Raw genomic sequence first — 125,367 nt, forward strand, 5'->3', positions numbered from 1 at the left:
CTATAAAAATATTAAATAAAACAGACTGAACATTTATAAAAGAAAATAAAACCGAACATTAATCAAAATAAATAATACTGAACATTTATTTAAATATTCAGATAGGAAATTTAAAAAAAAAACAAAATAAAGAATGAACATTTATATAAAAATCTAAAATAAAACAGATTTAACATTTACAAAAGCAAATAAATAAGACTGAACATTAAAAATAAATAAATTAATTAAATAAATAAATCAATATTCTACTGAACATTCATTTTCACTGAGTCAACACGTAGACTGAACATTATTTTAAAAATTATAAAAAGATTAAACATTTATATAAAAATATAAAAGACTGAACATTTATAGAAAAAAAATTTAAATAAGACTGAACATTAATTAAAATTAATAAATAAATAATACTGAACATTTATTTAAAAAAATTAACTAGAAAATAAAAAAGACTGGGCATCTATAAAAGACAATAAATAAGTCTGAACATTAATTGAAATAAGTAATACTGAACATTTATTTTAAATATAAAATAAAAAAGACTGAGCACATGTAAAAGAAAATAAATAAGACTGAACATTAATTGAAATAATACTGAAAATGTATATTTAAAAATTAAATCAAAAAAAGAAATAATTTCTAATTTATATTTTTTCTTCTAATGTATTTATGTTTCAAATACATTATATATGACATTATTTTCTGCATTGATTTGTGTCAATAAATATAAATTACTAACACCATATATCGCTTTTATTTTCCACTATTTCTTTCTTTATAATAATTAGGGAGCATTGCCTTTTCTTTTTATTGGGCACATTCTTTAATTTAAGGAGAAAATTGCAATTATTCCAACTTATTCCTCCCTTCAGAAGCCACCTTACACGAGCTCAGTGACAGAACATACAGACATAAGATATCATAGATTCACTTTACTATTTCAGTGAAAAATCCAGAAAGAAACTGTCCATTAATCGTCACATCTCTCTTTCAGTGCTCAGTTTTTGTTTTTTCCGCCTCTCATTTCTCTCTGCTTTTGTGGGTCTGAACATCTGGCGTTAATAATCGTTTGCGGAGGTTTGCCATGAAGCGCTCTGCATGTTGTACATTTTGTTCCTGATTTTTCGTCAAATTCACAGCACTGCTCTCTGCAGATGTGCAACATTATCTCACTGTAACTCAGCTCCGACTTTTCTGTCATCAGAATCTAATCTTTATCATTAACAAAAGAGGATTTTCATGTAAAAACACTCACAAGTACTGTTCAGACAGAAATGAGTTTTATGTACTTATATCTCAAATATTAACTTTTCACACTTTCTATCTTTGTGTTTTCTTTAAGGTAAACAGTCCTGCGGCACAGACGCTTACGACTGAACGTCTTAATAAACTATAAAACGTCTTCCTGGTAGCGATCGAAGCACGTCGCCTCTAAGAGCAAATGAATTCCAGACATCTTCAATTATTAACCAAATCGATTTATTATGCATGAACAAATCCCTTCCTGCCTCTGTCACGCAGACACGCACACACACACACCCAACATTTAAATACATGACGTGGTGGGAATTCGGCATAGCTCACTTTGTTGTTGCACATGCTTTAATAAAATGATAGATATATTTACAGGATAAGCAACGTCTCCGAACAAAAAAATTCGCAAGAACAGCTCCCGGTCCCGCCCTGCAGCACTTTGCAACACTCCTTTTTTTTTGTATGTGTGTGTGTATTTTTTTTTTTTGAAATTCACCCACGTTTAAAAAGAAGTCAGAACAAAAAAAAAAAAAAAAAAAACAAACCATGGGGGTTTTGGCCAATACGACATAGCATTATACATATATGGAGTTCATCAACTACATAAATATGGCAGTAACACTGAGTAATTCATACGGACTATTTACAAAGTTTGTGAAGTGGGGAAATATTACAGTCTGTGCGCGGACGACTGACAGAACGTATGCCTTCTTTTAAAGTCTGGGGGACCGAGTCTAGGGAAAAACCGACACCTCCATCCCTCCGCTCGCCTCCTCTGTTACGGCCAGGACTGACACAACAAACAAAATAAGGCACAATTAATACTTGGACCATTTTTCAGGGGCATCTACAGACTTGCAGCTGGCTTGTGAGGCATGTAAACAATTGAGTCGATTGATTAGGACTGCCTATCACCTTCCCTTTGTATTCCCGATCAGTGATTCAGTCCGTCTGATGTGATTCAAAACAGGTTTTATATGGCAAGGACCTTAAACCCCCCCCAACCTCCCCAAAAAAAAAAAAAAAAAATCCCGCCCGCCCTCTATGCTACTCAACAAATACAATCACATGGTGACAAACAAAGAAAACTAGTAGTGCATACACTACAAACACAACAGGAAAATGCGACGCCCCGCCTGTTCCCACAGCGCTGTTTTTTTAGGCTGCAGCACTGTCCTCTCCACAAGGGGGGGAATTATCTGGAAAAAAACAAACAAAAAAAAAACATTGATTGATTGATAAGCTGTCCGAAAGCTGAAGCAGTTTCAGTTGACTAAACCAAAGATTAAAAAGAAATCTGTTCCCCCAATCCCGATTCCACTGATCATCTTCGACCAATGTGTTTCTCTACCTCTGACCACCAGGCGCTCAGCGGCGACCACGATGACCACACGCCCCCCCTCAACCAGGATTAATGACTAAAATATTTTGTTTTGGATACATCTAATGGCGCTCCCCCCCAGACGTGTTTTCCGTCTTTTAAAAATAAAAGCCCTCGTCGAATCCATCGCTCTCTGTTGGTGGTCGTCAAGAGGGAGGGAGGTCTGGGCATTGAGACTTGAGTCCTGCCCTTCCAGAACAGCCACGGCGCCGGACCGATTCAGGAGGTGAGGAGATTCAGGGCGGGACAGAAGGAGTGGAAGGTGGATGGATGGGGCAGGAGGAGGAGGAGGAGGAGGAGGAGGAGGAGGAGGAGGTCTGGGGGGCTGGGGGCGGTCTGTCGCAGCTGTTTGGGGCTCCTGGCTTTGGTCGGTGTGATGGAACCGCTCAGTCGTGCTTCAGGTGGTCCTTGATGTCCTCCTCGTCCGTGTACTCCGACGGCTCGTCTCCCGGCTTCAGCAACCTCCCGACGTAATCGTATTTTTCTGGAAGATAACCAGAAAATCTCCGGTTAAAAACAGGAAGATTACAAAGGACGTTACGGTCGACAGATTATCCGCCCGGATGATTGCAGATTATCTGTATCAGCATTTTATTTTAATAATCGCAGACAAAATTAATTAATTAAAAAGCTCCAAAAAAAGTGTCAGCATTGGAGGAAATTTTACTTTGTAAAACCTCAGGGGGCTATTTATTTATTTATTTATTTACTTATTTTTATTTTTTATTTAAATTTTCACTAAACTTTATGAAGAAAAGTTGCTGTATATGAAAGTCTCTGTTTTGATTAAATATTTTGCTAAAAGCATTCAAACAAAGTTTTATGTTGTTTTTTGTTTTTATTGTAAATGCATATCTGTTCCAAATATCGCAAATCAGTCGCATAAACTACGAATAATCGGTCTCGGTACTGAAAAAAACAATATCGGTCAACAGATTATCGGCCTGGCTGATTATAGAGGCCAATATTTGGCATTTTGCTGATTATCTGTATCAGTATTTATCTGTATTTTCATTTTTTCATTTAAATTTTCAGGTGACTTTACATAAAACGTTGGTGGGAACTTGCTGTATTTGATGTTGAAAGTTTCAGTTTTGATTAAACATTTGTCAAAAGCATTTAAACAGAGTTTTATGTTGGAGTTTGTTATTTCCCAAATTCTAAATATTGACAGAGATTTTCATTTTTATTGTAAATGCAAATCATTTTCAAATTTCTGTTATCAGTCTCATTAACTATTCATAATCTGCATCGGCCCTGAAAAACATATCGACCGACCCCTAATAGTGAATTATTATTTATATTATCAAAAAACAACTGAAAGATGAACAGAGAAAATACTTAAATATGGAAATAATTATTTAGTTCCCGACCAGAAAGTGACACTGAAATTATTTTTGTCGTACGAACAGCCCAAAGATAATTCACTTTTTAATAATGAAAAACTGGAAGAGTAAAAATGGACATTTTAGAAGCTGGAACCTGCAAATGTTTGACATTGGAGCAACAGTTAATCCATTCTCACAACAGTTTGTTGTTAATTTTCTGCTGACTGACAAATCGAGTTTCTTTCCTGAATATCTGGGAGAAGTCAGAGAGACTCAACAACGTGCTGCGAGGAATTTACCGACATCTTCTTACGTGATTTAATCAGACACCGTTTGGTGCGGCCAACTTCCAAAGCTGCCCGGTCCAGCTTTAAATGTGTTATCTGCATCAGGCCAACGCTGCGAGCGTTACAGACGTGTTATTTCAGTAAGCAGAGGCCGACGTGTTTCAGGCCAAAATTAGACACCCGGGAGTCGAAGAAAAAACAGCTTGTGTTTTATTTCCAAGTTAAAAAGGACATTTGACGTGGAAATAAAACACAGGTTTGGAGGAAAAGTACGTTTGAGGAAATTTAAAATGACAGACTATGATAAACAATGTTATATTTACACTTTAAGTAGAGAATAAACCACAGATTTGACGTGCTGACATATAAAAGTATCCAAAAAGAACTTCTTTTGTTTCCTTCCAGTTTCCGTGTTTCCTGTTTTAACTGTTTTTCAGCAGATGTGGCTGCAGAGGATATTTTTAGTTTGCTGCACGTTTCTCTCAACTTCTCTTCGGCTCAACTGTACATCTGAAGATTTTGTTTTAGCTGAAGAGATCGGTCGATTAAACAACTAGTTTGGATATTTTAACACAAAAAAATGCACAAAATTAACTGGTTTCAGGTTTTTAAATTAAAATATTTTCTGGTTTTCATAGCTTTATATGACAGTAAACAGAATTAAGGCTGCACATTATTTTCAGAATTAATTTTGATCAAAAATTGAAAAACCCAGAGTGACTTTTTAAATTGCTTGTTTTAGACGAAGTCTTAATATACTTAATATACTCAATAATAGTCTTATTAAGTCTTAATAGTCTTAATATCCTCAGTTAACTGACACATTAAGAGAAAAGCAGTAAATCCTCACAATGGAGAAGCTGCAACTAGAAACAGTTTGGCATTTTCTACATAAAGAATGACTAAAACAATTATTACCAAAATTGCTGGTTATTCAGTTTCTGTCGAGTGAACCAACCATCACTTGATTAATAATTTCAGCTCAATATTTTTGAATTTTGTAATGTAAGATTGAATAAAATAAGCCCTCTGAATAATGTCAGCTTTGGCTTTAGAAAATCATGACGTATATTTTAAACTATTATCTGATATTTTACATGTTTATATTTTCACTGTTGATGAAAAAGACAAATTTCTGCTAAAAATCATCAGAAAATAGTGAAAAATGACCACCATATATTCTCAGAGTTGTCAGTTAAGTCATACTCACAAACATAGAAGAAAATCAAACCACTGCCAGCATATTTGTTTTAAAAAATTACTTAATGATTTATTGATAAGGCTGCATGATACGCCACAAAATCATATCGTGAATATTTTAATAGATATTGCAATACGCGTCGGGATTTTTAATGGGAATTTTTTGCATTTCGTTTTCACTTTATAAAAAATAGAAAAATAATGATGTGTTTTTTCTGCATACTGTACCAAAGAAATATGTTCGCTAACGTTCATTAATAAAATTTGATAAAATGTTCTTTCAACAACATGAAAAAAAACAAACTGTATTTAAGGGTCATGGTTACTGAGAATACTCATAATAAGTCTGCGTGATACCATAAAACCGCAATATTTTCTGAGACAGTTATTCTACCGTGAAAATCTCATACTGTTGCAACCCAAATTTTTATTTTTAGATAGTTTTTCTGTTAAATGCAAAGTGAATCTGCGTCTTTATTCTCTGCAAGCTGAAGATTTCTTTGTGAATATATGAAGTAAAAGAAAAAATACTGAAGGACAGTTTGTGAAATTGGCCCAATTTAACAACAAATCTTTTTTGTTTAAACTGAACTAAAAAACACGGAAAAGCAGTGAAAGCTGCTGCAGAAGTTGCCAAAAAAAAAAAAAAAAAAACCCTGAGTACAAACTCGTTTTTGCTCCTCAGTTTGACCCGTCTGAATGTCCAGAGGCCCTGAGGGACCGCCGCTGAACACGGTGGATCCATCTGTGACATCTGAGACAAATCGATATCCGAGGAGCGTTTTCTGTGGTGGGAACACGAGGAAACAAGCCTACCCATGAACTGCATCTCCCACTCCCTCACGCTCTCCATCTGTACAGCGTTGAGGTCTGACAAGTCGTCGTATTCGTCCCTCAGGGCGTCTTTCTCCAGGCAGAAGGTGGCCAGGCCTCTCGAAGCGTCCCGGCCTGCGAAAATGCCGTAAGGACCATCTGAGGGAGAAAAATAAAAGCCATGAGATTAAACATCATTGACTCACAGAGGCGAACCATCAGTCTTTACTGATCTTTCCTCTGACTGGACTGTGAAAGCTGCTGTGTTTCACAGGGTTCCTGCAGCTTTAACAAAGTTACATTTAAGACTTTTTGTTGCCATTCAAATTAAAATTAGGATTTACCTCCTCTTACTCCTTTTCGGACATGAAATGCTTTTGTTTGTTTACTGAATATGTATGTTTATTTTATTTGCCAAATAAAATCTATCTAAAATTTAGGATCATTTTTACAAGAAACAAAATTTGAAAAAAACGAACCAACATCAATTACTTATTAGGAACAATTTTACCAAAATATTTTCTTTCAACATAAACCTTTATTTTTTAAAAATTGCAGAAAACAAGTGCACATTTTTATTTGCCTTAAAAAAGCTTGTTCTCTTTCTTTGATTGGAGGTCTCATATGTACATGAGTGCTGTTCTTTATCCAAATCTGCACGTCAAATATGATAAATGATTTAAATAAAAAATCAAACAAACAAAAACATTACCAAGTATTTTGAGGTTTCGGGGTGCATCGTCAGAAACAAATATCCTCTTCCTAGTATATTAGCATTTTAAGACTTTTCAAAGATTGATTTTTAGACATTTTAATACACACTAAGGCCTTATTTTTGACTGATGAATTCAATGCCTTTTAAGACTTTTTAAGGATCCAAGGGAGCCCTGGCTTCAGACTGACCACAGAGAAAGAAAAGTGTAAAAAAAACAAACAAAAACACAAACAAAACAGTTCCTCTCCAGCACCAAGTTCATCCTTGGCGATCAGCTCAGTGGTGCGTCATGTGACTGCTGCTGCTTCACATTAAAAGCCCCGAGGACTGCCAATAAGTAAAGCACTCGAATGCTGCGCAGATACAGAGTTCACGAAGAGACTTGAGCTCCACAAAAACCCGACATGCTTCTGTTTTTCCCTGAAAGTCTGTCGAGAGTGACGCAGCAGAACTTCAGTGTGCTGCTGTTATTAGAGCTGAAGATGTATTCATTCGTAATGTTGTGATGTGATATTGTGGCGATCTAAAAAAGTTCCTTTAAATGGTCTTTAAAACCGTTAGCGTTAAATTACAGCTGCAGTGATAGCTCAGTAATCTGTTAGTGGAGAGTAAAAAATGAAAAGTTTTAAACATTTACTGGTTCCAGAGGCTCATATGTGGTGATTTTTTTTTTTGGCACTTTTAAGCGTCGGGGTCGACCCATATTGGTTTTTCAGGGCCGATTCTTATTATTATTAGTTACTGAGACTAATAACCTATATCTGGAACCAATATGCATTTACAATAACATGAAAATATTTGTCAAATTTTAGAATTTCGTACATAAACTCCAACACAAAACTTTGTTTAAATACCTTTTCTAAATTTTTAATCACAACTGAAAAGTTCAACATCAAATACAGCAAGTTCCTGGCAACTTTTTTTCTAAAGTCAACTCAATTTTTAAAAAAAAAAGAATAAATAAAAATAGCTCCCTGAAGTTTTACAAAGTAAAAGGTTGTCCCATGCTGATACTTTCTTTGCACTTTTTAATTAATTCATTTTATCTGCAATTGTTAAAATAAAATACCGATGCAGATAATCAGGAAAATGACAAATAATCTGTCCCAATAATCAGGCCAATAATCTGTCGACTTTTAGTTACGAGTCAAAATTTCAGTCAAATAAAACATAATAATCATACAATACTAATTAAAGGCTAATAGTAATAATTATAATAATAATGCCAGAGTGCAGGTGCTCTTCTTCTCTGTTTCTTCTCTTTGTCACTTATGCCAATAAACTCAATATTTTTGGATTAATAGGAAAAAAAGCAATTTAAATTATTTTCATCAACTGGCGGCTGCGTGAAATGAAAGCGTATATTTTTTCCCACTGTTTTTGGAAATTTTGCTCACTAACTGACTAATCTATGAATAAAGACAGTATGCATTTATATGCTGAGTAATATTACTTCTGAACATATACTTTTTTTAAGTTTAGTAAAACATTCCCATATTCTCAATTCGGTTTCAGGCCTCATTCATACGTGGAAATAAACCAGGAATGATTCGGATATCTGCAAATCAGTTGTAGGTTTTGAAAATGTGACGATGGCACATTTTATTGACGTAATTAAATGTGCTCGGAAAGCGGAAAATACAACAAAGGAGGGTGAAGGCTAAAGCCGGTGGCCGAATGCAGAGGTTACCTGTTTTTTAAGCCTTGGGGGCGAAGAAAATGCTCAGCTGAAAATACGGGGTTCATATCTAAACACATTTATGAGGACGCTTCAGGTTTTATCTGCACATTGTTCAAGCGAAAGCAAACACAGCTAATACAGGCTCACTTCAGCTGGTATATCAACACAGGTCTTTCAGAATAAAAGGTCCTAAAGCCATCATGCTTTAACTAAAAGTTTCACCACATTATAATCCGGGAGAAACTGATCCGACACACCAAATTAATCTCAGCTTCTACACAAACGTCATTATAAAATACAGCTTTATTCTTGTTGTCGGTTACATTTATTTTGTCACAGCCGACTCTGTTTTTGCAGAGTAGACCGTTTTTAAATTTGGGGAAAAAGAGCGCTGGTATGAGGTCCCAATCTGGTATGAGGAACCAATCTGAAATGACTCCGTATGGAAGGAGAGTAAATCCCTAATTATCCAGAAAAATTCAGAAAAACTGTGATATTTGTTTCTGTCTAATACTGCCCAGCCTTTATTGTTGCCCTGTTGTGTAACTTCAATAACAATTCTGACATTTTAGTTAAAATTCCTTCACAGTTTCAGTGTTAACGGATATAACAAAGGGCACTGTGTTAAAATGTGTTAGAATCAGGCATTTCCAGTTATCAGATTGTTATTTAATGCGTTAAAAAGACACTTGTGATACTCAGCCTTTATAATAAATTTCTCAAACGGCACCTCGGGCCTTTTCATGACATTTTCTGTGTTTTTAATCTTTAGTTTCCTGGATAAGATCATCATCTGACCAGCATGTGAAAACTCTGAAGGCTCTCAGATTTTCCTACTTTATTGTGCAACACAAAAAAAAAAAACTCGGTCCAAGCTGCCGACCGTGAGGCAAAGACGTCTTATCACCTCAAAGATTAGATGTGCTCTACCTTGCATAACTACAAGAACGAGCACTTCAGAGATAAACCTGCTCGCCTGAGTGACGCTACGCAAACATGCTGATGTTTTACTTCCTAATATTAGAATAAAGTTGTTTATTTAAATGCCATGACTCACAAAAAAGGAGGAATCAGTCAGATTTGGGCTTGAATAATGTAAAATGTACGAGTGTAGTAGTAACACTGCCCAGTGAGGGGAAGTGGGTAATTTATTGTGCTCACGTGTGAGGTGGTGACGCAAGATATGCAATTGGCTTGCAGCACCGTGTCTCATCTAAAATATGTCCTAAAAATCGTTGTTACGACCTGATAAGACCAGCGTCAAAGCGTGGTTACTGCAGCTTAAGGCAAGTGGTTTATAAGACGTTTCAAATTCCACTCTGAATTTTTTTTTTTTAAATATTGACAAAAAAAATAAAAAATAACCCCAATCAACTACTTACAGTTAGAGACAATTTTGCCCAAATATTTAATGTAACTAAAACATGACTCTCTGGGTGACGGTTATGTGAGAGACATTCTGCATTTCTATTTTTTTTTTTGTTTTAATGTTATCAATTATTTTAAAATTTTACAATGCAATGTCAACAAAAACGATTCATGAAATCTTACGTCCAATATGTGAGCATTTTAAGACTTTTGAAAGATTAATTTAACCTTTTTAACACAAGCCAAGTTAACATGATTTCTTTGAAAAACATGGGAAGGTGACAAGCAGCTTAACAATATATGGACCAAAAATTAGCAAGAAATTAGTTAAAAATTACAAGAAAATATAATATATATATTTTTTTCTGTCACATTACTTCATTATTTTAAATATATAAATCAGAAGAATTATAAATGTAATCTTCTAGACATTTCTCCCTAGTTTTTGATAATATTCAATAACACCTCCTCTTTTTTTTTTTTTTTTGCAATTTTCAGGACATTCGTTGCCAGGTTGTTTATTATGTTTTCTTCCTTGTTTTCAGAAAATATCAAAGCAATTTTTTCAGGTTTCGCAGGTTTAAATGTCCGTGAAAGATGAGTGACCGATTACAGCACGGGAAACTAAATGTCTATCCATGTGTTTAGGAGTTAATACAAATAAGGGCCTAATTTTTGGATTGATGGATTTTATGCATTTTAAGAATTTTTAAGGATTTGCAGGAAGCCTGTTAAAGGTCTTTTTTTTTTAAATTTTTTTTTATTTTATTTTATTTTTTTGATTCTGTTCTGTTTGATTCATTATTTTGTTTGAAATGTTTAAGTTTTTATATATTTAAATCGTATGTGTTTTTGCTTGTCTTCTGTTGCTGTGTTTTTTATGTAATACTTTTCCTTTAGCATGACTTAAAAATAAAAATAAAAATAAAACAAAATAAAAAAAGCCGTCAGCTGTAATGACAGCTCGGGCTGGACTCTTGTCTCACCAGAAGAGCAAAGCTTCAGCTGACAATATTTTCAATTTTTTTAAATTAATCTCTAGGGGTCAAAAATAATGACAAATGTGTATGTTCAGATACTTATCATGCCTGAGCACAAAAAACCCCAACCAATCCCAGTTTACAACGACACTAAACAGAGGTAAAATTTCACTGACTAGAAGCTGAACCCAGAAAATGTGATATTTTGTGTTCATAACTGACTTATTATAAAAAATCAGAAATTACTTCCATCTGATCTTGACACATGGGTTGATCAGCCATCATTCCCTGCATGAAGTCCACTGTGATTAACACAAACAAACAAACGATTTAAAACGACTCCAGCGCGTCTCTACTGTAAAACTGTGCGTCATAATTTGGTGAGCCTGATAGATTCAGGCCAACTCGGCTCGACGTTCGTGGTGTCAAATAGCAGAAGTGACACATGAGCGCGTTGGGAATGTTGGCTGAATAATTATAGTTTATTACGGAGTTGACGGTGGAGTCAGACAGGTCAGAGAAAACGCTGAGCAACAGGCCAGCAGTGCTTTGTAGGTAAAAAGAAATAAATGTAATATTTGGTTTTCATATTTGTTGGTCTTCCCTGAGCTATAATTAAGTTTCGCTTTGCACAGGATGAGGCCCGGGGGAGAACACGATGCTTCTGTAATACAATAAAACTCAACATTTTGCTCAGAGCTCATATATAATGCTGACTTCTCTCCTCTGTGACTCCAGTGCAAAACAGAAACTTGTGGTCTTACCCATTTCCTGTGGTCCTGCTGGAAAGTACAGGAGCTTCTGCATCGTACAGGACAGGAAATTAATGCAATTTAGCCAAAAAACTTTTAAAAAAATAAATTAAAAAAAGTTATCCCATATGCATGCTGCTTTGGATGACAAATGGCTTTATTGCTGATAAATAGAAAAGAAAGTGACAATCCACGTGTTAATATGTAATCTGTACATATAAAACAACTTCCACTAATACAAAAATATGCAATCTAACAAAACTATTTTGCAAATATAAAACCTGCAAATACACAAATTCCACAAGTTAAAATAATATCTGTGAATACATTCAATTAATTTACAAATGAATGGCAAGAATCCTATCATTTACAACTGTCTAATATGTAATTGAGATTTCAGTTTTAATTTGTCAATTATATGCTTGCAGATTTGCATTTTCTGCACACCAAGTCTTTATTTATTTAATTTAATTTTTAAATAATGTCTTTAATTTTGTTTGTGTACTTGCAAATCAGTGTTTATGTTTGCAAAATATTTCTGTGAGTGAATTTTTTGTATTTGTAGAAGCTGTTTATATCTTCAGATTACATGTTTACACACAGATTGCCACACAAATAACATGGAGGTAAATCTATCATAAAAGAGCATATGGTCAAATTTGAATATATTTCTTAAGGTTATGTGACAAGTCTGCTGCTTTCTAAAGACAAAGTATTTCATAAAAGATGGGAGTCTTTTATGTCCTATATTGGATTCAATATCAGCAGTACTTTTTGGATTTTTGTAGCATGGAAATTTTGGTTTGTTTATTTTACATTATGCAGATTTATAATATGCATTACTGTGTGCACTTAATTATATATACATTTTTATTTTCACTCTTACTACCAGATACATTTGCCTGCAACTACTCATCTTTATCGCTTACTGCATATTTCATTTGTTATATTTAATGTTTGTTTTTCTTACTTGCACTACTTTATATCAATATATCTAGAATATCCCTTTGTTTATACTTGTGTGATTTTATTATTTTTAAACATATTTAAATGAAACTATAGATAACCAATCTCTGGGTCTGTTTCCTGTATTGATGTTTGCATCTCTGATCAGAGTTGAACTGTTTTGCTTTGTGTGGGTTTGTCAGTTAAATACATTACTTTTGATACTTAAGTGCATTCAACATAATAAAATTATTTTTGGTACTTATATAGATTCAACATAATAATTTTTTTTGATATGTAAGTAAATGCAACATAAAATTATTTATGATACTTCAATATATTAAATATAATAAAATTGATTTTGATATTTTAGTACTTTCAGCATACTAAAATTATTTTTATACTTACATAAATGGAACAAAACATTATTTTTTAAGCTTAAGTACATTCATAAAAAAAGTATTTTTTGATATTTAAGTACATTCAACATAATAAAATATTTTTTGCTACTTAAGTAAACTCAACATAATACATTTATTTTTGATACTTGAGTGAATTCAACACTATAAAATTACTTTGGATAACAGTGATATTTTAATAGTGGACTTTAACTACTAGCAAAGTCATTTTCTGGTGAGAAGGTATTTCATCCACCACTGTTTATCTGTTGTGATGTTTTACCCTGAAAAATCAATAAAGATGTCTATGAAAAAAATTAACTTTGCACGGCAGAACAGTCAGTGCAGCTAAAACCGTGTATTCTCTGCATGAAACGAGCATCTAAAACAGTAAATATGGTAAGATTTATATGTTTTAAGGTTAAAATACTAATGCAAAGTACCCAGTTTTGATGCATGTTGAGTCCCATCAGTGTAAACAAGCGGCGGCTCCAGACGCGACAGCAGACGGTGCAGTGTGTCTGTGCACGTCAACAAGCTAACAGGCTAACGTTAGCGGGCTAGCTGGTTAAAACCTCCAGCTTTCACATAAGTTTAACAAAAAAGTTAAACATGTTAAGCGGCCACAGACATAAAGTCCGGACGCTTCCAAGCTCCAACACGACAGTCACGACCCCTAAAAGAGCCGCGCTCCTCAGCTAACAGCTAGCATCCCATTCAATAACACAGACAAAGCCAACACAGCTAAAGCTAGCTAACCACAACCGTTTGCGCCCAAATTTTTTTGTCCGGGACAACTCACCAAAAAAAAAGAAACTCCCGCGGCTGTCAGTTCAGCATCTGCCCGCTGTTTGACTCACCTTTCCCGTAAAACTTTTTGCCGCTGGTCACGTCGAAAACTTTCATGTTGACGGCCATCAGGATGCGGGGGTTCTGGAGCCCGTCGTACTCCCGCAGCTGCTCCAGAGTGAAGTCCCGTCTCCGCATCTTGGGAAGCGCCGAGGCCTCGTCGCCCTGGGCCGCGTCCGACACCAGCCGCCTGCCCCACCGCCGGTACACCGCCAGACACACCGCCACCACAACGACCAAAATGCTCAAATTCAGCAACATCGCGCCGACGCCGAGCCCGTCCGACTCGTCCGCTGCCCCCTGCCCGCCGCTGGTGTCCACTGGTCCGCTCGAACTGTCTCCATCGTCCGCCATACTGCTCGGTTAGCGCCTACCCGCCCCTGGCCGCCGCTGCGTTCACGGCCCGTCGGAAACACCGCAGACACTAGTTGAGCCAGCGGGCCCTGCTGTTACATGGTGTTCCTCTGTGTGATGAGAAAAACTGTCATTATAAATAGCTTTCACTATCGATTTTTTTATCGATTGTTTTGTTTGATTTAATCCTCTGAAACTTGGATAGATATCATTGTTCTTGTGCTGCGTCCAGACTCCTTTCATAAGCTAGTTAACCCTTTGAAACCCAAGAAGAGCGGTACGGAAAAAATGAAATTACCAACTTAAATTTTTTTTTAAAATTTATAAAATTGATACCTTGAGAATGAGCTCAAAATTAGTTGGTTGGAGCTTAAATAAATAAATATGAATTTTTATTTTATTTTATTTTATTTTTTTTTTGCTTTTTTAAAATTGCTTTTGAGCTTTTGTGGGGGGGGGGCAATGACCAACTTAAAAAAATTAATTTATTTTAAAATTATATTTACTATAATTTATCTAAAGTTATGTTAAAGACAATTATTACATTTGAAGAAAAAAAAACGTTTATTTTGTTATTTTGTTTTTATTTCTATTCTTTTTTTTTCATATTTTCAGGTAATTTTCTTGTAACATTTTTTATGAATTTCTTACTTATTTTTGTGCCATGTCTTGTTCAGCTGCTCACTGCCTCCTCCCCATGTTTCTGAAAGAAATCAAATCAACTGGCCCAAGTCTCTAAGGGTTAATCAATGAATCACTGTGTCTGCAGACTGTCAGCAAATAGAAAAAATGCACATCACTAGTTCCCAGGAGCCAAAGTGACTTTTTTCATGTCATCAAGAGTCCAAAATCCAAAGATCACTCACTCACCGTCTAGCCTACTGTCTTACTGTTTACCAGGGGTGGACTCTGTGTACAGTTTATTATTATTATTATTATTATTATTAATTCATATTAATATTCTTTGTATTCTTGTTATATCTTTATCCTTATGTATACTCAGTCACTTAATTTTTTTTATTTTTTTTTTGCATTTTTGTGTTGTTTCTGACTCTTGAGCAGCAACTACTTAATTATTGCTGGTGTAGGATTAATTACATCTTGTATTATCTTACAAAGATTAATTTTATTTCAACATTTTTGTAGTTTAGTCACTCTTATTTTTATCTTTTAACTTTTCATGGTTGTACATTGTACTTTTTCATAAATCACTATATTATATATGTTACTATAAGGTTATCATCATTGTTGTGACAAAAATCAGTTTTAATAATATAAAATGACAAAGAGGAAGAAAATGGGAAGGCATGACATTGCAAACACTGATTTAAAAAAAATAATGCAAATTTATTATTTGAGGTGATTGCAGTTCATTGTGAGACACTTTAAAAACTTGTGTGGTGCTGCTCAGAGTTGAGATTCACGAGGAGCACTTAAACGCAGCAGCACTCACGCCTACCGCGGGTTTGGTTTAAGGATAGACTGTGATGCTTTTTGTCCCTCTGTAGGACCCGTAGTGCCACATATAGCCACTAACTTGTAATAAAAATAAAATAAACCAGCAATTTAAAGGATTTATTTTCTCAAACTCCTTTGAATATTTGCTGAATGTTTTGTATCTGATTCTTATAGGTGTAAAATTATGATCACATGGGCATTTTCAGGCCAAAATATGCACTTTTTAATTCTATAAATGTATTTTTCTTTCATTTTATGACCAAAAAAGGTGTAATTTGATGTTTTATTTTGGGTTTTTATCTTCACACTTTCTCCACAGTGTTGTCCCTTTTTATTCATTTGTTATCTGAATGCTATTTGCACACTTTATGTAAACACTTTTACCTCCAAAAAGCTTGTTTGCTCTGTTGAAAGTGATAAACTGGTGAAACGCACTCAGCTGAAACTACTATTTCACAGTCGACTCAGATCACGAGTCAGTTTTTTTTTTATTTAAAGCTGATATATTTCACCCTGAACTGTTGCTGGGAACTAAAACCTGCTTGTCAGGCTCCGTCAGTCGCCCTGAGCAACACACGATGGGAGCGGTGAGAGAAGTAGACAGATCACACAAACACGAGTCGGTACAATCAACTGTTATTTTATATTTTTTTGCATTTTACAATTCAAGACTGTGGCATTAACATGCATTGCTTTATCCTAAAACACACTCAAAACCACACTACCGATAAAACAAATCACTTCTTAAAATCAGGAAGAATAACTGAATAGCAAATGATTTTTTATAGTATTTACATTTTTTTTTCTTTTAAATTCAACTCTGAAAACCTCTTTTTAAGTCCACTGATGGAGTAAAGGAAAGTTAATGATTTAAGTGCTCTAGAGCACCAAGCCTCAAACATAATATGAACTTCAAGCTAAAATATACTGTAGTTTTATGATGCTAGCTTCACACCCATAATTCCAGCAGAAACATTTCTTTTATCATATTCAATAGCAAAAGCCATTAAAAACTGCAATGATTACCTAAGACTATTCCATCAAATCAAGTAAAAATAAAAATAAAACAATAAATTATACTACCTCTGGGTGTAAAACAGAACTTAAAAGTAAAGCTTCCCACATTAATTTGTCATTAATCCTGCAGGTTTTAATTAAAAACCAGCGTGATGAGTTTTGAGGCCTGTCAGTCAAAGATGAGGGCACACCTGTTAGTGAGCACCAGCCTCGGGGGGGTCAGTCCTTCACAAATTCATGACTGCAGACTTGATTGTCGTGATAAAAAATGTTTGTCGAGAAAAAAATAAAAACCCAAAATACTGAATTGGGAAGCGTTTAAAACGTGAAATTTGGACTATTTTGTCCCTGATCGCCCTCGCCGTCGTCCTCGTGAATCAGATTAAGGCACACATCTGCTTTGTCTTGGCAAACTAGAATCACAGCTCAACGGGCCGAGAGCTCCGTGCAGACCGGAGCTCTTTTACAGATTGCGGAGCTCAACAAAACGTGTCGCAGAGTTTTGGCATCTGAGAGAATAAAAAGGCAGAAAATGCAGGGAATGCATTTTTTTTTCGTTGTTGTTTTGTAAACGTTACGAGCTGTCAGGCGCACAGATTCAAGCTCACTGCTCACGCTTGCTTGCTTTAAAATGAAATGCACAGATAAAAACAATCAAATTAAGTCAACCACGCTCAGTCTCTCTTCATACCCAAACGGTTTGCCGCTGAAAAGAGCGAGCGCTGATCTCAGAGCTGCCGCCATCATCGCCGCCGCCGCTGCTTCGCTCTACGTCTTCTTCTATCCAAACCCACACCTGCAGGAGGGAGCTTCATTTATTTGGTGCGACGCTTTCCTTCTTCCCAGCTCCGGACTCGCCTTTCTTCCCCTGGCTGGCAGCGGCGGCTGTTTTCTGGGCGTTGTCTTTGGGTGTGTTCTGCGCTGCAGCAGCCGCGGCGGCGGAGGGAGTGGAGGATTTGGAGGCCTGCGTCTGCTTTGAGGTAGTGTTGGAAGGATGTCGCCGACGTCTCCCTTCATCCCCGGCCGAGGATGAGTGACGTCTCCTCCTGCCTCCCTCGTCTCCCATCGGGGGCTGCGGACACAGAGGTCAGAGGTCACAACATGAATCAAGCAATTATTTTAAAAAAAAACAAAAACATGTAGACGCTCGATCTGCTGCCCAGATCTCAGATTTGTTCCCTGGAGATCTAACAAAGTAAAACAAAAACTATATGATATAGTTACCGATCTCACTGCAAACCTTTAAAAAAGCTCCTGTAAAGGTGCTGAATTTTTTATTATCATCATTTCACATCCTACATTACATTATTGCTCCACACGTCCCTGATCTGTGGTTCAATAAAAGCAAGTTTTATTATCCACCTTTTTAAATTATTTTTAATTCTATTTTTTATCATTTACATATACATACATATATCATTCTTTACTTTTTTATATTTAATAAACCTATTTATTTAATTAGTTTATTATCAGCTTTACAATTATTTTCTTTATTTAATTAGTTTATTTATTATCATTATTACTATTATATTATTGTTATTATTTTACATATATACTTATTTTATTTGATTTATTTTGTATCAGTTGTATATCTAATCTCTGAACGTATACAAACTAATTAAATAATAAGCTATATAACTTCATTAATGTTGGGAGGTTTCCGGGACATGGTTTTGTTTTGTTGGTGTGAGACGTTGGACACTCACCACCACCCTGAAGTCCTCCAGGTTCTTGAACTGGGAGAGATGTTCCTGCAGCTTTGGGTCGATGGGCTGGTTCTTCATCTTTGAGTATTTTAGGAAGGCCCAGAACTTCTCCAGTCCGTACAGCTGACCTGCGGCAAGACCAGCAAACACGACAAGCGATTCAGAACAAATTCACTCTTTATTAAATGTCACATCGTGTTTATAATGTAAGCACACAGACGCAGATTATTACTACAGCATAACCGGACCTTTGTTTACGGTAAACTCATTTGCAGGAGGACAACAATGTTAGCGCGTGTGTGGATGTAAAATGGAAGTTAAAATTATTTCAAAAATTTTGGGGGTGAAAACTGGTAAAATGCACAAATAAAGGTTGTCTGGAAAAAAAATATTTAAAATAATTAAATAAATTTTTTAAAAAATGCAAAAGTGTTCTCATTAGGCGGTATATTGCACAGAGAAAATATTATTTATCAGATAATATAATTTCCTTATGCTTAATAAGTATGAATATGCATGTGTGTGTATGTGTGTAAACTCTGGGGATATGTATGTTTAGATGTTTTTGTATACATGTATGTACATGGATGTGTGTGTGTATGTGTATAAATGTGTGTATGTAAGTGTGTATATGTTAGAAATAAAGCTCACAAATTAACTGATTAGCTGAAAGGGGAAGGAAATAACACGTTGATACTTCCTCCTTCCTCTTTTTGAACATGTAAGTTACAATTTCTTGTTGCTATTAGACGTTTTTTGTATAAGTTATCATCCATTTTTGCCATTTTGTTTAATGTTCTACCTTTTTTTGTTTGTTTTACATGTCCGAAATAAATATATCGATCTATTTTTAAGCTGAAATAATTACTTGGCGCTTAAAAATAAGAAAACAGCATATGTGAAGTTGGATAAAGCCACGAATCATCTTCATTAATTATCATATCAGGTAGCCGTGACTCATGACTGAAGTATCCGTCAGTGTTTAGTCTGCGGATAATAACTTCAGCTCCTCTGACAGAAGACGTTTGAACAGCAAACGTGCGACTGAACACAGAAATAACTGAGCTGGAAATAAAGTGGCTGCTGAAGTCTGAACTGGCGATCCTCCATTCGGCTCCGCTGAGTCACTCGCTGTGTTGAAATCGTTTGAGAAATCGACTTTAATCCCTTTAACACGTTCAGCTCAGAGGGGGCAGGTCTGCACGGTGAACTTTTAAACCAGGTCAAGATGGTTTACAGGATCAAATTTGCAATTATTGAGCATTAACTAGATGTGTAAGCAGCATTAATAAATGGTTTGTAACACTGAACAGATATCGTCTTTTGTGTTTTTCATTTTATTTATTTTTTTGGTAATGACCAGACCTCACTTGTTATTTGCCTGCTTGGAAAAAATGATAAAAATAAAAGATAAAAAACTGCAGAGTTGTCTCACCTTTAAGCACATTTTTGGAGGTTTTTAAAACATTTCTGCATCATTGCAATTTAGTGGAGCGAAAACTAAATAGCGGATCATTTGGATTTGAATCTCTCAATCTTTCACTACTTCGTGTGCTGCTTTTATTTTATTTTTATTCCCTCCATGCCTGTAGTGTCTACTTATGTGACAACTGAGCACATATTTAAAGCCATAAAGTTAGGAATTACACAAAACAAACAATCATTTAATTTGAATAATAAAGCCTCATTGCTTCATTTGTTTGTATCCTTGAAACGTTTTTGTGACCAAATAAAAAAAGCCAAATAGACAAAATGTAAGACGCATCATGAGAAAACCCCGTCTGTGTTTCCGTACTGTGACAGTGAGCAGTGATGTGATTTTATTTTGAAAAACCCAGTGCTGACAGGTGCAGTTTGGGCTCCTCGGTTACTTTCTGATGTTATTTACCTTTCTCAAAGTCCTTGAGGGTCTCTTCTTGAAAGTCCTTGAAGAGATCTAACCTGAATCTCTTCTCCAAACCGTAACTGTAGTATCTGAAGAGACACTCCAGTCCGTACCTGCGGGGAGAAACAAATATTTAGCTGCACTCTGACCACAGAGACGAGCACGCAGGTGATCACTCGAATCTAGACGTCAGCGTGTTTGCGTGCTTTATGACGTGACTGTGAGCTCATCTGCAGCAGCGATTTCTCCACATGTGCCTCCGACATGCTGCCTTCACATGCTCCTCGGAAATATCGTATTTAGCATTTTTATGAGTAAGAAGCACAAAAACGTCCCTCCAAAGTCGGAATAACGAGTGGGAAATTTCTATGATACCCGTGTTGCAGAGTTGTGACATTTGCGTGACGTTTTATGGCAGCAGAAATAGCTAAAAGCATGAAAACAGTCTCAGCAATTGCCAGAAAAAAAATGATATATTTCGTTATTTTGTTCCCAATAGCTATTTTTAGTAGTTGCACATTTTAATATATGCATCTATTAGCTGCAGCAAGCAAGCAAACATTTAATTATAAAGCATGTCAGGCGAGTATACTGACAGTGATAACAACAATATTTTATATCACGAGTTGCCGACTTGACCTCCTAAATGCATAAACATGGCGGGCAGAAGTCAATGTTTGGTCAATGGTAAGAAACTTTTTTAATGATTAAGTATTAAATATCAATGCATGATCACATGTAAAGAGTAATAAGGTATTAATGTTAACTGCTGTCCATGCAGAGTGACCTAGATTAAAATAAAAATGTATATAATGTATATAAAAAAAGAGAATGATACATTTTCTTGTTTATTTATATTTTATTATTATTAGTTTTTTCTGTTTATTTTTTATATTTATTTGTTTTTCATATCTTCCTTTCCCTCTTTTTTCTTTACTATGAATGATTTTGCAATATATTTTTATTTATTTATTTATTTTTTTATCTCTCTCGAATTTTGTTGTCTAAAACAAAAAAAAGTATGAAAATGTCAGTATGCTGTGCTGTATGATGTGTACCAAGTGATTTCAATAAAAACTTAAAAAAAGAACCCATAAAGCACCCATAAATAAAATGTATTATTATTATTATTATTAAAAAATATAGAAATAAAGTGTAAAGAGCGGTGAACCTCTTGTTTAAACGCTCTCAGCGGTAAAACGCAGCCTTCTTCTTCTTTGCAGCTTCCACTTTATTCCCACTTTACGACCTCAGAGCACATAAACACAACAGTCAGAGGAACGACCTCCAAACTCGGAAACTCCGGATTTTTACCGAGGAGGAACCTGACGGACGAGTCCATCAGTGTGATGAAGAGGACGTGAGCTGCTACATAAACAGCTGATGTGTTTGTTACTGTCGCTGCTCACACGCCCTCAAACACCCACTTCAACAGCCCACGCCACGACACAAGAATGTGGGTTTGGCAGGTGAGTGAAGAGAGCGCTTCTGGCAGAAACACAACACTGTTTCAGCGAGAGAGCCGCCCTGAGCCTCCACCGTTAACCCTCTAGTGTCCAGCGAGGGAGTTCAGACACTCATCGGGAGGCAGCAGTCAGTCAGTTTACACAGAAGAGATCTGTCATCTTTTTAGGGAGATATGCTTATCTCAAGATTTGATGCTTGTCTTGCCACTTATCAGCAAAAATGTTCATGGTCATGTCCACATATCGCACAATATTACCCTTACCTTGTTTAAATACACATTCTTTTCTTTTTTAATTTTTTTTTTTTAATTTAGGGTATTTAAAGGAATTTTTTACATTCTCTTATTCTTTTTTTTATTTTTTATTGTTTTAAATTTAGGGTATTTAAATGAATTTTTTACATTCTTTTATTCTTTTTTATTTTTTAATTAGGGTATTTAAATGATTTTTTTACATTCTTTTATTATTTTTATTTTTTTAAATTTAGGCTATTAAATGAATTTTTTTACATTCTTTTATTATTTTTTATTTCTATTTTTTTTTAATTTAGGCTATTTAAATTAATTTTTTACATTCAATGTCTGGATTTGTCTGGGTGTCCGCTGTGTCTGCAGCCAGGTGCCTCTCCTGATTTTGGGGATTACTGTGATACTTCGGATCTTTTGTACTTCTCCGTTCTCATGAATCTCCACGTAAGGAGGAAACTTTAGGGCCTCGAGTTGTGGCTTTTTTGCCAATATGTGACACCTGTCTTCAGGGCTCATTTGCAACACAATTTGTGTAAATTCCTTCGTAAAATATTTAGCATTTTCCCGAGGCACAGAAATGTTTGCAGTGCAGCTTAGCATTCAAACATCGCGCTGTCGTCCTCACCTGTAGTTTTCTTTGGCGTCTTCCAGCGCGCGCTGTTTGAACTCCTCGTACATCTTCCTGTTGAAGTTGTCCCTCAGGAAGAAGGACCAGAACCTGAACAGAGTGTTCATCTCCTGAGACTGGCCGATCCCCAACCGTTTCCTCTCTGAGAAACAATAATAACAAAAATCAGTCACCAAGAGAGCACAAAACAAACTTGTTCCTTAATGTGTAGAAAGATTACAAACACCTGAGGAGTCTACATCAATCTGACTGTGAGCATGCGTGAAAACTGGGCTGTTTTTTTTGTCTCCGTACCGTTAAGGCAGCGTCGGAGGTACTTGTGGTATCCCTGCTGAGTGAAGCCGTTGTCCCTCAGCAGCTCGTGCGATGGATGCCAGAATTTGGGCAGCGACTGGGGGGTGCAGCCGTAACTTCCCGACAGCGGAGCTCCTTCTGACGGAGAGGCGTTGGAGCTGCTGCAGGAGGACGGAGGAGGAGAGAAGACGTCTCAGTGACACAGTTTCTTATGTTTAATCTTACTTCTTAAACCCGTTGTTCGGTACAGATGTCCCTGATTCCAGAGGTTTATTTATCGTTTACACGAAGCCTTTATTGCACCCTGAAGTCTGCAGCATCTGTCACCTGCTGCTGAAATCATCCATTAGATTACCAGCAGAAAATAATTTGCCATAACAAACTTAATGCCAAATATTCACAGATTTAAGTCTCTTAAACAGAGATTTGCTGCCTTTCCCTCTTTTATATAATTATATTTAAATTATGTTTTTCATTAGGGATATTTAATCAAACACTACAAGACATTTAACAATGACATCTTAAGCTGATGAGCATTTTTTGTTTCATTTTAGATAAAATGATAAATCAATCAATCAGAAAAAGAACTAAGCGATCGATAATAAGCACCAGCAACAGTCAACAGTCAACTCTCAACATGAAAAATATTACAAGAAACCACTATTACGAGTTAAATGTTTCCAACAGGTTTTTGTTTTGATCACGTCACTGAAATTTAGACCCGAAAATGATTATTTTAATTACAGAGTAATGTTTGATTTGACCACAACAACTCAAACATATTTGTTTTACTGTCAATAAACTACCGTGAATGTTGAGTGATTTTTGTCAAATGTAATTGTTTTTAGAAACTGTGCATGTAACTTGTGCAGCTGCGTCAAGCAGGAAAATGTAGATTTATGATTGTCTTTACTCAATTATTTTGTTAAAAAATTGATGGACCAAAGTGAATAAAGGTCACCAACGTCGGGCAGAACGACTGAAACAGAACGACAGTGTGAAAGAAGGAAGTGAGCGGTTTGAGTTGTTCTTCCGCTTCTCTGTTTCGAACTGGAACATCAACATTTTTACAGTCGTGACGGAAAACGAGCGGTCGGACCTGATGGATGCAGATCGCGGCCGGTGCTCACGGGAGTCCATCACCCAGCCGATGTGGGCTTCCTGAGGAGGGTTCGAACTGTGGCGGGTCTTCTTCTTCCTCGGCGTCTGAGACAGGAAATCACAACAAAAGATTCACGTAACAAACAGTGTTTGCACAACTGATATTTGTTAAAATTTGCACAAAAAATTTTTTTCAGCACAAAAAAATAAATGTCGTTGTAGGTTTTAAAGGGTTCGGACACCTTTGAGTCCTCTCGTGTGTCTAAAACGAGAAAATGAGGCCTCAGAACTTTATTTGACACTCGTAAAAAAGTTTGCAAATGTTGTTCGACTCTAACCATTAAAACAAACAAATGCAAAACACAAGAGACAGGCAGCAGCTGTCTGTGCTGAGATGCAAAGAGAGATCTGTTACACACCTAATAACTACTAAAAACGAGAAAGAAACGGTTTTAAATAATTTTGCGTATTAGAAATATATTATTAAGAGCCGTGAAGACACGAGGCTGTTGATCACGATTATAAAAGAGCGTCGACACCCTGAGCTCACCTGTCCGTCGATGGTGCCGCTCTCCTTCATGACGGGGTAGAAGCGTGGCGTCTTGTTGGGGTCCTGGCGTCCGGGGGTGCGAGGCGTTCTGGGGGTTCGGGGCTGATGAGCGCTGGGCGACTCTGGGACCGTTGTGGGCAGAGAGCGCGCCAACTCTGCTCCGCTGTCCACTGAAGACACACACAGTTAAACACAGAACACATTATAAATATTTACTGATAACTGATTTTTATTCATCATTATATATCAATATTAAATCATTACTTAATTTTAAAGTGCTTATGAGTGCACATGGAGGTCATGCTGAAGAACAAGAAAATTCTAGTTTTGACAATTCAAAAAGCAAAAAATGCACTTTTCAAAGCTTTGAAAAAAAACTGTACATTATTATTATTTTCTATTTTCATTGAATTAAGTTTGAAACCAACATCAGTGCTAATCATAAATATTAAATATTGATTAATCTTCTGAATTCTGACCCTTTAATGCCAGGTTTCTGTTATGATGCCACTTTTTTCATGATGAAAAAAAGATTTATTTCCTATATAGTGAATGCAAACCTTTTTTGTTTTTTTTAATCATCACAGCCATGCACATGAAAATGATTTGCAGCCGCATTGACGGTGACAGTGCACCTGGTGGAAATAACATGCATTTTCTCCATACGCCAAATGACATCACCAGGTGGAAAATAGTAAAAATGACTAATTCCAAGGCAAAAGCCCAAAATGACACCCAGAAATAACGTAATGCATGATTTATACTTCGTTGGTTGTAGGATTAGAAATTTCAGTTTGAATGGGTTTCAATGGAGCATTTCTTGCACTTAACAGTCTGAATGTAACTATTTAGTTTCCACAGTGTATTTTGGACTTATTGTAGGAGCTGAGCTGGAAATTCAAAGATTAAACAAAAATACACAATTTTGCCAAACTTTATGCCATATGCATGAACACAGCCAAAATTATTAAAAAAAAGAAGAATGAAAAGTGCGTAAAATGCACCAAACAGTCACTAAGGGTTAAAATCAAAGTAAACAACAATCTAATGCACATTTTCTTCACAAAAGTTGTTGAATTATGGTTGCAAAAATGTCAGAAACTACAAACTGACATGACATAAAGAGATGTTTCCAAGAAGGTTCAAATGCAGCAAACAGGAAGTTCAGCTGGTGTGAAGCCGACTTCAGGGCGGCTCAACAAACACACCTGGCATGAGAGGAGGTGGGACTTCCTGGTTGGTGTCGACGGGCACTTTGGGTGTGAGAGTTTCAAACTCATCTTTACTGATGACGTTTAGCTTCTTGAAGTTTTCCTGGTCCTGCTGAGAAACACAAAGAAAACATTTCTTTATTAGTCCCTAAAGAGGAAGTCCATTCTTTTACTCTGTTGTTATAATTTCACATCATACACACACACACACACACACACACACACACACACACACACACACACACACACACACACACACAAACACACACACACACGGCCAACTCTGCAGTGCAACCGCAAAACATGAACTGGCACGTCTCCAGCTACCAGTCCACACTGCGTATTTGGGTCACACTTGAACTGGTGACCTTCCGGTTCCTGAGCCGTCCCCAAAGACCGAGCCACCGCAGAAACATTATGTACAGTTAAAAAAAGAGTAAACACATTTTTGTTTTTTTGTCACACACATAACACTGCACAACCACTTCAGCAGAGGGTTCAGAAGTAAAAGCTGAAGCCCTGAAAAATGGGCATATCATGAATATATACTGATACTAAGTACTGCTAAATACATTTTAAATGTCTACATAACATTTCGATCTTGTATATATTTATTTTTTCAAACTTAATCAGTTTATTTAACAGTTAAATTTAAGTTTACATTGCCTGGTTAATCCTTTTTTCATTCTAATCATTTAATCAAACTTAAATAAAATTTTTCTGTAAAAGTACTTATTTTTAAGCATGTTTTAACCCTTTGAAAACTGAGCAAACATAAGAAGAAGGCAATGGAAGAAGAAATTACCCAATAATTAGTTGTGAGTACAAGAAAAACACCTGAAAATTTGTAATAAATAAATAAATAACTTTAAAAGTAAAATAAAGTTGAAAAACAAAACAAAACAAGAAAATGGCCTGGAAAAGTGCTTTAAAATATAATAATTTTAATAATTATATAGTTTTTTTCCCTTGTAATTTTTCTATAGCTTTATTAAAATTGATTTTCTAAATCTCCTAATTTTTGAAACATTGATTAATACGTTGCTTATAGCCTTTTTTTCTCATGTTTTTGAAAGAAATCTCACCAATTTGCTCAGGGTTCAAAGGTTAAAATACTTATATATATATCTGACAGCAAAGACAGTGATGTTTCTCTGGATTTAACCTGTTTAAACTGATAACAGCAGCTTGGTGGTAAAAATACGCGATATGCCAGCGGCCGCAGCTTTTAAAGCTTGTGTGACTCGCAGCAGATGTGCAGCGTACTTCGAACTTTACACGTCAGCCACAGAAAAGAAAAAAAAAAGTCTATCGTCCTTCGTGTGTGTGTGTATTCAGGCGTGACTTTTCCCACATGTGGCGACATCACCGACAACCTTTGAACCTGACAAATGAGCTGACGACGCCGAAAACTCGCTGTCAACAACGACTGTCATTCAGCTTTCAAACTCTTTGGGTCGTCAAACGTTTACAGTGTAAAAACACTTCTGAACCTTAATATATATACTTAATTTGTAGTTTTATTAACATTTTAATGTCACGTTTTTTGAAGGCTGGAGTTAGTGTTACAATATTACAAGTGAAATGTGCAAAAAGCTGTTAAAATATCAAATATTGTTAATGACAGACTACTGTTTAAAAAGTAGAGTTAAGCAACACAGAAAAAAGAAAGTCAAATATAACTTGCATAAACACAGATTAAGAAGCATCGTAAACAAACAAAATCTTGCTTTTAATTATTTATTATTTAATTATTATTTATTTCATTATTTTGTGTTGCACTTCTTTTATTGTGAAGCACTTTGTATGAAAAGTGCTCTATAAATAAAGTTTATTATTATTATTTTATCTGTTTTTATCATGCATTTGGTCGTGTGTGTGTGTGTGTGTGTGTGTGTGTGTGTGTGTGTGTATTTGTCGACACGTAATCTCGCAGACCGATCAGCCAAATATTTTGTGTACACAAACTGCACATACATGCCTTTATGTGCAAGAAATCATGAAAGAAATAATAAAATGAGACGCGTCTTACTGACTGTTTTGAGTCTGATGCAGTCTGACACATTTTGGCTTTTGTTATGGCTGAAAAAGTGACACCAATTTGAAAGTTTGGTCTCATTTTTTAGCGATTAATTCCAAAATGTTAAGATCCATCAAAGTTTGACACATTACGGCATGAAACAGTCAACTTTTATTATCTCCACCTGCATGCAGGCGCAGTTTTGCAGCCCAATTTTGTAGACTTGCAGATTTGGTCATTTTTCTTTTACGTCTGTGCTTCTACCATAAGTAGGGTATATAGTTAAATGGTTTATTTTTTTTTATCCGTTTTAATTGTTTTTATTGTAATTTCCTGCTTTGTTGAGCTGCAGCCTACAGACAGAATTACAGATGAAAGTGCATTTATGAACAGCATGCATCACAGATTTATGGCTGTGTTTCATCTATTTAAAATAACTAATCCTGATAATTATACTGCATCCTTATTAAACACACAGTGCCTGTTAGCAGGAGAACTTAATCAGCTCTGTGCAACATGCAAAGGCTTCTGGGACGCCTCTGAAACGCACGCCGCGTCACTTCTGCTGGAAATTTAAAACTGTCTTGAGTTCTGTTGACTTCCCTTTACCGTTTCTAAAAACACACTTTTATTTATGCACTGATTTAATGCCCTTTATATCTATATTTATGTATATGTACTTGTTTTTCTGTCTCTTGTCATCTCTTATCAACAGCAGATTATTGCTATCATCTGATCTTTTCCATGAAAAATACCTTGAACTTTAAATGTTATTTTCCTTTCAACTTTCACTTCACACTTCCTGAACTAATGTTGCACTTTCATTTCACTAAAAGCTGCGTTGAGAGGAGGGAAAATAAATCAGATTTTGTTTCATTTAAATCAATCACAAGTGATCAAAGTTTTCAATCTGCTGATGTAGTTTGTGATATTTTAATGAAGGATACGTGTGTGTGACTGTACCTGAATGATAAAGAGACACTATATAATAATGTAGCTGTTATAAAACTACACTGTGTATTGATCCTGCACCATAAAATATTGCTAAATAATTCTTTGATTAAATGAAGGTTGCATAACGCAGTGTAACCTATGGACAGTGTTACTACCATCGTGTTTCTGCAGACGAGGCGTCTTTCCAAGAAACAGGTCACTCAGTTCTGGAAGCAGCTGTGTGACACACATGTAGTCGTGCATGTGTGTAGTGTGCGATAAATAGTCGTTTATTTTTGTCCCCCTGTACAGCATGAGATTTAACAGCTCTGTCATAAAGACTTTATGTCAAAGTGCTCAGTAGCTGAGCTTTAAGGAGGCGACTGAAACCGAAAACTGGAGAGAAATCAGCCGGAGTGCTTTTTGTGTGTGTGTGTGTGTGTGTGTGTGTGTGTGTGTGTGTGTGTGTGTGTGTGTGTGTGTGTGTGTTAAAAAAAGGTTTCAGTGTTTTTACAGACTGTGTCAAAGGGCACGATGCCAAAAAACCCTCTGACCTGCTCTGATCAAATGTCAGCCTGCTGCTTCAGTTAAGACTCCTGATTTTTACCTTAATAATCGAAAAGTATTTTTTTTTAAATCCATCTCTGTCAGACTGATGGCAGAAGGCTGCCAGATTTCCATTGGCAACCTTTTAGAGAAACTGGCAGCATTTTTTTGGCCTTTGGTTGTCGACCACTTTTAAACAAGAGCCGTTTTCACAGAGCGATCACGAAACTGAGCCGCTGTAAAGTCCCTTCTTTATACCTCTTTTGCTTTTTTACACATTTTAGGAAGGGATCCTCCTGAAAGACATTTCAGTCATTTTTGAAGCTCTAGTTGCATCACGACTGCACGACAGTCATAAAATGATGTTTTCAGGAAATGTTTTGATCTCAGTCTGTACAATAAGAAATAAGAACATCATGTACGTGGAAAATAAAAGTTCCTACAACATCAGAGTGTGTAACTGTGCCCGGCGGCTCGGCTGTTTGTTTTTAACTGTGGACACAGTGACCCGTCAACCCACAGCAGCGAAAAACTGACAAAAAAATTCAGTGGCCAACAACATGGCTGCTAATTCAATAACAGGAAATGAATCATGTTTTGCAACGACCAGAACAATCCAGTTTACTGACTGCTGGACGCCAACATTTACAAAGCACCTCTGCTTTTATGTTAATTAGTCGCCTTTTTTTTTCCACAAAAAATGTTTATTTTGCTCTTCATAAGCAGCAAATTTAAACACTTATAAGCATTTTATTGTGGCAAATATATCATTCTTAAACTTTAATTTTAAATGTCTTAATAAGAATCTTATGAAACCGTTAACACAACTATTGATATTATTTAACAAATGACAAATAACAAAAAACTTGCTCTGATATCACTTTTATATATTATGTATTTATTGTATTTTATTATATTTCGTGTGTAAGGTTGCAGCATATTTTATATATTTTTGTCATTAAATGTTTTATAAATGTAATTGTGTTTAATGCATCTGATGTTCCAGTCTGTTTCTCCTGAATGCAGCATGAATTTCTTTTCTGGGACAATAAAAGACACTGAAATCTGCTTATTTGCCATTTTAATTAGTTACACAATCTGCTAAAATAATATCTCTAAGATAATATGTTTCTTATTAATATGTTTCTGTATTTATAAAATTATTATTTATTAAATTTTTTACAATCTGCTTGCGTAAATTTCTGTAAAAGCAAAAAACAAGCCATTTTTCCCAAAATATATAATATTAATATACTTTTAAGGGCTGAGACCTAAAACTGAAAAATTGTTGTAATAAACATGAAACGTGAGCACGCTGTCTCGTGCTGGCAGCTGCCTGAGCGTGACACTGTGTTTGTTTCATGTGTGCACAGAACAGCACTTCTAATGTTTTCACTGTTTTTTTAGTTTTTACTTTGTTTATGTTTCACGTTTAACTTTGTATTTTTATGCTGCTCTGCTTGAAAAACAACAAAAAATATAAAAATATTTTTTTCTCTGAATGGTGCAATACTGTGACGACCTGCTTGTTCAAACGTGACTGTGAAACACGTGTTTGGTGTTAATTTCAGTTCAGGATGTCTCTTTTTTACTGACAGTGCTGTTTTTCAACTCGCTGTGACAAACCTGCTCAGACACGTTTGGCTCCTTTTTTCTTTAATTAACTGTCAATCCAAAGAGAGACAGACTCACTGAAATATAGTCCAAATATGCAGATATTTAGGAAAAAGTATGCTAATAACACTGGATCCAAGTTGTGTTTACGGACACGGAGAAGACGAGTCTGTCACTTTCACACGATCAAAAAACTGAATAAACATAATTCACAAATTTATAGTGAAGTATGACCTGAGATCATTTAGATGCAAAATTGTGGACGATGATTAAAATTTACAAAAAAAAAAAATGGATACCATCTTCTGCAAGTATCTTTATGATTGAGATGCTTTTATTTTATTGTTGTTTTTATTGTTGATTTAGTTTGTATCTGTTGTTTCTTTTCTGTAAGGAACTTTGTAACCTTCTTAAGAAAAGTGTTAAGAAAATAAAGGCATAAAAATAAAGTTTACAATAATAATGATGAGAATTATTAATATTATTATTTCATGTGCAGGTGCTTTTCTGATTAAAAAAAGGTCAAATTCAGGGATTTAAGGATTCTAAATGAGGACAAATCTAAATATAAAAACACATCTAATAGCTGCAGTTTAAACTTTGGTACTTTTCGAGAGTATTTCTCTCTTTTTCTTACCTTGCTGCACTCCACCTGCTCCGCTCCCTTCCACAGGTCCTGCTCGTAGTAGAACAGCCCGTCGTTGATGGCTTTGGCGAGGTCGGCGGTGAGCTTGGCGCGGGACTCGTGGTTGCCCGTGCGGTCGCCACCGGGGTGCTTACGTAGATACGGAGGGGTCTGGGTGACGATGAGGATCTTGTTGACGTCCTGGTCGTCCAGCTCGTAGTCCGAGTCGTCCTCGTCCGACCAGTCGGTGAACTTGTTTTTCCTGGGCGCCATCTGCTCCATTTCTTCGTCGAACAGGAAGTCCAGCTCCTCCTGGTCGGGCTCGGCCTGCGGTGGAGGCTGGCGGCTGCGTGGAGAAGCTTCGCTCCGCCCCTGGAACGACACAGTGACATAAATTAACGGAGGAACGGACAAGAGGAGCTTTAAACTGCAGCACAGCATGATGAGAGTTTGAAAAATGTGTGATTTAATAAATATTTAGGGATCAGAATCAGAATCCGGTGATATTGCCAAGAACATTTACACATACAGGGAGTCTGACTCTGTGTTTTCATGCAAAAAAAATGAACATAGACGAAGAATAAAAATATAGTAATTAAGTAACTTTAAGTAGAATAAGACATAAGACATAGAGACAAGATAAAAATAAAGAACATAAAATGTTTGTAAAAAGGTGCAATGGAGGAATTGGACAGTTGTGCAAAAGTCAGAGCTGCAAAGATTATGATGATAATAATAATAATAACTGATATGATCATTATTATAATTGGTACTTCATGTACAGTCATGATACCATGCTCAGAACATTATCATCTTTCCTTATTAATGAAGCCAAATATCTCTTTTTAATATCCATCTTAAATTTTACATTGATTCTTCAGTTAGCTGGACTTTAGCGCATTTAGGCCACGTTTAGACGAGAAGAGCCGGACTAAAAACTGCATTTTGCATTTTAACATTTGTAAACTTGTACTTCTTTTAATGTCTGGGCTCCAGTTTACAAGCTTTGAATAGCTTATCATTTCACACGTCTTATTTTACTTAAAATCGTGTTTGTATTTTTAACAACTCAGTGAATAAACAATAACAAAACAAAGTTAGAAGGTGAAAAACAAATAAAAAGAAGTATTAAAAAGCAGTATTAAATGTGAAAAATAACATGAGACTCTGAGTGAATGAAAAGAGGAGGCGAGGCAGAGGAGGTGAAGTTTAAAAACAGCTACTGAGAGCAGTAAGTACTCAACTGCAGAGGGGAGGTCGGGTTGGAGCGATGAGGGAGGAGAGTCGACGACACACACATCATCACTGACATGCTGCCGACCGAGAAGGTGAGGACACAAACAGAGACAGGGACAGGAGGAAACCACAGAGGACGGAGGACATGAAGAGGTTATGAGAGACAAAAAAGGGGGATGGTGGACAGGATGAAAAATGGAAATTAAAAGCCTGAAATATCTTCGGCTTTAACCCTTTTTAGACCTGAGCAAACTGGTGTGACGTAGCTCAAAATCAGGTAATGACCAATAAGCAAGGAGAAATGACCTAAAAATGACCAAACAAATTTGTAAAAAGTACAAAAAAATAACCTGCAAATTAGAAAAAAAGAAAAAATTAAAAAACAACAACAGTGAAATTGCCTGAAAAAATGGCTTAAAATAATAATTATTTATTTATTAAATTTTTTTTGATTGTTTCGTTTCATCTGAAAAAAATACTATTGGCGTCTGTATGAATGATGCAACATTCACTTCTAATTTATTTTGTATTTTATTTTTTCTCTCCCACTTTGGTGTTAAAAAAGAAACAGAAAATGATGAAGGTATGCTGTGCTGTATAATGTGCACTAATTTTCTTTACAATAAAAAATTAAATAATTATGATAATAATAATAACTCTATATGAAACCAATTTGCTCAGATTTCAGAGGTTTAAATGCTTGTGAAGGCGTCTGAACGCAGCACAAGAAAAGTGATGTCGATCCAGGTTCCAAAGGGTTAATTTAAACTCCAGCTGTACCTTTCCGGAGGGCTGTCGGTGGCGTTTCTCCACCTGGATCCAGGCGTCGGGGTCGGGCTGGGGGTCGTTTTTGGCGGGGAGTGACTCCTGACTGGAGGAGCTGGGTTCAGCTGAGGAGTCCTGAGGCTCCGCAGACTCAGGAGGAGTCTTCTTCACAGGCGATGAAGCTGAAACATCACACACACACGCACACACACACACACGCACACACACACCCTTCAGCACAGCTTTTAAAATCACACATCACACTGTCAGCTCACATTTAGCTGCAGGAGGTGCTGAAGATGAAAAAGACTCTGTGTCTTAAAACTTTGTCAACAATAAATGTGATTAAAGTTTACATGAATATTTGTATACTGACTAACAGCAGCTGTACTCGCTTGTATACTGTATTTATGTAACTGTATGTTTTATCTGAGGGAATATTGCACCTAAGTACTGAGGATGAACGAGTTGTGTGAGAGTTTATAAATGGATGTTTTGACATAGGTTTTTTTAAGTGGATTCTTCGTTCACTGTGGAGGCGAAAAAACAGATGACAAAAACAGTTTTCTTCACAAATTCAACGTCACACGCGGTGAGATACTCATATGTAAATCATCATTTGGGGGGTGAAGTACTCCTTTAATAAAGTTCAGCAGGTATCAGAGGTAAAAACTTTGTTTTTCTGACAGTTATTGGCAGAATGTGAAGCTTTATTACACTAAAAAAAGGACAAAAATGCAAAAAAAAACAAAACAAGTTGGGGGTTTTAGACTGTTAGTTGGACAGAATGAGACATCTGAGGAGGCCAAATTGCATTAATCAAGAGAAGAATTTGCAGAGAAGAAGAAGACGAAAGATGGTCAAAGAGGAGAAGAAGATTATGAAGAAGGTCAGAGGAGGAGGAGGAGGAGAGGAGGAGAGGAGGAGCTGAATACTGACCGGAGTTTGTGGAGTTGAGGGTCTGTCGAGGAACGAACTCGGGACAGTTGATGAGCTGCGAGAAGTCGGTGCGAGGGGAACCCACGACGGTGGGGGTGGGGATGGGCCAGCGCTCCGGGTCGGTTTTACAGCGAACCTTATCGTCCACCAGCTCCACCTCTTTGCTGCTCTTCAGAGCCTGGAAATAAAATGATTCATCAAATTTAAAACAAAAACTAAGAAACACAGTTTCCTGTCTCTGCATCCCAGAGTGAAGCCAGAGCCAAACCATTATTTACAGAGCTTTTATTTTATATTATTTCAATTCATTAACCCTGTAAAACCTGGTTAGACATCAGTTCTCTTGTGCTGCGTTCAAACGCCTCTCACAACCTATTTTACCCTTTAAAACCTGAGCAGATTTGATTGATTTCTTTAAAAAAAAACCTGGGGAAAAAGGCAAAGAACAATGTGGTAAAAACTGTCCCACAAACTGCAAGAAATTAGCAAAAGGTGACTCAGAAAATGACCTGAAAATTAAATTTTCAAAGGAATTCTGAGGAAATTATTTGTTTTTAAAAAGGAGGAAAATGTCCACAAAAATACATTTATAATTATTATTTTTATATGATTAAATTGTCACAGAAAGAAAATGATACATGATTTTTTTTCTTTTTTTTTGCATTTCATTGGTAATTTTCTTTTTAACTTTTTACTTATTTCTTGCTATTTTTGGGCCATGTGTTATTAAGTTGCTCTGCCTTTTTCCCATGTTTTTTTTTTATTTTTTTAAATAAAACCCATTTATTTAGGTTTCAAAGGGTTAAATATGCAACAATTTCTCACAGATTATCAGTGAGTTTCTATTTTTCTTCTCATGTGATTTTTTCTAATTACGGGATTAAAAGCAAACACAGAACTGAAGGCGTCAGGTGTCGTGTGATCTTTGTGGACCAAAGAAACAACCTGGAAACAAGCGTCTGATATGTGACTGACGATGAGGACATGACGATGGACATGACGATGAGGACGTGACGATGAGGACGTACCTCCATGATGAGGCTGAGGTCCATGGTGAGGGCCTGCACTCTGTGGAAGCTGGCGATGAGGGAGATGGGGAGGAAACCCTGCGCGTCCATCTTTCTCCTCAGGAAGAAGTCTCGCTCCAGGTTGTGGAGGCTGAAGTAGTACTCACTGCAGGAGGACAACGTGATGCATTTAGTGATCAAATAAAAGCTCGTAAATTCGTTCAATCGGGACTTTAAGGGGACGTGCAGCAACTTTGACTCTTACGCCGTCTACCATTCAACCTGCAGACATCTGTGGCCCTCACACGGTTTTCCTAACTGAAAAGTGGGTTTGTCTGTTTTCATGAGAGGAGACCAGCATTTGTTCTTAATTGGGCTGTCAGTGTTAACCCCGAGGGCCCGCTTTAATATCACACACACTCATATCGCTCTGTGCACAAAATGCAGTTTTCAAAATATTATACATGAATATAATTTTCTACTTTCATTTAGTTAATTTCTTTTAACCAACATCAGTCCTGATCATAAATATCAAATATTCATTAATTTTCAGAATTTTAAATGCCAGGTTTTTGTCATGATGCCACTATGTTTTTGGATGAAAAAAAAACAAACATTGAATTATTTTTTAAAATACTACATGCAAAGTAGATTTAAAAAAATAGCATCACAGCCTGGGATATGTCAGTCATTTGCAGTAACACTGATTTACAAAATCACATTGATTTTTAATTTTTTGTGCAGTGTCAAATACTCACACAAAATTAGGCTATAAAAAATACTATACATTAACATGATTTTCTACTTTCTAGTTTGTTTTTTTTTTACAAACATCAGTCCTAATCATAAATATCAAATACTCAGTAATTTTCAGAATTTTAATCCTTTAAATGCCATAATTTTGCATTTTAGATAAAAAAACACAACAAATGTATTATTTTCAATATACTACATGCAAAGTACATTTTTTAAAATTCATACAGCCTGGGACATGTCAATGATTAGCAGCAACATTGATTGTAACAGTGCACCTAGTGGAAATAGCAGCAAACAAAATACACAATCTTGACAAAATGTATGCCATATGCACTAACACAGCCACAATTATTTTAAAAAATGAAGAATTAAAAGCGCTTAAAATGCACAAAACAATAAAAAAAATAAAAAAGGTTAAATAAAGATTTATATTTGATGCTACAGACATATTTTGGTACTGTATGTTGTATTAGTATTGCGGTTCGCTGGCCAGCTGTTGTTTATGACAGAGAGCAGCAGACGGTTTATGTGCTGATGTGAAACATCATTTTATTACTCCTCTAAATGTTCTTGTAACACACAATGATGTAGAATCTCCTGACCGGAAACCCAGATCTGTAGATGGAAAAGCTCTCTGTCTCGCCAAGTCACAGCACTTAAAAGTCACCACACACACACACACACACACACACACACACACACACACACACACACACACACACACACACACACACACACACACACACACACACACACACACACACATGTCAGTGCGTGGAGCTCAGCCTGCAGGCGGTGGACAGTCCTTGATTCATGTGGAGAAACGCCGGCTGAGTGAGCAGCCTGAATAACGCTGAAGGAGACGAGAGAGGAGAAGACAAGAATGTCTCCCTCCTCCCTGAAACACAGTTTTTTTTTTTTTTTTTTTTAACATTTCCTCGTGCAGTCCTGCATATAATTCATCCCCTGTCCCCTCCGAAGCACTCAGACTATTTTTAGGCGTCCACCTCACCCTCCACTATTCTGAGTCTGCTGCTGCAATGAGGCCAGAGCTGTCAGTCACACACAGAGGACACGCTGCCCCCTGCAGGACGCAATCAACCCAGAGGACATCACTCTCCGCACACGCAGGGTTCACTTCTTATCAGTCACTCTGACTGACTCAGACCTGCTCCGTACCAACCAACCTTCACCTGTTTGACTTCGCCGAAGGTGGACGTTAAAATACAACTTTGACCTTTTGTCGTGTTTTGTCGTTAGATCGATAAATCCCTTGGGTCAAAATGTCGTTACCTTTAACCCCCTGGATTGACATCAGTTCTCTTGTGATGCATTCAGACGTCTTTCACGAGCATTTTAACCTCTGAAACCTGAGCAAACTGTCGTTTTGTGTTTTTTTTATACATGGGAAAAATTCTAATGAGCAACTTGAGGAGAAAAGTTTTAAAAATGTATAAACAAAAACAGCAAAAGGAGAAAAGAAATTGAAGTTGCCCTAAAATTTACAGATGGTAGGCAGGATTATTACATATTTCCCCCCCCAAAAAAAGGAAAAAAATGTCCAAAAAATAGATTAAATAAAATTACGTTTAAGAAAGAAAACAGAATTTTCTTTAAGTATTGTTTTCTTTTTTTATTTATATATTTTAATGTATTTTTCCTTTTTTGATTTTCTCTTTTTTGTTGCTTATTTTAAGGTAATTTTCTTGCAACTTCTTAATAATATTTTAAAGAAATCAAGCCAATTTGTTCAGGTTTTTAAAAGATTAAAGAGCCAGTTAAAACTACATGGCTCAGGCCTCTAATGCAGACCTCCAGAGCCCCATGAAGGGTTTCAAAGGGTTAAAAAAACTGAAAAAGAAAATACTCACATTTGGCGTTTGATGTATTCTTTAAGAAGCTTTTCATCCACTGTGTACATCTGGACCTTGTTGCCGTCGTCGTAGTAGTAAACCATGTTGGTGCCGAACTCTGAGGGGACCTGAACGGAGCCGTCGGACGACTGACCGTCCCGGAAGCTCTGAGAATATTCATAACGTCCTGAAAGAGCGAGACAAAAAGACAAGACACATGAGATAAGACACATGAGACAACATCACTCAGCAGGAGTGAAGATCATTAATACGAGTGACGACAGAAATTTAGATTCCTATACCATTTTTTTGCTTGTTTTTGCTTTGTTTGTTGCTTTTTTTTCCTGTTTTGTTAAGGTTTTTTATTAATGATTTGTCATACTTGTATATTTTTTGTGTTGTTGTATTTAGACTGTGAACGGCAACGTGGGACATAAAGGCCGAATTACTGAATGCTTTTTGGGAAACGGTATTACCATTAAATGGATTATAAGTAATGTATGTCCTGTCTTTATAAAAATATTAATAACAATAATAACTTTATTTATATAGCACCTTTAAAAACAGAGTTTACAAAGTGCTTTGACAAACAAGACAAAGCAGAGGCAAATAACAGAAAGAGAAACAATTACAGAACAAAAATAACAACAATAACACGTACCAATACAAGTAAATGCTATTCGGAGAATATTAGCCATAAACACAGAAATAATAATAACCCTAATAAAAGAAATAAACACGATCTGGGCAGAATAAAAGAATAAATATATTAAAATATGAAAAGATGAGATAAAATACAGACTAAAGTAGATTAATCAAAACAAATTAAAATTAAAATAGAATTAAAATAGTAGAATAAGTAAACCTGAAGTAAATAGAAATATGTTAGATAAATAAAAAGTTTTTAAAAAGAAAAGAGCGAAGCACCAATATGTTGTTTTCTGGTATATTCAAGTAAAGAAAAAATTATTACAAAGGCACTGGAGACAAAGTAGGCGGGTTTCTGTAGGCAGGTGAAGCCAAAAAGCAATAAGGTGCTCTTTGGTTAAAAAATGTGAAAATAATTTTAAAAAGGGGCAAAACTAAGCCAATCTTCTTATTATAAAAAGCTTTATTTTTAAGGCTAGTTCATGGTTCAACAGATAAAATTAAGCTTCGGGGCCAGGACTTCAAAAGCAGACAAAGACACATTAAACAAACAAGGAGCGTCCAACAAAATTAATCTTTTAAATTTAAAATGTTAACATGTTATAAAAAAGGAAAATAAAAGCCGTACCTCTTCCACGACCTCTCCCGCGCCCGCGACCTTTCCCTCGGCCTCGTATTCCTCCACGAACGCTCCCGCTCTCACTTCGGACGCTGCCGGTATCGTCCCCAAAGTCCCGCGGCTCTCTCCTCCAACCTGACGACAAGAAAACATGAAAGCTGAGCGTCAGATTGTAAAGATGCGTCACGAAGGATTTTCCAACCGAGAAAGTCCCGACAGTTTCGGGAACATTTTCTGAAAATATTCTAAACTCAGACAGAGGAGATGAACTACCCAGAACTTAATACAAAAAAAATACTTTAAGAGGTTTAGTCAAGTAAATAATCTAAATGAATGAAATTAGAGGAAGCTTTTTTATTTACAACCTTGAGATTATAGTTTTATAATTTTGTTCGTCATTTCTACTGTTTGTAACTAAGGTTGCAGCAGTATACTGGTTTCAGTGGAAACTGTGGTGTGAAAACTGACCTTTATCACATCATGTGCATTTGCTGCTTATCTACAATACTGAAATAAAAACACGACCAGACGGAGAATCTCACCTGCACGTTCACATCTAGTTTTTATCCCGATCGCCTCTCAAACTTTTTACACATCTGTCTATTAAAAGAGCTCTAAGTTTTATTATAATAAAGCATCTGATCAACCAGAAAAAAAAAAACCTTGTGACTAATAATAATTGTGTAATATTGTATACTGTTGTTATGAAACCATATTTCCTGCCATTGTGATTTTAATTATAACATTCGAAAATTAAATACTGTTCCAATAATCTGCAAATATTTATTTCTTACTGTGAATCAATTCATTGTTTGGGCCACAAAAATAGGGCAGAAAATGATAAAAAAAAAAAAAAAATGCTCAAATTATAACCTAATTACGACAAAGAAAAAAGTCAGAAAATCCTAATACTTGAGATTTTTTTAAAATGGCAGATTAATTGACTTAATTTTGAATTGAATTAAATTAACCATTAATTGAGAAAAACTGTGTTTGCTGAATTACAGCAGAGTACTGTGGATCAGAGGTGAAATGATCACAAAGTGTGTGTTCAGGTTTTCCTCCTGAAACGTAAGGTGTTATACATTTTTTTAAGTATTTTTTGTGTATTTGAGATTAAAGTAGAAAAAATAAGTAAAATAAGACATTTTTAATTTTTGATATTTTAAACAAATGCTAAAATTGGGTTTTATTTGAAACGTTTGACCATCTTACCACCTTTTTTTAAATAACTGCTGAGATGTGATTGTAAAAGTGTTCATAGATCTCATACGTTAAGTTAATGTGTCGAATGTTATCAGAAGTGAAGTGATGTGTTTACATTATATGCACTGTTCCCTATTGATGGCATAATAATGGAAAATGGTGAGTAATGAAAGCTGAGACATCAAACAGGCTTCAATCTGTCTGACGCAACAAAATTAAATGATTGTTTTGTTGATTTTTGTTTGAAAGAGCATTAAATTCGAACACAGCATGCTTTCATTGTGTCATGCATTAGTATGGAGGGAAAAGCTTGCAGAAACACAGATGTTGCAGGAAAATTGGTGAGCAAACATGAAGTGGAGGTCGAACAGCGAAGCAAAGAAGCAACAGACTGAAGGTGTGAACAGAAAACTGCGTGGCCACTTACTCCTGCTGCTATCATGCGCCCTGCTATTATGGAGTGTGTGATTGGGCGACACGGGGTCGGGTGAGTCGCTGTTGGGATCTGTGTCCGAGCGCGCCGAACCCCTGCCGTGCGTCTTGTCGCCGTCGTCCCGGGACGCTTCCTCCAGCGGCAGAGAAACCCACTTACGTTTGTTACCTGGCGATGATTGCAGACCGAAAACAGAGCGTGAAGAGTTTTGTTCCCAAAAAAATCCCACTGGAAATCCAGTTTGGAACAAATTCAATCATCAGTTTGTGGCTCTAAAATAAAGATCCAGCGTAATTCTGTCACTGAAGCAGCTTTAAAAGACTCATTTAAAGGAATAATTCGCCCGACAAGCGAACATTTGTGTGTCAATTTCTCGTTACGCTTAATTTGTGAAGGAAACTTTGTTTTTTTTTGATGCCTCCACCGTGAACCAAAAATCCCAAAACACTGGCGGTCTATCACTGCCTCCATCAGTATTTAGTTTGTGTTATTGTGTGACTTATGACTTTAACCCTTTAATACCTGGATCGACATCATTGTTCTTGTGCTGCTTTATTGTACTTTTTTTCCACCATATTACAAATTTTAATTTCATTTTTTAAACATAAACAGATAAATCTTCCTTTTATTTTTATTGTGATTTTTTTCTATTTTACAATTCAGTTCTTGAGTGTTGCAGTACTTTGCTTTATTATTTAATTAATTATTAATTATTATTAAAAATTATTATTTATTGTATGTTTAATGTTTGCACCAAAAAAAGAAAATTCCTTGTAAGTGAAAATCTACTTTGCAATAAATCTTTAATCATTTAATCTTTATATTGATCACCAACGTGCATGGAAAGGTTTGAATTCTTATCCAACTTGTCAGTTTTTTCACAGGTTTTTTTTGGCACAATACCTTAAAATATGTTTAAACAATAGATATTTATGCCATTTGTCTTATGCCATTTCTTGCAGAGAGTAAAATAAGATAAGATAAAACCTAATTTATCTCAAGGTAAATTTCTGTGCAGCAGTTTCAGTGCAAAGAGGGAGGAGTGCAAATATAAAAGTCTAAAAGAACAAAAACAATAAGATGCAAATCCAATATATATACTTTGCCAAAATTAAGTGACCAGTTAAAGTATGAAGCCACAGCCAGGAGGTGGTTAGCTTTTCTTAGCATTAAGACTGGAAACAGCCATCCTAGCTTTGTGCAAAAATTACAAAATCTGCCAACAAGCACCTTTAAAGCTGAACATGTTAAACAAACAGCATAAATATATTAATTAGTGAGCTTTAGAGGTGCTGGTAGGTGGATTTTGCCCCTGATCAATGGAGTTAGGCTAGCTGTTTCCATTCGTTTCCAGTCTTTATGCTAAGCTAAGCTAACCAGGTGCTGGCTGTAATGCAACACTGTACCAGATAATTATATCAGTTGATAGTTTTATCAATCTGTGCAACATTTCAGCAGCTTACAGCACACCTGAGTGACATAGTCCACCACGCACTGTCTGCGACAGCCACCTCAGCTGGCTGCAGCCACTCGAGACAATGGAGGACGTAAAAAACGTGAGAATGCGAAGCAATGGCACCACGTGGAAATCTCCCACGTGTCCAGACGGCACGTGTTTCCGACGTGTTTATCACTTACAAAAAAAACAAACTCATTTTAATCGATGCAACTTTCTGCACCACTTATGTGCAAGATTGCATCTCATGACTGTGACCCCAATCTGGAGTATTTATTTACGCTAAAAGTCTTTTTTTTTCCACCAATATGTGCATAAAAGTAAAGATTGATACCCAATAAAAAAAGCATTGAATAAAAATATTTATCTACATTTTGCAACCGACTTCAGACAGAACAGAGAGCACTGGAGTCAGAGAGCAGCGCACTCTGCTCCACTTACTGATGCAACAAACTCTCACCCCACTTTTATTTAGGAGCTGGACGTCTGAACATATTTGTTACAACTGAAAAAAAATATTTATTTTTTTTGTTATAGAAAGCCTAAAGTACCAAAAACCGTAGGGTAACAGCACCAAGGTGTCGATACCATTTTAAATTTTGGAACAAAACTCTTCACCTCCTCTCTGGTTTAGACAGTCGGGAGCGGAGGAAGTGGTGTTTCTTATAAGCCTCCTTTATATTGTGTCTGTAATTTCTTGTTTAAATGCCTATTAACCCTTTGAAACCTAAGAAACTGGTTTGATTTCTTTCAGAAACACGGGGTAAAACATAATGAGCAACTTTTCAAGATCTGCAAACTGCAAAAAAAGTAAAAGGTGAATAGGAAATTATCTGAAAAATAGCTGGGAGGATGAATACATACTGTAAAAAAAGAGAAATATGTCAACCTTTATATACTGAAAAACACTGTTATGATACAAATACCGTTATGAACTTTATTTAAGAAGAAAATATATTCATTTTTTAGTACTTTTTTTTTTTTTACATCTTATTGTTTTGCTTATTTTATGGTAATTTTCTTGTAACTTTTGACTCCTTTCTTGCATTTTTTTTTTGCATTTTTGGACCATATCTTGTTAAGTTACTCGTCACCCTCCTCCCTTGTTTCTGGAAGACATCAAGCCAATTTGCTCAGGTTTCAAAGTGTTAAAAAAGTTAGGAGCAAATCAGATTAAATGCAACATGAGATTATCAGAGCAGAACATGCATCACTCCGCACCAATCACGATCAGCAGAGTTATTGACGTGCTCCGTCTGCGCAGCAATCAAGGAATCAAATCACCGTCGTCCAGAGAAAACATTCATCTTCAGATAAAGTTTGAGTGGATTTTTTTTAAGTTCGTGGTGACATTTAAAATCTCTTAAATCATCACATGGAAGCTGTTATTAAAGTTGTTTATGGAAAAACATGCTGGAGATGAATCTTTTCAGAGAGGAAATCTGCGTCAGTCAACGTTTGATCTGCAGCTACGATCAGCTGATCAACATGCGTCACTCAGAGCGGAAAATAAAATCTCCTCACCCTCACCTCCCCTCTTCTTCAGGCCGGCGCTCTTGGCGTCCTGTCCCGCCTTCGACTCCCCGTCTTTGGGCAGCTCTCCAAGCGGGTCCAGCTGAGCCTCGTGGTTCTCTTTGCTCTCGCCGCCGTCGTGGCTGCTCTCTGACTTCCTCTCCGTCCGTTCCCTCCTCTTGTCCTTGTCTCGGCGCGAGGAGGGAGGCTTCTTCCCGTTGTTGTTGAGCACATTTTGTTGTTGCTAGGAGACGGAGAGAAAAGCTTATAATTATACTGTTGAAACATCATGTGGCATTTTTTATTCTTACACATTTCTATTCTTGTCCCTTGATGTTTTGAACAGAATCACGTTTTGTGTTTGAGTTTTTTCATTTATATGCTTTCTGTATAGTTTATGTTTATATATAATGTTCACATATAACAACAATGTAAATTAGGGGTCCACAGATTATCAGCCTGGACGATTATTGGGGACAATATTTAGCATTTTGCCGATTATCTGTATCAGTGTTTTATTTTAATGATCAATGATAAAATTAATATAAAAGAGCAAAGAAAGTGTCAGCATGGGAGGCTTTTTTTATTTATTCATTTTTTTCACTTGACTTTATTTAAAAAAAAATGTTTTGAACTTCCTGTATATGAATGTTTCGGTTTTGATTAAACATTTGCTAAAGGCATTTAAACAAAGCTTTGTATTGGAGTTTGTTATAGTCCAAATTGTACATATTGACAGAAATATTTTCATTTTTATTGTAAAAGCATATCCAAATGTCACTTATCGGTCTCATTAATTACTAATATTGGTATCAACATTGGACCTGAAAAAAAAAAAAAAATATCAGTAAAAGGTTGAAAAGTAAATACATGGTCTGTGTGTATATATATATATATATATATATATAGTTTAAAAATATTCAAATTATTAAAAAATGGAAACAGTAGTGGGATTCATTAAGTCTGCACTCCTTTTCGGACACGTCTGTATGTTTATGTATGTTTGCATGTTCATTCTTTCCTTTTCTTTGATTAAATAAATTTTAATTCAGTTCAATCCAATTCAGGTAAGACTGCTGATGCTCCCATTATCTTATTATGAATTGTCTTTTTATTATCTTGTCCTTTTTTGTTGCATTTTTATTGCGACGCACTTTGAGCTGCATCACTTCAGCGATGTTTTTGGACAAATGACGTTAAAGCACACCGTCTCCTGTGATACACCACTGTAACCGATCCAACACAAAATGTAAAAAAAGACATATTTTCATTGTTGTCCTTGATGTTTTACAGACCTGAATGTGTCAAATAGTTTTGTTGAAAAGAAAATATTCTTCAGGCACTCCCATACAAGCAGACACAGTGAAGGAGGCGGCAAGAAAAACTGTTTCACATCTATCAAAAAATTACTTGAATCTTACTTTTTCCTTCACAATTTTGCACCTTAAAGTTCCCTGAATTTAATGTGTGTGAAATCTATTGGGGTCTGAGCATCTCATTTTATTTTAGAGAAAAATTGGACACAAATTGTTTGGTTTTTTTAAAAATATTTTAACCAGGACCCTCAAACATTGCACCAAACCCTAAATGTTGCTTGATGCTTTTAGTGCTCCATCTAGTGAGCAGAAATCAGAAAAGCTCTTTGATAATCAAACAAGCACAAAACACTGAACTGAAAACTGAACAGTTTGTTGATTTAACTAACGTCACACACACACACACACACACACACACACACACACACACACACACACACACACACACACACACACACACACACACACACACACACACACACGTCAGTACCTCTTTGGCCAGTTCACCAGGTGTGGGCCAGTTTGTGATATCACTGAAATCACTTGACTGCAAAGAAAAAAGAGAGAAAGAAACAAAGTGAAATCATCACTTCACAACAAGTCGCACTCTGTCACCTGGACTCATTTCGGTTATTTTAACATCGCTCGTGGGTCAGGTGGAGTCCGAGTGGACTTCTGGTAGAAACCAGCGTGGAGGAAAAGGAGGTCAGTGCTCCGTCTGTGGGCAAACAACAACGATAAACAGTTCCCACCTCTGCGAACGTTGTAAATTTGGACAGCCTGATATGAGATCAAGGTTAGACAGACGAGGGTTACGGCTGCACTCGGAGAAAGTATAAAAACTGCTGTACTGATATTTTAAAACTTCGTTTTACAACAGGTAGTGCCCAGAAATTAAATACAAGCGTGATGGAACAAAATTCATCTTTTCTGCCTTTTCTCAAGATTATATTTGGGCATTTTTCATGTTTAAGTTAGTTAGTAGAAAGACATAAAATGAAAGAGAGAATGACGTGCAGCAAACGGCCCTCTGGACACTCTGCCGCAGTACATGTGCTTAAAGGGTCAGTTTATTCAAATCACAAAAAAATACTTCTTATTTTTAAACTATAATTAAAAGATGGCACAATGAAATATTACAACAACCTATGATCACTAAAAGCAGAACAGCAGCAGCTTAGAGTCAAATCTTTTCCTCATGAGGAGTGAAATTATGTCTCTTTTTTGGTCATATTTCTACATGTGTCAATGTTGTTGACAACCTTGTTTTCTTAAATAGAAATTATTTAGGTGTTTATTTAAAAAAAAAGAAGAGAAAGAAACATTGGAAATAAGTGAAGGGTTTTTATTTTGCTTCTTTGTTTTATTTTTGGGGCTACATTGAGATTTTCATCTGCTCTTAAAAATATATGGAAGTATATGATGGAAAAAATGCATCAAAGACATTTAAGAAATGTAATAAAAAAAATGAATAAAAGACAAAATAAAATGTTTTTAGTCTGCAGAGCCGGTCTTAAAAGTTAAAAAATCTCCCTTCTTGTCACCTGATGACATCTTAAAGTATAGATCAGCTTCAATGCTGATTTAAACTTATTATTAATGTATAAAACAGTATCAGAACACATAAATACTACAGATGCAGTTTTTTTGTGTCTGAATTTTATGTTTTGAAATGGGGATTCTGTTCAAACTTGGCAGGGAATTGAATTTGCCCTGTGGAGTTTACTTGTAAACAAACAAACAAACCTTCTGTTTACACTCAGTCTTTCTAACTGTAACAGCTTCAGTGTGTCCTTTATCTCTGTGGCACCTTTCCCAACAAAAAACCCACCAACATCTGACATTCTGGCACCCAAATTAATGAATTTGGATCTAAAACTAACCTAATTAGTTTGTAAAAATATCGTGTTAATGTTGTGGTAATGACTACAAAGATATGGGCCAGTCCGAACAGTGTGTGAGTACAGTGCAGCTTCGGTGTAACCCGTCACCTCTGACACGTGACTTTGACCATGTCAAAAATGTCGACGGGTTGCATTCTGGGTCAGCGGGTTATGATTTAAGTAAAACTCTACTTTCTGTGTTCACTGACAGCTGATAACACCTGTTTCACGTTTTTAAAATAACCATTACCTGTGTGAAGTCATTGAGACGTGTTCATTCAAATTCTTACTTTTCATTAAATTCACTCCCAACCATTAATTTAAACCCACTTCAGGGGAAAAACTGGTTGGAAAAGCAAACAAAACAGCCAACTTTAAGCAGCTAACGTTTGACTGGTGGCAGATGTTAATGTCACATCCTGCATGTCGCTGTCGCAGCCTGGCAGAAGTTACAGCGCTGAAATATGAAACACCAACAAGCATGTTGGTTTATTTACAGGTGAGACGCGGGAAACACAAACCAGCACTTACAACCTGGAATTAGTTTGCACTGAAAGCAAAATTAAAAACACATCAAATTCATACATAACATGGGGCATTAACATTTTGAAACCTGTGCAAAATGGCCCAAAAATTAGCAAAAAATTAGTAAAAAGAAAAAAATTACTGAAAAGTAAAAAAAAAAAGAAACTAAGTAAAGTAAAAAACAAACAACTGTAAAGTTCTGTGACATAATTTTAAATACATAATTAAGAGACTTAAAAGATTTGTTTCAAAAGAAGCCGAATTATAAACACATCTAATTCATAAATAAGCAAAGACATTAACCCTTTAAAACCTGAACAAATTGGCTTGATTTCTTTCAAAAATATGGGAGGTCAATGAGCAATAAACGGCCAACAATTACCTGGAAATTAGTATAATGTTACAAAAAAGACCTTCAGGCTGATTTCTTTTTTCTGTAAGATAATTTTAAACATAATGAGGAGAATTATAAATAGAAATTTCTGGAAAATTTGCAATAATTTTCCTCATCCTTGTCACCTTTTACTTGTTTTTTGTTGCCATTTGCGTGACACATCTCGCAAAGTTGCTTATTGTTTTTTCTTTCACTGATTCTCAGAGGATGAAATGATTGTGAAAGGAGTCTGAATGAAGCTCAAGAAAACTGATGTCAATCCAGGTGTTAAAGGGTTAAAAAAGTCAACCAAAAAAAGTGGCAACGCCTGCACCTGCCAGACAGTATTTCGACACTCAATGTTTGTGTCATCTAACAGACAAACTTTGGGGAAAAAAAACAACAAATAACACAACAGTAAAGAATATTTACCTTGCTGGATTTTCTCGTTCTGGGCTTGCTGGCACGGACCACTTTCAGAGCGTTTTGTTGATCTGCAGATACAGAATCAATAAGTGACATCATCATACTTGACAGGACAACGTCTTTTTAATCCCTTTTTGGCAACAAGAATCAAACAACCCCAGCAAGCTGGTTGCTCAACACCGGAGTAAAGAGTTAGCACTCTTGCATGCTCTGCTGTGCAGCTTTGGGGATTTCTGTCAGAGCAGAATGAATAAATACCCTCCCCTACCCCGAGGGACCGAGCCACTGAACGAGTTGAAGGTGTTTTGTGTACAGCCAGCGGCGGTATGCGGCTGCTTCTCCGCAGGCAGCTGCACGCTGGGAGTGGCCCGCTGCAGCCTGACAGCGCCTATCGCTCTGCAGAGGACGGTGGGATTGATAAGAGGCGCGGGGCCGAGGCTCCGACATGAATGGGTGTATGCTCAGGCGAGCCTGCAGACGTCCACCCTCCTCGGAGCTGGTTGTACAGTAACACTTGTAAAATGATGCCTGTGCTCTCGTCAGAGTCGAATATAGCTCCCCCTGGACTCCCTGAGCTCTGACACACATTCACGGCTCAAACTTGGTCCGGCTCTGCCAGTTTAACAAAGCTGCTGTTTTATTTGGATCACGTTTAAACACACAAAGGTCACCGTGAGAATGAAGCGGCCGTCTTATTAACACATTCTTACATGAGATGTCAGCTGGCTTGTTCCTTTCAACATGTAAAACAGCACTGAAATGGTTAATAAGTAAGCTGATCAGTTAATCAAATTCTGATATCCAATAGTCAATTATTAAAGGGGGAATCCACACGTTTACTATTAAACTCAAGCTCAAGGGGGTCGCAAGACAGATGTAAAACAGATGTATTAAAATGTAAGTAGGGAGAAGTCTGCAAATCCTGAAAAATCCTACATTTCCCATAATGCAACAGTGTCTTCCATTACACCCGCCCTGCCTGATAAAGGTCCTCCAAACTCCACAACCCCGAAACTGAGACGCAGACTTTTTGTTTTAAATTAAAAGTCTCTTTTTGAAACCAAAATTAACGTGATGACATCACTATGACATGGTGTTGTCGCCGCAGTATTTCGGTTCTTGTGTTGTTGGTTTTTTCTTTGATTTCCATTTGGTTTATTTATTATTATTTTCTTACAGTGTAATTTGGCCTTGGACACCTTAGAAGTCACTCTAAATCCAAATTGTTATTATTAGTATGAGTAATAGTAATAGTAATAGTAGTAGTAGTAGTAGTAGTAGTAGTAGTAGTAGTGATAGTACTACTCATGGCAAATGTGTAAGATCCATTATGTGCCCCTCATACTAATATTTACATACGAGCTTTAAATATCCAAAAGTTGTCAATTGTTAAAAATCTGTTAGTCAGAATTGTGATAATTCATTAAGTGTTTTGTTTTTTATATTCTATGTAATTTTGATCACAAAGAGTAACCTACAAAAACAAATTTAAATACCAACACAACCCACACTCAAAAAGACAAAACAAAACTTAACAACAAAAACTACACGAAACTAAACTCAACAACAAACAGCCAAACTAGAAACATATAAATCCAACAATGTTAAGCCAATCATATTGACATAAAGCAAATGTGGCTAAATAGCCAAACGTGGGTTCATGCTGCAGGGAAACTAAGTTTTATATAATTGCAAAGTGAATATCTGGTACTTTCTAACTGTTGGTCGGACTAAGCAAGAGATTTGTAGACGCCACCTCGGTTTCTGAGAAAACTGAGACCGTCATTTTTCTATAAATCAAAATAAAATCAATAAATTGTCATGAGGGCTGAGTGAAATGGGAAAAATCAAATATTATGGTATTTTTGACCAAATACCTTCTTATAAATATTGTGACGATATTTCAGGGTTGACTGTTGGTGCTTTCAAAATATTTACACAATTAGATTTTTGATAAATAATCATCAGTAATGTGAATATAATGACTGAGTGAGTAAAAGGAAAATAACAGAACAGCTCGACAAAATCTGAGATGATACCGAGTGTCATATTATGATAAAAAACTGTCATCAAACAAGAAAAAACTTATTTTAAAAAGTTTTAAAAAATTAAAAAAAGAAAATGCATGGCGCTCAAAGGCAAGAATCAAGCCAACTTATTGTACCAATTATAATAATATCTGGAAAATAATCTGCAGATTATATAAATCCGCTAATCAAAAAATACCTAGTTGCAACCATAAGAGATAATCAATCGTTTAAGCTGTACATTAAACAAAAATGCCAGAACTTGTGATTTTTCACAATTGTCATTTCACAAATTTAATAAACAAGTAATGAAATTATGATATGTTTAAAGTAATTACTTTAACTATTTAAATTATTTGATCTTTTCTGTTCTTTGGTTTTGTAAAGCACTTTGAGCTGCATCTCATTTATCAAATGAGCCATTATTAGTGTTATTATAACTGACTGACATAAAAGTTGTTACCCCACATGTTTCCTGTATTATATATCATTCTTAACTTTTAATGTGTGGATTTATTTTCACTATTTGTCATTATGGGTTTATTTAGGGTTAAAACATTAGTCAAGTTAAAAATAGGTAAGAAAAAGTAACAACAAATAAATAGGGTACCGCATCACCAGATAAGAAGAATATACATTTTTAAAAAAGAAGACCATATAAGACTGCATAGTGCTTAAGGGCAAGAATCATATTAATTTAATGCACCAATTATAATATTCATATCTAGAGAAAATCTGCAGAATATATAAATCTACTCATTAAAAAATAGCATTAGTTGCTGCCATAATTAATCATTTTCAAATGATTTATTAGAGCCATAAGTTAGGCAAATATGTCAGAACTTGTGATGGGCATTTTTGATTGTCATTTCAGAAATTTAAGTAATCAGTCGATTACTAATTGTTTGATCTTGTCCTTTAGGGGGCTTTTGCTCAGCACACTGAGCTTAATTTCCTGTATCAAATGAGCCATTATGAGTGTTACTATAACTGACTGAAATAAAAGTCGTTACCCTATTTGTTTCCTGTATCACATATCATCCTTAGCTTTAAATGTGTGGATTTTTTAATGTATTTTTTCACTTTTTGTCATTAAAAATGTGGCTGTGGAGCTCTTCTAAGGGCCATTTTTTTTTCATTTTCCACAATTATTAACTGATTCATCAAAAAAACGGTTATATTCACCCAAAGTTATTACAATCATTAGTTTACAACTCTAACCTACTTAAACTCCTCCACCTGTCCAACCACCTTGTTCACATACTTTCACTAGTGACAGTGGAGAGCAGGAGGCTGGTGGGAGGACCTGCAGGCAGGCAGGCCATTGGACATGCAAAACGTGTCTTTACGGCAGCAGCAGCAGCAGTTAGCCTGGCTGTCTTAGCTTTTTACACTGACACAGCACAAACATGAGGCTGGTTTTGGGCTCTGATTGTCCTTCTTTACGCGCTGCATTTCACCGACATTAGCTGTCCCCGGTGTATGGCAGAAGGAGCAGGCAGAGGGAGAGCTAGCAGGGGGAAGCTAAGTTAAAAAGAAGTAGCAGTTGTCAGCAATCAACACGTGGTGCTCGGGAGCAACCCGAGCACACAGGAGAGGGGGGGGATGGGGCAAATATGCCACCATCAACACCTCTTGACATTCAAGTTTTAAGCACTTCATTGAACATTTTTACAACGCATAAAAAGGGTATGAGAGAGGGTAAAGTGGGTTTTTGTGCAGGGAGGCTGTCAAAATGCTGCAACAACGTGCTGCTGCTGCATTTGGCTGCAACCATATTGTCACAGTTTAGTCACGACAATGATGGAAATTTACCAAAAAAAGAAGCATCTCACCTTTCTCATGGGAGCTGGAGTTGATGTTGCTGCTCGGCACCCTGCCCGTGGTCCTCTTGGTCCACGGGTTGACTTTCGGTGGAGGAGCTTCAACAACTTTCCTCTTCACCGCCTCGACAGCCGAGTCAGCGTTGCCGCTTTGGTCATTTTCTTTATCGTTTTCTTTGCATTTCTTGTGCGTGTCCGCGGGGCTTTTGTCCGCCTCGGAGCCGTGGCCGTCCGCTAGCTGCTTCTCGGAGCCTCTCTGCGGCTTCTCTTCGTGCTCTGGAGCCCCCTCGGACTTGTTTTGGTTGTTCTCCTCCGCTCCGCCGGAGCTGGCCGCCGCTGTCAAACCCGAGCCGACCTGACTGCACTCAACCTCTGTGGACATCCTGCTAGTTTCCTAACAGCGCGCGGTGTTAAATCCAGTGTGAATATTTGGTCCTTGCTCTCTTATCCCAGAGAAAGTACGCGAAAAGCTCGGGGGGAGACCACATCCACAACTTGGGGTAAACAACTTTTGGGCTGGACCTCGCTAGCCAGCTAGCCAAGTAGCTCCCGAAGCTAACTGTTAGCTAGCTAGCGACCATGCAGGAGTCCGCGAGCTAAATGTTGTTGTTTTCCGCCCGGATCGATAGTTTCATATCAACAAGTAGTTACCTCAGAGTCTGTATGCTGTCACCATGTAACCGACACACGCTGAGCTGCTTCGCCTGCGAGTTTTCTGTAACTTTTCTTAAAAAACAAACTCGTACAGCGACCTCCTCCTCGCTGTCTGTCTCTGGTTTCAACTCCACGCTACCAGCTAGGAGCTCGTGCAGCCAGCTGCTGTGTGCCTGTAAACAGTGACTCTGCTGCCCCCCGCGGCCACACGCCGGTACTGCAACGACAAATAATAAAACAGTAAAAGAAGCAGTACAACAGTGTAAAAGTACTCTGATACAAGTACAAGTCACGTATTCAAAATCTCACTCGAGCAAAAGTACAGAATACTTATAAAAATAGTAAGTACTCATAATCTAGAGTTGGCTACTATTGTAGAGTAGTAATCACAATAATAATAACAATAATAATAATAATAATAATAATTATAAGTATTATTATTATTATTATAGAAGTATTAGAACGTTTATAGAACTTCTATGTTCAGAAGTATTAGAAAAACATATACTTATAAAAAATAAGTAAGTACTCATAATCTAGGGTACACTACTATTGTAGAGTAGTAGTAGTAATAATAATAATAATAATAATAATAAGTATTATTATTATAGAAGTATTAGAATGTTTATAGAACTTCTATGATCAGAAGTATTAGAAAAACATATATACTTATAAAAAAATAAGTACTCATAATCTAGGGTACGCTATTATTGTAGAGTAGTAATAATAATAATAATTATTATTATTATTATTATCATCATTATTATTAGTAGTAGTAGTAGTATTGTATTTATGCAGCACTTTTCATACATGAAATTATTTGTCTATTTAAATACTTTTAGTAAAACAATAAAAGAAGCAGTACAACAGTGTAAAAATACTCAGATACCAGTAAAAGTCATGTATTCAAAATCTCACTTTAGTAAAAGTACAGAAGTATCAGAAAAAAAGTACTCATAATCTAGGGTAGGCTACTATTGTAGTAAAACAATACTCTGATTCAAGTAAAAGTTATGTATTTAAAGTTTCACTACAAAAGTATTTTGTAAAATAGTAAAATATATATATACTTATAAGAACTTCTTGTTCTTATATACTTATAAGAACAAGAAGTATTCATAATCCAGGGTACTATTGTGGAGTAATAATAATAATAATAATAATCTTTATAGCACCTTTCATACATAACATGCAGCTCAAAGTGCTTTACATGCAAGAGTACTAAAAATTAAAACCTAGTAATAATACAGATAAAATAAATAAATGTATATAAAAATAATACATTCTAATAAATACATATTTGAGGTGCAGTAGCTTATCTCATAACACAAGAAACACTGATACACAAGGGTATAGAGAATATAACATAAATAAAACATAAGAATAAAAAAACACACAACAGTGTACTTACTCCAGGAATGAAGTGCATTAAAAGTATAAAGTAGCATAAAATGGAAATACTCACGTAAAGGAGGCCTACAAGTACATCAACAATGTTTGTTAGTAAAGTACTTAAGTAAATGTACTTACTGTGTTAACATGTGACATTCCACCACTGTGTTTGTACCACAAACGTACCCAAATGCTGTTGTGCTGTTGGACTGTTTGTCAGTGATGAGTAAAGTAAATAGGACAGACGGCTGTATTCATGCCTCAACAGTCACATTTCAGTTTGGAGTTTATCCAAATCAGAGCATTTGCAAATCAGACCACCGAACATTCAAATCTCAGGTTTGTCGCATCACTGTTATATCAGAGTATAGAAAGATACACAACCTGCTAAATAAGTACAACAACAACCTTTTAGAGACAACATGAGGCATAAACAGAGCGCCATATTCGTCTTTTTGCGCTCTGTGACATGACAGTGTTTGTTGTGCATGACTGTGTGCGCACCGACATGAAGGACAAAGAGTTTGTGTAAAAATATGTGTACAGTATGAGAGCGAACATGTGTGTAGATAAGACACTTTATTTTTCATTGTAGATGTAAAACAAAATTATGTTTGGTTACTTTCAATCTGAAGGCTGTAAACAAACTAAATAAAACATTAAATGAAAGCTAAATTTAAAACATTAAGACAAGAGATAACAGATAATGATGCAATGAAACAGTGACAAATAACTCTAAGCATAAATGTGTTTAACAACTGGATTAATTAAATCTATTAAGGTCAAAGTCAACATAAAAATAAATGTGCCAGACAAGTAAAAAAAAAACACACCGTACAAATGTTTTCTGGTAATATTTTCCCCAAAAGTAAATGACTGAATAAATTTAAGAGCATGTTCAGACTTGGTGAAAAAAAGATTTTTTTATTTGGCTTCGCTGACATATTTAGCTTAACTTTTTTTAGTAATTTTTATTTATTTGTTTGTTTGTTTATTATTTACATATTTACTAAAAATTCAGCAAATGCCAAAAAACATTTTGAGTGTGTGTAATCACAGAAGAGGATACATGTAAATATTGTATATTAGCCAATGTATTGAAAAAAAAGCAACACTTGGAAAGCTAAGAAAATTGGTTTGATTTTTTTTTAAATATGAGAAGAGGGCAATAAGAAACAATACATGGCACAAAAATAGCAAAAAATTAGTAAAATACCTGAAAATAAGAAAGAAACAAAAACAAACAAACAAGGGAAATAGCCCCCAAATAAATACATATATTGTATATTTCAACCTCTTTTCCCTGTATCATAATGTTAAATATAAAATTATTATAATTATAAACACAGTTTTCTGGACACTTCCCCTCTTTTCTTGATCATTTTCTAATAACCCTCCTCTCTTTTAATATAATTTTTAGGCAATTTTCATATCAATCAGTGTGATCAGTGTGAATCAAACCTTCGTTTTCGTGAGTCGTGTCGTCGTTCTGCCTGTTGAGCTACAGATAATTAAACAGGACGAACACAGAGAGCATCGGCACCACGGAGAAATGTTTCAGCGTCGGTGCACACGACTCCACCCCGGGTCTGGTGTAGATGTACGGATGCTCCTGAAGAAAACACGAATAAAACGTGTTCATATGAATATCATCAACTAACAGGGAAATCTTCATCGTGTCGTACCTTTGTCGGGCAGATGAGGTTTATCGGCTCTGAAAGTGTCGTTATCGCCTGTTTCCCTCCATCAGGCTGGAACTGAGGAAAAAGTTACATTTTGAGGGTCAAAAAAACAACTTTTTGTACATGTTTTTCTGTCAGTGAGATGTTTAAATTCAGTGACGGAATATTTAATATACTGTTGTTTAACTCTAAACGCAAACAGAATATTTGATAAAACTCAGTGAAAATCCCTTTAATATTACAACTATTTATATGTAATTACTGTAGCATATTTTGCCAAGAAATGCAAACTCCTGCCATTGGAAAAATGGTTCTTCTCAAACTTTTGAGCTCTTTTTAGACCAAAAATAACTTTTTTTTACCTTTCGAGAGATTAATTCTGGAAAAACGTGATTGTAGTTATATTTTTACATCATTTGGTTTATTTTATTTTCTTGGAAAACTTCAAGAGATGATCATTAATGGACTATTTCTGGCTATGAGCCTCTGTGGATACAGGCACACCGTTAATTAACCCTTTGAAACCTGGAGCAACATCACTTTCCATATGACTACGCTGCTTTTAGATGCCATTAATGAGTATTTAAACCTTTGAGCCTTAGCAAATTGATGCATTTTTTTTTTTTTAAATTTGGGGGGAAAAAGCAATGAGCAAATTAGTGAGAAGTGTTCCACAAATTTCACGATATTAGTAAATTTAAAAAATAATTTAAAAGAAAAAATCTAGAGGAAAATATATATTTATAATTATCATGATTAAATATTTGAAATTGTGTTACAGATTTATTATAATTTTTAAGCACTTTAAAAACTTTTTTGCACTTTTTTTGAAGCTCGTTGGTCGATATCTTTAATACACATCAAGATATAAACAAATTTTTGATAACTGTTCGTAAGTGTGGTTCAATGTTTACTTTTTTTGTTTTGTTTTACTAATTTCCAGGTCATTTTCCAGTATTTTTAACTAATTTCTTGCTATTCTTTGGTTCATTTCACCTTTCGTTGCCTTCTTTCTTATTTTTGAAAGACAACAAACCAAATTGCTCAGGTTTCAAAGGGTTAAGGACATATTACTTACAAGTTTGTTGCTGCTTTTGTACATTTTTGATTGTTTCTTTTGTTTTTTTATGTGTTTGGGGGGATACTATTATTCTCACTGTACTGTTATGTGTGTGTGTTCACCCGCTGGTGATTGCTTTTATTGTACATTCTTCTAAAATAAAAGATAAATAAAAAACTGTTGATACAAATATCAAAATGTTAGTCTGTATTTCAAGTGATTCAGCAAGGAATTCAATTGCCCTCATAGTCAGAGAACCTCGTCTAAACCAAACTTTTAGCGAATTTAAAGCCACCTTTAACAGTTATCTGGACAAAATAAAAATGTAAAACTTCACCATGTTGTTCCACAGTCCCTTTGCCAGCTCCTCGTGTCCTTTAATCGTGAAGTGGAAACAATCTGCCGTGAAGAAGCTCACATCAATCGTCCCGTCCTGAAGTTACAGAAAGAAACAGAGAGAAAATCAGACCCAAAATATTAATAAGTAAATACAGTTACAAGTGGTGATTCTGAGGTCCGAGCCCGTATGGAAGCTGCGAGGGATCGAGATCTTTGACAGTTTCAAACACTTACATTAAATAAAGCAAATTTATTTGTGCAGCACTTTTCATACTCGTGCTGTACAGTAAAACACAGATAACATTAAACAAATCAGAAAACAAAATTAAAAATCACAGGTTTTATGAAGCTGGGACAGACTTTGATTCAGGTAAGATCAAATCTTTGCTGGGTCATGCCGTCGACACATATTAGTCAATTGTGACAAAATTTTGGGAAGATGCTTCAAAAGCTTAATTAATACTATCCACATAGTTTGGTGATGTTTGGATAAACTGTCATTAGTTAATGGCTAAATTTTACGCCATGCCAGTGCACATTTGTGGTGCTCCTTATTGAACAATTTGAGTTTTGTAATGACTGGACAAAAAAAATCTGATTTATAGTCTCTTTTTGTGTTATGTCACGTCCTTTTTTGCATTTGCAGAGCCCCTTAGTAGTTGATTTGAATGAAACTTGTCTCAGATACTTATTTAAACATATCTTGTAAATTTTGTGATGATTTGCCCAACGTTTGTGGACTACGTCTATTTATATAAATAAATACTAAATAATATGATTTTACACAAACAAACTTTTGTTATCGGCGTCTAAGCGAAGAAGAAGCTAAGAAGATGTCAAAAATGTGTTTTATAAAAATCAGAGTACTGTGGTGGCGCCCCCTATAGAGCAATTTCAATATAAATTTACAAACAAGGTTTACAACAGAAAATATATTTTGTCAGTATTAGAAGTATAGATGGATCGTAGTAGTTATGACTTTTCAAAGCTGACTTTTAATAATAACGCCCCCATCAGGTCCCCCATGTGGTCTCATCCCTTAGGCGGCGTTTGCGCACAACTTCCAGTCTTTGCCGAAAATTTCATGTGTGTACAAATAAACCATCTCACAGGAATTTGTATAAACATATATGAAATAATTTAATAATGACAAAAGAGTTTCAGCATAGTGTGTTTGGACCCCTATTAATGATAATTAGTGAGAACAAAAGGCAAAAGGCACATCCATAATTAAATTCAGGGTCAGGGGTTAGGGGTCAGGGTTAGGGTTAGGGTTAGGGTCAGGGTTAGGGTTAGGGTCAGGGTCAGGGTCAGGGTCAGGGTTAGGGTTAGGGTCAGGGTCAGGGTCAGGGTTAGGGTTAGGGGTTAGGGGTTAGGGTTAGGGTGAGGGTTGAATTTTAAAGTGTGTGTGTGACTCACGGGAAGTCTCGGAGGTCTTGCGGTCTCTAAATAAGGCTGCAGAACAACAGCAAAGTCCTTCTTGAAGAAACGATCGCCGTGAAGAAGCTTTTTCAATCTCCTCTATGAACAAGAGAAATCACGTCAGAGATTTTCGCTGCCTGATGGAACAACATCACCACGATGTGCTTTTTTGGGTTGAACGATGGACATAACTGAGAACTGAGCTGAGAGGGACATGATTTTCTCATTATCTTGTTCATGAAATCACTGACTCACCTGGAATTCCACGTTCATCTCGACCAGCTCCGCCAGCTCAGCGGAGTTTTCTTCAGGCCGAACGAGGCACGAGCAGAAACGCCTGCGAGCAGATTAGCAGATTATCACACTGTTGGATTATCAAATTAGCAGATTATCACATCAATTATGGACTTTAAATCCTATTATTATGAACAAAACAAGGTAAATAAAAAGCATGTTTAAGTCAACAATAAGTAATAATTATAGTACTAGTTATTATTTTCAGGTAAAATAACTTTACTGAAAATGAACCCCCCATTTAATCACTGTACAACATAAAAAATAAATAAATAATAAATATAATTTAAAATAATATTAATATTATATAATAATAATAAATATATTATATATTATTAAGTAAAAATGTATATATATATATATATATATATATGAGGAATTAGGATGTGTTCAACTTAACAATAAATAATAATTATAGTACTATTCATTATTTACAAGTAAAATAAAACCTACTTTAAATTTAAACCTGATCTTTAAAATTTTATCGATGAAGTTATACAAAAAAAAAAAAGGTGTCAAATAAATGTTATGGAGCAGAATTAGAAAGTTTCATAAAGTGGAAATACTCAATTAAAGTACGTTGAATATGTTCTTAAACACGACACTTGAGTCATTTTATATAGTTTTGCATTTAGATCCTGCAGTGTGATTTAAGAGATTTTATATGAGCAGGTTAAAAAAAAAAAAGGGTCAAAGGTCACTTTTGCAGCTGACAGCCCAGAGTCGGCCTCTGAACTTGTCTGAGAGGCTTCATGGAAAGAATCTGCACCACGTTCACGATCGTCCTGGGGATCTGAAACCAGAAGTTACGCTGACGTTAAATAATGTCTCAACGCTGAAATCATTTTTATTGTCCGCATGTCCGCTCTCAGAAATCATAGCTTCATTGTGGCAGCGGAGGACAAACTGTTCCCATGAAGAAACTGTTTATTCAACATTTGTACAGAAAAAGACGCAGACACAAAGACAGAGCAAACAAAAGGCTTCACAATACATTCACAACTTAAGCAACACAGTTTACAGACAGTATTTAATCTTTATGGGAGTTTTTATCATTGAAACTGGCTGCGTGAATAGATTGTGTAAGAGGAGTTGAGCCCTCGCTTTATATTTTCCTATTTTTAGCCACGTTAACACCAGACCTTTACGGACGCTGATGTCTGTCCAGATCAGTGCTGGAAAGTCATTTTTAAACAAATACTGTGCATGCCGTAAAACTTCAATTAATGGCTGGGATATTATTTGCTTATATTCGGGACAGGCGTCTTTTATTTCCTTTCTCAAAAGACTGGAAAATACAATCAGTTTATGTATTTAAGCCTTTGAGACCTGGGCTCAATGGCTTTATTTTATTCCAAAACATGGGAAGAAGGTAAAGAGCAACAAAAGAAGAAATGATCCAGTAATTTGCAGTGAATTTGTGAAAATTTTCAAGAAAATTACTCAAAAAATAAAAAATTTAAAAAAGCAAATAAACAAAGACAAGACAGAAAAAAATAACCACAAATAAGCACAAATGACCGGAAAAAAAGCTTAAAATGTTTTTTAAAAATTCTGTAAAATAATTTAAAATATAACGAATTATGCTAAATATGAATATAGTTCACTGTAATTTTTTCCTTCATTTTTTAAAAAATACTCCTCTACATTTACTGATCTTTTTCTTACGTCTTTCTTTCACGATGCCAATAACACCGTCTTCTTTGATGCTCGAGGTTTCGGTAAAATTAACTGAATGATTGAATTGCAGAGAATCTTAAGGAGCTAAGATTGTGAGTAGTATGTCCATATTGACAAAAGTCCAAACATATATAAAAACTGTATGTGCGATCTCTGCAGGAACTAACGTTAACTCCGTCAAACCCAGAACAGTACTTATATTTTCTTTGAGCGTTTCCATTTTATGTCATTTATACTAACAGCCTGGTGTGACTGCTGGACTTTTAATTTAGTGTCTGATCGTGTTTTTAGTCTTTAAATCTCACCTCGTTCATCATCAAGTCCAGAGCTTCTGTCATGTGCTGAATGAAGTTGTCCGGAGAGAACAGAGTCTGTGGAGAGAAGAAGAAGAAGAAGAAGAGGGTCAGACTTAAATCCTGGCTGCACATTAAAGGGTTATTACTGGTTGTTATCAGGAGTATAGATTCATAGATTTCAGGTAGTTTGGCCCAACTCTACCTAAAGAGGCAAATTCACTGCATGTCAGGAAGGAACTGGACGATTCACATGATGAGGATGACTGGAAAGAAGCATTTTCTACTTTTCTGAGTGACAGAAATTCAACATAAAATTCTTTATAGGTTACACATAACCCCGTTATCCGAAATAAAACAGATCCTAATCTGTGACCTCTATGAGTCACATGACAGAAAGAGAGGAAAGGAAACCACTTACACATATTTTGGCAATATATCATACAGTTTTGGAACTTTATAGCCAAAAACAGTAAGTAATATTTTTTAATAAAATTAAATAAATAAATAAAATAAAATAAAATAAATAAATAAATAAATAAAAAATAAAATAAAATAAAATAAAATAAAATAAAATAAAATAAAATAAAATAAAATAAAATAAAATAAAAGTCTACCCACTAACAGTGTGTCACCCAAACACACACTGCTTGATAAATTTAATTCTTTAAAAAGTATGATACTCTTTTTTAAACCAGAATCAGCCCTGAAATCACTATCCAAACCACACCCAACAGACTTTACTGAAATAAACAGTCCAATATCAAAAAAATCATTGTTCAAGTTAGTCACTTTGACACAGAATTATTGGAAAACAGGTTCAAAAATGCAGATATTGCCCTTTAATTTTTGTAATTTTTCCAGCATGGCATTCATCATATTTTAAGAGTAATGTATCCAAACTGGAAAGCGGTGTTTCTCTGCCTGACCTCACCCACCGTCACTGAACTGCAGAGTTTCACCTGTAACCGCACCCAGCAGTAAGGTCACGGTGAACTGACACAGTACACACTGCAGTACACACTGAAGTTCACACTGAAGTACACGATTAAATTCCAGCTGAGCACAACAAAGAGACATCTGAGAAAACAAAGATCTTACTTTGTCTTTGCAGTAATCGCAGATGTCGTTCATGCCGATCAGCATCGTCACCACCTTCCAGTCCTCGTCATAGTTCAGACCCTGAGAAAGAAGATTTGCTGGTTAACATCGTGTTGAATGCTGTTATTAGTACTACTATTTCCATGTTTACTGCTTTTATTCTTTGAAGTGTATTCACTCTTGTGAGCATGGGCGTTGTTGTTATTTTTGTTTTGTAATTGTTTCTCTCTGTCTGGCCTTAATTCGGCTTTATAAGTAAAATTCTTATCATTATTATTATTATTATTATCATATGACATTACACAAAGAAGAAAAGGGTGATGATGACTGAGACTTACTGGATACGACCTGAACGTGTCGATCATGTGTCTAATCTGATCTGAGACGTTTCTGTGGGAGGAAACACAAACACACCGTTGAGTCAGCGTTTATATTCACATCAATAAAACATTATCAAATTTACAACTGTCATTATTCTGATCTTTGAACTTTATGAAGGCATTTAGTGTCTCCGTACGTTTCTTACAGTCACATGAAAATTATCTTTTAATTACTTTAATGATATACTTTATGTAATAATTTACGTAATAATATTATATGTGATTGTGCTTCTCGCTGTCTACATAAACTACACTGTAATTTTGTCTTTAACTGCTCCTGTAAAGTTTTTTTTTTACTTCTACTCTAATCTTAGTTACTTCTTATTATTTACGTTTTTACTTCCTCTGTTTATCTGTTTTTATTTTTGTGACACATGAAATGGGGGGTTGGGGGTCCTCTGCCCCCCAAAATTTGAGCATCAAACACTTTTTCAAACAATTTCCTGCATTCTGGTGAATTTTTATGCACCAATTTGTGCTTTTTCTGCATGAATTTACAGTGTGTTGACTTGATCACCTTTGTGTAATCATGTCACAGTGCTGTGTATTTGACCTGCTGAGGGACTGCAGATGCAAATTAGCTCAAAGCTGTAATCTGGTACAGTGCATCAAATGGTAACATTTATGTTTTAAACTGTACACAGTCCCTTTTAAATAAAATACATAAATGAATAAATAAATAAAATGAAATAAAATAAAAGTCTTCTGCTACTTTCATGTTTTAATTGTGGGGAGAAAAATGCAAGTTTTTTTTAAATCTTGAGGGCGATGTGACAAATTTCAGCCTTCTGAGGTAAAAACTGTGGCGTCTGAAGGATGAGGAGGCGACTGTGAGCTGTAGAGCTGCTGCTAAAAGTAAAAATAAAACAAATAAAATATCCAGATATCATGCAAAGTGTGTGTGAGAGTCCACAGTCTTACAGCGTGTTGTGGCCGGTGACGGCAAAGTTGAAGCCGGTCTCGTTGACAGTCGTTGGGACACCGTTGAAGGTCCACACGGGGGACGGACCGAGCAGTTTGGGGTTGAAGAGTTTAAAAATATCTGGACAATCAAACAATGAAACAGAAAGGATGTTGTGATTTTGTCATTTAATTTCTCCGATATTTACCAAATGAAAAAACTTTATTAGGACACAGATTGTGTTGGTACAAAAAGTCATCCTGACAGAGAGAGGGCCTTTAACCCTTTGAAACCTACGCAAACTGGCCAAAAAAACAATGAAAAATCTACAAAAAATGACCTGAAATAAGCACAAAAAAGAAAATAAAAATGAAATAGCAAAATTAGGAAATAATTTGAAAAAAACTGATTAAATAAAACGTTTTTTTAAATGGATTATTATAATAAGTATATATATAAATATATTTTTCCCTAGTTATTTGCTTTTGTTTCTAATGGTTGTCTCTCTTTTTTAAGGTAATTTTCTGGTAATTTTTTCATCTTTCTTTTTTTTTTTTTTTAAATCAGTCTGTGGGAAATTTCATGCCAGCGTGCTGATTTCAGAAATAAACTCGATCTCAGCCAAAGTGTAACAGATTGTTGCAGGTGAGATTAACCTGAATTATCTCGCTGTCCTGCGTCAGATAATCTGAACTAACAAATCTTAATCCAAACTAACCCAGATTTTGTATCTGTGGTCATTCATATCTACTAATTGTAATGAGATTATTTTGTACTTTAAACTAACTTACTTGCCAGCGTGATGACATTTTGATAAGTCCCATATCCTCCGATGCTGCACACAGAAGAAGGAAGTCAGACCGGTAAACAAAATCATCATAACAACAGTTATAATGTGACTGGAAAGATAAGATAAAGTTTAATGTAGTAAACTGTTGTCACAAAACAATCAGCAAAAGGTTTAAAACATTTAGTGATAACCTCAAATGGGGCATTGAACGAGGTTGTAGCGGATTTACCTCCAAGACACGTGACGAAATTCAAAAGGGATCGATAAAATCGTGGAACCGTTGGCGCCGATAGCTGTCTGCAATAAAACACAGAGAATATTCTTAAAGGGACACCATCAAATTAAAAAATACATATTTTTCTTCTTATCTTTAGTGCTAACCTGACCCTTTAAGTTATCTTGAGCCTGTAATGGTTTCTAACAGCAAATGTCAAACTGTCATGATTTCCATGCCTGTAGAAACCAGTAGAGTTCCCAACTAAACTTAAAGAGATAAATACGTTTGTAACTATTTCTATTTATGTATTTATTTATTTTGGTAGAAAAACAGCACGTGTCTCACAGTTAAGGAGTCTCCCAGTGCAGCGATGACTTTGACGTCTGCAGCTTTGACATATTCAACTGAAACAGAAGACAAACAAGGACACAGTCAGATTAAAGACGGACACATCAATCTTTAGCCCTTTTGAAAAGAAATAATAGCAATATTACAACCAAAATTAGGAGCAGAATATCTCTGTCAGGGCCGACACACAGATGCTCCACCCTCTACGTGCAAATATTCAGTCTAACATTCACAAATGAAACGTTCAGAGGATCGAAGATTCCTAAAAACATACAAACAGCAAAAGTAGTCAGCTGACTAAGCTTTAATAAACCGCTTTGATGTAGGTGTATTCATCAATAAATGTATTTAAGAACAAATATAAAGTAGAAATATCGGTGTAAAAATACTTGTAAAGGTCATGCATTTAAATTTTTAGTTTTAAGTACGAAAGCATTAGCGTCATGACTTTCTTTTACAAAAATGTGATTTTCCAGCGTTTTGCCTGAAATGTCTTTTTTTTTAATGAAAATGCACTTTCATACGCTCAGGTAATGAAAAACAAATAAAAAGAAATTATCGCTTATGTATCTTATCGGCCACGAGAAGCTGAAAATTATCGGTTTATCGGTATCAGTTGAAAAAACTATCATGCGTCGCTGCAAAATTTCATTAATTTGCAGAATTTTAACCCTTTAAATGCCATTTTTTTTGTCCTGATGCTACTATGAAAAACAAAACCAAACACAAAGACGGAATTATTTTCAATACACTTCATGAAAATTTGATTCAGTTTCGACTGTGACAGTATAAAGTTGTATAAAAGTACAATAACTCAAAATGTGCTGAGGTACAGTATTTGAGTAAATGTAGGTGATGCTCACCTGAAGTGGGGACGGTTGGAGACGGACTCATATCAGCACAATGGAACAGAGGATGCAGAGGACGCCGAAGAAAATCTGGTCCAAAAATATCCTGTAGGTAAAAAAACAAACAAACAAACAAAAAAAAACAACAAACAAATTCTCACTGTTAATGTGTTGAGCGTGTTTAAAGGGTAACATTTGTTTTTCAAACTGAACCTGATTTTCAAATGTTTTTATGTTTCTGAGTCTAAGTAATTATGGAAGTTAGGATTTTTTAAGTTGGTTCAGTGCTGAATGAAACTGCCTCAGCCTGCAGCGGTTTGATTTCTTTCAAAAACATTGTGAGTCGGCACTGAGCAATCACCCAAAATTAACAAACTAATTACCTGGAAATTTGTTGGAAAAAAAGTACAAGGAAATTCCCCAAAAACTAGCGACAAAAAACCCCCCCAAAAAAACCCAAATTAAAACAAAAAAGGGAAAACAATACTTAGGAAAAGTGCTTGAAATTATAAATATATATACATATATGTAGCATAACTTTAAAAATGTAACTCTGAAAATCATGAAAATAATTTTTCCCTAGCTTTTTTGTTTTTCCCTAGACATTTTTTCCAGCTTTTTTATTTTTTAAATCTTTTATATCTACAAATTTTGTGGAAGATTTCTGACCATGATGCTCATTGCCTTTTCCTCCTCCATGTTTCTGAAAGAAATTACAACAATTTGCTGAAGGTTCAGAGGTTCAAATATGTGTGAAAGGCATCCGAAAGCAGCGCAAGAAAAGTGATGCTGCACTAGTTTCCAAAGTTTGGCCTCAGCAGCAGTTTTCATTTTTATACTCTCAGACTAATTACTGTCAGTTTTAATTTGTTTATACATTTGTGTAAATTATGAAGAAACAACAGTTTTTAAACAAATACATTTTACGTACAGAAAACTTAAACCAAACAAACATGTGATAATGTATGAAACTGGTGATAAAAAAATGCAGACCAGAACGAAACAGTCCTGTAATCTCATGCAGGTTTCACAGTTAAATGTTTTAAATGAAACAATACCTGGTTGAAAATATCTTCTTCCCGTAAAGTGTAGCCTGCAAGAGAGAGAAACGGTCGCGGTTTATTCCAGTTACTGTAAAGCTGAGACTCATTTTCTTAAACTCCTCATACACATTTTAACACTTACCGTTTAGCGGACGTGCTGCTGATAAACAAACTGCAAACAGCACACATGTTGTCAACATGCTGTCGTCTTTCGAGTACAAATACAGACTAAAAATACCGAGTCGTCCTGCTGGCGTCCTGAAGCTCTATTGTAGTTAAATGTTCTTCCTAATGACCACTGATCAACTTTATCTTTGACCTTTGCAGTCATTAGTGCAGCAGATCCTCCCAGCAGAGTCATATATTAAATTTACCTTTATATCTTATCTCTTTCCTCTTTCATTGTAAATCTGTATCATTTATCACGTTTTTATATCTTATTGCTCTGTGAAGCACTTTGAGTTGCCCTGTTGTATGAAATGTGCTCTGCAAATAAAGCTTTCTTTAACTCTTTAACAACAAGTCAGAAGACGGTGTGAATGTCAGCACGGCTGGATGAATTCACACAGATTTAACCCTAACAACTCAGACTGTGAAACACACCAAATTAGCTTCAAAAATAAATCAAGTGTGTATTATGTTCACGCCTCGTCAGCTTTTTCTCCAGCTTTTAACTCTATCTCTCCATCAGCTGATAAAGACCTCGAGACTTTTAAACTGACAAAAAGCTAATAAGTGGACTTTGAATTCAGATTTCTTGTGTCAATTCACACATTGTTCATTCATTGTTTCTGCAGACTGCAGAGAGCAATACACTTTATTATTGTTATTATTATTATCTTCTCTTTATTATTATTGCCAAGTAGATATTGGCATAGCATAAAATAGGTTGGCTGCAAGGAATTTCCTTTAGTATTGTGATGCATGAAATATGCATAACTAGTACTGTGAAAGTCAAGCTAAAATGAAAATAAAATATCGATAATAATAAATAAATAAAGATAAATATTCTTAAGTAAGCTGAGCTATGCAGCACTTCAATTGAAGATAATGGTGGTGCGCAAAATAGTAAACTTACAGATGTTCATAGTAAAGTAAAAAGAATATATGCAATATAGGTTTATAATAAATTAAAAAATTCAGTCCAATAAAATAATCTCTTTTCCGCCAAAAACATATTTTTACTCGGTCTGCAGTTCACCGACACGGCTAATATGTTTTCACGTAAAAGAGAAACTATTTTTAGTGTTTATGTTGAAGTGAAAATGAGAAACTGGACCAAAAGTGGGAGATACTCACCTAAGATAACCAAAAACAGACCCATGTGTCCCTTAATTTCTGTCAGCGTATTGTTTTCCAAAAATTTATTTATTTTTGCCGGCTATAATAGGCTATCCATTTCTTTTATGTCACAAATTTATGTTTACACTTAACGTAACTTCTGAACTGTAATATAATTCAAATTATTATATTTAATGTAAAATAAAAAAAACAGGTACAGCGTTTCTAAAAACTTTGGATTTCTTTAATTTGATGCGTTTAAAAAAAAAATATTTCTAATGTATTTTTATTACATAAAATTAAAGTACGGGGGTCATGACGTCATTATGGGGTCACGCCGGGTTGACCTCAGGTGCGTTTTTCAGGTGAAGGTAAACAAATGGACGCGGAGGCGGTTTGCGGTAAAAACATGAAAAATGTGACCGAAGCGCGCGGATTGAAGCGAATAAAATGCCCGGACCGAAGAGAATATATAATGTACGGTTTCCTCCGGTGAGTGCAGACTTTATTTTGGTGAATTTTAGCGGTTAAAAGGTGAAAAAACAAGCTGACGGTGAGCTGCGTTCAGACAGCATGAGGCGTTCAGGAGCAGCTGATGCTTTCAGGGGCTGTCGGAAATGTGGTGCATCATAGTAAACAATACGACCGACAACCGTAAATTTCTACCAAACCCGGGTTACACTCGAGATGTTTGCAGCACGGACGCGAAGTTAGCAGTTTAAGGTAAATCTGCAGCTGCACACGTCAAAGCTGAGATGCACTTTACAGATTAGACATATTCGGTTTTGGTCTTATTTGGACGACACAGAGAGGCAAATTTATGCTGTAAAAACACACAAAATGAACAAACTACATCAAAGAAAGTAAAGAAAAAGAAACTAGGAAGGAAAACACACAAATCGGCAGCATAGTAAGCAGATTCTTGAATGATTTATGAGACTTTTGATCGCAAATACCTGAAATCTGTAACATAAATTGCTGCATATTGGTCTGTGCTGCAGTACTTTTTATTTTAGTTTTGCTCTTCTTTGCTATTACGACTCTTCTTTGGCATTTATGTACTTTAAGATCATGTAAACCCATAGATAAATACACATACAGGGGAGGCACATCAGGTGTCATATACTATTAAATAAATAAATAAATGTAACTCATGGACCATTAAAAAAGCAATTACAGCTCACTTTTAGGGCCTTTTTAATGATCATTTATATAGAAGATATTTTATTTATCCCTGAAAGGAAAATTCAGGTGTCCAGCAGCTCTTTATATGTTGCTTTACTGACCTAATTTAGGGTGCAGAGGTTTATGAGGAGCACCTGAATCCAGCAGTTTAACAAAAATGATGTAAATGTCTCTAAAAGTGTTCAAATCTTTGTTTTTGCTCCCAGAGTCGCATCAAAAAGATCATGCAGAAGGACGCAGAGGTGGGGAGGATTGCGATGGCGGTTCCTGTGATCATCTGTATCCTTATAAATCTACAAATTTGCAGGATGTACTGTATATGTGTGTGTGAGTGTGTGTGTGTGTGTGTGTGTGAATGTATATACAAGTTAATATGTAATGCTCTACTGTAGGTGTGTTGCTGCTTTTAACCCTGTTTGGCTGTTTGACTGTTCATTTTACGCGCTTTTTTTGAATAATTTTGGCTCTGTTCATGTATATGGCATACATTTCTGGCAAAGATTTTGTATTTTTATTTAATTTTGGGATTTCCACCTCAGCTCCTACAGTACCTCCAAAAACAAAAATGTTACATTCATATTGTTAAGTGCAAAAAAATGCGCCATTGAAATACATTCAAACTGCCATTTTTGACCTCACAGCCATCAAAGCATAAAAACATGCATGATGTTATTTCTGGGTTTCATGAGCTTTTGCCTCTGAATTAGTAATTTTTTTCTGTTTTCCACCCAATTAAGTCATTTTTGTTGCTGCAGATTATTGACATATCCTATCCCACGCTGTGATAATTAAAATAAATAAATACATACATAAATAATTAAATCTTTCTATCTATTGAGATATCCCACGCTGTTATAATTTTAAATAAATAAATACATAAATAAATAACTAAATCTATCAATCTATTGAGATATCCCAGGCTGTGATGATTAGAAAAAAATCTCTTCTGTGTTTTTTTCAATGTAAAAACACAATGAAGCTCACTCAGTCTAACTTCACTGCATTTTGTTCATGTTTAAAACCTTAAAGAAATTGCTGTTCTGATCTTTTTACTGAATCTACTTAAAGTGGTTTTTTTTTTTACAAAATAATATATAAACCATTTTGATACTGTCCAAAAACTAAAAGTGTGTGCGAATTTCTTCTAGGTTTTTGCAGTTTAACGCACTGTTACTTTAAATGAGGCATTAATTAACAGAACAAGAGCTGCAACAGTGAATAATTCAAAAATGTACCCCAAAAAACCCCTGCAGGTGATGCAACCTGTTTCCTGCTGCAGTCCTGCAGCGAGCTGTCAGGGATGGACGGACGACACTGACTGTGGTTTGCTTTGTGCAGAGATTTGTGGATGTGTGTAAAATCCTGAACTGCAGAGATCAGCTCGAGCGCTGGAAATGTTCCTGAAGTCTCTGCTGACCAAAATCCACCTGATAACTCAGTCGAAGCTCAGCGCCGTCGTGTCTGTCGCTCACATGTAAGTACGCCTGACGCTGATAGGGATCAATATGAAGCTGTAATTTAACGGGATAATCCAGATTATTTTTTTAATGGGGCTATGAGTCACTTATCTATAGTGCCTGGTACAACCCCACCTCAAAAAATCTAAAATATCTTTTTTTTCTCTGTTCTGTGTTTGTTTTTGGTTTCCTTTTACATTAGAGGGGGAGGAGAGACGTGCATACATATATATAATCACATATATAATCTGTAGTAAAAACAATTCAGGACTAATCCAGCTGTGATGCATTTAGTTTGCCAAACTGATAGTATAATATTCACCACATACTTATGTTCATAGTATCGTGATTTAGAAACTGAAGAAATTATGCAGATGGACAACGATCAAACAGGGACTTCTAAAGACAAATGAATGTTTGAAGATGTAGTCCTAATTTGGTGTTTTCTTTCATCTTTTACAGTTTAATTTGTACAACAAGTTAAAAAATTAAACAAATAAAGACTGCATATAATCACTTCTTCCAGTTGTTTTTAGTGAGAATGCACTGAAAATTCAAAACTAATTTATTATGAAGTGTGGACACAATTTATTTCTGTTTGAGAACATGGTAAAAAAAAAAAAAAAAGGATATAAACTTTAAACAATGTATTTATGGTGTTATGTGGCTGTGTAGGAAGCAGTGCATAGAGTCGGAGAAGCTGTTTGACTTCCTCAAAGACTTGGCGGAGCGAGCCTCGTCTACGGCAGCCCAGAAGGACAACAGAGGGATGAGTGTGTGGCCTCTGTACAGGTAGAGATGGACAGATTTCTTTTCCAAAAATTAACTCAATGAAAGTAGAACATTTTATAGCCTGATTTTTGAAAAGTGCATTTTGTGTGCAGAGCGGTATAAGAAACATAGTGGCATCATGACAAAAACCTGGCATTTAAAGGGTTAAAATTCTGAAAATTATTAATATAATATTTATAATTTGGACTGAATACTAACTACTATCATAAAAAATACTAAATGAAGGTAGAAAATAATATTAATGTATAATAACTTTTAAATCTTGATTTTGAAAAGTGCATTTTTTGTTCAGAGTGATATTATAAATTAATATTAAAGCGGGCCCTCGGGGTTCAGGCTGCAGTGTTTGTGTTCATTATTGATTTCTAGATTGTTTTCTCAATCAGTCAAAGAACAGAAATCTTTAAATGGTCCAACAAAAATTCAATCATTTATGAAAGAGAAAAGCACCAAATCCTCATATTTTCAACGCTAGAATGAGAATATTTTTCATTTTCGCTTGAAAAATGACTAAAATGATCATGCAGTTCTCAAAATATTTGTAAATTATATCTGCTTGACTTTCTGTTACTGAGATCTATTTAATATGGCTTTATGTTCTTAGGGCATGTCTTTTATGTATTTTATGTCTTTTATGTATTTTATGATGAAACTGAAGTCAAATGTCCACATTTGTGGACGATAAAGGTTTTTGTACTAAACACTAAGTAGTTGTTTAAATCGTTTGAGCTCTAACAGATATTTTACATGATGCTCTTTTCAGGCCTAAACGACGTGAAATTTCCCATAAAAAACCAGCTGAAGTTGTGGAAAAGGCACCACGACGAAGCCTCGACTCACTGGACAACGACTCCAGCTCCGGGGTACGTACTCCACAACTGACAACCTTTAAACTCACATTTCTACCCTTTTTTTCACACAGTAGACACAGCACAGATCACGAGGATCTCCTGGTCTTTGTTTTTATTCATGCGTCACTGCAGCAGGTGACATGTTTAAAGGCTGGAGCTCTGGCTCAGTGGCTCTTCAGTGACAACAGCGGCACCATGAGGCTGAAATGTTTATTACACTCCAGGAGACAAACTCTGTGACCCCAGCTCTCAAATTTAAATTTGTCTTGTGGCACCAGAGGAAAGGCCGCGTAGATCAAAAGAGTTCAGTTTTTTTGTGTTCAGAGTTTTTTTTTAAATGAGTTTTATGATTGCTTTTTCTTTTTCCTCCTTTTTATTATTATTTTCTGTGTCTTCATTTTGTCTCTTATACATGAATCTTAAATTGTTATTTTTTTTAAAAATTATTTTAATTTTTTTATTTGTTTGCTCGTGCCGCGGGTCGGAGGGAGGTGGGCTTGGGTGGGTGGGATGCTGTAAAGTTTTTGTTAAAATGTTTTGACTCTTTTCTTTCAGGAGTCGGAGCTCTACATCTGCTTATGAGTGAACAACCAGAGGAATCGTTTCATCACGTCACTTTAGTTTAATGTTCGTCTTCATTTAGATCGTACCGGTTCAGGTCAGCATCAATATATGGATATTAACTATTAAAAAAGTTGTTTTGTTTTTGTTTTAAGGGGAAAAAATGTTATATTTTAGACCTTTGGCTGCTTACAGTATTTTTTTTGTTTTCTTTTGAAAAAGATATTATATTTTTGATTAAAAATCTGTTCCCTTTTTTGCAGCAGATACGTTAACTTGAATTCGGTGTAAGTTTACACGTATAAAGTATAATGAACTTAGATTATGTGATTTAAAATGCTTCAGACTTTTAGATTGTTTTCTGTTCATGCTATTTGCTTTAACATTTCGTTCATTACTTTAATCACAAAAATGATGTTATGCTCTGGTTAAAATTTGTTATGGTACGATAAAAAGTTTCTTTGGTTGAAATTTCAGTTTTCAAACCATTTTATGCAGCAGCCTTTAAAACTAAGTGCTTACTTTTGCTGAATAGCGACCTTAACGGTTTCTGTTCTGAGCGTTAAATTTTTAAAGCACTTGTAAATTAAAGTTTTAAAGACATTTGCATATGAAATGTGACCAAAGTGTAAATAAGTTCTGTGAAATTGATTGTCAAGAAGCTAAAAAATGTGCTCACATGAATAAAAAAACAAATAAAGAGCATACAGGGACTGGTTTATTCCAAGAAACTAATCTTTTTTTACAGGTGAGGGGATGAAATGTGGAATAAATAGACGCACTCTGTTCTTTGTTCTTACTTCTTTTTTTTTTTTACTGGAAATTTACATTTTGAAGCCCAATATAGCAAAACTTGAGTTGCTACGCCAGCTAGCTGCATAACGAACCGAAACCGTTGAAGTTCCAACACGGAAACATTTGCGCTAACGTTGCTGATGAGGGTCCGAGTCGTGATTGAGCACGACGTCTGAATGAAAGAACCGAAGCGTACAGACGCTCTAAGTCACGGACGTCACGAGTAAAGTTCAGATCCAGTAGTTATTCGTCCATCTGGCAGTTTGAAATGAAACATGCATCTTCACTACAGTTACACATAAAACAAGTAAAAAATGTTGTTTTCAAAGCAACATAATATATATAATTTTTCTCAAATCAAAGAAAACCAAACATTTATCTTAGCTCTTGCAGTAATTACATATTTATAGAAGTGGAGGCCAATTTGCATTCGTGGTTCGATAGATTCTTCTTCTCTTTATTCAATCCATTTTCCCATCCAGAGTCCCAAAGGCACGGTCCGCGTACGCTCCTTTGATCCACTGACCCAAATACTGACGGGGAGAAATCGAGATTTAAATATGCTGAAAAAAAAAATTAAAACATTTACACAGACAGGTGACAGATCGGCCTCGCCTCGTCGTCTCTTCTCGTTAACTCGTGCTATGAGTTTACAACGGGACATCTTGCGCCAGAGAGATCGAAGGACAAGAAGTTTAAAAATGTCGAAAACGAAGGAGAGGAAACAGTAAACTACAGTGGACCGTCTTCAGAAGAGCCGCGCTCCGTAGCCAAATGTCTGTTTAATAGCTTCAAAGTAGTATCTCTTCCAGCCCTCTTTCGTCCGCTCCTCCTCGTCCTCCGGGACGCCTCGACACTCCACCTTCAGCTCCGTCTCGCTGCTGCAGTCCAAGAAAGTCATGGTGATGGTCGCGTAATGCTCTGTGGAGCAGAAACACAACCAAACGTTACCGTCAGAGTGTGAGGCTGCACAGACGGTTACACTGTAAACTGTGTTCAGCCGAAACAAAGCGCGGGAAATGGTCACAACAAATTCTACATATCCTTACGTCTGAATTACAGACCACTTTTTAATTAGACTGAAGACATTTAGTTAATTTCTTGAAGGGTAACTTCGGTTTTTCCAACTTTGACTCTGCATACACTAAAATGACTCTTTATTTAAATGGACTCTAGCGGGTTTGGCGATAATATTTTGAATATTTTTACATGTAACTGGGTGAATTAAGAGTTTATTTCAACCAGACCGGAGCTGGTGATTGTTGGAACAGTGGAAAGACCAACCGAGACGGTTTACGATAATAAAGTTACTATTTACTCAAATGGAGTCCTGTGAGTTTGGTGATGGCTATTTCTGGACTGTTTCTGGTTTAACAAAAAATATCTATTTAACAAAAGGTCCATCTCTGTAGAAAAAATAATAATCGCCCCGAGTGGTTACACTGCAGGCTGTTCCTCCGCTGCAGCAATCTTAATACTGAACCAGTTTTTAAACTCTTGCTCCCGTTAGTCACTTAGACACAGAAATAAGGGTGTCCAAGTAAAAGACAAAAAAACACTTGAGTCACCCTTTAATTATGTCTTATCGTGTTATCTACAGTGTTCCAGTTTGTGGTCTGATGAACTGTGGAGAAGCGTGTGACTGTTATTCTAAAAAATGTGTATTTATATGTAAAATTTCCAAATATTCTGATTTAATTTTTTTCCCAACCTTCCAGAACAAAGAAGTCTTCAAACTGTGTAATTTGTCTAACCAACAATCACAAATTCCTAAAGATTCTCATATTTCTGTGGTATGAAATGAAGGAAATCAAGATTTGAGAAAATGTAACCAGCCGATGTCTGAAAGCAATAAATTATTTCAGCAAATGCAGTTTTTAAAAAAGTGACTAAATGAGACCTACTGGATAGAGAATAGAGCGTTTCAAAAAGAGTGAAAACAGGTGTTTTAGCACAGAAAATATGACAGAAATTACATTTTTTGACTCCAAAGCATGTACAAACGTTCTCGTAGAAAGCCAAAATACAAGTATATATCTGAAAATGAGCAATAATGGGTCTAAATGATTTTTTTTTACAGCAGACAAACACAAACAATTGTGTGATAATCAATATTAAATGAATCAAACGTACCACAGGGCCAGTTGTTATACCTCCACCTCATAACTATTTTCTCATCAGGCACCTGGTGGAGAGAAGACTTTATTTGAAGGTGATGTCGTAGAATAGAGCATGACAAAACACATTTACATTGCTGATATACAGATGAACATATTTCTTATTATTTTATGGTTTAAAGGGTTAACGTCGTCTCACCAGCTCTGTGAATTCACCGAAAACGTTTCCATCTAGCAGGCGAAACTTCCCGCCTCTCTCTCCGTCCACTGTGGCTGGAGCGTGTGTGAACGCCTGGACCATCTGCAGATTTTACAAACAAAAACACTGACATCAGAAATTCATCTGATGAGGACAAATCGAATCTTTGTTTAATCGTTTACGAGCAAATACAAGAAACAAACTACAAGCCGCTGAGAGGCTGAGGCTGGTATACTGTCCCACACGCGACAAAAGATTCGCTGAGATCCTAAAACACGTTCAAAAAATGTGTTAAATATTATTAACGTGCGGCGCCCCGTGGCTGAGTTGGTAGAGCAGGCGCTCCGTGTACAGAGGCTGCGTCCTCGCCACAGCGGCCGCGGGTTCGAGTCCAGCTTCGGCCCTTTGCCGCATGCCATCCCCCCTCTCTCTCCCCCTCTCACTCTATATCTGTCTCATCAAATAAAGGCTCTGAAAAAGTCTCAAAAATATAGCTTTAAAAAAATACATTATTAACGTGCACAAACTTAAAGTCAAAATACTGTGATTATTTTGACTTACAGTTTGTACACGATCAAAGGAAAAGTGCGGACGACAAAAAGTATGGTGACACTTGACCTTCTCTCCTTTAAAGCCGACACAGGTGAAAGGCCGATACTCACGTATGACCCCGCTCTCCCAAAAACCATAATCATGAAACTAATAAATAATATCCAAAAACACTAACAAAAAACTATAAACCATCTCATCAAAGTTAATATTACAAAATTCTCTCCTTTCTAAATTAATTCACTTTTAATGTTACTTGTAGGCTTAGCTTAACTTGGTGGTTTAGTTTTTGAGTTTCGTCGTCTGAGAGAGCAAAGTGAGCAGAGACGCAGCGGACAAACGGTGAGCTCACCTCCTGGTTGAGAAAAACCCGGTAGAGATCAGCCGGGGAGGTGAGGAACTTTTCTCTCATGCTGAATTTGCAGGTGGGGATCTTGACGCCGGTGCTGACTGGAGCAGCTGTGCTGCCCGAGGAGGAAATCTGCTCCACATAACGAGAACAAAAAGTCTGGTGAGAGAGGATCACTGCCGCACCGCCGGCAGGAAAACACTGTTCATAACTGATGCTTCTGTTACAGTAAATTATTTAGGGGAAGGAGCTTCGTCTGAAGATGTAAAATGTAGCCGATGGCTCAAACTTTTGACAAACCCGAGTTTTATCCTGCTTGGCTTTGGACTGTGATGTGGACAGCTGTTTGGTCATGCCGTTGGCTGTAGGCAGGATCATTCCCTGCGTGAACTCTGAAATAGAAAAATTAATATTACTTAACTTTTTTAAAAACTTGTATATTACCAGGAAGTCCTTTAAGAGTTACTAATAAGTAACGTTTTCTTCATCACTACCGAATAAGTAAAAGCACTTCTACCTTAAACAAATACAAATGGTTTAATTCTGAAAGTTTATTGGATAAATTCTGAGGATTTCTACTCTCAATATCGCAAAACTAAATACTGCCATAAAAGAAACAACATTGTTACCAGCACTTACAGTTGAAAAACAATGCCTATGTTAATATATCTGAAGAAAGTCAAACCGAAGCTAGACTAAATTAATATCAAATTTAGGAGAGAAGACGCAAAACCATCGTAAAGAGAAGACAAATGATCACAGGAATTCTAAATAAAAAACGGCTCCACTCGCCTGTTTTTAAGAACCCGACGTAGCTCCCCAGAGCCTCGCGGATTTTCTCAGCTCCTTTCGTCCTCATCAGGTTTTTCAGTGGCGTCTCGGGTTCATCTTTATTCATCGATACAGAGATCTGGACAAAGATCACAGGACGGGGATTATCACACTGTTCCTGCATCGCTCAGTCGGTTAGAAACAACGAGTCTTTCAGTTGACTTACATCAAGATCCTCAATGTCGTTCTCGTCAGAAAGGTTTGGAACTTCAATTGATCCTTTATATTTGATTCCTCCTTTTGACTCACCTGGTGGAATAAAGAGGACGCAGATGTCAGCAGAGACTCAAAGCACCTTCGCTCTCATTCGTCCTTATAATGTGGTTAATAATAACAAAGGAAAAGTTCTTTTTGATCAGCTGTTGAGTTACTTTCCTCAAATATGTTTCTATTTTAAGAAGCACATGAAAGTCAAAACGAGAGTGTGGTCGAGACTTTAAAGAAAACAAACATTGCAGCAGGCAGGTGAGGCGGCAAACACAGTCACCACCACAGTTAGCAGGTGTTTGACCAGTTTTTCCTCCGAAACAAAACCAACAGTAGACCCAGTCTCACCGGTCCAGGTTGCTTTCAGGTTCCATTCATAAAAGAAAATAAGTTTCCCTTTGCGGTTGTTAATCGAGGCCTCTCCGTCCACCTTGCTGACTTCTGTCACCTCACATTTCCCGTCGTCGCTCTCCACGCTCAGCCCGAGGAGGAGGGATTTTAATTTGTCCGAAGACCAGTTTGTCGCATCTCGTTCAGTCCTGAAAAGTAAGAAGATCCAAAACAGGTAAACATCAAATCTGCATCTTTTTCTTAAATATGTACTCAAGTGTGTTTTTGTTCTTCATTTCCATAATGTTCGTAAACTACGCTTTAACAAACCCACCACATGACTGTGAGCATGTGCTCGTGACTTTTCTGTACCAGCACTGTGAAAACAATTATTCCATTTTATTTTCCTTTTTGCTGTGGTATTGGGAAACAAAAGTATTGTATTGTTTTTATACACTAGTGTTATATCGCAGATTCACAATTTGGTACCATCACAATACTATAAATAAATATATTGCTGATCATTTTTAAGCACATTCTGCATTGTTTAATAGTGTCGTTTAACCTGCTGCTTTCTATTAATTTTCATGTTCATAAAAGCGTTATGATCCTGGCTTACAGCTGAACATATAGCTTTAACATGGAGGTTTTACTGCATTACATTGACAACATGATTTGACATAAACCTAAACTAACAGCTGTGTGAAAGCCAGGAACAACAGTCCAAAGTTTGTTGTACAATACACTGTGGAAAACTATAGTAATACTACTGCAACTGCTGCACATGTTCATTTGCTACAAACTTTGTCTATTACTTTTTTCAGAAATGCTTTACTTTGAGTCACTTAAATAACTTAAATGGTCTAAATAAAATTTAACAGTGGTTATGGCCAAATGGATCATAATTGGCATTATCTCAAGAGTGCCATTTTGGAGCCTAAGTTTTGGCAACAGTTAATTCCTTGGAAGAAAATTTAACTCATGAGTGGCAGGTCTGTACTGGCCCCACGTTCTTATTCTTCACATTAACAGCCTGCTAGTGTTTATTAGGTGCAGGAATCACTGGAGGCCCAACTGTAAGAAATGATCACATTATTGAGGTCATGATACAATATTATCGCAATTTCGAATGTTTTGCGATACACAGTGCTGTGATAACATACATTGTGAGTTATCACCTTTATTCAACTGCTAATTGAGGAATAACTTTGTCAACATCTGTTTTTATCTTGTAAGATTAAGTTTTTATGTTACTTCAATCATTTTTTTTTACAGCAGCATGTATTTAGTGGTAAGAAAAAGTAATTGATTGTATTATTCTAATAGATTACCAAATGCTTCATTTGAATTTAAAGAGTTATTCATTTATTTAAGGAAAAAAGTGGATACTTTGTGTCTGTGTATCAATACTATGTTGTATATATTTTTCCCCTACTCCTAGCATTTATGCTTAAAGTCACCAAAGCTTCATTTTGGGAAAAACAAAGAGCTTCTTTAAAATCTGAGATTCTATGATCTCATCTGATCTCTGACTTTTTTCCTTCTCAACAACAAACTTTCAAAATTTGATCCAATCCAAAATCAGATCTGATTACTTCTGTGTCTTCTAAAAACTCAGGTGAAGTTTGACATTTCTGAACTGAATTATGTTTCCATGGAGAAAACTCATACAGGTCGTTATGATTTATAAAATATGCGCTACAAACCAAACACATTTAATTTTTGCTACTGCAGTTCACAACAAAAACATCAGATCAACAAAGACTTCTTATGGTTATTTTTACTTCAAGTTAAAACGCGATGGTCACTTTGAAACCGGGGCTACCTCATGTTTTCAACTGAGATGTAAACACAGACGCTCTCTAACCACATGATATCATCACACCGCGTGTTATTACCCAAAAACACGCGTGTTGTAACGGACACATGACGCTGTTAACGACTACCATCCTACATACATGCACGAGAAGCTATTAGCTAGCTACAAGGCAAGCTAGCTTGTTAGCGGTAAGATTAGCTCGATTAAAACGCTCAAATGTGATTATTTACTTGTATAATACTTAACAATTAACACTCATAGCTGCCCGTGATTATCTAAAAGATGCTATTTTTTTCTCCATATAGGGCAGAAATCCCAAAATAACGGCGCGGCTCGAGATAAATACGGACACAGTGTGTGATGTTAGCATTAGCATTAGCAGTCAGTGCCCTTTATTAAACCTCACCAGTGCCAGTTGTTGACGTTAGTCGCGTCCGCTCTCTCCTCTACGATCCAGCGAGGGTCTCCTTCTCCCCATTTCGCCATGTTTCAGCCCGCGGTGTGGAGGTGAGTCGCTGTGCGGAGGGAGCGGTGTTTGCCGGTGACTGTCCCGGTGCACGTTGTTTCTAGAAGCCTCTGGCTGCTGCTGGAGCTTCGGCGGTGCCTCCGCGATTAAGCGCCGGGCAAAGAATTTACTAGAAACGGAACTTTGGGCAACGGGGTAAAAGTGTTCCCCCTGCCGGAAGTTGTTTTTCAGAAGAATAGTTCCGACTTTTTGGACAGAAAGAAAACTTTGAGGATAACAAAAAATATATTTAAAATTATAAAGCTGTACCTATCCTATTTATTTATTTTTAGTTTCTGATTTTGCATTTACGCACTGATTAACCTCTTTAACCCTTTCACTTCCTTATCAAGAAAAAAACAATGGATTTATTTTAATTTTATTTCATTTTTTTTTTTTCATTTTTATGTCCTTGGGCAAATAACAACAAGAATGTTTTTTTTAAAATTTTAAATCATACTCCATAATTTTTAAAAGATAGGCAGATTACCATGATTACCATGAACGGCTGAGAAAGAAAAAAAATCAAAATTACAAATCATTTATTGTTATAATGCTTGGAATATGTTTTTATACCAACATATATCAATCAGTGATCATGGAAATGGTAATATTACCAGCACTGATGTAATTTCCAAGCATATTTACCGTTACAGGACTTTGGAAATGTCAGAAATGGTGGGAAAAAAGTATATATATTCATTTCACCAAATACATAATGTACTAACATAAAACATATGGTATTAACAACAGTTAATATTCATCCTTATTTATTTCATTTTTTTTGTCTCAGCATCAGGACTTTAACCATAAAAGGCCAACTCAATTATTTGGTGAAACATGGTTTCAGACAGTAAAAAATAAAATAAAATGAATAAATAAATCATACTTTGTTTTTTTTCACTGTATATATAATGGACAACATTAAATGTATCATTTAACAACAACAAATGATCATAAGTTAATTTATATTTTAGCAAATAAGTCAATTTTAGTTTCATTAGCTGAGCTTCACTACCTTTACAGTGAAAGACCACATCAACTTTAAGAGCTTTTTTTTTTTTTTTATCATTATTTGACCCTTATAAGATTTTAATATTTTGTTTTAAGTCACAGAAATCTGTTCATTAAGACCTCTGGGTCTGTAATATTCTGAATAAATATGCCTAAAATTGAAATCCCTCCTCATGTCTGGTGTTTTTTTTTATTATTCTTAACTTCCTGTAGGAGTTGAGCTGAAAAGGCAGACTGTTTAAAGACACAGCGACATCTAGTGGATTTGTTTTTAGTCTAACATACTTCATCCAAATGGTAGAGGTGACTCTGGCAGGTTGAGTTGAATTCAACACATTTTTAATCAAGACATACTGACTCAAAATGTGTTCTACCAAACAGTTGTGCAGGATGTTGAAGGGTTAAAATGTTGTATTTTCCCTAGTTTTATACATTTTATACCTTTATTTTTAGCTTTATTTTTATTAAAACTAGAAGGGTCTGAATTCCAGAGAAGCCATAAGTAGTCATTTTGACCACCAGATCCTAAACTCTCTCATGATAAATACCAAATATAGTAAGAGTAACGCAAATTAAATAACACCAAAATGTACATTTTAACAAGTTTAATTTGATATCTTTTGCTTTTCCGAACGAATCCGAACTATCCCTTTAAAGCACAAACGTCGCACACTTACACAAACAAACTAACCACTGGAGACACGTGGGACCTGCAGCTCTCATGTTCAGTGAGGTAAAATGACATTTTTTGTCTTTAAAGAAAGCATAGCTTATATTTCCCTTTTCGTTCAGTTGCCTGTCAGAAAGATTTCTGTTTATTTGGAAAAGTTTTAATATAGTTTTGCCGTTGTTATGTGCACTTACATATGCCTTCAATTCAACAATATTTTTCTGCTTTTTTTTGGATTCTTTATTCACTGGAGACCCGTGGTGTAGTGGTAGTTGATGAGGTGGGTGTACTAGTAGGTTGGTGGGTAGGTTAACGAATGGTTAAGGGGGTATACTCTTCCAAATGTATGAGGTGAGTACACCTGCGTATACACCGATACGGTCACATGCGAGAAGAACAAAAATTTCTTCATGAATTCATCAAAACAAAGAGTGAGTGATTTACAAGCGGTCATTTGGTAGTGAAGCGTTCCTTTAAGTGTCCCAGTAAGTCACAGGCACAATACCCCGAAACCAGCTCAACTAAATGGGATGCAGAAATTTTTAATGTCATCGATCACACCTGTTCTCTCATGTGTACCGGTTAGAGTTTTGTGTGAAATGACGGTGAGATTTGCGGCAGACAACATGAACCTCGTTTGTTTATGTCCCTCCTGCTGAAGCCTCTGGCTGTGAGGCTAAATATAATCATCACCGTATTTTTTTAGATCCCAGATCAGTGAAGAAAACTCATCAGATGTTTTTGGCTCAAACCCAATAAAAAAAATCTGTTGTGAGGTTTCGGAAATAGATAATAAATAGTCAGGCAGATTAAACTAATTTCCAAGAGCGAAAACAAAAACCTCCATGGCAGACGTAATAAGCATCACCAGCACAGATAATTACTGATAATTACACCAATCTGACTCACAGGGTGTTGCGTGTGGAAGGGTTTGCATAAGAGAGAGAAATACCACTGAAAATACTCTAAAGGTGGCTGTTAAATATATCAGTGACTATCTGTGTAAAAGGGAAAATTCAGGAAGAGATAAACATTCTGTATTTTGACACTTAATGTAACTTTTTCTAACCTTTTCAAACCAACGATAAAGGAGAATACAACATCTGGCATTAAAAACATTCTGCATCAAGATACAAAAGGACATCTGACTGCATTTACACTTGGTGTTAATTATATTTTCTCATTTTCTGCAATTTGTAATCAGTATAATAAATTACATCGGGTACAGAGGGTCTACACATACCTAAAAAATTCTCAATTTATCTGCTGATGAATCAAAATGTTATCATTTTTTTACCAGTGCGGCACCATTATTCACCCTGTTAACAACACAAATAATTGCCCACAAATTTTCTGTTTATATGAACAAGACTGTTGGTGGAAATAAGAAAAAAATACACAAAAAATGCTGTTTAGTTTAAAGTGTTTAAGGAGAATACGATTTAAACCACACAGATAAATAAAGTAACCTGTTTAGCGGTAATTTTGGTATTTATCAACCTGTAACCTTATTTTTTCCATGTTTTGTGTCTAAGTGAGTGATAGAAACAACATTTTCTGAAACTGGTCCAATACTGTAAGAGAGTACTGCAGCAGTAAAACAGGCTGCAAAGTAAACATTTGGGGCATATTTACATCACATTACACTTTTTCCATATCATGTCAATACTTCAGTCCTGATTTACACTAGTTTTTCATTCACTAGTGCTCTTGTCTATTTAATTGTGTTTTGTCTATTGGTGTTGCTAAATTCCTATTGTATTTTCTGTTACTTTAAACAGATTTTTTAAAATTATTTTATTCCCAAAGTCTCAAATTGTAATAAAGAATAAAATCATTATATTATGATGAAGTCCCAATTTTGAGAATAAAGTTTTAATATTATAGGAAAATTTGTAATTTTATGAGAATGACTTTTTTTCTCGTAAAATTACTACTTTATTCTCATAATATTACAACTTAATTTTCATAAAATTATGACCTTTTTCTTGTAAAATTATATTATATTAAATTATCTTGTAAACTTTATTCTCATAATGATACATATTTATTGTCAGAAAATTAAGTTTTTTCTCATAATACTACAACTTTATTTTCATAACATTATGACTTTATTCTCGTAATATTATGACTTTTTTCGTATAACATTACAACTTTATTCTCATAATTACGACTTTATTCTCATAATATTATAATTTTAGTCTCATAAAATTATGACTTTTTTCTTGTGAATTTACAACTTTATTCTCATAATATTACAGTTACATTACAAATTATGACTTTTATTTCTCATAAAACTATGATTTTATTCTGGTAACATTCTGACTTTTTTCTTATAATATTACAACTTTATTGTCATAATGTTATGAGTTTATTCTCAGAAAATTACGACCATTTTTCTCATATTGCTACAACTTTATTTTCAGAACATTACTACTTTTTTCTCATAATATCATGACTTTATTGTCAAAGTCTAAACATTTTTGAATAAAGACTAAATTTATAATATTCCTCATAAAACTATGACTTTATTCTCGTAACATTATGACTTTTTTCTTGTTATATTACAACTTTATTCTCATAATGTTATGAGTTTATTCTCAGAAAATTATGACTTTTTTTTCTCATATTACAACTTTATCTTCAGAACATTATTACTTTTTTCTCATATCATGACTTTATTGTCAAAGTCTAAACATTTTTTTTATAAAGACTAAATTCATAATAGTCCTCATAAAACTATGATTTATATAAGTTTATTGTCAGAAAATTAAGAGTTTTTTCTCGTAATACTACAACTTTATTTTCATAACATTATGACTTTATTCTCATAATTTTATGACTTTTTTCTTATAATATTACAACTTTTTTCTCCTAATATTGTAATTTATTCTTAAAAAACATTTCTATCTCAAACACGGCCCTAACCCTCAAATGTCCTCTTTTCTCTGATTTTATTTAGGGATTTTATTATCTGATGTTAAAAAAGAACTTTAGGTCCCAACTTACTATGTATTAATTTAATTTTCTTTAATAAAAAGGTAAATAGATGTAAAATTGCTGGAACTGCAGAGCCATTAGCCTAAATAACTTGTGCCATTTTATTTCTAGCTTTCACTTTTTTGTCAAATTAAATCTTCGGCAGCAGAGAGGAGCAGGGAGAAATGATTAGAGAGGAATCCCAGGCATATGGCTGGCTTTTGTCGGCTCCCCTCCCCCTCCCTTGCTTCCCTCCTGCCGCCGCTCCGCAGCAGCAGCAGCAGCAGCAGCAGGACAGAGGTACTTCAGTTTTTGAAGCCGTGGCATGAATGATCTCATCTGAACCTGATCTCCGCTTTCCCTGCCGTCGATCCTATGACCGAGACGGGAATAAAATAACACAAACACGAGGTGAGTGCGGACACCCAGCCACCCGTTGGTAGTCGTTTGAACCGAGCTGCCCGGGTTGTTGTTTTTAGGAACTTAACAGCCCAGCCGCGGGGAAAAAACTCTTGTTTTTGGCCAGAAAGGAGGAAGGACCGCGGAGGATGTGTGGGTGGGCGCTGTGAGCTAATTAGCCTGCTAGCACTCATTTTTTGTAACTATCAGCTAAAAAAAAGCCAAACTGATAATAATATAATGTGTTTTCTACCTCCGCGGAGGCATCTTTTTTTTTTTTTTTTTTTACAGTTTCACTGTTAGCACAGTTAGCTCCAGCTCATAAAGTCAGACCGTAGCTTAGCTAGCCGGCTAGCTGTTAGCTACTAGCGCAAAATGGCCTCATTGTCGCTCGGTGGCTCTGATGCTGAAAAGACAAAGCATGCGGCAGTCACGGCCAGCAGCTCCCAGCCGCTCTCTACGGGCTCTTTAACGGCTTCAGACTGGCGGCTGGCAGCGGAAACGTGATATAAGTGACGGTGAAGTGTTTAAAAATAACGCCGCGGAGCTGTGAGCGCATTTATCGTCGTAGTTAGCAGGTTGAGCCGTGAAAGTGGAGGTTTTCGGTGTGCGGTGGGGGATGGGTCATGCTAGGAGCCATTGACGTAAAGCGAGGCTGCATTTTGTTTGGCTTCAGGCTCCTAGCATAATACAACAGCACCGTTTACTACATATGTATTACCCAACAATGTGTAGAATAGTATTGCAACTATAGAATTGCAAAACACTAGTATCTTCAATAATATTTATGTTAATGTGGTGTTTTTTCCCCTTTACACTACTCATTTCCTGATATCCGCTTGACAAGTTTTTGAGCATCATATGTGTCAGCATTTTCTTGTTAAATCTTCCTCTAAGTGTGACTAATTTTACTGTTAAAAGGCTAACATTATACTTCAGGAATGTATAGATTCAGTGATTTATTGCACTGGAAATGAATGAAGCATCAACAGCAGACAAATTATGTCATAAACACCTTTTATTGATCCCCAGCAGGGATACAAAAAGTGTAAGTTTTATAAAGTGTATATAGATTTTATATTCTTTTGTATTTGTCTTATCTAATAAGTATTTTTCCAATATTTTAATATATTTTTTTTGCACACTTTTTTGCTTTCTCTTGATTCTAAATTTGTGTGTATACAGATTTTAAATTATTTTATTTTTATCTTATCTAATTTGTATTTATGTATTTTTTTTTTATCCTTTTTTAGCACTTGGTCAGTGTTAGATTAAATAAATATGATCTCAACTAAAATAAGAATAGAACAAAAATAAAAATTACACAAGAGCATATAGAAACAAAATAACATGTTAAAGCGACAGTCGTGATTAATAGGAGCAATAGCAGTCACAATGTCTATGTTAATATTGTACACCAGACTTATATATTAATTATTATTATATTATATTATTATTATATATATTATTATACTAAAATAAATATAGATTGTAAAAGCTGTCAATAATTGTTACATAGAATAGCACAATCATGCAGAATTAAGGCTTTAATGTTCTAAGATTTTTTATTTTTAAATTTTTTTTTCATTTCAGCCTTTTTTTTTAAATTATTTTTTATTATTCTTTTATTTTATTAATTTATTTATTTCACCTTTATTTAACCAGGAATAGTCCCATTAAGATTCAAAATATATTTTTCAGTGCGAGTCCTGGCCAAGGACGCAGGATAACAAATTTCACTTAAAGGAACATTTTTTTGCAAATTTTTGCTATAGTTTTTATTATTATGTTGTTGTGTTATTTTGTCCAAGAATGTGTTCAAGTGTTGACCATTAGTTTTATAAACTTGCAGGGAATTTCTCTAAATTTACTTAAAAGTATAAGTGATAGCCTAATTGATAGAGAACATAATATAAGCACTAAAATTATTGGAGATTTTGGTAATAAATATATGCTAATTTTTTGTGTTTTTACGTTCTGTAGGGTTTATGGTTGGGCATCAGATGTGTGATGTATGATTGTCTGCTGCAGGTGCAACATGATCATGCCATTTTTAGTCTATTAATTTATTTCTAACAATATATAAAACAAATATTTAAGTGCAGATTCATGATTTTTACAGTTAAATTAATTTCCAAGATGAAGCCTTTAGATTTAACCCCAAAATGCTGAACCATATGGTGTTCAAAAAAACAGATTTATTAGCAAACTTGTGAAAGAAAAAACAGATTCTGTCATTTCCCAAACTGTTTTTTCCTGACTGTGCAGTGTGCTTCCTCTCAGGTTGTCGGTCTGTGTGGTTGTATTTCTTTTTAATTATTTTACACATTGTTGTTGTTTTTCTTTTAGGGAGATAGTGCTCTCTAGTGTCTCTTATTTAACAGGGGCCAGCCACAAATTCACTACACAAGAAGACAACATTTGTCCATAATTGATTTCTCACCCTTTTTGTATTTTAGATCTTCGGACATGTTCATAAATGACTTTTTTTCCTACTCTGTCCAATGTCAGGAAATGCTATTTTCTCTGCAAGAGAGGACTCAAAGAAAGCAAAGGCTCCCAATTCAGTGTACATAAGATTGACTTCTTTTTGGTGTGGTTTATATATTTAATCAGATCAATCAGGTGAAGACGATGGCTGTAAATTAATTCTTTCTCATTTTATGTCAGGTTTTCATGTGTGAAGAAGCATTGTACATCCCTGTTATTGAGGGCTGATGTCAAGGAGAGGTTAAAATCATTTAAAAATGATAAATCACTCTTTTTTTTGGGAATATATTTGTGAATAAATGTTGAATGAAGTGGTGTTCTTGGCTGCAAAACTTTGCACGACATCCTCAGTGCTACAGTGTGTTAATTTTAAGATGGTATGTAATTTGTACAGATTATAGGGCACTAGTTTCGCCTGGCATGTAAAGATGAAAATTTAAAAGAAAAACAAATTCTGCCTTGTTTGAGATGAATTTTGCAGCAGCGTTTTGTGGATTTAGTTTAATTTTGGTTTCCACAGGAAAGGGGGAAGTGTTTCTGTAAAATTGTTAACTTTCTGCTGTTTGCTTTCTTCTCTGTAAACCCTAATGCTGTGCTTTTACAGTCCAACGTGTATCAATCTCCATTGTACCCCTGGTTTTACTCTTTGTGTTTATTTTTTAAAGAACTGTATCACAAATATAGAAATCTGGAGCAAGTGGAATCATTCACCCACACGCCCTGCCAACAGGTTTTTTTTTCACACAGAGGAGACACAGCCGGACACTATTTTTCTGTCTGGAAAATTAAATGCCACAGGCTGCTCTTCAGAGCCCAGTCTCCCGTGTACATGCATCCCGTTTATTTTGGGGAGTCAGAGGGTCTAAAATGTTGGCAGGAGTGTTGTTTTGTTCCTGTGAGACATCTCTGTGTGCCAAACGGTGTGTAATAAGGAAGTTGACTCTACTTTTCTTCCCCTCCCGCAGTGAAGAGAAAGTGAAAATCTTGTTCTTCTAGTTTTTGAAGTGTGGCGTGTGTAGACCCGGAAACCTGATATCCCTTTTAAACATTAGTGGTCTATGGTGGTATGTTGTGTTGTGATAATGCAAATGCTATAATTTGTCCTATTTTTGTCACTTTTCCCCCTTAAAGCACCTTATTGATTAGGATATTTTCTTGATAACAGGTGGCAGTGGGAAAGAATATGATTACTGATGATGTAACTTGAGTGCTGTGTTTGTTTTCTGACATAGGTCTCTCTAGTCTGTGCTTACTTTGATGCAGCGTTTGCATTTAGCTGGTAACTATGCTATTTTCGGTGGCTCAGTGGTCTGTTAAAAGTGTGGTTGTTCCGCCCAGCAGGAGTCTTGCCTCAGACTGGCCTAAAATGGGCAGAAATGGTGCTGAACAAAAGCTGCTTGTCGCTCGTACAAAAGTACTTGAAGCGTTGCAGCCGGGACCAAGCTGCATTGCTATTGCCTGTGCCTCTCAACAGGAAAGGTATAGCAAACTTTAAGAAAAAAACTACAACAAACAATTAACTGTTTACTGTAGTCCATAAAGAGTTTAACCCTGTAGAGTTTATTATTTTTAAAGTCACAGCTGCTGTTGAGCAGATTGTAGCTCCCTACACCACATAGCATCACTACTTCACACATTCACAGGGTTCCCACACGTTTTCATGGACAAAATTTAAAAATTTCATGACTTCTCAAGGAACCATTATCATTTTTGTTTTTGCCTAGTGTTTTTCAAACATGAGGCTCAAACATATTATCAGCTATCTGGCACACATGAAGGGAGAGACAGGAGAAAAGAGCCACGTTACATCGACGGCTTCAGAAAATATATTTTTCACAGGAAAGATTACTGAAACAACTTAATTATACAAAACAAAATCTCATAATTTTTTTTCCAAAACTTTCAATAATTTTTAACCCGCTTAGTAAATTGGTTTGATGTCTTTTGACAACAGGAAAATTAGGCATTGGGCAACTTGGATAGAAATGTCCTGCAAATTGCAAGAATTTTTCAAAACTTTCATCTATTTTTACTTATTCCATGACTTTGTCAGGCCTGGAAAATGTGATTGTAAAATTCCATGACTTTTCCAGGTTTTTCATGACTGTGGGAACCCTGCATTTACATAATTAATTACATGACACGTATTATTCCACTATGATCCTAGCTAGTGAGATTCAGAACAGTAGGCATTTTGTGTTTGTCAGTGTGATAAATATGTTAATGTTCATTTAACGTGTCGAAAGTCTGACCGTGTTTCTGTCTCCTCGCCATCAGAGAAACAACATGTTCCCGAAGGGCACCAAACGCAAGTTCTCAGACTCCGGGGAGGAGCCGGTCTCCAGTGGTGACCAGGTCCCGGTGGCTCCATCAGTGGCGGCTCGGACGCTGACGTCCTCGTACAGCCTTCAGCGACAGTCGCTGCTCGACATGTCGCTGATTAAGCTGCAGCTCTGCCACATGCTGGTGGAGCCGAATCTGTGCCGCTCGGTGCTCATCGCCAACACGGTGCGGCAGATCCAGGAGGAGATGACCCAGGACGGCACCTGGCAAATAATGACCCAGGCCCTGGCAGCCGCCCAGTGTCCCGCGGACCGCCTGGTGGCCACCGAGGTGCTGTGCCGGCAGACGGACGCGGCAGCTCAGGCCGGGCAGAGCCCGAAGCCCTTCTCAGTGGTCGGCCTGGAGGAAGGCTACCACGCAGAGGAGGTGGTGATGGAGGGAGACGTGGAGACAGAGGTCACCATGTCCACTTTGTCGCCCGTCTCCCCCCAGCTGCCCTCATCTTCTTACCTAGCTGGTCCCTTTGGCATGGGACCCTGCTGGGAAGAGGAGGAGGAAGACGGTGAGTGCGAGGAGGACGAAGAGGAGGACAGCGAGGAGTGTGTGTCGGAGGGTGAGGAGGGAGATCGGGACCACCTGAGCGCAGACTCCAGGACAGGGGAGCAGGTTTTTGGGACTTTTGAGATCAAGCACCCTGCGCCGCCCCCTGACCCTGCGCTTGAGGAACTGTTTTCAGACGTGGACCCGTCCTACTATGACCTCGACACGGTGCTGACGGGCATGCAGAGCGCCCCAAAGATGGGGCCGTACGATCTGCTGGAGAGCCTTTCCTCCCACGGGCCGACGGCCCTCAGCTCCAGCTCGAGCTGCAGGTCAGACCTGAACGAACTGGACCACATCATGGAGATCATAGTGGGATCCTGAAACTCCGAACATTCCTCCGGCCTGTGCTGATCCCTCAGACTCTTTCCAGACTATGCACAGTTCACATGTGCATGTTCTGTATGTGGTGTTGTTACACACGGAGATTGTTGGAGGTTTTGGGACAAGGTGGGAAATTAACAGCAAGCCAAGTAGATTTTGGGATATGCTGTTGGAGACGTAGTTAGTCTGCTCCAACGGCCACTTAGGCAAGTCGGCAGCTGCTGTTGGGACCTTCGTCTTTTATTCAAAATATATTATTGGTGGTTAACCCTTTGAAACCTGGATCAACGTCACTTTTCTTGTGCTGCATTCAGACGCCTTTCACAAAAAAATTAAACCTCCGAACCCTTAACAAATTGTTACAATGTCCTTAAAATCACGGGAAAGGCAATGAGCAACTTGGCAAGAAATGTTCTACAGGAAATCAGTAGATTCATAAAAATTATTTTTTTAAAAGCTTGGGAAAAATGTCCAGAAAACTGTATTGTGTTGCAGACTTATTTTTATTTTGGGGGGTTATTTTGCCTTTCCTGCCTCTCTATTTACTTTTTTGTTATTTTCACATTTTTCATGTGGTCATTTTCAGCTTTGATGTTTTTGTTTTTTGTGGTCATTTTCAACTTATGTCCTTTTTTTTACTTTCCCTTTTTTGGTAATTCTTTTTGTACTTTTTTACTAATTTCTTAGACATTTGGGAGTCATTTCTTCCTAAGGTGCCCATTGCCTTTTCCTATGTTTTTGAAAAAAAAAAAAACAAACAAATTTGCCCAGGTTTAAAAGGGTTAAAGTAATGCTGGTGAAATGAATGAATTTTGGGATTCACAAGCCACCCTGGCTTTTGGGCAAAGCGGTTACTTTCCTACTTTGTTGATGAAATCCAAAACTTTACAATATCCGTGAGAGGGCAAAGATAATTACCTATACCATGATGCATTCTTATTTACGTACTTTTCCATGTTTACGTCTGTCATACATTCTGTCATACTAGCTCCTTCTGGTCGTATTCTCTGCCATTTTGTCCATTTCTATTTATTGCAACATGGACTGAGGAACAATTCATCACACTACATGCATCAGAACAAATTGTAAATCCAAATCTATGAATCAATGCATATTTTCCTAAAGATTTGAGCAATTATGAATGGAATATATGTATATGTACGTATGTGTATATAGAAATATATTTTTTGCATTATACAGCTGGGGGATTTTGCAAGTATCATTTGATATTATTATTTTTTTTCCCTCCCACGCAGTTTTTAAGATTTTAATGTAGCCAGACTCGAGACAGTGTCTTCCCATGGTTTGGTATAACAAGTCGACTGTAAACGGTGTCCGGACCGGCATCGTCACACTTTAAAGGCGCTGTTCTTTCATTTTTCTCAAAAGCTTTACGCAGGGCAGGGAAATTACTGCCGGCCACAAACCAAATGCTGGTTAATATTTGACTGTTTCTGATAAGTTTACAGTATCCAGTGGACAAATGTAAGTTTCCTGCCCTGCTCTACATACAGATCTAATAACAATAATAACAGCTTTTTCCTGAAGCATTTGGAGAAACCCCGGGGTGATAACTGCATCAAGAAGCCATATTTCTTTCTCTCGTTTGTTATTACGACAAATGAAGAGTTCTGTGTGTTAACCCAATCTAATTTATTGTTGTTTTATTTATTGTATTTATTATATCTAGGTACAGACATGCCATATTGACGAAATCAACCACGAGGCCCGATGAAATTATATTTATCCAAATTTTGCCCTCCGTTTTGAATGCAGTACCTATTTATTCCTCACATTTTTTATTATTATTATTATTAGTAGTAGTAATAATAATAACCGGGTTACTATTCAAATCACTATGCAGCTCTGTCATACGTGTTTCAAAATGATTGTATACGACTCAAATGTCCTTTAATTACTTTTATGCAAACAGTTGCCTTTCTCCTAAAGATGTGGAAAAATCAAATGCATTTTTCAAAAAAAAAAATTGTTCCTTATCATCGTGATGAAGAGATTTAACTCAGGCAAACAAAATGTATTGACAAAAAATACAGTATTACGACACGCTTAATACCTTACCGCAACACTCCTGAAGGATGTCACTCTGGTCTGAATGGGAGCTAGAACTTCAAAGACTAATTACCGTTGTAAAATGTATGCATTTTTTTATATTAAGGAAAAAAACATTGTAGCATCTTTGTAAATATTTTTTATAATAAAAGGTGCAACTATTAATTGTGTGGTGTGAGTTGATCGCTTATTTTAGTATCAGGCATTAACGGTTTGCTTTTCTATAGTGGTTTATTATTTCTTCATAATTAACTGCTTTTATCACAGACTTGTTTTCACTGTTGCCTAAGGCTGGTAATATGCAGTGTATTATTCTTAACATTGCCCACGACAAGATCCAAAACCAAAAATGTGTATTTGTCTTGACACATTCAGCCCCAAGCCCATTCATTTATACTGAAGACAAATATTAAAAATAGGTCACAAACTTTACTGAGGCTTTTTTAAAAAGTTAATTCCCTGAGAACAACCGGCTACTGTATTTTTGGGCAAATGTTTAATGGGAGGAAATACTGCAGTTATTTTGGGACTGTTTTCAGCTGCAGATTTACCTCAGAGCTCATGTTTATCAAACTGAAGGAACATGACAACTTGTGCAACCGTGTGGCTCAACAATGGGATTTTAATACATTTTTGTACAGAAGAGCTTTTCTTTCTACTAAGAAAAAGTATTTTAATAAGTATTTTTGCAACCTAGAAAGAGGACCATCTAAACAAAAAATAAATAAATAAATAAATGTTTAAGTATATGTTACATTTAGAATATTGTCAGCGCATCACCAGCAATTTCTTTTTTTGAACACTTCTCCGTTTTCCCTCATGACAGTACAACAATATTGCCAATGGCCATGGACGGGTGGTGGACAGCAATGTCTGATGGGAAAATATTGCTGTTAGATTGCTCTGTTAAAAGCCAGACTCCACTGAGAAAAACAGTGAATTGACGTGGCTGAACACAGGAGCTGCTGGTCTATTGCTGCATCCATCAGTTTGTTTTTGGCTCGTTTCACGCAGCACGCCTCAGCGGCGCCGAATGCATTGAGGTTTTTTTTTTCAGTGACCATGTTAACAAGTCAGAGCATCCACACTGCCCACCCGAGCAGCGCTCAACACGTGCTTCTCAGCTGCGTCTCAGCTGCGTCTCAGCTGTGTGTCAGCTGTGGCACATCTAGAGTAACGGTGGATCGCAGATCTTTAACGCAGCTGTACGCATGCGTCAGCAGAAATAGACAGTAAAAATGGTGTTCTGATGATTATACTGACTCTATGCCACCTTTTACTGCAGTTTAAAAGTCTCTGCCACAGAGATGAAGAAAAACAAAGATTTGTTTTACTCAAACTTCCCTGCTTCAGTTTCAAAATAAAACCCCACTGACAAGTCTCTGTGGACAGAATCCCATTAGTTGTTGATATAAGGCATTTTATTCTGAAATATTTGCAGGATGTTGTTGTCGGCAACGCAGGAGCTCACACGACTTCATAGATGAGTGGAATTTTGCTTTTGCTTATGAGCGTGGAAATACAGAACTCACAGCAGCAGGCAGCGACGCAGCAGCGATGTTGCGACAACGCTGCACGAGTGAACACCACAAGCATGAAACACGCTGCAGATCGGCGCACTGCTAACGCGTGCTGTGCAAATCGGGCTTTAGTTTGGATTCACCAAAGTCACACAATAACACAAACAAACTGATCCCTCCCTTTTCAGTGGACCATCATGGGGCCTTTTTTGGTTAAAAAATATTTACAAAAGAGAAGAGAGACTGTATTCTGCCATAATTTATGCAAATGATGTTTGCAACTTAAAAATATTTTTTTAGGTCAAGACAGCTGCAGTTTGTTGTAAAACTGTTGGAGAATAAGGCTGGAAAAATACAAAAATTAAAAAGACTGCACAAGTCAAGTAAGTGACGTCACACCTCTCTCTCTCGCTGAGGCTGTGATGGTTGTGTGTTTTTCGTAACAGGATGTACACACATGAGTAACTGGTCTTACTTGTTCTGCAGGTTCCTCACTGAAAAAAGACCTGAAGTTTCTGGATAAAACTCATCAGGTGAGAACAAAGTGAAATGTGCCAAGATAACAGCCATGTTTATTTTCTTTATGTAAATCATGAGACAGGAGATTTTTACTGAGCGGTTTCACACAAAACTAAATAATACCACGACAAGCCTACAACAAAGTACGACTTTCTTGACTTGTAAAATTGTATTTTAAATTGACAAACATTATATGTGTAACTCATGACACATTTCAAACAGGATTTAAAAGTTATTTGTCTCACGTCACTCACTATAGCGTACATATTTTTAAAAATAAAATCCTTTTGGGGACAATAAAAGAGGAGGCATCTTGTCTCTCTATAACTACAAATAAAACTATATGGAACTGAATTACAGCAAGCAGGCAGTTGTATGCTCAGAAATTTTACAAAACTCTACTTGTACCAATGCAACACCAAAATGTCTGCACCACCAAAACACTAAACAGACAAAACATACCTACATCTGTATTCAGAGTAATTTAACAAAATCATACTTGAAATCAGAAATGATTTGATCCAATGATGACACCGAGCATTCAAAGCTGAAGCTGAGATAAAATCTTGCAAAATTTGTCCTCCGAGCTTCAAAAATCAGGTAAACCTTAAAGGCTTTAAAAGGTAACTTAAGTATTTTTCAACCTGGACCGCATTTTCTAATGTTTTTGTGTCTAAGTTACTTGTGGGTTTAGTGATGGCAGCTTTGGACTGTTTCTGCTTAAACAAAACAAATCTTACTCTTTAACGAAAAGGTCTATCTCTGTAAAGAGTTTTTCCATAAAGATGTCAGACAATCTGAGTCTGATCGTGGCAGAAACTAACACTTTAGTGGAAGTAAACAGTACGGACATGCCCCCAGCGGTTACATTTCAGCTCATTTTGCATCTGCTGGCTGCAGCCCTGTCGCTCAGTGCTGGATCAGTTTAAAAACTGTAGTTCCCATTAGTCACCAAGACACAAAAACATGCAAAGATAGGGTTAAGTTTGAAATATAATATGGTTTCCCTTTAAGGAACTTCATCTTTTTTCAAAACGTCAGAGCTGACAACGCGTTTGAGGAGCTGGAAAATCTGAAATCGCCTGCACTTTGGCAGCAACAGGGCAAACTTGACATTGTCCGACCTCTTTACCTAAGTAGGTAACGACGGCCCGCATGAACTCACATTTGGCCAAATTCAGAATGAGGGAAGTGGGACACAAACGAGCAAAACTTTCACACGGTCTGTCATGTGAACGGTCCATGTTGATGTATAGGCCATAATGTCATCAAGTTAGACCTCGCAGCTGCTTATATTATATTGCAAAAAAGTATATGACATTTCAGCCCATTTTGCATCTGCTGGCTGCAGCCCTCTCACTCAGTACGGGATCAGTTTAATAACTGTTGTTCCCATTAGTCACTCAGACGCAAAAACATGGGAAAATAGGGTCATGTTTGGAAAAAAAACCCAAACAAACCATTTACCCTTTAAGTGCCTTGCTGGAGTGCATTTTTGTGAGTAAATTCTTCTTTGCAGTCACGTCAAAATGAAAGTGAATTAGATGGGACTCCGTTTGGCTGCAGAGGGACCTTTGTCCTCACATGCTCTCACATGATGATGTGAGATTCTGCATCAGATAAGCAGAGAGTTTCACTGGATTCAACAGAACAGGACTTCTGTCTGTCTGCAGCTCAGGACGTGCACACTAGTAACCTGTTCACAGGATTTTCCTCTGTTGATATTGAATGCTACTTTTTAGTCTACAGAAAAGACACTTTCACATTCTTAAACATGCAAAAACTCCTGTCTGAAACTGTCAAGAGGCGTTTGTTCGTAAAAAAATTCTTGCTTACTCTGCATGTTGGCCTGCCGCCTAGTCTTCGTTTGCCCATAGTTAAAGATTAATGGCCTCTTGGTGACTCAGCAAAAAGGCAGCCCGGGGAAAAAACGAGTCATCAGAGAAAGAGAGTATTGTGTCTTTAAAAAAGCAGCAACAGAGAAAAAACTGTAAATGTGATGCAGGAAATGTCATGCAGTGTTTCAGAAATGCACTTCTGGAAGTGATTACTCTAGCCTCCAGTATCATATTTAACACTGAGCTTCTTACACATGTGCTGTCAGAGGGCTGCAACACCTTTAAAAATGTGACGGGGGTTCATATTAACCCTCTGAAACCTGGATCCACATCAGCTTTCTTGTGCTGCATTCAGACGCCTTTTACGAGCTACATGACCTTTTGAAAGTGGTTTGATTTCTTTCACAAACATGAGGAAAAAGGCATTGACCAACTTGGCAAGAAATGTCCCAACAGTTCCAAGAAATTTTACTTAAAAAGTCGTTTTTAAAAAGAGGGGAGGATTATTAAAATAATAATAATTAAAAAATGGGAAAAATGTCCAGAAAATCATTTTTTTAAAATAATTATAAAAAATTTATATTTAAAACTGCGTTACAGAAAAAAACCCTTTAAAATATATGATTTCTTCCCCCCAGCACTTTCTCTAGGTCATTTTCTTGTTTGTTTTTTTGCTAGTTTAGTAAATTCTCGCCTTTCCATTTTTTAACGTCGAACCAAATTTGTGAGAAATAGCTGTCTTGACTTCAGATCTCAAGTTTGCAAGAAAGCTCCTGAAGACCTGTTAGCATTTATAATTTAACCCTTTGAAACCTGGATTGACATCACTTTTCTTGTGCTACGTTCAGAGGTGTTTCACATGCATTTAAACCCTTGAAACCTGAGCAAATTGGTGCTATTTCATTAAAAACATGAGAAAAATGCAATGACCAACTTGGTGAGAAATGTTCTACAAATTGCAAGACAATAGCATATTTAGATTTTTTTTTTATAAAAAGCCAGTGAACAAAAAAAAAATAGGTTAAAAAAACAATATTTATAATCATCAATATTTAGTTCGTTTAAAATTATGTTACAGAATTATTCAAATTCTTTAAAGTACTTTTTCTATGTGTTATTTGCCTTGGTTATTTTTTTCTTATTTTAGAAAATATACAAACAACACAGTCACAAATTATCAGTACAAAAACATCAATTTACCTTATAAATAAGTCAAAGATAAATTAACAGAATAAAATAAATTCCCATAACGACTCACATAAAAATATAACTTAATATAATCCCTTTGTGAGTAAGTTTCTTTTTCTTTTCTTTTAAACTAATTTTTGAGCAATATTCTTGTACTTTTTCACTGATTTCTTGCTAATTTTGGGTAATTTGTTCTTTCGCTGCTCATTGCTTTCTTCTCATGTTTTTTAAGAAATCGATCCAATATGCTCAGGTTTTAAAGGTTAACACTACTTTAGATTAACTACAATTCAATAATTTACAACCAAAAATGTACAGCAACTGATTCCTATGTGCATAAAGTCTATAATTTACTGGATTAATCAGTCTACAGTTTACTTGACATATTTATTGGGGCTAGATCTTGTATTCTTCATGTGTTTTTGGCACTGATGTGAATTTTAAAACCTCAAATGACACATTAACATTTTGGGTTTTAAGGTAGATTTTAACTGACATGCTAGCTGTCGCTCCAGCGCCACATAATTAGGTCAGCAGAAAACAATGTTGGATATTTGCTTTCTGCTCAGCAGAGGAAGGAGAGCAGGAAAGCAGAAGTGTAGCTGTGAGAGCTTCTGCAGGAAGAGGCTGAAAAACTGAATGAAGAGTTTCCTTATTTGGTGTTTGCCCTCCCCCGTCTTTCCGGTCACGTCCTGCCGACCCCCTCCCCCCTACTCTCTGAGTCATCTGTCTCTTTAAAATGCCGCGTTCAGGTGCTCACTGCGACTTTCTATGCCTTCACGACATTTCTCACTCGGATTTATTGATGTTTGTTAGTATTTTATTTGACACATTTTGAAATATGTTGTTCTTTCTGTATATTCTATTTGCACTCTGTTATATTCAAACAACATTTTGAAAACAGTGTGTCTGGCTTTGAGATATTTGGCATAAAAACAGAGTTATACGACTAAACAATTTAGACACACATTGTTACTGTATTATTAAAAAAGGAACAAGTGACAAAAGTTTGAGTGACACAGCAGACAGTTATTAATAACAATATGATATGATAAACGCAATGCGCTCTGCCCCCTTAAAGATATCATCCGTAAATATGTCTGTGCTTTCTCCAACATCATTGAACTAGATGGCGAAAAATACATTTAAAAAACTCAACAACAATGTCCCCCGTGACCCAGTTACTCAAGATAATCCACAGACCTTGCTGTGAGAAGCAGGGAGGTTTCCATTACAGATTTGCACAAAACTTAAGCAATATTTTTAAAGTAAAACACAACTGCAACATGACTGTGTTTCCATTGAGTGATATTATGCATTTTTTCCTCTGGCGATACATTCTGAGAAGCACGACGATGGATGTTCAAAACATTAGCAGCTTTATTTCTATTGCAGCCACCGCACTAGCTGTCATTATTTCCAATCGAAGGCGACGTAGGCGAGTTATGCGAGCGATAATGGAAAAGCAAGCCCCTTAAGTATGGGAGCGGCCAAGTATAAGGGATTTCTGGGAGGTGATAGTCCACAATTTCACAGAGGAATTGGGAATTCACAACTTCCAGATGATCCGCTCAACTTTCTCAGAGTTATGTGATGCAATAACAGCTCATGAGGGAGCCAGTTCCTACTGAAAAGCACATAGACATAGTATCATGCGACCTAGAAGAGCCAAAAAAAAGTGTTTTCATTTCTGTTTCGAATCGCCTGAAATACCACCTCATGCGAGTATAGAAACGTTTTTGCGATAAACAGGAGTTTTTGCGAAACTGACTATTTCCATTAGATGTATTTTATATTCTCAATATCAATTGCAAATTTTGGGGGTTAATGGAACCCCGCCTACTTTAATGCTGGAGCTATTTTCTTTCTACCAAACTACACCCGCCAACTCACTGTGCAGAAGGAAGCGTGCATCTGCTCACGGACTTGAAGCACGTGCTCCTGACAGCATGAGATGTAAACATTAATGCAGCCTCTTCGGGATGTTACGATCACAAAAGCTGTCGCAAATTTGACCAATCTCCATGAATTCTGTGTAACTTGTTACATTATAAAAATTACAACTAAAAACGTTGGAGGATGTTCTGCACGAAAGCAAGGATTAACAGTTTAGTACTGCGTGGAACAACACTTTTCCACCAAAACACACATGGAGAGTGGCTGAAAAGTGCTGACAGCAAGACAAATCTGCATCACAGTTTGTTGCATCTACATCTATTGCTGAAAGGCTCAAGGTGAGGAAGATTAAATATGCATGGGTAGTCATAACATTAGTGTAGTATAAATCACAAACTCTTATTAATGTGATTTTACTGTCAGTAAAACAAGCTTCCTTCAATTTTTTATGAACTTTAGAAAAAAAACTCAACTGTTTCTGCAATTTTCACCCGCTCCAACGATTTACTAATACACACATGGTGTGTTGTAGTGTACTAGACAATATAAAAATACATGAATATAATTGCACAAGCAGGAAATTAATGTTGGCCTAGGATATTGCTTTATGTAAATATTAAATGTAGTGAAATTCACTCAGAGTAGGTTACATAAAATGGGAAAAGCTGCTGTCATGTTGTTGGTTGGTTAGACTTTCTCCTTTATCATTTACAAAAATCTGTGAAAAAATACCCTACAACAACAGTGTTTTTTCATGTTTACCTTTTCTTCTCTTCTTTTACTTTAAATAATTATTTCTGTCCTCATCTGTCTGTCTCTTATTTATATGTCTTGTTATTGCATAGATATACATACAAGGCACAAGGTAGCTTTATCATTTTAGACACATAGTTAAAAAATTTAATCACAATTTGTCTTTGATCCTGCTTCATCTTTGGAGTTAAAGAATGAGTTAATTAATGGAGATTCAATCCGGTTGCTCAGGCATGTGGCTGCTGATAACATTGCATATTTCCTACAGTATTACTATGTTATACTTGTTTTTGATTGATAAATGATAAGAGATTGTACAAACTGATTGCTACTTTCATAGGGAACCCCACTTGTCAAGTCCCTTGATTGTTTTCTGGGTTTCCCCTGCATATGCCCTTTCCTTAAAACGTATAACATTGTCATTTTTAAAATGTGTTAAGTAAATCAAATCAATTCAATTAAGCAGTGGGCCATGGTGACAAAGACAACCGTGTCACATTATGCTCTGCTCGTGTTAAAAAGTCTAACTGCCTTGTATTTAATACTACGGTCCGGGTTTTAATTCACAATTTATCAGTCTTTGGACAAACATACCGCTGTCAACGATTAAAATCTAAATTTCCTCGATCACGGTGACCACTGTCGCCGCTCACGTGTGCTCCGGCGCTGGTTGTGATTTTTCCGGAGCGGCTCCTGAACGCAGCAGCAGCTCACAGTCGGAACAACCGGCCGCACATTCGCTGCCCCGTGAGTGGCGGAGGCGGAGGCTTGATCAGCGGGGACACGGACCAATCAGACCGGCCCGTGAGCTCCGGCGCTCCCCCCTCTCCTCCTCCCGTGTGCTCCGCGGCTCGGCCTCCTCCCCCCGCTGCCGTGGACCGACGGAACATTCCCCGTCTTCCTGGACTCCGCGGCGGAGGATCGCGGCCACGAAACGAAACGAGCCGAAGACACGACGGATTCAAACACCTCATGACACTCTCCAAGAGCACGTAAGGTTGGTTTTAACCTCTTTTTTACTGTTAGCGTAAAATACCCGCATGTTTTCTCTTGAAACTCGGTTTAAACGCAGCTGCTGTGAAGTCTGTTAAAGGGGCTGGGGTGCTCTTTGGGGGTCTTGGGTTAAATAAGTAGAAGGGAGTGAATTTATCATCTGATTTTACTTATATAAAGAGACATGATTGTTGGGAAATAACCGTATGTTTTACTTTATTTTGTTGTTTATCTCTCTGTTGAATAAGCTGCTGTCTTCACATGTGGGGGTCAAACTCATCAGAGGGGGCTTCATGTGTTCCCGTTTGTGTTTGGGGAAACATTTGAGACAATGATCTTTAAGGTAAAAACTCAAGTCTGTAATGGTGAGTTAAGTCTCTTAGTCTGCAGGGCTGAGTGCACAGTGAGTCATGACAGTTATGATGTTGCTTATCAAATGTCATAAGTGAAAAAAAAATCAAACCTTGTAAATTTGAAGAGTTGGAGCAGCATTTGTGTTTGTGGTGTTAATTTTGGGTGAATTTGGGGGGAAGTAGCCCTGTTTGGTTGGTTGGTGCTGTTACATAAACTGGATGCAAGCTTTATTACATGGCTGTGCAGCCTGATGTGATCCTGAATGTGTCTCAGTGTTCCCAAAAATAATCACCTGGTTTAAGCTGCTGTTGTTAAAGTAGGGTTGCAGTGGTATCATACTTCAACAGTACAATAACCGTCTCGGAAAATATTGTGGTTTCACGGTATCACAGAATTTTTTGGAACATTTCCCTTGTGCTGCATTTAGACGTCTTTTCACAAGCGTTTGAACCCCTGAATCATGAGCAATTTGATTTAATTTCTTCAACATATCCTGCAAAATTGCAAGGAATTTGTAAAAGGTGAAAAAAGAGACAGTGAGAGACAGAATTATTAAATTATTATTTTACAAAAACCTAGGGAAGATGTCCAGAAATCAATTAGTATAATTATATATTTAAAATTATGTCACAGAAATAATATAGATTTTATTTTATTATTCTTTTAATTTGTATCACTTTTTTTTCAGGTTATTTCCTTGTGTTTATTTTTTTTCTCTTTTTTTGTGTGCTACTTTTCAGGTAATTTCCTTGTAACTTTCTTCTATTTTTGGGGAGTCATTTCTAGTTAAGTTGTTCATTGCCTTCTTTTCTTGTTTTTGAAAGACATCAAGGCAATTTGTTAATAATTATCTGTTACACTGACCCTCAACAAAAATAAAAATAGAAGGGTTTTTTTTTAAGGTGAACAAACACTTAATTACCATCAATTAAACATGAAAACATTTTTTAATGGTATTTTGACTGAAAAGTGTCCCCCATGAAACCAAAAAAGCCCCAAAAATTCACATTTTTTCCAATACCATACATATGCAAATGTACATGCAATAACTACATTTTTATACCACAGTATACATGCGTTACACAGCTGCAACCCTACGTTAAAGTTGGGTTTTCTATTTGCTGTCCATTGAGCAGAAATAAGTTTTTTATCAGTTACTTATTCATGTTTTTTTGTCTGTTCAAAATAGATTTTACCATTTATTTTAAGATTTTGTAATGCAATGGCATAAAATTCTATCATGTCGTAGCAGTTGTAAGACTTTTTCGTAACTGTTTAAGACATTTAATACCAATTAAGGCCTTATTTTTTAGATTAATTAATTCAATGCCTTTTAAGACTTTTTAAGGATTTGTGGGAATACTTTTATGGAGAAGCGGTGGGATTAAATAAGTTTGTACTTCTCCCTTTCAAATATGTAAACCAAATCAATAATTTCTTTTGCTTTATGTTTTTCATTGTCTGACAATATAATTTATTCTGTCTGTTTCTTTTTTACATGTTTGAAATAAATTAATCTAAATCTGTAAATCTGTTTCTGTAGGTCGATGTTGGGTCGCGGTGTGAAGCGGAAGTGGAGCTGCCTGGAGGAGCTGGAGGTCGAGATGCTCCCTGCAGCCGCTGCAGAGAAGGAGAAGAATGGCGAGGAGGACGGGGAAGATGAGGGCGGGCTCCTCGTGGGTCCGTCCAAATCGGACATGAGCCACCTGCAGCAGCGTCAGCTGGTGCTCGGCCTCTGCCTGGAGAAGCTGCAGGGCTACCAGGCCGGCATGGAGCTCAGCCTGCGGCGCTCCGTGCTGCTCATCAACACGCTCAGGCAGATACAGGAGGACATGCAGAGCGACGGGGTGGGAACATCGGAGGTACTCCTCAACGGCGTCCACCCTGACTCCTGCTTTCTCAGGGACGACTTCAGGGAGGACATGCCGGTCACGTGCCCCGGCTGTGCAGAGGGTGATGGGGACAACCTGTCTCTGCCACTGTCCCCAGAGCTTTCCTCCCACGAGGAGGACAGCTCGGCCGACCAGCAGAAATCACTCCCCGCTGCGACGGTCAACGCTTTCAGTGATGCAGTAAACACCATGGGCTACCTCAGCGACCTCGCCCTGGACGACATCTTTGAGGACATTGACACATCGATGTACGAGACTTCAGATCTGCCTTCTGCCTGGGCGGCGGGCTCCCTGTGGCCCGTCAGCGTGTCGCTTTGGACGGATGAAGACGTTAAAATGCGCCCTCCCGGTCACGCCTCGGCCGGGAGTCTCCAGTCCTGTCTGATGGACCTGAACGAGCTGGACCACATCATGGAGATTCTGGTAAAATCTTGATCGCAGATGAACTCCTGAACATTTCCTGCACTTTGTTGATCAAGGACTCGAGTCTGATTGCAGCTGAGGAGGCCGACAGCGGAGGCGGGGAACAAGGACTGATTGGAGGGTCCTTGGATTTTTAAGGCTTCATCTGATATTTTGGTTCAAAAACTTCACTTAGTTTTTTGTCCATTCCTACGCATATAACCAATTTATAAGAAACCATCTGACATTTTGAGTTATGTGCATGAACCTTTGCCTCAAATTTACCGTTTGACCCTTTGAAACTTGGAGCAACGTTATTTTCCGAGTGCTGCTTTCAGATGCCTTTTCATAATATTCAGACCTATAAACCTTGAGCAGAGTGGTTTGATTTCTTTCAAAAACATGGGAAAAAAGGCAATGAGCAACTTCGTAAGAAATGTTTAAAAGAGCAGATATAGAAAATTATTTTTAAAAAGCCTGAGAAAAAAAGAAAAAAGCTTGAGAAAAAAAATCTACAATAATCAAATTTTATAAAATTATGCTTAAATATGTTTGTTAACATACATACGTATATACATAACATATGTTTGTTAAATTATTACAAGTTTTAATCACTTTTTTCCCGGTTGTTTCTTTGTTTTTTTTGTTTTTTAAGATTTCTTTTCCTATTAGATTTAGAGAAATATTTTTTGGAAAAGTTAGGGAAAATGTTTAGGAAAAAAATCTTTAAAAAAAACTAGGTTTCTAAGTGTCATAATTTAATTTAACTTTCTTTCTATTTTTTTTTAATCAATGTTCTTGTTCTTTTTGCTAATTTCTTACTTAGTTTTGGCTCATCGTTTCCTGTTGCTTATTACGTTTTTTGCGTGTTTTTGAAAGAAATCAAGACCATGTGCTTTGGTTTCAAAGGGTTAAAATAAGATTATGAAACATCCATTCTTAAACACTGTTATACTGTTTTCAGTTGTGAACACTCAGGTGGATTACTGGACAAACATTTTGGTGCATACAGATATTTTTAAAAGTCTCAGTGAATTTAGACAGTAGAAAATTTCATCTACCAAATATTATTGTTGACATTCAACAAGGAGAAATGCATTTCTGACCAGACAGAGAGCCCAATGTCTGCAGCCACAGTAGCAGAAAACAGATCTGTGCAGCTTCAGTACGGCTTGTGTTTTGGCAGTGCGTCAATAATCTGTAGTAAAAGTAGATTCTTGCTCCAAAAGTATATTTCAACACTCAGTGTGAGAGTGTCAAAGGTGGATTTTCATTAATTTGGTAAAACTATAAATGCAGATGGAGCCTTAAATATCCAACCTCATAGCATGTATGCCACTTTTCTCTCCTGTTTTATCAAGTTTTAGTAAAAGCAACACATCTGAGTGAATCCACGGCAAAGGAAGAAGGAACCCGAGCCGCCACGGTCTGAGCGTCACTCAGGCGGTTAGATCAGACCTGGGTTGATTATTAATTGAAATCTCTTCAATTACTTAAGAGGGTGTGTGTGCTGCAGCCAGCCGGGAGGGCAAAGGCCTGGGTTTCCTTTCAGAATGAATGGTTTTTTTATTGCTCCATGTAGGATCTTTAAATTAGAAAACCAGCCCAAAATCTTTGCGGTTGTATTCAGGCTGGACATATATATATTTATTTGTGAAAAGGAGAATGTGGCCACCAAATTTGGGGATTTACCAGCCAAAGACATCCAATCCTCACAGCTGAATGCCACAGTGTATCACAAGAACAATGGTTAACATCGTGTTTCTCCGATAGAGGAAGGGTTAAATGTTTAAAGCGTTTATGTAATATTATTCTTATTTATGAATGGAAAATCAATCGCAAACCGCAGCAGATATTATTTGTATGTAGAGTGTATCGTTTTGGGTGTGAGTGTAACTTATAATTCTGATTTCTTTGTGACCTTGGGCTGTCAGCATACTGGCTGCCATGTCTTCTGCTTTCGTACCATTTCTCCCATTTCAAATGGGACAAATTATCAGAGCCTGTATGAGAACTAGAATCATCCTTTCACCAGGAGGTTGACGCAAACAGTTCTTCCTTCTCGGCAGCTTGTATTTACGATAAATCCAACATGTCACGAATGCCGCGTAAAAACGTGTTTTAAGGCTCTGTCTATATGTACAGATATTTCTAAAAACCGACGTTTTCTTCTTTTTTCAACACATCCTTCATTTTTCAAAATATCTCCATCCACACTAGACTGCAAAAAAACCCAGACCCTCACAACGTTGTCTTCCATGGTCTCCAATCATTGTAAAGGGAGAAATGGAGAAACGTCCGTCATGGTAAACAAAATGTCAAATATTAGAGCTACGTTACGTCGACACGTACAGAAAATAAATTTGCTGTTATATTGCATTACAAAAAAAAAACGTTTTTCCCTATTTCCATATTTTTTTCCAGGCCTGGAATATGTGATTGTGAAATGTTTCAGGTTTTCAATGACCATGGGAACCTTGATTTTTCAAAGGAATGAACAGGTGTCCACCTTTAATGTTATATCCAGTTTTCTTTATACATCCATGACATAAAAGTAAAGAGTTTTGAAAAAAATCTCAGTACAAGTGACCTAAAACTCTGCATGTGAACGAGAGGCCACACGTCGAGGTAAAAATCAGTTTTCAAAAATATCTGTATACATGTAGACAGGGCCTAAATAGTAATGTAATCCCAGTCCGGTTCTGACTGAGGAGCTGATCGCCTCAAGTCAACAATCAGGACGACTTTGCCATGTCTCAAAATTGTAACAACAGAGGCATCTGTATTTTATGGCCATGATGGTATGAATTTTTACTGCAATGTTGGGAGTTTTTTTTAAAACAGTTTTATATGTGTTTCTACCTGAAGCTCCAATCACCTGTCCATTAGAAGAGATTCAGAGAGTGATTTTTGACCTTCACTGTCTGTGGTTTACTCCTGTTCTACCTCCTGATGTCTGTCTGTTGTTGGTTTACGTGGACGCTCCTGTCCGTCGCCCATAGATGTTTATTTCACTGTTTTAAATCCAATCCAATGCAGTCCAATGCTTTTCTCTCAGACCAAAGCAATCCGTCCTCATCTCCATCTCCCGTCTCATGTCGACAAGGTGCCTTACTACTGAACCTAGTTTTTATTTGAGGTTTACGTGGCTGCCTGAGCTCGAGCTTCATTGATAAAAAAACTAAAAACTGAGGCGAGGTGTTATGTAAAGCACTAAAAGCCAGAACCGCCATCATTTCCTCCCTCTTCTTGGCCTTTTTTTCTGTGCTTGCTGAACACTGGCGGCATAAGACCTTAATGTATCCTGACAGGATGACAGTAAACTAGCTGAGGGAGGAGGTGGCAGCGAGGGCCAGGAGGGAAAAATAAGAGGAGGAGGACATGGAGGAGGAGGAGGAGGAGGAGGAGGAAGAGGAGGGGTGGGAGGAAGCAGCTTGCGTCAGTTGTTCAGTAGGAGGGGTCTAGAGCTTGTTTTGCCCAGACTCAGACCACCGACCAATCACATGAGATGTACGAGGAGCACACTGCTGCTCCAACAACAACTTGTTTTCGCTCCTGACGGCTCGGCACAGAAACACAGTGTGAATCTGTTGGATATCAGCCTCTGAAATAAAACCACTTCTCTGTTTTGATCTGTCTGACAGGACTGAATAGAAACAGCTGAAAGCTGCAGTGTTATTTATAAATGTGTGAGCGTGTCAGTACGGTCTGCAAAAGCACAAACTGTTGTAAATGTAACTGAAGGATGCTAAATAATGAGATGATAATTAATAATGTATTGTATTTTTTTGTGGAATATTTTATAGATTTTATTCAATAATACAGTAAAAAAAAATACCCGAACTGCCTTGTGTGCGTCTTTATTTTTTACATTATGCAACAGACATGTTTGTGTGTTCCAGATAACAAAAAACTACCAAAATTATTTTCTCACAAAACGAGCCTTACTGCACACCAACCGTGCATACACAATGAAGTATTAGTCAATACATGACTGACTGTATCTGGTTAATGGTTGGGCTGTTTTTTTTGCCCTGTTTTAGGCCTTAAAGGGAAACATTTTTTCACCAAATTCTGCCTTTACTGTGAAAACACAAACGGTGTACATGTATCAAGACATAATTTAAATTTAAATTGAATGCTTTTAAGAACCTTTTAAAGAAAACTGTATAAAAATATGAAATTAAAAAAATATAAAACTAGAGTACGATTAATATTTTGTATGAAATGTTTCAGAATCTTGTTTTTGTTTCTTTTTTTAGTCCTGTTGTTTTTTTATTCTGTTTTTGTTTATTTTTCTCACAAGAAGTAATCAATGAGATACTCGTGTGAATGTGTGATTTGTGTAATTTGTGGAACATTTCATGCCAAGTTGCTCAATGCCTTTTTCTACCATTTATTGACAAAAATCAAACCAATTTGCTCAGGGTTCAAAGATTTAAAAACTTGTGAAAGACATGTGAATGTAGCACAAGAAAAGTGATATCAATCCAGGGGTCAAAGGGTTAAAGTGAGTTAAGGTCCTCGACGTTTTGCCAACAGGTAAGTGCAAGTATAAAGACAGTATTAGGCCCAGCGTTAGGTTTAAAAATTTGCAACATAAGAAATATGGACTTGCAGACAGAAGAGTTTTCATTTTGACGGTAAGAAATGAAAAGACGGATAAATTAATTTTAAAAAATGAAATCAGTTGAAATATTTGTAACAATTAAGACTTCACAAATCCAAATTTGAGACTATGTAATGAGTTTTAAAAGCCAAAAAAAAAAAAAAAAAAAAAGTAAGACTTTGTAAGGACCTGCAGGCACTTGGGTGTAAACATCTCCAATATACAACATTAGAGCTTTGCACAAGCAGCAGTACACACCCTGTGAAGCATAGCTCAGGGCAAAATCTCACTTTGCAGAGTTTTCACAGAAGTCAAAAGGAAGCCAAGACCGCCCTCTGGTGCCCATGTGACTGAAAAGCAGCCGTGAACTCACAGCAAGCATGACGGTGCAAATTCAAAACGTATGTTCAGTGGTGTTTTGTCGATGCTTTTCCTGGTGTTTTGCAGCTTCATTATGATTATTGCACTAAGTGAGCTTCTGCTCTGTCCAGTTAAAATAAGCACCAGCAGTTCTTAAAGTTGGGAAAACAGGTTTCCTGGGAATGTCACTGGAAACTATCCCAGTTAGTGAGTGAAAAGCCTGATTCTCATGTTTCACTCTCACCTCTGCTGCAGACACATCTGCAGAAATACAAGGCAACGCAGCTACAGGTATTCAGATCCATTACTTCACTTTACTTCGCAGCCAGAAAATACTGCAGTACAGAAAAGGTACTCAATCAAATTATTTAGTATTTAAGTAAAAGTATTTAAGATAGTAATAATCAAATTACTGATGTGTTAACATGTAGATGGACAGACAGATAGATAAACCATCAGACAGATAGAGATACTTTATTAGTATTGTAATGTAAGGTTTTTAAATTAAAGTGTAAGGAGTGTAAAGTGTACACACACACACACACACTAACACATCCATCTGTGTGCATGTTTTTGCTATATCTCAGCTGTTTTTTTTTTTAACCACATTTCCCATACACATCAGTTAAAGCCTGTGCTGTATCCGTTTTGTTTTGTGTTGTAATTTTTCACTGTCTTTGGTTTCACAGTATGTGTTATTGTTTGTCTCTCTTGACTGTTTGTATGTTATCGTGCTTGTTTCACTTGTTTTGTTGTCACTGCAAATCACATAAAAAAATAAATCAACAAAGCGTAAGAGCGGTGCAGGAATAATAAATACTATGCCATGCGTAATATTAAATACTATAAGATAAGATGTAAATACCGATTGCGCAATAAGGATAACATGGCCGGTGACTTGCAGTCCGTCTAACATGGAGGGTTCCTCAAGACCAGTATTATATTTACCTGGTTACAAAACTAACTAACTAAAACTAACTCTTTCAAATTTCTCTTTTGAGCTGCGAGTTCTTTTTGCATCACTATTTCTTCCTTTTTTGTTTTATTTCGTTTTGTGCATTCTGTGTTTTTCTGTCTGTAACTATGTTTTTATTTGCTGCCTGTCTTGGTCTTTCTTAAAAAGGAGATTCTTAAAGGAATAATCCACCCACAAATGGACCGTTTGTGTATCAGTTAGTCATGCTGTGATACCTTGAGTACGTACAGAAAACATTTTTGGTGTATGCCTCCACAGAAAACAGTGAACATAGTCGGTATTTTCCAAACACATGCATTTTAGCAAAAATGTTTTGACATAGTTTTACTTTTGTTACATGTGTTACTGTTGAATTGAAGGTAATATGGCATGACTTACTGATACAAAAATGGTCATTTGGGTTATTTATGACTTTAATCCTACAGGGACTCTCCTGGTTAAATGAGGTTAAATAAAATAACGGCTGCCTGGGATGAAATCTAACGTAACTTCATGGAGCTTAATTCTTGTGTGCATCTGTGAAGTATTGTTAGGAAAACAAATACAGATACAGAGTGTGCAGGATATTGGTTGGGCTTTTATAAAGATAAAACAGCAAAACAAACCTCCATGCTGAGTTTTATTGTCCTTGTTCTTAGCTGTTGTGTCTATTTCCCTGTAAGTATATTAAGAGCAATGAAAAAGTCAAACTCCTTCTATGTGAATTCTTGTTCAGTAAAGCTGATTCTGGTGTGTTTTTCACTCTTGAGCAGTATTTATTTTATTATAACGGCAGTGTCAATTTTAGTGCACTTTGTCTTTCCTTCAGTTCACTCCAGAGAATTAGACAGAAGCAGAGTTACAGTAGATGTTGTTAGTTTAGAGGACTGAAATTCAGGGAGTGGTCACATGAGAGGAGGAGCAACACGTGAGCTACTGCACGAAACCACTGCTACCATTAAACACGTGAGGAGAGAGCTTATCTATCTATCTATCTATCTATCTATCTATCTGTCTATCTATCTATCTATCTATCTATCTATCCATCTATCTATCACTGTGCATTAGTCCCACAGTGAAACTGAAGGAGTTGAAGGTGTGGTATATAAGTGTATAACTGTATAAAAGTCTGCCTGCAGGCCAGCAGAGTGCTGCGGTGTGCCAGTCCGGGTTTAATGTTTCTCTGCAGGCAGACATCAGTCTGCTGCGGCGGAGTAAAGCCAGGCTTTGGCTGAGTCAGCACACCACACTCGCAGAACAAACAACCTCTGCTGCTGCTGCAAAACAATGGGACGGACCCACTGGGCTGATGGATGGATACAGCAGATCCAGCAGCACACGCTTTTGACGTGAAGAAAAACATGTTTTATCAGTGTGAATGATGTTTGCAGTGTAAAGTGGGTCTGGGTTTATAGATTTTAACACCCCTAATCAGTTCTGATGTTGGGCATGGTCATATCTCTTAAAATTCAAAATTCAAATTCAAATTCAAGTTCATCTTAGAACAGTAGTCATTTCATCCTGTTCACATTGGCTTTTAAAGGATCCCTTCCACTTCCCGAAGTTACTATTTTTGCAGTATGAAATTTGTTTTCTGAGTTTCCGTGCTGAGCTGCAGTATAATAATAGCAACAAAAACAGGGGTATTATGTACTAAGAAGCCATTAACTTTGGAAGATAACTTGATTTGTCAAATTTAGGCAGCTGAAACCTCATAATGACGTCAAATAAACTTTTGAATACATTTTTGCATGCATCGAGTGGATTTGTCTCCCATCAGTGCATATTCAAAGTGCGTGAGGAAGGGGTTTCTCAGGGTCCAGTATGAGTAGGATGGATTATAACCGCTAGCAAGAACTAATTCAGTGTTCATCTGGTCACCTGACTATTGTTTTAAGACAGAAAAAAAGCATAGAATTTAAACAAGTTGTGTCCTAAAAAGCAGCGAGTCTCTGTCCAGAGAAAACTAAACACAGCAACAATACATCATTTCAACTCTCTCATACCTTAACCCTCTGAAACCGGAGCAATTTGGCTTGACTTTTCTAAAAAACATGGGAGGAAGGCATTGAGCAAAGAAGAAATTACCCCAAAAATTAGCACGAAATTATTTTAGAAGATACACTTAAATTAACTTAAAATAAGTAAAAACAAACAAACTAAACAAAATAAACTAAAAAACAAACAGACAAGAAAATGACCAGGGGAAGTTCTTAAATATATAATAATTCTGTAACATAAATTTAAATATGTAATTATGATACAGTTAATGATTTGCAAGAAATTAGCAGATTTTTGTGGAACATTTCTTACCAAGTTGCTCATTGCTTTTTATCCCACATTTTTTTTTAAAGAAATCGCACCAATTTGCGTAGATTTTAAATAGGTTTAAATGCTTGCTGAAGGCATCCTAAAGCAGCACACAGAGGGTTAAATTATGTATAACTTATGTTATATGCCAATTAAGTTGTTAAACATGAGATAAAGAAGTAATCACTTTAAAGTTAGAGTACATATTACTTCCATTTAGGGCTGCCAATATGCAAAGGACATACTGGTTTCTTCATACATGTATTTTATATTGTTGCTCAAAACTATACTTTATTATTATTTTTTCATTAATTGAAATTTATCCTTAGATGACAAGATTTGGTTCCTTAAAGAGCTGCTAAATAAAAGTTTCATTAATCTGGGCTTAGTAAAGAGTTTTAGCGCCTCACGCTGGTCTAAAAATGACGCTTCAAGCTTTTCTCTTGGCTTCAACTCTGTTTAAAACAAATAAATACTTGTAATTTCTGGACACCAAAGTGGTCCTTATATGATCTTGGAAATACTATCAGCTATGAAAAAAACTACCAATGTAAATCCACTTATTTAGGCTGTTCATGAAAGCTGCCAGCATAGGCTGGCATGTTTATAACTTATCAGTCTGAAAGTTAAATATTCCAGATGCAGCGATAATTTTAATTATTGAATAATCTGCAGAATATTTTCTAAATTAATCAATTAATTGTTCAGACTGTAAAAATGTCAGAAAATAGTGAATACCTCTTAAAATTTCTAAAGGCTGTGTTGATGCCTCCTCATAGCTTTTTTGTTGTTGTTTATTTTATTTTATTTTTTGCTCTTTTGGTTGAAGTTTGAACTTGGGATCATTTGGTATTTTTGCTTAAAATTACCTCGACAATTTATGGCTTACTAAAAATTAATGTTGATCAACTTATCGAATATAAACGATTTTTCCCTAAAAATCTTGCTGTATTTTCTGTGTATCAGTAAAGTCCTTTATAACTCTGCATTTCAAAGGAATAACTTTACTCATTTACTCAATCATAATGTGTTTTAAACCCCAGTACATACAGACATACAAAATAAAGTGCAACTATCAAAAATATTAATATAAAAACCTGAAATTTAATCAGGGGATCAGTTGAGATTTAAACAACACGGATAAAAAAAGACTGAAATCTTGTGACTTTAACAAAGTCATATCTTAACTTTGGCTTTTTTCCCGAAGACAGATGTGGGAATGTGTGTGACGAGGTACACGACCCAGAGGAACAAATTCCTTTTTGTCTGATTATGTGTGTACGTGATTTTTCAAGGTCCCAAGGACACGGTGGAGACTCGAGTGCAGGTCTGGGATGTGAACTGAACACATGCGTTCATGTAGAAATGGATTTGATGCGGCGTCTTCTGACCAATAGGCTCCCGTTCATTTCTCGCAGAGAGAACAAATTAGCGGCTGGTATGTTGTTTTTCCTGACTGACTGACAGACAGACAGTCAGTCACAGGCTGCTGTGATTTGTCTGTGACCTCAGAACACGTGGACGTGCTAATTGAGAGGGGAAATAAGGGGAAGTTAGCGACCAGGTCATTTCCAGACAGCCACTGCCAAAACTTTATCAGTTACTGGATCTGACACAGTGCATTTCCAGACTCTCACACTGGAACTGATGAAATGTGGCATGTTGTGGAAGTAATCACATTAGGCTGAACAAGAATTAAAAATTAGGCTACTATTTTAGCACCCCCCTCGTATTTTTCTAAAAACTTGATGCATACATGGATTACTGAACTGGCCTACCTGGCACAGGCCCCCAAATAACCACAAAATGACTACAAAAATATTTAACACAGCCGTAAAGAGACACAGAGAGACTCACAAAGACTAAGAAAGGAAAAACAACAACCATAAGACTCAAAATGACCAAAAAGAGACACAAAATGACTACAAAGAGACACAAACAACCACAAAGAGACAAATCAAAGACACAAAATTACTAAAAAGGGACACAAAGCAACTACAAAGACACCTGAAATGTAAACAAAGATTGCAAAGCAACTTGAGAGGCACTTAAAATAACCACAAGGAGGCACAAAACAACTACAAAGATGTACAACATAGCCACAAAAAGATGCAAAGAGACTCACAAGGACTATAAAAGGGAAAACAACAACCACAAAGAGACATAAAATGACTACAACTACAACATCGCAAAGAAAAGTGCAAACACATTCAACTGACAAAGAACCACATGAACCTGGATGAAACACAAAAAAAGCGAATCTGAACGTCTCGGGGGGTGAAGTATCCTGCCAGCAGGACGGAAAATTATACTGCAAAGCACGTGCAACATACACCTCGATAAGTGACACATCGAGTTCACTATCCGAAGCAGCACATCATACAGAATTACAGGCCTAAAAACAGGCACTGGAGCTTTGAGCATCATGAGCGAGCAGCTCAAACACACGAGGTGGAGGCTGTAAGAGCCATTAATGCGTCCGTGAACACCATCAGTGGTTGTCAGCCTTAAAACCACTTTTAAAAGTTAGTGTTGATCCCTGTTTGATCAATTAATCAATTATTTATTGCTGATTAATTGTTTCAGCTTGAGATTGATTTTTTTTTCAGACCACTAAAGTCAGTTTTCCTGAACATTGTAGGATTTCTCCAACTTCTAACATGAAACAAAAAAAAGTACACCATTTTCACATGACGACGTTGGTGCTGATGATGGTGATAATGATGATCGCGATAATGATTATGATAATGGTGATGGTGAGTTTTGGCCAGAAACCAAATGAAGTCCTCTAACAAGAGCGGGAGTGTACCATATGGCTGCGCTGCCTGCACGGTTCGATCTAATTTTCTCCAAATTAATTATAAATGTGGGTAATTAAAGGCAGAGGAGAAGCCATTAGTCACATCTTCTGCGGGGCACATGCAGATCAGACACACACGTGGCAGATGTGCTCTCGCCAACATGCATGGAGGCCCATCATGTGGTGATCACATTAATTACATTGATTACAGATATTAGTGAGACCCTTCAGTCAAGCATAATAATGTTGAATGAACCTTTTATTTGTCTCTAATCAATTCTCATATATTTATGTAATCTTTGTATTAAATTAATTTGATCTTTGATGTGAGCTGTCAAACTGTGACAATGAATGTGTGTTTTTGATGAAGTGGATACAATGTCGTCTAATTTTCAAATAATTTAATTTTTATATACTGAAGATGCTATTATTGATTGCCAAGAAAATGAAGACTATGAACTGGAAGGATGCAAAACCACCAACCATAACTCAGGCGAAAATGAGTTTGCATAATGGAACAAATGATGAAAGTCTGCAACTAGAAATGGACACTTTTATACAAAGGTAGACTTGTGTTACACCGTCTCTTATCGTTAAACCAAGCGTGATGGGTTGTTTTGACAAAACTGTTGTATTATAATGAAGTACCACCGAAAACGTTTGTAACTGACCCTGCTCTGCTGCAAGTGCCCCTCTTTTGTAAATTTTTTTTCTTCCTCACACTTTTAATTTTTTATTTATTTATTTGTCTCTGTAAGGTCATATGTCAGGTTCTGTTAAAAATTAAAGATTAATTAAAAAAAAAAAAATCTTTAAAATCCCACAAAGTGGATAGTTCATATAACTTATCATAACTATCCATATTATAATTTAAATATTTACATACTATTCACATACTGGTGCTAACTGTCTATTGCTGTTTTTCTTTACATTTATATTTCATTTTAATATTTACATATATTATATTTATTTTATTTTAATTGTTAACTATTACTGTATTTATATTTTATATTTCTACATAGTTATGCTAGTACTTATTTTGACTTGCTAATTCTCTATGCTGGCATCAACATGGTCGTCTTTTGTGTGGGACAGCCCAAAATCGCACAGTGTATACTGGGCTTTACATGCCTGAAGTTTCATGTTTTTTTTCTCCAGATTTTCTTTGATTCAGAAAAAGTATGTATTTTTATCTCAACTAAGTGCACAAAGTTACTTAAACAGATTACTGAAAACTCTTATCTTCTTAAATCACCACTACAGATAATTATCAAGTACAAAAAGTCTCATTTACTGACGGTAAATTTTGCAAGTTTCTCCAAAAGAGGAGATAATGTGTGCCGTCACCCTCCCCCTGAAAATGACCCCCCCCCCGTCAGAGCTCTGGACCGCTCTTGTATTTTGAGGAGATATTAACAGTAGCTCATGTTCAGAAGAAGTTCAGGGATTCTGTCTAACGTGTTTAGGAGCAGTTAAAATATTCCTCTCATCACTCATTATCAAGTTTTGAAACCGATGAAGTCTGCGGCTCTGTGCACGAAAGCATCTGATGCAACACAAGCAACATCTCTGATGCTCTAAATGCCAAACAGACAGCTATAATCTACATAATGAATTACACACAACAGTGAGGATGGTGCACAAACCTCAACTATAAAAACATTTCTAGGTATTTTATTTACCCAAACCTTGAAGGGTTTTTTTTCCCCAGAGACGCCCTGTTTCACAATCACACTTATACATGCTGCTTTGCTCAACAACTCTTAAACCACAGCTGCTGAAAGAGCCAAGTAACTGATAGAAAAGTGTTTTTTCCTACCTGTTTGTGCAGGGATTTGAACCAGCAACCTTTCAGCCTTAGCCGACGTCTTTGACATGATGAATGTTGAAAGCTGAAAAAAAATATGAGGGAAAAACAGTCAAATATAGAGGTGAGATAGAGATTTAAGTCAAATTGTTAACAATAATAAAAAATGCGTTATTGAATCAATTCTTAACTAAAATATAATTAGTATATAAAATAATAATTAAAAATAATAATAACATTGAATCACTATTATTACATTTTCATCATATTTTATGATAAACCAACCAAAAATACTGGATACAAAAATACAAGTAACTGATGGAATAACAGTGAAGCACGATAATGATTACTTCAACCGATAGGATAAACTGACGATAAACTGACTCATTTTTCAATTTCAAAATTAATTTCATTTTTATATTTTTGTTCTTTTCCCTCTTATCTTCTTGTGTCAACTTGAATTGTACAAAAATAATGCAGAAAATAATATTGTGTTTGAGTTTTAGTGGAACTATAAAGAGGAACATTCCCCAAATTGTCAGGAAGCAGCAGCTACAGAACAGAAGTAACGGCTCTGCTGTGATCTCTGCATATTTACATGTTGTTCTATTTGTTGGAAGGAATCAAACATCAGATATCAGTTTATTCCTTCAGCATAACCGAGCTGGAAACTCACTACACCTGAACTCAAACCGCAAATATTCGGAGACGCCGGCAGAGAATGAGAGCAGAACAGACATTCAGAGACACCGTCGGAGAAAGATAGCGGAGCGGACACCAGTCGAGACACCGGCGGAGAAAACCCCTCCAGCGCTCTAAGTGAAGTCCTATATCTCCTCTGCCAAGGGCCGCCCTGGACAGTATATTTCCTCCTTGTTCACTGATGATCTAAATAAGTCGCTAAATGTTTCTCCTGTTGAGGTTTTTTAAAACAATGTCACTGAGAGGCTCAGAAAAGCCGCTAAATAGCAATAAAGTCGGCACGTTAGTAGTCCTCTCCTCCCGTCACCCTGGGACCTTAGATTGTCTTGTTCGTTTGTTTTTGGATGTGGAAATGTTGTTTTATTGCATAACATCATCAACGGTGTCCCCTACACTACAATGAAAACAAAATCTCGTCAATGGCGGGGGAGGAGTTAAAAAAAGAAAAAAGAAACACTGGGGGAAACCCTGCTGCTGACTGATGATATGTTGTGGACTGATCTAGCAGCAGTTTGACTCGCAGCATAATGCAGTGTGTGCAGTACTGGAGGAGTGAAACCATGGCATCATGGGCGAAATCAAAGCAATTTACGCTCATTATTATCAGTTCTATTTATAAGCCAAAAATTTCAGCCTCAAGTCCACGTCTTTAACATGATGAATGTTGGAAGCTGAAGAAAGAGTGAAAACAGTCAAATATGTAAGTAAACTAGAGATTTAAGTGAAATTATTATAACAATGAAACATTTATTATTAGATGAATTATATAATAATTACATTATTGTTATTATTATTGTCATCGTTATTATTATATTTTACTTTAAACCAAACAAAAATACTTTAGTTTCTCTTAAGACACGTGATAGAGCTGTTACATAGTGAATAAAAATTCCATCCATCCATAAAGAAATGCATTTCAAATGATGTGAAGTCAAAGAATGTCACTGCAGCATTTTGAACATGCCTCTTCTGTCCACCTTCGATAAGTTTTCATGTCTGTGGAGAATGAAATCACGCTGGACGCATGAAGGCATAATTCATTTTTAACACTGCTGCTGAGTGGAAAGCATGATGTTGATCAAAATCATCAGCTGAGATATTTACTGTACAGATCTGTATCGGTCTTACACAACGACTACTGCTGCTGCCATTTTACCACAGCTGATAGGAAAACAAGAAACCTCAGAATACACCTGAGGAACTTCCATAAACACGTGAGAAAACTGGAGTTTCACAGTTAGTCAGGCTTGTGCTGATATTTTCAAGATTAAAGTTGCAGAGAGAAACTTCTGTCAACATGTGACTTTAATAACCACATTGGAGAATCAATAATAAAAAGCACCTTAAAATCACAACATACTTGTTTCTGAGGGTGATAATAATTAGATGCTGCTGTTTTTGCACATGCAACACTGAGCTCAAAGGGAGGAGCCAGCTGGAGAATAACGAAAACACTGCAGACAGCGACACTTTGACTAATGGTATCATGCAGTGCCCCCGTGGCCTCAGAGTTTAAGATGCTGACCATGTCTGGCTGAGGACCCTCTCTCTCTCCTTCTCTCCTTTCATTTCCTGTCACACCTCCACTGTCAACTACTGAATAAAAGCTAAATTTCCCTCAGACACTTACTTCCAGCCATGTTATTGCTTTACAGATGAGGCCACACAAATTAAAACTGCGCTGAGTTCATCAACACAGACTTCCTGAAAACATACACAATATTCAGGATGGCTGCTTAAAGAGTTTTTGCAACAAGTGCCTTGTTTCAGAACAACCACAGCACTCTAAGACACCGCAAAATTTACATCTTGCAAAATTATATGTATTGTTTGTTTTTCAAAAATTATTATTTATGTCTGTTGTTTCAGTTTTGCTATGTTCAGCACTTCGGGGTGCATGTTTGTATGACAGGTTCTATATAAGTTAAAGTTTATTCATTTTTTAAAAAGTATGCTGCTCAGTTGTGTAAGTGAGCCACAGTCGTAGACTAAACTAACGGCTCTCCACTTCATATATTAGTAGTATTTGCAAATCATAGAAGTGCTTCATGGTAGCAAAATGTGACTAAATAGTCACGGCCTGGAGCTCTGCAAAAGCCCTGCTTTGTGTGTGTCTGTGGGAGGCAGAAAGCTGCAAGTGAGAAAACCAAAATGCTAGTGACATCTGAAAATGATGTAACAATTTATACTCAATGTTCGTGATAATAGAGTAATTCTGTACATCTCACATGGAACAAGCTGCAATAAATTGAGTTTATTTGGTATACTGACCACCCCTATCCTCGTGTCAAAATTTAATGGCAATCCATCCAATAGTTGCTAAGATATTTCTGTGCTAAAGCAGTGGACCAACTAACCAGCACATTAACATTACCATTACATTTACATTACCTTCCCTACAGAGCCACAATGCTATCAGGGCTAAAACAAAAGATTGGACGACTTTCAATCTGCAAAACAGGCAAAAAGTTGGCTGTTTGGTTGCTTTGTATTTGTTCAAAAATGCAGATTGCCCTGAAGTCCACTTTGGTGAAGCAGTGTCACCTTGCTCTGTCAGAATGAATATAAAGAATTTGAATGTCCCAGAGCTTGAATTAAAGTCGGTGTGACTCCAGCAGAGTGTATGAATCACACACAGTCTCGCCCATGCACATTCCAGCAGAGAATTAGCATGTGCCAGAGAACATATAGTATGAAGTCTGTGGTATGTGTGTGCATGCATGTTTAGTATGGATATGTATCATAGGGCTGCAGTGCCATGTGACGCTGGCTCGTCTCTGGGACCGTCAGGTTTTCCTTGTCACAGTGTGTTGTGTGGAACCGAATCGAATCATCAGGTTGCATTTCTCTGGGAACTAAAGTGCACTCAGACTTCTCAGAAGGTCACACACCTTTGCCTGACATTTTCACAGCAGCTTAACAGCAACAAATCCATCAGCACTGCTTCAGAGCAAGCAGAGAAGGCTTTTACAGTGTTGCTGCCAAAATGGGAAACTGCTTTTTTGTTTATGAAGTCAATTTGATATAGGTGAACATCTGATGGGTCACTTTTGAATGTAAACAGTGAATATTTACTCCATTTTATCCACTTTAAAAAAGAAAAAAAAACGTTGCGAAAATCCTGACAGCTCCCAGCATTAGACCACTGTTCAAGACCAACAAACAACAAAACCGGGTGTTTTTAACAGGATATTGGCTGCATTTTCATCTGTGATTGTGGCACCAAAAGCAGGTACTTTAAGCCAAAACATGATCTTTACCTAACCATAACCATGTTTTTTGTGCCAAAATATAATCACACATGAATCACAGTCGGCACATTTACATAAAGCCTACTAATCTGATTAGAAAATGTTTAAAAGCCCAAGTAGATTAAACATGATCCATATAAACACCTCAGTCACCTTAAACAGGCCCAAACTGATATAATTTTTGCGCATGCTCCGTCCTCACGTATGAGAACGTGACAACACACGCTTCTTCACTCCCAGAAAACTGCAACTTCCAAGCAGAGGTGGACTACAGCGGAGAAATGGTTTTAGTTCCAAACTCTTAGAGAACTTTACATTATTGGACACTTTGACGACAGGAAAATAAGGAATAACAATCTATTTAACTAACCTTGGAGGAAGAAGGTGGTGGGGGTGGGGGCAAATTGAAACAGTAGGCTTCATATGTTATCATTTACCATATGTCATATACATAAGCTTCTTGAATCAGTATCTTTCATCAGAGCAGAAGGTAGTTATTTCCAACTGCTTGTTTTTTGTTCAAAGGATTTCAAATGTCTGTGAGGATAAAGCACTGGTGTTTAGCTTTAAGGGTATTCACATCATAGACTGTATATATTGTGGACTCCAGTTTTAAAGCCTTGAGTTTGGCACTTTGGCACGATTGCCATCTTGGCTTTCTGGAGTCACAAGTTACACATAAGTATGCATAACTTCAAGCTGTGATAAAATTTAAACAGGTAAGTAACATAAAAATCCACTCCTCATATACTTATCATGAACAAGGAAAATTAGAAACCGTAAACAATTTTTTGTATCAGGCTGCAGATATGTTTAATTCTGCTGTAAACTTGGGCATTTTAACGCAGAGGTCTATGGAGATTGACACGCTGATGGAGCCAGCCTCAAGTGGCCATTCAAGGAACTGCAGTTTTTGGCACTTTGACATTGCCTTCATTTTTCAGCCCCAAAAGTTTCAGTTTGGTTCACAACCATACTGGTAGACTAGCGTGGGAATTATAACCCTCGGGCTGTGTGCACATAAAGGGTTACAAACTCTACATGGTTCATTAGATGTAGATGTTAACACCCACACTGGCTGAAAGTGAAAGGATGTAACTGATGAACTCAACTAAACTGAATGTCACAGAAATATTTCTGAGAGCTGTTCCTAGTGCAGCCCCAACTATTCATACAAACAATGATAATATCTTAACATGTGTCTGCAATGGCAGTCACCATTATGGGACAATAAAGACTTGATTTCACCATGAAATTAATGTACAGTGAATTAAATGTGACTTGGATCTTCTGTCTTTGATGGTGTACAGATGAGAGGAGGTCAGAGCCACGACAGGATGCAGATAACATCAGAATTACAAAAACCCTACTGGAAAACATTGTTAACCCTTTGAAAACTGAGCAAAGTGGTTTCATTTCTCTCAAAAACATGAGGGAGAGGGCCATATTCTCAACAACATATAGTACAATGTTTCTAATAGATAGGAATTTAGTGACATTTTTTAAGGTCACAGAGACATGTTACCTGAGAAGGATAAACAACAAACCACAGAACAGCACAATCTGCCTTTTCCAACTGTGGTATTGATGTCCATATTGTTCTGACTCGTGTTTTTTTGTCCTCTAGCATTCTCATATAACATGCTTTTTGATTAATGCTTCCAAAAACTATTTTTTTTTATTTATGATCGGAAAATGATTCATAAGCTTGAAAATTATGGCACATCAGTCTAGTTAAAGAAAAAAAGCACCTGTTCAGCTTATTGTGAATATTTTCCCCTTTTTAATCTCGAGCCAGAAATTGATTTGGGGTTGGAAAATGTCTTTTGAACTTGTGCCAAAACTAAATGCTGTGTCATTTTGTGAGCTCATGGCCAAAAAAAGAAGAAAGAGAAAAAAAGAAAAGATTTAAAGAGATTATCTCATCTGTCTGGATGTGCCCTGACTTGAATGCAGATTCAGAAGAAAAACATTCATAAAATCACGGTTGTTATAAGCAGAAAAGAAAAAATTAAAAATTAAATCAGTTTAACTGACGTGTGGTTCAATGTATAATGGGTAAAAAATAACTAATTATTTCTTCACATTTGAATAATTGCTCATTTTGTTTTATCAGATTGATTTGCTGCATTACTGGGAAGGTACTGCATGCCATGTGAGCAGCAGAGTTTGACAATGTGCCTGAAATATCTGCCTTGATATCTGATAATATTATTTTTGCCTTGCTGGTAGACACACCCATCCGGAGCGCTGAACACTGCAAGTACGATCTGGAAATGCTGCACCCCTGTTTTTGCTTTGTTGTTAATTTTTTGTTATTTAACACATGAATATAAAACATTGTCAAGAGAGAAACATATTAGATTTTCCTATATTTGGGCTGGTCCCAACAGACCGAAGACTTTCAGCCAAGCAGGCTTCATTAGTGGCCTTTTTCACACCTCATACACAGCAACTCATTCTACTCAGTTGAAAAAAGACCTCATCGCGTTCACACAAGCATTGGATGGGGGATATATTTAGGTTTTGGAAGATCTGGCAGCTATTCCTGCTGTATGTTGGGAGACCTTCTGCATCTTCACTGACAATGCAATCTTTTTGTCTATTTTATGTTTTGTTTTTATTTTCAGTTTTCGTTCATCCTCTTACTGGACTATGCTTAGCGTCTTGTGTACGTAGGCCTAAAAATGTGTCTTGTGTGCATTGCACTGTTTTATATGTTGTTTTATGTTTTGGTATGTTTCTCTATATTCAAAACCCAATACAAATATTTTATCTGTATAAGGAAGAGGCACATTAGAGATCAGGCCAGGATAAGCCTGGACAAGCCACCTGATACCTGTGCTGCCTGTCACAACATAAAGCTGCCTTGCATTTTTGCGGTATCGATCTGAGTGCTCGTCCCAACACAGCTAATGCACTGCTAGCTTCACTCTCAGGTCCAAACATCACTTAGCACTGACGATCAAACACAAGCGCACCCACAGACGGCTGGGAGTGCAGCGCTGGGCTGTTCAGATCTGTGGGATATCGGCCAGTGGGAAGGTAAAACTTTCTCATAGATTTTTCTATTAAAACCTGATGTGGGCAAAATTTTTGAGGGATGTCATCCTGTAAACCCCCACCTGAGTAAATATACAGCCACCATTAGTACCCTCCTCCTGAGGGAGCCTGCTGTTTTGGTCAGCAGCCAGGTCGTAATTGATCAGTTTTAAAAAGCTCTTAACCTGAGTCTTCTCCTTCATGTCCATCTGGCCTTCACAGCGTCACTGATGTATTGGCTGAATCACTTGAAGTCACATGATCAGTGTGTTTCAGGGAAAGACCTGATGAAGATGTTTTTTTTCTGGATTTCAGGACAAGCAGGCTTCTGTTAAAGGAATAAACCACCCTAAAATTCTGTGACACAATGATGAAAACAACTGATGTAGCCTGCATTTCCCACTTCATGCTATTGTTTTTTTATATATTAATTATACCTTAAACAATTTTTTTAGCAACAAAATTGCTGCTTATATTCCCAATGAAATCATTAACTGTTTTGTCTATAAAATGTAAATAAAATGGTAAAAAAAGAAAAATTCCTATAACCTAGAGTGATTTCTTTAAATATCTTGTTCTGTCTGACCTGACGTCTGATTTGTCTGATTTTTAGTTTACTATCACATACCTGTAAGTCAGATCCTCACAACTTTGAGTGTGGAACTCGG

At 36.4% G+C, this 125,367-nt stretch overlaps 7 protein-coding genes across 16 annotated transcripts; 3 read left to right on the plus strand and 4 right to left on the minus strand.

Annotated features, from left to right (window-relative positions):
• Positions 1–1,454: 1,454 nt before the first annotated feature.
• pgrmc2 (progesterone receptor membrane component 2) lies at positions 1,455–14,334 on the minus strand. The gene is made up of 3 exons (XM_042501321.2): positions 13,960–14,334; positions 6,264–6,419; positions 1,455–3,116 (listed from the first exon to the last, which is right to left on the minus strand). Exons 1-3 carry the CDS (start codon positions 14,300–14,302, stop codon positions 3,019–3,021), a joined length of 597 nt encoding a protein of 198 aa, XP_042357255.1. The 5' UTR covers positions 14,303–14,334; the 3' UTR covers positions 1,455–3,018.
• A 2,050-nt stretch (positions 14,335–16,384) lies between these two features.
• larp1b (La ribonucleoprotein 1B) lies at positions 16,385–53,238 on the minus strand. 6 transcript variants are annotated; one of them, XM_088087804.1, is made up of 20 exons: positions 52,420–53,238; positions 48,564–48,625; positions 45,841–45,897; positions 44,047–44,278; positions 41,061–41,234; positions 39,437–39,562; positions 38,179–38,347; positions 35,573–35,717; positions 34,545–34,722; positions 33,621–33,787; positions 32,849–32,917; positions 31,617–31,976; positions 25,864–25,975; positions 24,656–24,825; positions 24,104–24,210; positions 23,005–23,165; positions 22,708–22,852; positions 20,372–20,481; positions 18,484–18,611; positions 16,385–17,849 (listed from the first exon to the last, which is right to left on the minus strand). In XM_088087804.1, exons 1-20 carry the CDS (start codon positions 52,787–52,789, stop codon positions 17,589–17,591), a joined length of 3,303 nt encoding a protein of 1,100 aa, XP_087943930.1. In that variant the 5' UTR covers positions 52,790–53,238; the 3' UTR covers positions 16,385–17,588. The 6 variants fall into 6 exon arrangements, with proteins under 6 accessions (XP_087943930.1, XP_087943931.1, XP_042356332.2 ...); XM_088087805.1 differs by having other exon boundaries at positions 25,864–25,978; positions 44,053–44,278; positions 52,420–53,236; XM_042500398.2 differs by having other exon boundaries at positions 25,864–25,978; positions 52,420–53,236.
• Positions 53,239–55,012: 1,774 nt separating this feature from the next.
• Positions 55,013–67,136, minus strand: LOC121953560 (phospholipase B1, membrane-associated). Its single transcript, XM_088087068.1, has 16 exons — positions 66,994–67,136; positions 66,867–66,901; positions 65,824–65,914; positions 64,958–65,016; positions 64,625–64,692; positions 64,397–64,440; positions 63,626–63,746; positions 62,663–62,714; positions 62,325–62,405; positions 61,236–61,301; positions 59,952–60,043; positions 59,212–59,293; positions 58,954–59,055; positions 57,533–57,628; positions 56,139–56,210; positions 55,013–56,065 (listed from the first exon to the last, which is right to left on the minus strand). Exons 1-16 carry the CDS (start codon positions 67,049–67,051, stop codon positions 55,955–55,957), a joined length of 1,230 nt encoding a protein of 409 aa, XP_087943194.1. The 5' UTR covers positions 67,052–67,136; the 3' UTR covers positions 55,013–55,954.
• Positions 67,137–68,485: 1,349 nt separating this feature from the next.
• LOC148187395 (dr1-associated corepressor) lies at positions 68,486–73,642 on the plus strand. 3 transcript variants are annotated; one of them, XM_088087616.1, is made up of 6 exons: positions 68,486–68,624; positions 69,524–69,596; positions 70,698–70,791; positions 71,450–71,566; positions 72,330–72,429; positions 72,973–73,632. In XM_088087616.1, exons 1-6 carry the CDS (start codon positions 68,583–68,585, stop codon positions 72,997–72,999), a joined length of 453 nt encoding a protein of 150 aa, XP_087943742.1. In that variant the 5' UTR covers positions 68,486–68,582; the 3' UTR covers positions 73,000–73,632. The 3 variants fall into 3 exon arrangements, with proteins under 3 accessions (XP_087943742.1, XP_087943743.1, XP_087943744.1); XM_088087617.1 differs by having other exon boundaries at positions 68,503–68,609; positions 72,973–73,642; XM_088087618.1 differs by lacking the exon at positions 68,486–68,624 and adding an exon at positions 68,720–68,855.
• Positions 73,643–73,676: 34 nt separating this feature from the next.
• On the minus strand, positions 73,677–80,808 carry LOC121953686 (activator of 90 kDa heat shock protein ATPase homolog 1-like). Its single transcript, XM_042500884.2, has 9 exons — positions 80,581–80,808; positions 78,374–78,564; positions 77,985–78,067; positions 77,780–77,897; positions 77,288–77,379; positions 76,991–77,119; positions 76,090–76,191; positions 75,907–75,958; positions 73,677–74,694 (listed from the first exon to the last, which is right to left on the minus strand). The coding sequence occupies exons 1-9, from the start codon at positions 80,658–80,660 to the stop codon at positions 74,522–74,524; spliced, it is 1,020 nt and encodes a 339-aa protein (XP_042356818.1). The 5' UTR covers positions 80,661–80,808; the 3' UTR covers positions 73,677–74,521.
• Positions 80,809–85,561: 4,753 nt separating this feature from the next.
• cdca4 (cell division cycle associated 4) lies at positions 85,562–93,673 on the plus strand. 2 transcript variants are annotated; one of them, XM_088087620.1, is made up of 3 exons: positions 85,562–85,753; positions 89,573–89,710; positions 90,509–93,673. In XM_088087620.1, exon 3 carries the CDS (start codon positions 90,518–90,520, stop codon positions 91,436–91,438), a length of 921 nt encoding a protein of 306 aa, XP_087943746.1. In that variant the 5' UTR covers positions 85,562–85,753; positions 89,573–89,710; positions 90,509–90,517; the 3' UTR covers positions 91,439–93,673. The 2 variants fall into 2 exon arrangements, with proteins under 2 accessions (XP_087943746.1, XP_087943745.1); XM_088087619.1 differs by lacking the exon at positions 89,573–89,710 and having other exon boundaries at positions 85,566–85,753.
• Positions 93,674–101,957: 8,284 nt separating this feature from the next.
• LOC121953688 (SERTA domain-containing protein 2) lies at positions 101,958–108,706 on the plus strand. 2 transcript variants are annotated; one of them, XM_042500886.2, is made up of 2 exons: positions 101,958–102,214; positions 104,113–108,706. In XM_042500886.2, the coding sequence occupies exons 1-2, from the start codon at positions 102,195–102,197 to the stop codon at positions 104,894–104,896; spliced, it is 804 nt and encodes a 267-aa protein (XP_042356820.2). In that variant the 5' UTR covers positions 101,958–102,194; the 3' UTR covers positions 104,897–108,706. The 2 variants fall into 2 exon arrangements, with proteins under 2 accessions (XP_042356820.2, XP_042356821.2); XM_042500887.2 differs by having other exon boundaries at positions 101,965–102,219.
• The last annotated feature ends 16,661 nt before the right edge of the window (positions 108,707–125,367 follow it).

Source organism: Plectropomus leopardus, chromosome 14, assembly GCF_026936395.1.
Source record: "Plectropomus leopardus strain MGB_pleo_1.0 chromosome 14, ASM2693639v1, whole genome shotgun sequence".
Lineage (NCBI taxonomy): Eukaryota > Metazoa > Chordata > Actinopteri > Perciformes > Serranidae > Plectropomus > Plectropomus leopardus.

Excerpts from the sequence above, each read along its gene's own strand:
- pgrmc2 (XM_042501321.2), bottom strand. The coding sequence starts at position 14,302 with ATGGCGGACGATGGAGACAGTTCGAGCGGACCAGTGGACACCAGCGGC. Across the intron at positions 6,420-13,959 it reads CAAAAAGTTTTACGGGAAAG|ATGGTCCTTACGGCATTTTC; the intron begins GTGAGTCAAACA and ends TTTCTCCCTCAG. Across the intron at positions 3,117-6,263 it reads GTGGGAGATGCAGTTCATGG|AAAAATACGATTACGTCGGG; the intron begins GTAGGCTTGTTT and ends GTTATCTTCCAG.
- larp1b (XM_042500398.2), bottom strand. The coding sequence starts at position 52,789 with ATGTCCACAGAGGTTGAGTGCAGTCAGGTCGGCTCGGGTTTGACAGCG. Across the intron at positions 45,898-48,563 it reads GAACGAGAAAATCCAGCAAG|TCAAGTGATTTCAGTGATAT; the intron begins GTAAATATTCTT and ends TTTTCTTTGCAG. Across the intron at positions 23,166-24,103 it reads CCGCGATCTGCATCCATCAG|CAGCTCCAACGCCTCTCCGT; the intron begins GTCCGACCGCTC and ends GTCCTCCTGCAG.
- LOC121953560 (XM_088087068.1), bottom strand. The coding sequence starts at position 67,051 with ATGTTGACAACATGTGTGCTGTTTGCAGTTTGTTTATCAGCAGCACGT. Across the intron at positions 59,294-59,951 it reads CTGGGCTGTCAGCTGCAAAA|GCGTTTCTGCTCGTGCCTCG; the intron begins GTGACCTTTGAC and ends ATCTGCTCGCAG. Across the intron at positions 56,066-56,138 it reads ACCTCATCTGCCCGACAAAG|GAGCATCCGTACATCTACAC; the intron begins GTACGACACGAT and ends TGTTTTCTTCAG.
- LOC148187395 (XM_088087616.1), top strand. The coding sequence starts at position 68,583 with ATGCCCGGACCGAAGAGAATATATAATGTACGGTTTCCTCCG. Across the intron at positions 68,625-69,523 it reads ATAATGTACGGTTTCCTCCG|AGTCGCATCAAAAAGATCAT; the intron begins GTGAGTGCAGAC and ends TTTTGCTCCCAG. Across the intron at positions 69,597-70,697 it reads GGCGGTTCCTGTGATCATCT|CTCGAGCGCTGGAAATGTTC; the intron begins GTATCCTTATAA and ends TGCAGAGATCAG.
- LOC121953686 (XM_042500884.2), bottom strand. The coding sequence starts at position 80,660 with ATGGCGAAATGGGGAGAAGGAGACCCTCGCTGGATCGTAGAGGAGAGA. Across the intron at positions 77,380-77,779 it reads CGTCGGGTTCTTAAAAACAG|AGTTCACGCAGGGAATGATC; the intron begins GCGAGTGGAGCC and ends TTTCTATTTCAG. Across the intron at positions 77,120-77,287 it reads CCAAGCAGGATAAAACTCGG|ATTTCCTCCTCGGGCAGCAC; the intron begins GTTTGTCAAAAG and ends TATGTGGAGCAG.
- cdca4 (XM_088087620.1), top strand. The coding sequence starts at position 90,518 with ATGTTCCCGAAGGGCACCAAACGCAAGTTCTCAGACTCCGGGGAGGAG.
- LOC121953688 (XM_042500886.2), top strand. The coding sequence starts at position 102,195 with ATGACACTCTCCAAGAGCAC. Across the intron at positions 102,215-104,112 it reads ATGACACTCTCCAAGAGCAC|GTCGATGTTGGGTCGCGGTG; the intron begins GTAAGGTTGGTT and ends CTGTTTCTGTAG.